The sequence below is a fragment of the Schistosoma haematobium genome, chromosome 6, assembly GCF_000699445.3.
Source record: "Schistosoma haematobium chromosome 6, whole genome shotgun sequence".
Taxonomy (NCBI): Eukaryota; Metazoa; Platyhelminthes; class Trematoda; order Strigeidida; family Schistosomatidae; genus Schistosoma; species Schistosoma haematobium.
This window is the reverse complement of record NC_067201.1, coordinates 6,115,875-6,237,770: the sequence shown is the minus strand read 5'-3', so window position 1 is coordinate 6,237,770 and position 121,896 is coordinate 6,115,875. Positions and strand designations below refer to the sequence as shown.

At 35.0% G+C, this 121,896-nt stretch overlaps 5 protein-coding genes across 10 annotated transcripts; 3 read left to right on the top strand and 2 right to left on the bottom strand.

The window, feature by feature from the left end:
* The first annotated feature begins 2,698 nt into the window (after positions 1-2,698).
* Positions 2,699-33,482, top strand: VPS35_1 (Vacuolar protein sorting-associated protein 35). Of its 3 annotated transcripts, none has more exons than XM_051216747.1 (13): positions 2,699-2,818; positions 2,849-2,945; positions 2,984-3,107; positions 7,516-7,690; positions 9,795-10,157; positions 11,743-11,826; positions 15,932-16,041; positions 17,542-17,893; positions 19,882-20,476; positions 25,430-25,651; positions 27,407-27,745; positions 29,444-29,587; positions 31,665-33,482. In XM_051216747.1, exons 8-13 carry the CDS (start codon positions 17,889-17,891, stop codon positions 31,899-31,901), a joined length of 1,542 nt encoding a protein of 513 aa, XP_051065353.1. In that variant the 5' UTR covers positions 2,699-2,818; positions 2,849-2,945; positions 2,984-3,107; positions 7,516-7,690; positions 9,795-10,157; positions 11,743-11,826; positions 15,932-16,041; positions 17,542-17,888; the 3' UTR covers positions 31,902-33,482. The 3 variants fall into 3 exon arrangements, with proteins under 3 accessions (XP_051065353.1, XP_051065354.1, XP_051065352.1); XM_051216748.1 differs by having other exon boundaries at positions 17,542-18,189; positions 31,665-32,662; XM_051216746.1 differs by having other exon boundaries at positions 2,699-2,945; positions 17,542-18,189.
* A 470-nt stretch (positions 33,483-33,952) lies between these two features.
* TTLL12_1 (Tubulin--tyrosine ligase-like protein 12) lies at positions 33,953-51,596 on the bottom strand. Of its 2 annotated transcripts, none has more exons than XM_051219435.1 (14): positions 51,262-51,596; positions 49,372-49,513; positions 49,167-49,321; positions 48,952-49,116; positions 47,475-47,608; positions 46,363-46,443; positions 45,335-45,471; positions 43,465-43,649; positions 41,971-42,217; positions 41,264-41,413; positions 40,057-40,211; positions 36,901-36,982; positions 35,998-36,066; positions 33,953-34,376 (listed from the first exon to the last, which is right to left on the bottom strand). In XM_051219435.1, exons 2-14 carry the CDS (start codon positions 49,489-49,491, stop codon positions 34,074-34,076), a joined length of 1,983 nt encoding a protein of 660 aa, XP_051065350.1. In that variant the 5' UTR covers positions 49,492-49,513; positions 51,262-51,596; the 3' UTR covers positions 33,953-34,073. The 2 variants fall into 2 exon arrangements, with proteins under 2 accessions (XP_051065350.1, XP_051065351.1); XM_051219436.1 differs by having other exon boundaries at positions 51,429-51,571.
* A 127-nt stretch (positions 51,597-51,723) lies between these two features.
* MS3_00008400 (uncharacterized protein) lies at positions 51,724-66,617 on the top strand (the record flags this gene model as incomplete). Of its 3 annotated transcripts, XM_012944426.3 has the most annotated exons (10): positions 51,724-52,070; positions 52,102-52,145; positions 52,180-52,259; positions 53,712-53,871; positions 59,019-59,134; positions 60,083-60,159; positions 62,329-62,552; positions 63,880-64,009; positions 65,201-65,332; positions 66,260-66,328. In XM_012944426.3, the coding sequence occupies exons 1-10, from the start codon at positions 51,840-51,842 to the stop codon at positions 66,326-66,328; spliced, it is 1,263 nt and encodes a 420-aa protein (XP_012799880.2). In that variant the 5' UTR covers positions 51,724-51,839. The 3 variants fall into 3 exon arrangements, with proteins under 3 accessions (XP_012799880.2, XP_051065348.1, XP_051065349.1); XM_051216744.1 differs by having other exon boundaries at positions 51,724-52,145; positions 66,260-66,617; XM_051216743.1 differs by having other exon boundaries at positions 51,724-52,139; positions 62,329-64,009; positions 66,260-66,602.
* Positions 66,618-78,941: 12,324 nt separating this feature from the next.
* MS3_00000572 (uncharacterized protein) lies at positions 78,942-95,066 on the top strand. Its single transcript, XM_051208287.1, has 3 exons — positions 78,942-79,705; positions 91,400-91,696; positions 94,061-95,066. The coding sequence occupies exon 1, from the start codon at positions 79,228-79,230 to the stop codon at positions 79,543-79,545; it is 318 nt and encodes a 105-aa protein (XP_051065347.1). The 5' UTR covers positions 78,942-79,227; the 3' UTR covers positions 79,546-79,705; positions 91,400-91,696; positions 94,061-95,066.
* On the bottom strand, positions 91,964-120,029 carry MS3_00011026 (uncharacterized protein; the record flags this gene model as incomplete). The annotated part of the gene is made up of 15 exons (XM_051219434.1): positions 91,964-91,981; positions 93,154-93,209; positions 93,911-93,979; positions 96,119-96,178; positions 99,252-99,308; positions 100,570-100,608; positions 101,826-101,882; positions 101,935-101,982; positions 102,780-102,842; positions 104,111-104,137; positions 104,815-104,829; positions 107,239-107,253; positions 111,946-117,982; positions 118,476-118,522; positions 119,975-120,029. The coding sequence occupies 15 exons, from the start codon at positions 120,027-120,029 to the stop codon at positions 91,964-91,966; spliced, it is 6,663 nt and encodes a 2,220-aa protein (XP_051065346.1).
* Between the last annotated feature and the right edge of the window lie 1,867 nt (positions 120,030-121,896).

Here is a 121,896-nt window from a genome sequence, read left to right as displayed (position 1 = left end):
AAGACAAACTTGTTGAAATTCAACCCACAATGACCAAACGTACTGAACAAACCCGAATCTGCAAATGACTTTGGAGTGTGTTGCAAGGATAGTCTCAATTTCTCTGGACATACCACTACAAAACGTACATGAATCATGAAATTGCAACATCCCATTCTCCGTAACACTTGTTTCTTAAGAATTCAGAATCATTCTTTTGGTGATATTTCTATGACTGATCAGTAAACACTGCTCGTCCTTATTTCACAAATTATGCCTATCAGAATTAATGAATGTGCTAAAAATGCAACGAAATTCCACCAGCTAAATGCTTAAAACTGATTCATCAAATGACTGTCCTTCCCAGTGTCATGCACTATAACTTGGACGCCTCTACGAAAGCAGCCTTATGTTCATGAAGATTCTCTAGTCCAAGCTTCTATTAAAACAAGTTAATTCCTCATATACTATAGCCCTCCAGCGGTAATAAAATTCCAGAAATTAAGAGTTTTGCGAATCTTTAGAATTAACGTTTGACTACCCGGAGTACATCTAAGCTAAAGGCGCATAGTCAGGTATCTGCGCCAGCTCAAGTTTGGATACAATGCGCTGCGCATTTCTCTCAACAAACCGTCTTAGATCACACAATTCTCAACATGACTACTATCTTCCGAAATTTCCCTTGACTCCTTCAACCCTGACTTCCGTTTCTACTGTCTTTGGGGTCGTTGATTAAGAATGCGTTTTGAACATCAGCGTTGTCAAAGACCTCTTCAATGATGAGCTTTGACATGCATTAGTACAGCGAACGATGAACTGTGGATCTGTAGCATATTGAAAATATTACATGTACTTTAAATATTGTGATATTACTTTTGTGTTTTCGGACTCTTTTTATCTCATATTAACAAATTTTATTTCTGTTGCATCGAATCATTCCGACGGAAGGGGATTGCAACTCCCATATCACACCGTACAACTATGACAATATGCCCTGATATTGTCAAGGCTTAGTTTCGCCATAAACAGGCGGACTTCCACGAACACAAAGAAATCAACTCACTCGCATGGTGCTTCATAGTGTTGAAGACACTACGTGCGTGTGTTCGACAGGTATATTAGAACTATTGTGTTTGCTCTTGATGTTTTCAAACTCACATCGTTTTTAAGAATATCGTTCTTAAACATGGAAACTTAAGAGATAGACATTAGTTAGACCAATAACTTTGCTATGTCAAACTCATTAACAGTTTGATAACTGGACTATCGCTAGGTATGCCAGATCTTATTGACCGATGAACATTTGATGAAAGCTTTTTCAGACAACACTTTTTATCCTAGTCTTCTCACCTAATAAAAGTGAACCGTATTAAAATTTAAAAGAATCCTGCAGATGAAATAAATGCATCTGTCGACTGGATTCAGAAACCCAAGCATCGTAGTTTGTTTTGTCAAAGAAAACCATGAGTCAACTTTAAACGAAGTGAGGATGAGAGATGCGGAGCAGAAAAAGCTTAGGTGCCATCTCAGTCTCGTCGCAACGTGACTTGACATTTGTAAGCATGATAGACACAAACATGAATGCAGACCTGAATGATAATGTAACTCAAAATAATAGAACATTTCTTTTGTCCAAAAGTGGGGACAGGTCGTGTGGGCTTGTAACGATGCTGGCCGCTAAATGATCTCTGTTTTGCCTTTTTCTCTGAAGAAACTTGGCGCGGGAACTATCCACTCTGACATAGTGGATGTCGGACCTCTGAAGTTCCCCAGACATTTTCTGATGTTTACTCAGCAACTCATCAGAAAACTTCCATCATCCTTTTCGTTTAATGCCGATGAGGAGATAAGTCTCCTAAAATCGGTCCACAGATGAAATGTAAAAACGGAACGTGAAAAAACTCATGCATTGGTAACAATGAGGCTCATTTTCGGCCAGTTCGACGAAAGAGGGTTCCACATAATCTTCAACAGTTCCATCTGTCCCCGTTTACAGTACGGAAACATAGTATTTCCTCCCTCACTCCAAATGGATGAGGACACTGGAGCGTATCCAACGGCGAGCCACGAAATCAGTTCTAGGACTCAAATTCCAGCCCAATGAAGAGATCTAATCACTAAACGTTTATCCATTAGAGTAAAGGCGTCTTAGAGTTGACCTTCTAATGGCTTACAGTATCCTTAACACTTCTGGACATCCCCTTAATCACGTACATAAGTTTAGCTCCAACATAACATCTAGAAAATGGAGACAACATAGCAGAACGGACTGTAGACACATCTAATTTTCTGGAAAAGTCAAGTACTGGAATTCGCCGCCGAGTGAGCTAGTTCAGGCGACTTCCCAGGAGTTTTTTAAGAGAAAACTTACCATATTCTTAAGGACTAAGGATAGTATCTTACTATGATTTACCAATTTCTTTGTTTCTTTCATCGTTAATATAACTAGTTCCTGTCTGGAGGTATTGGCGATTCACTGTTACTAGACACGGAAGCCCGTTAAGCGAAAGCTTTTTCTATTCCGTCCACAACCATTTGGACCTAGTCTGTCTCTCTGAAATCCAGTGAACTATCAATTTGTGAGTTGCAAAAGTTCATGGACAATAATGATTATGATATATATGTCGTCCTTAATAATTTACTTCGTTCTAGTAGCCAAGGTATGAGTGAAGGTATCATTTGACGGTGGAATATGAAATGTATATGCACAAAAATACGCGCCGCCTGTTTCAAGACTTCGCGTTATGTTTCAATGATCTCTAAGGAGGATCAAGAAGGTCTTTTAGAGGAATGTCTATGCACTGTTAGACAGTATGCTTGTCAAATGGAATGCTGTCTGGTTAGGAATGTTTTTTTAACTTCGTTGTAGGAAAAAAGATATTTGGTTGACGCTATACAACATGCTGCTAATATGCTTTTGGAGATGAAAAATTATTCTTTGTCACCAAAAGCGTACTATGAGTTGTGTAAGTAGCCAGAGATTTTTTAAAATTCGGAACCTTAGATATTGTTGTTACAGACAAACTACGCACTCTGGAATCCTACCTTATCGAAGAACACAAAAGTGGACGCAAGGTTTCATATTTATATGAAACTGTTCAATATATTTCAAATATTCTTCCTAGATTGTACGTCAATTAACTTTCGAGCTAATAATGTTATGTTATTTTTCATTTGTGGTAATGAGGTCGTAAGAACATAGTCGTTATATTATCCCCATTCTTATGCGTCATATATTTTATAAAAACTTGTTCCCAGTTTTGTTTCATCTGCAACATTTCCCCTCGGTTGCCACGGAGCAAGCTCCGATTACTTCGGACATGCACCTATTAGTTCACTTGCAGTTGTAGTGTATTATCTTCAAGTCAAATGAATTAACTTCATGCGCACCTGGTTACTAAGCCTGCTTTTTTTCTTTTGAAATAGCTGAAAAATTTCGCGTTGTACTATCATGGTAGAACAGCCTTTTCAGACCTTAACTCTGGCACTATTTGCTATTCATACAGAACCTGACAGTAGTTTAAAATGTTATGGTATTTAGTCTTTAGTACTTCATAAGTATGCGATTAGAACGCAAGTTTCACCAGTGTTATTATGATCTTCTTACTCTCTGGTAAACCTATCCCAAGCTCTAAATTCTAAGTTGCAAACCATCACATCCCTTAAATCCTTTTGTTCAAAGAGGGTTCTCTAGATTAGATCTCCAGAACTGAAATGATTTACTCAGTTTAGTCAGAGACATTTAACTCACACATGACAAACAAATAAATGCAAAACTTTTCAAAGCATTGTCCTATAAGCGGTGATAACATTTTTCTAGCCAAATTGAAACTATTACCCACCTTTTTTGTCACTAAGTTTATATGTTTTTGACTGAATATATGCAAAATCCAGCCTAATTCGTACCTTTTAAAATAGATAGGAATCATATATCGATAACAATTCAAAATAGTGCTTCCAATTTCTGTATTATGTACGGAAGCCTACATAGAAGAGCAATAGTATTCGCTTTATTCAGTGCTGTGTATAATGTGATAAGGAATCACACTCATTGCTTGATATAATGGTGTTAAAAATTCGACTTGTCCATTTCATATTTGCACATGAGCCATATCCTGGGTGTGAAGAGTAGTGGTACTACCCGGTTGCTTAAACCTAAGTAGGTGGAGCGGGGCTCGGATCATAAAGTTAGTGGTTGAACGCTTAAGCCACCGCTCCGCTACATATGTGCTAGTGTGCTATTTTATCATTCCCTTTCACATATTCCTCTTTACTTGTATAGTGCATGGTCTTCCCATGATGTTTCTTTTTCATCGCTAATCACCGTAACCATCTTTGCACATGTAAATAACAGTTTGGTAGATGACTTTACCACAACTCATTCGACTTGATTTATTTATTTTAACACAAATATTAGTACGAAGGGGCATCAAATACATATGCGCCACACAATTACAATGAGAATGTGAAGAGATAGAGAATGTAAGGTGCGTATAAGAAAAAGAGGAACAATAACGAACAGAAACTACCGTATGATAGTAGAATAATAATAATAGGAGAAGCATTTCAGTTAGCAAAGATACAACCGGAAAGAATTTTTCTAGTTAAAGAAGTTACGTCCACTTTTTTAATGAAGAAAGTAAAAAAAGTTACGGCAGGATCGCCACTGGCTTCTATTCTGAGCCATATCTGATAACGCCTCTAGCCACTGTGTCGCACCATCTCTAGGATCTCAGCCAGGGATTCGTGAAGGACCAACAGAAGTCAACCCTTTGCAGCTTTCTATCATACCACGACACCATGTCATACACTGACCACCTCTCCACATTTTCTAACCAGTCTCAGCGTCAGCAAACAATGCACGACGTGGAATTCTCTGAGATGGCGTTCGTAGAACATGTGCAAGCCACCAAAGTCGATGTCTCAAGATAGTGGCACTGACTGAATTATCGTCTCTGTGCCCGAACACACGATGCCGAACCTCTGCATTACTAATATGGTGTTGCCACTGGATGTCAGAAATCCTTCGGAGACAACGCTGATCGAACACAGAGTCGTCTAACATCCTCAACTCGAAAAGGCCAGGTTTCACAAGCATAGAGCAAAACTGCTCTCATCGATGCGCTATAGATCTGACCTTTTACAGCCAGACTAACATCACGAAGGCTCCAAAGATGGCCCAGATTGGCATAAGCCGCTCTGGCTTTCACTACACGTGCATTGATCTCATCACTCACGCCACCACCAACACTTATGCAGCTACCTAGATAGACGAACTTCTCGATTACTTTTATTTGCTCACCACCCAGGGTGATTTCAGGATCAGGGTCCTGTCAGTTTTGTAAAAGTACTTTGCACTTTGAAGGTGTAAAGCACATACCATACTTACGGACAGTAATCGTCAACTGATTAAGTGTGGATTGCATGGCTTGGGCGTCATCTCACAGTAAGACAATATCATCCACATACTCAAGGTCGAGAAGCCTTTCTCCAGGCAACAGATCCACACCACCATTATGTACATCCATCAGAGCTGCTTCAAGAATGTCGTCGATAGCAAAGTTGAGGAGGAATGGTGAGATTGGGCAACCCTACTTAACCACACTGCTTGAATGGGACAACGGAGAGAGGTGGTTGTATGCCCTCACTCTGCCTGAGGTGTTTGTATATAGGGCTTTTAGGATGTTAATAAACTTCTCAGGCATACCCTTCTTCAATAGACAATTTCAAAGAACATTCCTGTTTAACGAATTGAAGGCAGCTCTGATGTCAAGACACATTACTATTGTTGGCCTTTGTTAAGTATGGCGGTGTTCTAACATTTGGCGGAGGGTGAAGATATGGTCAATACGTCCTCGACCAAAACGAAAACCAGCCTGCTCCTCGCGAGTCAATCTTTCTCGGGTTTTGAACAACCTACGAAGTATGATGGAAGCCAATAGCTTGGACGCAATCGGAAGTAGATTTATCCCCCGATAGTTGTTGCAGGAACGACGTGAACCCTTTTTAAAGATAGGGACAACTATTGACTCATTCCATGACTTTGGAACACTCTAGTTTAAAGACCTTTGTAAAGAACGTTGTCAGTTCCTTAACCAGAAAGTCACTACCATCTTTAAAAAAGACCCGGAGGTAAGTCATCTGGGCCCGGTGATTTTGTAGCGCCTTAAGAGTTGCAGTTTCTCGTGGACTTCCGACTCATTTAGTGAACCAGTCGTCACAGGCCGTACAGGGTAGGATAGTCTGGTCGATGTTGTTGGGGTAGCAGATCAGTTGAACTGCCCCTCTAAAAACTCTACCCATCGTTTAAGACGTCCATAGATGTTAGTGACTGACATCTCGTCATCTTCACAGATTGTTCTACTCACACCAGACTTCTTGCTGCCAGTGGCTCGGATGAATTAAAAGAGCTTCCAACAGATTAACGCAAACAAGGACATGATCAGAGTCCAGATAAGTACTCCGAGTCTCCGGCTAGTACTACTCCAGCTACTACTTCCTGCCGAAGAACTGTTAACTAGTGGTGAAAGTCATCCTTGATCGCATCCGGGCTGCAATTTGTCGGAGCATGGGCGGAGATGACAAAAAGACGTCCTTTCTCATAGCGATTATTTCTCACTTTGGTGGAAATTTGTGATTTGACAGCATATAATCGACTGTTAATGGAATCCAATCGATCAGTGCTGCCTCTGCTCTGGCGCTTAGTGCTACACGAATGCCAGCAAAACCAGACGAAGATGCCACAGGGTCCCTGGATAAAGGCACGTAAAACAAACCTTTTGAAGCGACAGATGGTGAGCAAATTTGTAGTAATTCACTAGAGTCTTCAATTCTATTTATTTTATTTGAACGTATAAGTATTAGTACAATGGGGCGCCGAATACATATGCGTCACACAAGTCATTTGACTTGTGTGAGGACTGGGATACTACCTGAGTGTCCAAACCGAAGCAGCTGGTTTTCTTAGAGGGCCACACCCTGAGTCTTTGACCTAAACGCCTGACCCACAAGACAGTGGAGCAACGTCAGGAGATGCAGTCCCATGGTAGCCGGTGAACAACAATTGGTTCATACACCATTTGTTCCTTCAGGATACTGGAGCCCATGTACATCATTGGTTTGGAATGAGGGTTTTCCAACTCCCCTATTTGAACTCTTCGTGTCCACCAACCCTGTTCAAGCGCCGGACATTCGCTTTTCGTCCTCTGAATTTCGTAAACAACAGTAATGCCGCGAGAAGGCAGTGAGTAGGACTTCCCTGTCAGTGGTTGTATGCACATGGCCATGTGAAAGCATTTGGAGGGAGAGCGGACTCTCCCGACATTCGGGGGCTTCATATTTATCATTAGAACTATTAGTAACAATATTTAAAACCTTAATTGTTGTCAGTTTAAGCTTTTTTGTAAACTGGAGTCAATTTTTTTGAATTCGTGGTTCATATTAATAAACTTTGACTTAGGAGGATGTTTACCAATAGTATTTTTATTTCTTGCATCCGTAGAAATATTTACTAGTTCTTGTAAAACACTTCTTCAGGTACTTACTTATTACTGTTGGAGTTTATCATATTAAGTGTTCCGACCTGTCGCGACGTGAAATTCTTCGTGATCTGGTAGAAATGTGTTCTGGTGTACAGCATCCTACAAGAGGTCTTTTTTTGAGAAGTTATCTATTGCAATCACTACGAAGTGATCTTCTCCCAGATATTGAGGTACTGTTTAGTTGTATCTGTATTTTATAACCTCCCAATTTGAATTAGATACTTATAAATACAATTATTATTATGGTCTTTCAGAAATGTATCACCACTCACTTTTCACATTTTTGTTCAAGTGCTTTCTAGAATCTATTCTGTGTTGTGTAGTAAAAAACCCAGATAACAGACGTTGATTCGCTTACAGTTGTAGTGTGTTTATAAATACTTACTTACGCTTGTTACCCCTCGTGGAGGAGCACAGGCCGCCCACCATCGAACTCTGTCCTGGGCAATCTCAGTTGTTCCCTGTTGCTATTCATCCTTTTGGTGTTTGCTTCCAATAATCGGAGCAGTGTGTTACTTGGTCTTCCACTTTTCCACTTCCCTTCAACGTTCCAAGTTAGCGCTTGCTTCGTGATGCACCCTCAAACAATAAATAAATAGATGCTTCATGATTCAGTCTGATGATTTCGGTAATGTATGTCTTATCCACTTCCAACGTCCTTTCCTAATTGCCTCTTGAGCTAGAAGCTGGTTTGATCTCTCCCACAGTAGGCTGATTCTGATGATATCCAGCCAACGGACATTGAGTTTTAGTTTGGTGTGTTATCACCAGTTTGTATCAATTTAATCTGCTATTCAACTTCGCCCAACGGAATGAATTTGTATTCAGACATGAGCTACAACTGAATAAACCTGTTCACTAATAAATGATGTGAAAAACTCATAGTTCGCTTGTGACACAACTTCATTGTTTGGAATCGTCCGAAGGCCCCAGTTATCTGACTGAAGATTGATCAGTTTTTTCTCACTTTTGATTAGATTTTGAATTATGATATCAACTTGTCAGAAGTCAGTCTCCTTGATATATATTTTTGGTATCAGAAAAATTGTAAAGTGATTTTTATTTCTCTGTCATCAATCGTCTATATTCTCTTAAGGTTATATCGTACGTTTAAATTATCTCATCTGTTCATCAGAAAGCTCTGACTTGATATGGTAGGTGACTTCCTGCATGAGTGTTATTCCTGTGATCCGTGTAAAATGTGACTAATTAACGGTTGGAGACAAATCCGGACTTTCAGTGTATAACAGTCACAACATAACTGGTATTTCATAAAACCGTTATTTTTATTCACTGGATTTCAGCTCGTTGCTTTAACTGTTTTTTTCTTATCCCGACAACCAGTCAGATGAACATTGTCTAGAAATCCCATTTTCATTAGCGTTTCAAATGATGTGTTATTTGGCTGTGAAAAGTCTAAATGTTTGATGAATTGTAAACATAAACTTGAACTTTCGAAAATTAAGTTTTTTCGGCAGTTCAAACAGACTGACAATAGAATTAAAAGAATTATTCGATCTCATGTTTAAAGGCATTTATGTCCAACCCAGATTTCTTATGGCTATAGGGAACTTCGCATTGTTCATTAAATTCCAGTTTTTCAGTGTAATATCAAAGCCAACACTTCTACTTTGCCATTAACTTCAATAACCTTTAATGGTTTTTTGTGATTTACGCAAAAGTGGGATTTTCTGTTTTGGTGCAGAAATATGCTGTAGAGCTTCGAAAAAGGAGCAGCAGATATTTTTTGTCAATTTCATATTATCTGAACCTAACTGTGCGTAGTATAGGTATGTCTGTCTCTTATTCACTTGGTATATATCTTAGCCAAGTATACAACAAATCTAAATGTCTTAGGTCTTAGTATACATGTGACTCTTCTGTTGAAAAAATCAATGTGATGAATCTATGGTTTTATGTAAATGCCTCATGTTAAAGCTTCTATTTGATAGGGGGTTGTATTCTGTTAGTATTTTCCGTTGAACTAAAGCTAAATTAAGGGAGACACAATGGAAATTGATTTTAAAGTAATGAATACCTTAATGTAGCAGTTTAGCAATTAAAACTAGATATTGAACTCATGTTTCGCTGGAAACAATAAGCACTGTGATTTCTTTACATCTAATTGACAGCTGCCAAATAAGGCAGTATTTTACTGTTTTTTACTGCTTTATACAGATTACTTTGGTATTTCTAATTTTGCCTGTTATTTATTTATTTATTTATTATTGCTAATATTATTGATATTCCTAACTCCTATTTCACTATATTTAGGACTCACCATCAACACATACAGCTGTAAATGAAACGGAAGATGATAGCAACAAAAGTAGTGGTAAATTATCACCTGATGAGAATAAACTAGACGATAACAATAATAATAATGATGACGGTGAACAAAAGATTAGTCAAAAATCAATTCATGTTTACTCACAAGGGACAATCGCTGATAGTATAAACTTCCTATTATTCAATTTTTCGGAAATGAATAAACTTTGGGTACGAATGCAACATCAAGGACATACCAGAGACCGTGAAAAGCGAGAACAAGAACGTCGAGAATTACGTATACTTGTTGGTGCAAATTTAAATCGATTATCCCAACTAGAATCAATCAATGTTGAGCGATATAAAACAGTGAGACCTTTAGCGTGACGTTTTTTATTCATGTTGATGTTCGCAAACATAGAACAATAACGAAATCGGTCGTTACTCATCTCATCAGCAAAAGTAAAAATATGAAAGTCACCTTATATAAAAAACACCAGCAACATATCACAAGTCTGTTCTTAGGTCTACTGTTGTCATTATTTTATAATCAAAAGGAATTGCTTCAACAATAAACTATACGTAATAAAACTGCTTAAAAATTATCGTATTGTATATATGGGAGTGGTTAATTGAGTCTACGTTTGCATTTCGACTTGTTGACAAAAGAATTCCAATGGTTGAACCAATTTTTGTCTTCGGTGGAAAAAACTAAATTATAAAACTGTTATGTCCCAATCCTTCACTTAAATCTAATTTCATTCATGGAATAATATATACTTCGGTTTGGGCAACCGGATAGTATCATTAGCCCTCACACTCAAAGTGTAGCTCATATTCAAGTATCTAGTGAATAAGTTAATTACGTATTATATTTATGAAATATGACACCATAGATTTGTATTTAGTGTTGCCCATCATTATTACTGTACAGTTGAAGGACACTTTTGAAAATTATAGAAGATATCATCAATAACAAATACATCTAATAGAAAATCCTAAACTCATAGAGTTTACTTGTGTATGCTTACCAATGTACATTGCCATAGATTTCACTTTTAATCGTAACAACTTAACAACTAAATCAATCTTCACTAAACTTCATCGTATCGTTTTTCTGTACATACTTAGTAGGAAGTCTTCTAAACCCACCTCAGGTTCGTTAGTCTTAAGCTAACTGTCGTCTTATGATTATTCTCAGCTCATATACACGTAGCTTAGTGGTAACGTTTTTAATTGAGCTACCGAATGATTCAGGTTTGAATTTCGTCAATTGGATTACTTCCTAATTAATACAGACAAACATGAAACCTTCATATTTAAAGACTAAATTTTAATTCAGTAATAATTTCACCACATTAAACCTTAATTATCAGTATATCAACGATCTTTTGTATGGTCATCTTAATATATGACAATATAATTGAGGTTGGAATTACAGACGGATTTGTACTCACTCTTGAATCTACCTGCTCGCTGAGAGTCCTTGGGTTGTATGTGAACACTACTTTATTTTATTTTATTTTAGCACTTAGATATTGGTACAAGGAAGCACCAAATACATATGCGCCACACATATCTCATTTGATTTGTGTGAGGGCTGTGATACTGTCCTGGCCCCCAAACCGAAGCAGGTGGTTTTCTTAGGGGACCACACCCGGAGCCTTCGACCTGAAGGTCTGATCCACAGGGCAGTGGAGCAACGTCAGGAGATGCAGTCCCATGGTAGCCGGTGACCAACGATTGGCTCATACACCATTTGTTCCTTCAGGATACTGGAGCCCATGTGCACCACTACTAGGGAATCTTGAACAATTAGGTCAAAATAACTGTCTCGTTCTCCTGGGTTTTCATTTATTTTCCAGAGGATGTCAGTCTGTGATGAAAAATACTTGAAAATTGATCTAATATTTGAGACCCACATAACTTAGTGTTTACTTATTTGTTTTTTTAGCAAGTCCTACCACCGATTTTGGAACAGATTATTGAATGCCGTGATGTTATCGCACAAGAATATCTCATGGATGTGGTCATACAGGTAAGTTTGTATTTGCTAGTCAGTAGACTTTATATTGTTTCATTATGTTTACTTGTTGAAATAAACAATTACACTTGGTCTAAATGTTGTTTGAATCTTCCCATTAATGTTCAGGATTGCATATGTGCATCCAGTTCGGAATGCCTCGATATTGCCATTAATCCGCAATCATTTTCAATAGAGATAAATGATGGCTAGCAGTGGGATCCAGGACACTCGTTTCGAACGATCAATACATGTAAATTAATTTTCACCCCATTTCAGAAGCTAGTAGCTATATGAACTCAGTAGCTACGTGGATAACTCAATAGCGTTTGAAGCAGACGGTACTGGATTTGAGTCGCGGAGTGAATATCAACCCTGGAGTGCAGGTACATCCAGCTAGCGAGACTCAGGACGAAACTCGCAACGAGTTTTCCACTGTTAGCCACCATCCATCTATGCTTAAAATGATTCCACTGTTCCTAGAAGATCAGGCGTATGTTGATAAAATAGTTACTTTGTTCAGAATGTATGCCTGAATTTGTCCATTTTGTTGAGTAGGATCACTTGAGGATATAGATTATAAATAACTGGAGCGATTGTTTATATGACTAAAGAAGATAACTTATTAGTGACTTCTTGGTATGTCTAATCGTATTTCTCTTCTAGAACCGGTGGAAATTCGAATTAGTTCCTTCGTGGTATTTCTATTTTTAACCATTTGAAAAATACAATAAGATTTTCTAACATTTCACTTTGGTCATTCAGATATCCTTTTGTAGAAGAAGGGGACTTACTCAAAACACTGACGTAAAATAGAATTTTTTTTAGTAAAAACGTGGTTCTAAACGTACTTTAACACGAATGGTTTTTAATCGTATGTCGATAACTAATTCTGTTAACAGTTTGACAGGCAAACCTATACAGAAATCTAGATAATTTATGAATATGTCTACCTCTGAATTAATAGACTAAGTTCATTTAGGGTTATGTATTACTCTCTCTTAAAGAATACTGAAAAAAACTGAGATCTATAGCTGTCTACTTGTTTGTCCTAACTATTGATCATTATATACTCATTCAATATGACGCCGATTCACTTAACTTTATTAGTCATCATTTAAGCCTAATTCAATCAGCGAACACTGAGTATAAACAAATATCACGTCCGGTACTTTTTACTGATCAATTAATTCATCTCTTTTAGTCGATCCCCGCCTGTAGCACTTCTAGGGCTACTGCCAGTCCCAAGCCCTTGTAAAGGAGTAGGGTTGGGCGTAGAAAACAACCTTGCTGAAAGATGCTAACCAGAATAAACAAGTTTTAGTCGATCTCATCAATTTTTACCAATTATTGGATCTCTATCGGAAAGAAAATACCTTCTAAATTGATAATAAACATTTGCATACTAGTGACTAATTACAAAAAATACCTTTCCGAGTTATAGTGAGAAAGCTATTATTCGTGGAGGTCAACCATTTTCACTGTGAGGCAATTACTCACAAATACTTTTGGGAACTAGTTATGCAAAATCACGAATTAGTTGTGCCTCATGCTAGGACTGTCAAGTGCTTCCTCACTTTCGATTGCTGTTTAACTAGTATTACTCTGTCATGTATACCATACAATACTTTTCATCTGTCATTAAACTTTGAGTCATTGTTTTTCATGTATCGGTGCCGTCCACAAATCAATTCAACAGGAATCTTTATTATTATTATCAATGGCTTTATTTATTTATTTAAACACATAAACATTGGTACAATGAGGCGCCAAATACATATGCGCCACATAAGTCATTTGACTTGTGTGAGGACTGGGATACTACCTGAGTGTCCAAACCGAAGCAGGTGGTTTTCTTAGAGGGCCACACCCTGAGTCTTTGACCTAAACGCCTGACCCACAAGACAGTGGAGCAACGTCAGGAGATGCAGTCCCATGGTAGCCGGTGAACAACAATTGGTTCATACACCATTTGTTCCTTCAGGATACTGGAGCCCATGTACATCATTGGTTTGGAATGAGGGTTTTCCAACTCCCCTATTTGAACTCTTCGTGTCCACCAACCCTGTTCAAGCGCCGGACATTCGCTTTTCGTCCTCTGAATTTCGTAAACAACAGTAATGCCGCGAGAAGGCAGTGAGTAGGACTTCCCTGTCAGTGGTTGTATGCACATGGCCATGTGAAAGCATTTGGAGGGAGAGCGGACTCTCCCGATCCTCGGCCTTACCAGGGCATTTGGGTGCATTTTTTTATAAAAGTTAATGGCTTTATTCACTATTACATTTTTGTTCGAATTTATAGTCAGTCAGTCAGTAACAACGTAGAACTTCGTAACTCTTAACAAAAAGTATTTCAACAAGTTTGTTTTGCTAAACAGAAAAATCCCGGTAACTGCATGTATATATACATAAATTAAGCAAATCAACTACCTGGAATTAAATGAAGTATTTTCAACAGGATTACAGTATGCACAACTTTTAATTTGAAACGTGTCTTACAATACAAGTTATTGACTAGGTCAGCTCTAACAACCTGTTCGTCACATTACTATAATTGCTAGATAATTTATTGTATTTTTTATATATTTACTTGTGTGCATGGATGCTGATGTATAGGCGAGGTTCTGAGGAAACATTGAGTTCAGATGTCTAGTCCTTTGCTTTATCAGACCATTTAGCTTTCAATGGAGTTTTTCTCGTACATTCTTTCTTTTACCCTCTCTGATCGTTTTAATTGTGGAGGTGTAATTCGATCTAAACTTATAGAAATAATCTCAGTGGGACAACAAACATTAAGACAGATTTTAAGAATTCAAGTGACAACATATACGGTGTTTTACAATCAGTCATCTTAAATAATTCCCAGTTTGTCATACGAAACATGTTTTTCAGATTTTGGATATTTTCTGATTAATACCTGTATTTGTCTTTCTTTGTAAGAGTGTACTCTTTCCCAGCTAGCCATTTAATTTAGGTAGAACACGAATAATACAATGATCAGAACTAGACAATGGATCACGTTAACGGGTCGCATATATTGTCGCATCACTATTGATGACTAAGTCTATATGGGCATCCGGACAAGTAGGAAAATCTACTACACTTTGGTAATCCGCTGATCCTGACAATAAATATTGAAACCTTGTAGAGTGATACTAAACAATCGTCTTGTAAATCACTCAACCAGAATTCTTGAATTGTGATACACATTTAGACCTAGTAGTGATCGGCAAGTAATATTTGGCAGTTCAGGAATCGACATCTTATTAATGTTCATCCTTTTCAATGCATATTGCCAGCCACTACTATGATTGTACTTTTTTGTACCTTGTAAAACGATAGTTCGTAAACTTTTCATATACGTGCCTGAATAGATTATGCAATTAATAGACATAATGATGTGTTAAAGCAAACAAAAATTACTTGTTGAAATATCCAGATGGTAGGAACAGGTAGCCCCGATATTCAAGAACGCCTGATGATATCGTAAGAATTTCTCAATCTTCAATTTATTTTAATAGCTGAAATCATGAGTCAATTGAAGCTAGACCAACGTGGAAAACCTGGAAGCACTGGACGGCCGTTTCGTCCTAGTATGGGACTCCATATCTGACCAATATCTTCAGTATTGTACTGCCTAGAAATATTTATTGTAAATTATCATGAAGAAGTGATTTATTCCTCAAGAATGAACTTTTGTAATTCGCCATATCAAAAACTTTAAACTGCAAAAAAATTGACTGTATCTTTCTAAGATCTTATTCTTGGTGGTTAGTCCTCAAGTCGATATCTAATTACTTTTTAAATCTCCACATCTTTCCCATTATATATATAATTCAGTATTCAATTGTCCTCTCCATTGTCTTGAGTTTGTGGCTAAAACGTGATATTATGTGGAATTGTGAAACTGAATTATCGGTCGTTATGTTGATTAAGTCGTTCAGCTAAACTATGTAGTAGTTATGCAATATGTAACAATCATTAACCAAGAATTCAGGGGAACATTTCTAGCTTGCCAGCTATAAATTACTTGTTTATCAATTATATCTTTTTTTATCACTCATTTCTCTACTCACCATGATGGTCATTGTATTTTTCTTAAATTTCAATCCATTCAAAAGGTTTTTCCTGATGAGTTTCATTTGGCCACCTTACCTCTGTTGTTGCGTACTTGTAATCATTTACAAGCTGGTGTGAAACTGAAGCCGATTGTTTGCAGTCTTATCGATCGGTAAGCATTATGCTTTACTAAAATCAAAGTGAAAATCAACTTACTGTCATTTATATTGTCGGTGACCTTGTTATTATCATAAGCTTTGCTTTTAAAACAACAATATTTTCTTTAGATTTCGAGTTCTAGTGGCTTTTTGTGTAATTTCTATGTAAAACATCGTGTTATTTGATTCTGCATATTTTTTTGTCTTATGTCTTATGTTTTCATCCGCATTAATTCGAGTGAAGTACATAAATCAAAGAGTATTAGACAAGAAAAAACATGGTAGGTCGGACGATTCCAGACAGACCACACGCTGTCTCAAGGCCACATGGTAGATGAGAAATACAAGAGTGTATATGGTATTGTAAATTATTTGTCTGAACAATTTTACAGCCTTAAATTTCCTTGGGTCAGTAGAGATGCACACATACACCCGTAAGTTATCTACAATTTGGTTCGATTTCGTTCTTAAAGTTCTCTACCCATTTGTTAGTCATATCCCCTTGCATAGCTGGTTACGTCAAGAATTAAACAGTGCATATTATGTTCATCAAGAAGACATAATATAGCTTCCTGCCAACTCCGTAAAATAATAAATACTTTGAAGTTTAATACATGGTCATATTGCAAAGTTAAATCAGCTGATCTCAATATTGTTATAAAAGTTTTAATGACCATTTAAGCTTGTTAATATGTGACCCAATAATATAGTATCTGAAACCCTGACTACCTAATTTGGCTTCAGCCAGTCAAATGTAATTTAGAACTTGGCAAATATGTAAATGTACTTTCAAGTTACCACACTGTATCACCAAAGAGAAATGGAATTACCAAGGCAAATGTCAAAGTAGCATAAGTAGTGATAGTAACAGTGTCGGTAGAAATGATTTGAAAAGAAAGCGGGAATTCGTGGGATTAAAAAAGATAATTTTAAAACTCATGATTTAAAAGAAAACGAAGATTTAATACTTCTGGGCTGTCGTGACCGATTCTTGTTCCTGTCATCTGAAGTTCCCGATTGGTTACGATAATCGTACAGATCACAACCAGTTAGTCTGAACCTACCGATACCGCTCAACCAAACTATCAATAACTTCATGGATTGATTTCGTGTCTTGATTTGGCTACAGCTAACTTTATTTCAATCCACTCCTACATCAGCAAACATTATGCATCAAGATTAAAAATGGTTGGACGAACTTAACACATGTCCCAACTACCTAATTAACTGATTTATCATCCTTATCTATTACTCTGAGTCTAACTTCAACATTCCGAACTCAATGATCGCAACATATGAAAGTCATGTTTTAAATACATTTTCAATCATATGCTAGTAGCTTAATTTTAGCTTAGACATCGAAATATTATTATTTTTATAAAGTAGATATGACTCAAATCATATAATACATACGATGCTGGGTTACACTAACTTATATTATTCACTTATATTGATTTGTTATACATTTCACTTAATTAGTTTTGTTATTTTGTTTCTTGCTTACTTATTATTAGTTTGTCTAAACATGTAGCTACTGAATTAGAAGCTGGACGTGAATTAAAAATTGAAGTATCATGCAATAATTATTCACCAATTAAAGCAAAAACTTCTTGTAATAATATCAACGGTAATGATAATAATAATAATAATAATAGTAATAATAACGGCAATCATTCTTCTCTACATAATGAAGAAGATATATCTTTATCAACAGTTTATGATGTTCAATTAAAAAACTCTAATCAAAATCAAGAGAACATAATAAAGAATGAAATGAATACTTCTACTAATATTGATCAAACTTCCATGTCAACAAAAACAACCACAACCACAACAACTGATCTTTTCTCATTATTCTTCTATGAAGTAAATCAAATTATTCATGCACGTTTAACATTATGTGAATTAACATTGAATAATTTACAATTATCATCATCGTCATCATCTAATAATAATAATAATAATAATAATAATAATATGAAAACTCGTCCTACAATACAAACTGTAGCAATAATGAATGGTTTACCATTAGAAGATATTCCAGCATTTTATTCAGTTTTAGTTTATTTAGCTATGATAATTCATCCAAATAATTGTTCTTCCTTAATTGATATTTGTTTAAATGCTACAGCGGATGCATTGAATCATGTTGGTCTAGTTCTGTAAGTTGAAGAAAAGAAAGACAGAGAGAAACAGTTGGTTTTTTTAGACTATTTAAGCTATTTGAAAAGATGTAATGATGATCGTGTATAACTACTTATACATAGATCAGATTTGAACTTCTATCAGAATTCTATCAAGAAACTTGTTTTGATTTATGTATGAACTGTTTTCTTTTTAAAAATATATGCTATTCGTAGAATAGATGGATTATAACTAGCAGTAGAATCCAGAGTGCATGTTTAGACGTGATTGGAACTCGACAGCTTGATGTATGTGTATCCAAGTGTTGATGTACACACTGGTACTCAGTACAAATATTGGTACAAAGGGGCACCGAATATATATGCGCCACACAAGTCACTTGATTTGTGTGTGGGCTGTGATACTGCCCGGGTGCCCAGACCGAAGCAGGACTGGTATTCGGACTCTGTATCCTTCGCTTCAAATGCCCAAAAATTTATACACTGATCCAGGTATCCACAAAATGAACATTTATCGACAAACACTGTTCAGAAGTCAGTCAGGAATACGAACAACGGGATATTTCAAACCCTTGATAATAATAATATAAACATCTACTATTAAGTTGATCACTCACTATCATCGCATGATTTTATGTCATTACAATTAATATTAGCTTTGTGAGACAAGATTCATTTTCAGTTGTAATTAGTACTGTGACTAGTGATTTGAAGCTGGGTGTGTCTAGTCCCATTAACAACAATTCACTGCTTGTTATTTCCACGGGGAAGGGGTTTAGTGTTTTGTTTTGTTGTCAATGGAACATCAATGAAATACTACTTACTTTCACCAGTAAAAAAATTATACAAGTGACTGATCAAAAAATTTCATTTTTCATTATTTTTTAGTAAGATGATAATGATTAGTTGGTTCATTTCAAGGACATATCGACAGCTACGCGGAACCATAAATTTTAAAACATACTAAACATGATAAGGTCAAACAGTTAATACTTTATATAGAAGAGGTTTAATTAGAATCGTGCTTATGTGTATACGTAATTACTGAATTTGAATGTTGTTCAGTAATGATTAAGTTTCATGCTATTTATAACAGCTCTGATAAAAATATGATTTTATCGGTCATTCATCAATAGCTTTTATTTTTGTTAAATAGTTGAAGATAATCGATAGCCAATACCGTAGACATAGATTTCGAAATGGTTGGTATTCACCAATAAAATTTGTTCCCAATCTTAAGTGATCTAATGTCCCTCGTAGAATTCAAGTTTGTGTATGTCGATCATGGTTGGAGACGTTACCATCAAACTGTCGAGGCAGAGACTTTCCTCTTGTAGGATTGGAATGTTTACATGTTTGTATTATGAAGACTGCCAAAAAGATATATTCAGTTCGTAGGTCTGATTTAAAATGAAGTATCGTAAACCCTTCTAAACCGCAATTCCATAATTTAACACAGTAGTGTTGATTTACACCCTTTCCTGTTGAATGTCTCTATGAGTTCTGAAATCCAATGTACTAGGATGTATCCAAATGTTTTCCAACCACCATTGTCCTATGTTTTTCTGCTTTTGAAAATTGTATTACTAATCATAATATTAATTCAGAAAACATAATCTAAGTAAATATATATATATATATATATATATATATATATATATATATATATATATATATATATATATATATATATATATATTCTATTTACAGAATACCTTCAGGATCTTCATTATCACGTGATTTACTTCGCCTCCTGTATCTACCATTAGATGGTTCATTTCCCCAATCAATGAATGGTGCTCATCGTATAAGTGCTCCTATATCATCACTTAGCGATTTACGCACAGTGCTAGGAATGTCCGGATTTCGACGTTTAGTTTCATTATTAGATCCAAAAACTACCAAATGTCGATTAGCTTATGATCTATTGAATGCTGCTTTAGAACGTGATCAACGTCAGCGTCAAGTGTTACAATTTACTCAAAATAATTACAAACAAGATATAAGTAAAGATTCATCATCGTCATGTGCTCATTTATCATCACGTTTGACTACTGAAGCAGATCTAGATAATTTATTTGAATTAATTGATGGATTGTTAACAACTGATCCTAATGCATGTGAAGATCCAAATGAATTTATTGATGCACAAAGTTTAATAGCTGGTATGCTACATATTCTAGGACCAAGTCCTAAAAGTCTAGATCCAGATATATGTTTCAAATTGTTTACAAAAGCTCAATTACGTTTAGAACAAGCTGGACATGCTATTGTTCGTTTTAATTTTCCTGCACTTGTTTTTCAAGTAAGATGAGTTCATATTCACGTTTATGGAATTTTTCTTTGAATTATTACTATTATTATCACTTGATGGGTGAAAATTAATTTTTTTTATACGTAAGAAATTGGCAACACTATAAAATCATTAACAGTTTGATTTGTATTAGATGGAAAAATGTCGAATATCCTAGCTGTTAGATATTAGAAAGTGATAATTGATGATGTCCCATGGCATGATTTAATTCCATTCATTATCTTCCAAATCATATTTTAATGTGTATTTTATTCTCTCAATATGTTAATGTTTAAAAGTGAGTTGAATGCAAATATTTCACAATTTGTTTCCATGAAGGTATTGGCTACATTGTACATAGTTTGTATGTTATTTTGATATTTGTTTCAGTTCATTCTTCCTCATAATAAAAAAAATCATTTTATTAGATTCACTAGCATAAAGTGATCGAGGTCGACTATAGTCAGTAGATTATTTTGGCTTTTTCAGAATATTTCTATTAATGATTATGCTCAAATAATAAATGATTTTACACTAGATAATTATTAGCTTAGATTATGGCTTATTCAAAATGAGAAACTCAGTAGTAACAGTCGACTCTCAAAACAGACAAGGATAAAATTTACCCATACTTTATGGCAACTTGAACTGATGTACGTACTTACGAAGTTCTACGTTGTTACTGAATGACTGACCCATACAGTATAATTGAATATTTATAAAGTGTACCAACCAATGATTGAACAGTTAGTTTGCGAATAACTTATAAAATACAAGAAAGGAAATCATAATATATGGCTTGGACACGTGTTACGTATGCCCAACCACCGACTTCCCCGACGTGCTATGTTTTATGGTGTAGGAGTAGGTTGGAAGAAAGCTAGGGGCGGCCAGACCAAGACATGGCACAAATCCATGAAGTCAACGACAAGTGGACTGAGCCATGTTACTAGGTGTAGACTACCTGGTTGGGATCCGCGAGATGATAGCAACCGATGGTTAGAGACCTTGAATGACATGGCTCAAAATCGTTTGCAACGGCGCAGGTGCATCAACTCTTTGTGTTCTCCTAAATTCTAATCTTCTAAATTCTTCATGTCCCTTTTATTTTTCTCTTTCCAAATTTATTTCACTGGATTATGCTCCTTCAATAACATCTTCAAACCCTAATCTTTCCGATTACTGCTTATACTTTTACTACCTCTACGACTATGGGATTTGAATCGATAGTTGTATCTGTGTGCTAATGTGGTATGGCAACTTGAACTGATGTATGTACGTATGAAGTTCTACGTTGTTACTGACTGATAATATATTAACTAATTGCTCATGTATAATAAAATTATAGTAAATGAATCGTTCATTCTCCAGGAATAGTTTCCATTATTAAATTCTTTTTATACTGATTAATTTATTTGAAACTGTAACCCTCAAATGAGCAGAAAAACACCAGCCATATCCAAACTTTAGTGTTCATTTAATCTACCTACCTGCAATATCTAACGGTCGCAAAGCGACTTAGAAATTTTGGGTGATTTCAAAAAAAAACATCAGGCTTCTTTGTGTGACTAGCTATTACGTAAATGGTAATCTTTATTATAGGCAAACACACTGTGTAAATTTCCAGTTTCCCAAGGATGTTTAATGTACTATTGTTTACGGTATCATCCCATCTTTTAGCAAACATTTCAAATAAAACCTCTCTACTTTTTATAAGTTAACAATTGTGTTTTGAATTTGTTTATATTCGAAACAAACGAACTATGCCCCTCTTAATACAAAAGATAGACTCTGTCAATTACTCTAATTTCCATTGTTGAATCAAACTGGAAAATAGTTTGTTTTCTATTAGTATATGTTAAACACCGCGTTGAATATTTTAAAGGTTTCAGTTATAATATTAAAAATACTTGACTATTTCTAAAATCTGAAACGAACAAAATATTTTCGTACTTATCGAAAGTTAATCAGAAGGATTCAGAATAACAAACTAATCGGAACAGAATTGTGGAGTAAACATTCTTGGTGAACATAAGAATATGCTTGCTGGGGATGTTAATATTGGGTTATTAAAGGACATTGATATGCTTATGTATTTATTTAAAAATCTACTGTACAACTAGTTTGACTAGTGAACCATGAGTGTTTGGTGTACTCTAGCAACGAGCCAATCAAAATCAAGTACAAGACTTTTAGGTTTTGCACTTAATTCAAATACTATGTTTGATGAGCAGTAAAAATACTTTTGTGTGCTGCTCAGTAGTTTTAAAATGGTAGAGAAAATTTGTTTTTTGCCATTATGAAGTAGAAATGTTTATGTCAGATGTATCGAATGCCCAATTCTATATCTTTAGATTGGATATAGACAGATGAACCTCATCCTTAGATCTTAACCGTAAACTCTTGATTGAAAAACAAACATATACCCGGTGGTAGTGGCACTACATTTTATGAACTAATTGCCCCCTAAATGCCCTGGTACGGCCGAGAGTGGGGAGAGTCAGCTCTTCCTCTCGAAATGCATACAACCACTGACAAGGAAGTCCTACTCACTGCCTTCCCTCGGCACCAGTGTTTGTTTACGAAATTGAGAGGAAGAAAAGCGAATGTCCGATGCTTTAACTGGGTTGGTGAACATGGAGAGTACAAATAGGGGAGTTGGAAAACCCTCATTCCAAACCAATAGTGTACATGGGCTTCAGTATCCTGACGAAACAAATGGTGTATGAATCAGTTGTTAGTTCCCGGCTACCATGGGACTGCATCTCCTGACGTTGCTCCACTGTCTTGTGGGTCAGGCGTTTAGGTCAAAGGCTCAGGGTGTGGCCCCCTAAGAAAACCAGCTGCTTCAGTTTGGGCACGCGGGCAGTATCCCAGTCCTCACACAAATCAAATGACTTATGTGGCTCATATTTATTTGGTGCCTCCTTGTATCAATGTTTATGTGTTTAAATGAATAAATAAATATGAACTAATTCATCACATAGTACCTGATATATTTTTAAGTGAAATTCATTCATCTATCTTTCAACAGAGTATTGTCACGTTATTGTCTGATGTCATTTCGTGATTAAAACCCCCAACCCCCTAATATTTAACCGTATCTATGTACAATATAAAAACTCTTAAAAATCTGTTTAATTCCTTTTGAAGGGTTTTAGAATATGGACAAAGTGTGTCTATTAAAATAAGTTTATATTTTATTGCTTATTAGATTTACAGTCAGATTAACCTGTAAACAACAACATTAATAAATTTATTAATTGTGTAAAATCTATTTATTGTTTACATTTCCATAAAAGCTGTTTTCTAATTGGCTAAGGACAGGTTGGAAATTTGTTGCGATTATGTTTCTCAGTTCGTCCTCATAAAGTGCTTTCTTGCGTTAAGTACCAAAAAAACCTTTCTATTAATAGTTTATGTATTATGCTATCTATTACTTATTCGATTTTGATAAATCATTTTTGATTAAGATTACTTGTTATATCCGTCAAAGTGGTATGATACAATACTGAAATAATTGAGGTGATTGAATTGGTGTTTTAACTACAGGATATATTTGTAAATCCTAAATAAATAAATTCTGAATGATAGAACCATTAGACCAACTGTCTGAGTATATAAACACAGATTTAAAAGAATTGAGGAGCTTTTATTTACCTGTTCGGGTTATCCATAATATTTTCAACGTTTCATAATTGTATCAGATCCAGCACTTTTGAATATTTTTCCTTTCATTCATGGGTATAAGTACTTTGTATCGATTTATTATTTTCACGAAAGATTCTAATTTAGGAGTCTAGAATTATCTATAACTATCTGGTTATTAGTTTTATTCCTCTCCTATTACCGAATTCTTAAACCACCCTTTCACTCACACATTTCTACTCACTTGATTCTCTTAAATTATGTGAACTCTTCAAATTCTATTCAATGATTACGTAACCCATCTAATCAATTTTTTTTAATTCCATGAATCCTTTATTACCTCTATAATTATCACACAATTTACCTTACCTGTCTCTGAACTCCACTATTACACCACCCATCCGTAATGCTTCCTCGATTCTAACACCTAATAACCTCTGACCTGTTCCTCCATATATATAAATATATATAAATAAATAAATAAATAAATAAATAAATATATATATATATATATATATATATATATATTCGAATCCCGCGAGGCGGGGTCGTGGATGCGCACTGCTGAGGAGTCCCACAACAGGATGAAACGACCGTCCAGTGCTTCCAGGTTTTCCATGGTGGTCTAGCTTCAATTGACTCATGATCTCAACTGTTGAAATGTATAGTTATCATTGATAACATTTGTCATTCCAATCTTCTGCATTCACTTATATCAATTGTTCCATACTATCTCTTATCTCAATGTAAAATTCTAATACATATTTGGTTGTAAACAACTGACGAGAAACCACGAAATATAATGAATTCATATTATTTTGTGTTCTGACCTTATATAACTATCTGGTATATAACACAACATACTTCTTGACTCATTACTCACTTATTGGATAACCTTAACCTAGTTATCTATACAAAACATTTAGTCAAAAGTTGTGTACAACTATAAGTTGTTACTTTTCAGTATCATAAATAACATAAGTAAACTTCACAAGACAACAACCAATGATTATTTATTGGGACTTCATCTCCTTACGATGCTTCACTGCCTTGTGGATCAGACCTTCATATCGAAGGCTCTGGGTGTGGCCCCCTAAGAAAACCACCTGTTTCGGTTTGAGCACCCGGGCAGTATCACAGTCTTCACACATATCAAATGAGATTTGTGTGGAGTATATGTATCTGGTGCCCCCTTGCACCAGTACTTATGTGTTCGAATAAATAAATAAACAAGATTATTCATTATTTCTTCCTTCTGTAACCATAATCAAAATTTTCTATTTTAATAAAATTTTCATTTATGTTCTTGTTTGTTAGAGTCTTCAATTAATACAAACCTATTATGAATTACGTAATCAAAATTCTAATTGGGAAGAAAGTGTTACAAATGTAGTGAGATTTTGTCATCGTTGTTGTACATGTTTAGTAGCAGCTGATGCATCTGAATCAGCCTTACGATTATTTTTATACTCAGCACTGGTGATTGATAAAATACAATTTACCAATCAAGAATCAATGATATATGAGTTTATTTCACAAGTGAGTATTGTTTCTTTTGTATGTGTGTACATTGTTTTTTTCCACTCAGTTTCAGTGTTATATGATTTTAATAAATGAAACTTGTTATGTAGGTAGGTAAAGACAAGAAGCTGTATCTATCGCTCAAAGTCTAATGATGATAATACAATCTAGTTCTTTAACTGTCAATAGACAATATAAGATTCAAATGGGTATGACTTTCAAGCTGTATATATAATTTTTAGTAAGGGTTTGAACAAATTAGTAGATATCTAGACTCAATATATACCGTGTTAACTTTGTAAATAGAGCGTACTGGTTTTGAGCTTCAGCGTGAGTATCAACATTGGGATACAGGTACACCCAACTGACTATCTTCACTAAGGAATCAAATCACTACCAAAATTTCGATTCTATTTAGATTATTACCATCAAGTGGTTCCTATGTAGAGCTAGATCAACTTACTATGTTATTCCTAAGTTTCTGTATGTTTATTATTAATATTTGAAACATGTAGCTACTTAGTTTATGGTTAATTCATCAAAAGATAAAACTAAACAAGTTTGTAAAAATCCTTTCTAGATTATTCGTTTTTTTATTTATATACGGAAGTTAAAGTTTTATAAAATGATACTTGTTGACTAGGCCCCACGTAGAGTTATGTACAGACTACTTGATTTGGTTCTGCATGATTATCATAATCAGTGGTTAGAGATGCTGGGTGACATCTCGGAATCGGTCACAATAGCGCAAATTCATTCCTAAATCATTTTGTATATGCATAGTCTTCCCTACAACTATTGATTCTGTTATTACTTTTACAACTCTCTCATTTAGCTTGATAATTTCATTTCGCTCGGTTGATATAGTGTGGGAATTTAAACACATTTATACTTATGCTAGATGTCCACCTCTGTTATGACTGACAGATTCTGTTGAATACATATTTAATACTTCGGCTAATCATCTTTCAAGGAGTATGTCATGGGTGCAAACTATATATTAATAACTGAAGTTTCAGAAACTGAACGATATCATTAATCTGTAACTATAAGCTTGACGGAATTCAATGTATATCTTATATTAATTACTTTCAAGTTAGTTTACATGATGGACTGGCTTCAGCTAAGAAAATAATTAAGGGATACTGTATATATGTTGCTTCCTATTTTGTGTACACTCACAAATCGGAATCAAAATTTTCCGGCCTTCAAATAGGTATATTTTACTTTTGGACTATTGTACTGACATCTAATGGCAACCATTTCCGACTGCAGTCAATTGGCTATATGACGCCACCGGTAATGACTTGTCTAATGCCCAATATAGTTAAACTGACTATCAATCACATGGTATCTGAATAAGGTATTAGTGATTATCAGAAGGGGTTTTGTGGAGATTTTTAGAAATTTCAATAGTTGAAATCATGAGTCAATTGAAGCTAGACCACCATGGAAAATCTGGTCCTGAGTTCGAACATCACAGGGGGCAGGATCGTGGATGCGGACTGCTGAGGAGTCCCATCTTCGGATGAAATAGTCATCCAATGCTTGACGGTTTAGCTTTGATTGACTCGTGAATTCAACTGTTAACATGTTTTTGTATATAATATCCATAAATGTCATTTAGTTCACTAATAAATAATAAATTTACATACTTTCCATATTTATACAAATGAATCATAATTCTCAAGGAATGCAAATCACTTACTTTTCAATCAAATTCAATTCTTTATCTAATTTGTTTTCTATTGTTTTTCTATATTTAATTTTTAGGCGCTTACACTTTACGAAGAAGCTGTTTCAGATTCTCATGCACAAGTTGAAGCAATTGCATTAATTACTAGTACTTTATATCAAATTAATTGTTTTACTGGTGATAATCAATCTACATTACGTACTCAATGTACACGAGCTGCAGCACGTCTACTACGTAAACATGATCAATGTCGAGCAGTTTGTGCAAGTACACATTTATATTGGCCAACTAAACCATTAGTTAGGAAAGGAATTAAGCCAAGTCTACTTATCCCTGTGACAGATAATAATCCTGAAATTTCAACTTATGCAAAATTATCTGAAACCGAAGGATTATCAGATGAATATTACAATAAAGTAATGGGATAAAATAATTAATTTTTTATTTGTATTTCATGTTTTACATCTTAATAATATTAACACGAACGTTCAATGATTGATTTCAATCTCTAGCGTAGCCATTAGTTTGATATGGTAGTCGACATTGGATATCGTAATGCGTGAATCGAATTACATTGTTTGGAACAGCCGTCAGTAAAGGTCCTACCATGCAATTAGGTTCGTTAGAGAATGGTAAGACCAAAAGGATAAAATCAAGGAGCGGTGGTATATTCTCACTCCTATGTCCTTTAGAAAATATGTATCTACCTTCTCACAGTGGGAAGAGTTCGAAGAAATCTTAACCTCACTGGTTTCCGTAGACGACAGGAAGACTTTTAATGTTCGGAGCTAGTGGGCCAAGAAATATTATCAAAAAGCCTGTTCATAACCAGCATCGAGCAGTTGTCCGTTGGGCTCTGTAGTTACTTTATCAAATTACAATCACAAATAATAACCAAGTTATAGTTTCAGGTATTTCAAGAAGAAGTATCTTTTTATGGTATGGGCGACTAGTAAGTGATGGCCACTCACAAATCCTTTAACAGCACTCGAATAATTCTAATCGCATTTTATTTCTATTCCAATAATTACTATATGCTGTTTAGTTGTGAGGCAACATATATTGTACTGCATCTTCAATTACTTTTGATTTGATTTGAGTACATTGGTACATACGATGCTTGACGATTAGTCTTGTCAGTTCTACAAGTAATATGTATATTTACAGAAATTACGCATGAAATTTCCAAAAAATAACTGGCTAGTTGACTCTAAATGAATATTAACACTTTAATCTTGTATACAAGTTTCATAGATGTATCATACCGCATTATTATACAATTTCAGACCTGTAAAGCTTATTGTTCAATTTAATTTAGTCGTTGTATTTGTTGTTTACAAGAAATTATTTGGGATAATAGATCTCCAGAAATCACCTGGTGAACTTCGCTGTTTTGTAATTTTATTGTAAAAAGTTGAATTTTTCATTTCCGTCTAAATAGCTCCCTTTATTAGCTTCAGTTTGTGTTGCTCACCTGGAAGGACCTTCAACGTCATTGATTCGTTCTCCTGGGCTGGTTATGGAATTATTTATTTTCCTGGTTGAATCTTAACTTCTTGTAGTAAACAGGGCTCGGACGCAGAGTAATAGTTTAGCTTATCTTTTTGTTCAGTTGTTAACTTTTGTTCCGTCTGACAGTCCAAGGTGATATATTAATCCCTCGAATATATCAGAAATGCATGCGAATATACATATAATAACACTATAAAGACAGATTATCCGACAAAGGGAAATGTTGGCGATAAATGAATCTATTTATCAATGAGGCAAATTGCATATATGCTTAGTAATTACATTACTAATAGAAGTTATATCGTTTTTAGTTGATCATTAGTTTGACAATCGACATTATTTGACTTCAATCACCTTGAAAAAATACGCAATTTCATTTATTGGTCAAATGAAAAATCTTTTTCTATTTTTGAAAAAGAAAGCTAGTTGGATAAAAAGTTTTCTACTCTGGACGGTCGTCCAGTGCTTCCAGCTTTCCTATGGTGGTCTAGCTTCAATTGACTCATGATCTCAATTATTGAAATATTCATTTTTATTTAAATTATTATATCATATACGTAGTAACTGTATATTGGTTACTGTTTTTTTTTTTTAATTTTTAGTTACGTGATCCAAAAGGTGTGATTTCATGCTTAGATCGAGCGGCTAGATTTGCCAAAGAATGTATGGATACTGCTGTTCGTGCACAATTATTTATTGATATTCTTAATCTATCTGTTAATCTTCGTTTATCTGGTTGTGAACAAGTAAATATGATTTTATTATTGTTATCTTGTATTTTTATTTCGCGCCCCTTTTTTTTGCTACAGATTAATATTAATGTCATAATATTTTGTTTGCAAACTATTCAGGAGGAGTAAATCACATTGATTTCTTAACCAATACTTGAACATTATCGCTTTAACCATTTTATATATATTTTTGACCAGTGTTTACTTGACCATTACATTTTCAGTCAGCTACAACATAGGACCAGGCACATATATACATCAGTTCAAGTTGCCATACCTCATTAGCACAACATGATGAATACCGGATTCATAAAAGTAGTTAATTCAGTGGTGGTAATATATAAAAGAAAGATTGTGTATAAGGATGTAGTACAGGAAGGAAAGAATTAGTTCGTGGAAAGAAAGATATGAAGTAATTTTAATCTCATAGTTTAAAGGAAGACAAAGAGTGTATACACGATTACTATCCACGAACCAATATAGGAAGTATTATAGCTAGATGTTAAGAAACATAAACATTTTAAGATTTCACTGCGATTATTTTCATTATTTTGGAATTAGTCTATGCTTAGCGAACAAAACTGGTCACCTATCGGTCTATTTTGATAAGTCTTGTCGATCATAGTATTTATTCAACTGGTTTCTTTAAAAATGAAAGTAATTACTCTGGTACTATCGCTCCTGACTATTTCAAATCTCTACGTGAATTTGAAAATGAGTTATCTATCAGAATGTATTCTATGCTACCTTGTATATACCCAACAAATTACTCTCCACAACTAATTATTAAAATATAATGGGTGATGTGTTGGTCAAAGTGTACCGTGATCAACTCAGGAACGAAGACAGACATATCCAGCTTTATTATGCATGTGAAGTTGACTCCACTCTAAATTCACTTACTGACTGACTGCTTGTAGCTTAGTGTTCATAAACTATTATTTGACTTAATTCGATCCTCGACTTGTCGAATGATCGTGTCGATCCGAGTATCACGTAACCCACTATCATAGTCTAGTGATCTATTGAGTTTATTGTTGAAGTATCCAGTATAATATCTAGTGTGTTATCAAGTAACCCACTATCGAATGCAAGGCTAGGATCAACCAAGCTCACTTCCATTATACCAATGGGATCGAGAATATCTTTGATGTTTTCCAATTTTTCATTCTTTGCTTTCAAATTGTCAGGAGTTAATTTCTTGTCAAAATTCATACTCATTTATAGTGGATGATGTTTTGAAGCATATCGTTGTACAGCGTTAAAACTGAAAGTAGTAACTTATGGTAATCCATTTGACTCCAATGAAATATAGGTCACTGGTTCAATCTTATATATTCTTAATCATGTTTTATTGACCAACGGAATAATAAAAATTGGATACGAAATGCCATTGAAACAGTACATTTCCTGATAAACCATGAGGGGGCAAACATGTGTAATATGAATATTGGTCTGGACCAAAGTTGTACACCTGACGCAGCAGTAAGGTGTTTTCCACAGACAACTAGTATACTGCAGCCTTTCTATGACGGGACAAGGCTAAAAAAGACCGAGTGCGGCGCATATATATTTGGTGCCCCCTTGTACCAATATTTATGTGTTCAAATAAAAAATTTTTAAAAAATGACTGACCTTGAAAATAATACCTCATCTTGTTCTAGATTCCCGTCACCGGCAACGAGTCCTTAAAAGGACAGAGCTAACATATCTAGAACCTTCACAAAGCAAACTGTCTGTCAATGGCCTGAAAAATTTGCTCCCAAGTCGTTAGGACCTACTCCCAACACAGAATCATTTTAGGTACTTTGTGTAGTAGTATAGGCAGCTGATAAATGATATCCGCCCTCATACTTCTGACAGAGCTCGAGATCAGCTTATTCATGGTGCTCAAATGCATATTTTGACTGAATAATAAATGCACTGAATCACTTAGTGAAACAACTATCATCATTAAAGATGGTTCCTATTTTCATTTGATTATTACCAGTCAGTCTTGTTTATCTTCCTGTTACAATTGTTTTATATTATTCTATTTATACTTTTCACTTACAAATATATTTTCGCCATGTTGTTTTTTTTTTCTTTACAGATAACTGATGACCGAATAAATGATATCATTAGTGAGATTAGAAATTTACTGAACAGTTTGGAACCATCTCCTGTCACTGATCATATAACAGTACATTTTAAGAATACTTTAAATTATATACGATATGAACAACAACAGACTACTGCTGCTGTCAGTGATTCAGTCAGCATCAGTGTTGATACTGATCCCGATGTTCAGTCATTAAGTAGCAAACTATTTGAATCTGTTCAATTATAATGACAGAATGGTTCTGTTTACTATTATTAACATTCTTATTACATGATGTGTAATAATTTAGTTCAGAAAAATAACTGACATTTCTTTCTCTTGAAAAATACAACTATTGACTACTAGTCTCACAGGATCTTGTGTTTCTATATGTTTTGTGGGTGTATTTTCATTCCGAGTGATTTAACAGAGAGAAAACGATGCCAAACGGTGATCATTCAAATCATTTCGATTCATCTGCTTAATTTATTTGTTTTTATATATATCACATAAATTCGTCTTCCTTTGGGGACCTTCATACGTTGTCTGTTAGATATATACATGGTGTATACAGATACACATAAATAACCTGTCATGTATGATTGGTGATTTATAGTTGTCCAAAACCTGCATTTTGATTTCTCTCAATTTTAATAATTATGTAACTTTCATTTATTGTGACAAAGAAATTGTGTTGCTATGCTAAACTTTCTTGACAAATGTTGTCTTTCGTGTAGACATTTAATATTGTACCACATTAAATGAATATTATTTCTATGCTTCCTTCCTTTCCAAAGAATCATTTATGTGTGTCTGTCTGTTTGTAAAACTAGTTTTATGACCGTCCATTCCTATTAAATATGCTGATCTTTACTTCACTAGTCATATAAAAAGGTGATTTCATTTTTTTCTTAATTTGATTTAACACTACTTACGATTCGAATACATGTTAGTTTCTGAGTAGATTCATTTGATTTTTTCATTAAAAATAACTGATCTTAGTAATGTTATTACATTGGTCATTATTGTGTTACTGAACCGTTTCATATTTTTAAGTAATGTGCCTAGGGGTATGTCTTACCGTGTTCCGATTTCCCCTTTGCAATTAAGCTACAGCGTAAAATAATAGAAACAACGTTATGCTTCTTCAAGACACTGATATGATGTGAATTGATTCGGTTACCTGCTTGATATGAATATGACTAGTCGACTAACTTTTATGGGAGCATTCAACTAACAAATCAATGAAATCGCTTCCAGAAAAAAACTCAAACAGATATTGTAAATCTTGATTCGTTACGTTTAGAGACAAAAAATAAATGCAAAGTTTTCTTCGGTGAGTTATTCGATACTCACGTACTTGTAGGACTGAGCTTTGTCTATGGACACTGAATTTATCTTAGATCTACTATCATCAACATCATGGAATAGTATTATGTTCTGTGGCAAATATTGAGAATTGCGCAACTTTTCTAAGACAATCTCAATTTTGAAGTGCACGCTTGATTAATGCATTAAATGTTATCAAAATTTGTAATCAGTTGAATCATCGGTTAAAAAAATGAACCTGGCGATAATCATTTGTGATATGGCGAATAATAATTTAATCAGTCAGGGTGCAAATGACATATGAAATTGATTTCTTTTCTTCAGTTTTATGTGACATATATTCACAACTTAAGAAGGATTATAGATGCCTAATTATATAATATGCCAAATGTATGTTCACACCCAGCCGTTCTGCTACCTTGAAGTGGTGGTTGTGCTTGCCTATCGTGATGAACCAGTCAGGCTATACTGGCTGTAATAGTTGTTCCTCAAGGTCCTATCATGCCAGGCAGCTCGGTTGAAGACCAGTAAGACTAAAAGCAGCAAACCAAAGGCGAAGTCGTACTGCTGACTGCACAAAAGTGTGACGTCGGTAAGATGTTTTCTTCAGACAACCAACATAACAGCGATGCTGCCTTCCCACAAGGAGGGATGTGGTTAGAAAAGGTCGACCTTAAAAATGCAAATCTCGCCTTATCCCACGGACATCCATCTCCGGCGGTAAGGTCTCAACAAGTACGGAGGTAACACAAAAAGGTCGTGTGTGACCGGCCTCAAGCAGTTGTCTCTTGGGAACTGCGGTCACATTCAGTTCACTAAGACAAACTCTAACCTGATTTCCTCTTCAAGTACCTCTAGAAGAACCCTTTCACGGTGTGGGAGACCGGGAAGTGATAACCGCCCTTATACCTCTAACAGCACTACTCAAGACTGACGTTTTAATTTTATTTAGCGTACACACCAGTAACATTATTATGAAGCATTGTTTATATTAAGAGTAAACAGTTAATAATCTCACATATACAGTATTTACTTCCTATTATGTATAGATAAAACCCGAGGAAATTAATTAATTACAAAATAAAAATAATTTTATGTCAGTTTGTGTATGTTACATAAATCAGATGATTGATCTAGAAATAAGCATGAAAATATATCATTGAAAAAGTTCGAATGATAAAGACATGCTCTTTCACAATCTGGTGAAAAATTCACTTCACATACTACAGGATATATATCTTTTTGATTAGATGAAGCATATCCATTTGAACGCCATTCCAATAGTATATCAACAGCATATAATGCTCGAGATTGGACATTATGACTTAGACCACGTGGTGGTGGATATTTTGTGGCTCCTTGAAAAATTTCAACTAGAAGTCGATGTATTTTTAGCTATGTGGAAATTAATTTAAAAAAAAAGAAAAAAGAAACATTTCATAAATTAGGTTGCTTAAAAATAATAGTCAACATAAGCAAAGATGGATAGTGGCTAGCAGTGGGATCCAGGACGAGCGTTTCGTTTTATTTGAGACTCGTCAGATGGGTGTGCCTGCATCTGTGAGTTGATGTTCACTCTGGGACTCGAAGTCAGTACCGTTCGCTTCAGACGCCATCGCGTTATCCACTTAGCTACTGAGTGCTGATAGCCACTTGCTTTTGCAATGGGATAAAGTTATATTCAGTTAGTGTTGTTTACTTGTATCTTCCCATCGTTATTTAGGACTGCAATTGATCAGTCTCTTGTTGAACATCAACTCTTGGATGCAGGTACATCCAGCTGACGAGTCCCAAATGGGACGAAACGCACGTCCTGTATTCCACTGCTAGCCACCATCCATCTTTGCTTATAAATCTCGTGACTTCAGGCAATATCGAGGCAGTCCGCACAGGATGAACATGCCAACAAGGGGCTGATCAATTGCAGTCCTAAATAACAATTGGAAGATACAAGTAAACAACACCAAGTTAATATTCAACATGTTTGAGATTGTAATATATAATTAAAATATTCATAACAAATAGAATTATCTATTAAGAGTTTTCTTGACTATTAATTAAATATTCAACAACCTCTATAACCCCATACTGATAATTATCATATGCTCACTAGTGGCTAGTTTCGAGAGGGAACTTTCAGAGTTCTAGTGAGATGCTGTAACCAGTAGAGCTAATTCGCATCGAGTGTAAGACATGAATGACATCGTTAACACATAATTAGTATCCCCACAATCAAATTTAGTTAGTGAATATTTGTCAAATTAGAAAAAAAACATTAATGTTGACTTGAACATATAAGTTTAAACCGAAGAGACATTTTCAAAATTACTGTTCAACTAATTGACTTATCATAGTTTATATTGCTGGTAGATCTTAGTCGGACAGCTACTGAAAACTAGAGTGTTGAACGGCTGTTTCATTCGAGTATACTAATGGGTGACAGTTCAATTGTTTAAAGGTTAACGGCATATAGTGAGACCTATAAGTCTTAGGTCACAGATGCGCACTGTTGAGGATTCCCATGCTAAGACGAAGGAGCTATCCGGTGCTTATTAGTTTTCAGTGGTTTTTTAAACGAATATCGGTGAGTGATGTAAACTATGAAGTTCAACGATCTCCACAAGTCTCTTACACTGATAATAATTTCAGAGTAATTGCTATCACTAAGTTACATCAGTTGAAGAATAATTGGAAATGAGAGAATATTAGACAGTTTTGTAGCAATTAAAATACATATAGGGGGATATTGAAAGATTGAATCATAGGTCCCAAATAGTAGTAGTATAACACTTTGGGTTATACGGTGAAAGGTTTACAAAGTTGGTTTCATTTTTTAAATACACTCTAGAATTGTTTATCTTTGTTTATAAAGTTGTTTATTCCATGTGTAGATTAGCTGATAGGTTATAGACAGCAATTAATAATCACAGAATGATAATGGTTCCATTTAATAGAAATACAAGTTACAAAACAGAATTACTAAGATAGACAGTAGTAATAGGAAAGTTTATAATACCTCAATTGTTGACCATTTGTGATCTGGATATTGTTTATCGAACAATTCAACGAATTCATCGCAATGCATCTGAAAAATTCAAGAATAAGATGGTTATTATTATGATGATGACGATGCCAGATGTATTATTACACACATTACTAACAACTGTTTAATGACTGGGTAGTGACAAAGGTTACATCTCTCTGGCAGCTAAAATAAACGTGACATTGGTCACGAAACCTAGGTTAGACAGGGATTCCTGTTGACTATACCTAACCACATAACATTGAGTTGTTTTTTCCAGTTTGAAATTTCGATTCAACAACACATCGCATCTATGCTGAAAACGAAGTACATAGATGTGGTTGGGCTTGAAAGAATGTTTGGTCAAATATATTGTATTGAAGAAGAAATTCAAACACATTTACCTTGTCAGTTTTGTAAAATGTATACGGTTATAACCAATTTGTATATTATTTATAATTTCATGGATAAAATATTTATTTACGAAATTGAACGACACATCCATCATTATCTTCAATGACTTACTAACTCACAAAAGACCTGGTTGACCTCCATCGGTCACTACTTCTCACTGTAACTACAGGTGGGATCGTGGATGCGCCCTGCTGAGGAGTCCCACAATAGGATGAAACGGCCATTCAGTGCTTCCAGGTTTTCCATAGTAGTCTAGCTTCAATTGACTCGTGATCTCAACCATTGAAATTACTATAACATCCACAAAAATCCTTCTGATATAAAAATATTTATTCATAACTATAAATAAGCTGACATATATTTTGATATTGAATATGGAATTTATACTACTGACTAGTGTAAAGTTAAGATGATAATGAACAACATATTTACTACTTAAATAAGAATAATACTTAGTATACATAATATGTTTATAATACTTACTTGTTTCAAATTGTCAGCTGAACGATAATTCATAACTGTGAAATGTCGATCATATGAGTCGAAATCGTCTAAAATAAATGGTCTGTATAAAGGAAAGAGAGCAAAGTATTCCAGAAAAAAATGAAGACAAATATCTTATTTATACTACTAACAACAACATGTCAATATTTATATGAGATATATTAAATTCATATGACAAACTATTTCTAGTCTTAATAAACAAACAATAAATTATACAAAGATAATCATAGAGAGAGGTTTTGTGGAGATTATAGTAATTTAATACTTCAATTCATGAGTCCATTGAAGCTAGACCACCATGGGAAATCTGAAAGCACTAGACAGTTGTTTCATCCTAGTTTGAATCTTGCACGACGAGATTGTGGATGCACACTGCTGAAGAGTCCCATACTAGGATGGTGGTCTAGCTTCAACTGACTCATGAATTCAATTATTAAATTATACAAAGATATCATATTTTTGTTATACGCTTTAATAATGAGACAATCGTTTATGGAGGACTTTTGAGTGACATCGAAGTGATCCTGAGAAAATTCATCTATCTGCTATGGGTTTAAAGAGGATTATAAAGTAGCGTGAGAAATAGAAAATTGGGATTTAGAATTAGGGTTTTCATCACAAAATAACACAAGATATAATGCTATTTAGCATAAATGAATTTTGCGCCAAAATCCAAGACTCGTTAACTTAAATCTGAATAGTTCATCCATAAATAATAGTCTTGCCCTCTTTAATATATTCTAGATGTTATGTTTTCTGTACATGTATCTTTTCATATCATATTCTCAAGTGTTTAGTCATTTTCATTATCATTTCTACCATATCATTTCGAGTTGTTGTGCTAATATGGTATGGTGATATAATGGGCAAGTGCAGATTCGCATCACGTTTGATATTAAAATAAGATATAAAAACACATTTTCAAGTAACTGAGTTTCATCCTATACTGACGCTAAACATATCTGAGTAGATAAATTGAAGTATGAATGGTTACTTATCATGTCACTAACCTAAACATCTCAACTGTTGATCATATTAGAATTGAAAGTCCACTTGTTCAGTCAAATCGCGTAATCTACCTTCTTCTGTAGAATTTTAACAATTGTCTCTGTAAATATCAATCAATGGAAAATAATGGATTTAAAATGTGGATAAAGCTTACTGTTATAACTTGTGACCGCCAATTAGGGAGCAGTGACTTATCGATCAGATCAATGACGCGTAAACCCGTATGAGCAGTCTAGAGACCTGATTGGTCCTGCTTTTCGCCTAGCCCAGCCAGTTAAGTCCAGAACACCAATCCGAGCCTCTGCTATATGAATCATATTTCAAACATACTGAGTTTATATACCAATCAAACAGACTACAACGTACCATAAAATAGAAACACAACATTTGTACAAGATTTGGCCAAATGTGGCTGTGAATGTGGGAGACAATGACTAATAGACAGGGCATAATGGTCAAAATCAAGCTTATAATAAGAGGAATATAAATAGTATAGTTATTTAACAATTATACGATAAAAATATACTTCGTTGGTACTCGTCAGCTGCTTTACAACCTGTGATATTTAAAATCATAATTACATAATGGGTTTTAATTACTTACATGAAAGAGTTTGATTAGAAGTTATATTGAAGACACATTAGTATAGTATATCAAGGGTGTAAATAAATTGAATAGACTGAATGTTGTAAATATACACCTTATGTGATGAAAGAACATTGTGACAACAGTTCAAACGGCTAGAAACAAGTAAACATTGATAGGAATAAAGTGAGTAGAGTTCAGTTGATAAAATAAGATTATTAATTTGGAAGATAGTTGGAATAGAACTCAGTGATGTGGTAAGTGCAAGAAAGAGTTTAAAGAAAAAGAAAAAATATATATTAAGATACAGCGAAGGAATATTAGTCACCAAGGCAAGGAAAGATTAATAACCATCTCCTTTTGAACACATAAATTAGGTTTTTGGCGTCTGATAGCAACTGCTTCAGCAAACTTCAAAAGTCCGGAGTTTGGCTGTTTCCTAATCACCTTGAATGATTGTAGGGTATCGACCTGATGTCCTGTATCAAGATGTTTGGTGATTGCACTATTTAGAGTTTTTCGTTCTCATGTTCTGAGGCTTTCTGGAACATGTTCAAAAAATCTGAGATATGCCCTCCCTTCTGTTCGGTCAATGTAGCTGCTTTGGCAGGTACATGTAAATTTATAAATACAATTGGCGGTAACATGAAAAAATGCTTATCAACTTTTGATTGAGTTATTGAACATGTTGTTTTATACAGAATTAGAAGTTTGGCCGCCCGATAAGTTCTGGCTAGCGCAGTATTCAGTTTCCTGTTGATTGTGTTTGCAACATCATCACCATTGAAGTTAGGATTTATGGTTATTGGTTTTTTATTGACCGTAATTACTTCAGTATTGTTTTCTTTACGCTTTTTATATTTGTTAATAAACCTTTGTGGGTAAAAGTTGTCTCGTAGACATTTTTCCACGTTCATCGATTCTTCTTCCAGTTTTTCAGTGGTACATATCCTTTCTGCCCTATAAAATAGTGTTTTAACTAATGCCTTCTTGTAACTGAGTGGACAAAAACTATTGAAATTCACGTAAAGGCCATTCCAAGTATTTTTCGATAAAGCGAACGTTGGACTGTTCCGTCTCTCCTACATTTTTTAGCGACATCATTATGTAATTATGATTTTAAATATCACAGGTTGTAAGCAGCTGACGAGAACCAACGAAATAAAAATGAATTCATGCTATTCTGCTAGAATCTTTGTTCTTGCTCTTTTCATCAGTCAGCTACAACGTAGGACTAGGCACATTTATGCATCGGTCTAAGTTGCCATACCTCATTAGCACAACATGATGGACACCGGATTCATAAAAGTAGTTAATTCAGAGGTGGTAATATATAAAAGAAAGATTGCAATAAGGATATAGTACAGGAAGAAAGAATTAGTTCGTAGAAAGAAAGATATGAATAGTTTTAAATCTCCTAGTTTAAGGGAAGACAGAAAGTGTATACACCGATGCTCTTTTCATAAAAATATACGTTTAGTATTGGTCCATAATGGATCCCAAAGTTACAATGTATTATGCTTATCGGGACATAACACTTACTTATTTGCAAATCGAAGCCAAAATACTTTATATGTGTACAGAATTAACGGTTTGACAGAACGTAATAATACCACATAGCGTATATCAAATTTCACATTAGCTTGTAAGTCGTTACGATAAAATAAAACAGGATCTGTGATATATCGACTAGCGATCTAATAGAATAATATAAAACAAAACAAAGCAGAATTAAAATGGTAAGTGTCAAATATATAGGTACAGTACCGACCGTGGCTGGTACCTTGATTTAATGATTAGGTTTGAATATCGTAATAATGTGAATAAGTTATGTTAGCTGAGACACATGTTGATTTAAACTTTATTATACCAGTTAGGTCAGTTGGAGAATAGTGAGAATAAAAACAATAACTTAAGGCCCCAGGAAAAAATAGTACTGCTGGATGTACTAAGGTGTAACAGCAGTAAGGTGATTTCCTCAGACAACCAGGTTGAAGAATTATTTCCTCCCACAACGGGAGAAGAGCGTTAGAAAAGGTCAGCCATGACCTTCTTTTATAAGTGAGATTGAAATACAGGGTTTTCTAACGAAAATTCCAAACTATTAACACGAAGAGAGAGTTTGCAATGTAATTTGTCAAAGCTGACCACAAGAAATGTTTCTATTGCATAATAATAAAATAGTAACATATTTTGAATCAATAGTTCTAATGGTATTATGATGAGCGACGTCATAACTGATTGGAAAGTAAATGAACTAAACAAAGCTGATTTCCTCCAATGGCCAATGATATTCTAATCATATTTATTTTTATGTTAATAGTTTCTACATAAAACATCAAAGAACGTATTATTTTGGCTAGTGATCTTGTATTTGATCGCAAATAATTTATAGGGAGATTTGCGAACAGATATCCCCTAACCGTATTGCATTTCATCGATCGATCAGCGTTGAATTCATTCATTTTACTAATTGCCACTACGGTTCGCTTATCAAATACTCTTCCATTAAAGCCATGTAAATTTGCATTAATTTGACTTGGCGATCATTTCATTTTCTGAAGAAGCAGCTTACGATAAGTTGCGAAACGTCAGAAACATAAAAAAAATTAATTTTATACTCAATGGGATGTAACAGATATATTTTTACTATTACTGTTATTATTGCCATAAACTATCCCCTCTAATATTCAATTTATTTGAAGTTATGTTTGTATTATATATTTATAGCGTGAATAAATTCTCTTACCATTGGGTTAACATCACAAGTTTTTATTATTCTATCCAAATTGTCAGTAATCACAATTCCCACACCTCGACCAAGATTCCAAGGCTTCAATATCCATATATTATGTTTATCATTTCTTCCACGTTCATCATTAGTACTAATGATTTTATTCTACAGAAAGATGATTTTGTAAAAGGAATACAATTTATGATACAATAAGGAAAAATAACACTTAACTGTATGAATACAAGTTATGCTGAAATGGCATACTCTGATTTAGATAGTTTGGTCATGAAACTTTAATCCTGATTCTAGACAACCATTATTAGTACAAACTTCAAATAGAAATAAGCTATGAGAATTTCTTGACATATGATTAACAGTTCGTTCTGTAATTTTTGGAACTGACTGATGATTGCTGTTAAAATCCAAGGTCGAAAGAACAAGCTCTTAGTCACCGTGACTAATTTAAAACTAAATTATACGGAATCTTGAAGAGTGGAAGAAAATTTACTCTATGGTAGAAGTGACAATCACGTTTATGAATCTAATATCAATGTCCTAGTGATTAAAACAACTGACTTTCAGTACTGGTAGAATATAGACTCGAATCCCATTCTATCTATTTCAATTTATAGAATCAAATATTATCAGTAACCTTCACTAGAAAAGTGGCTTGATATTAAGCATATTAATGTATTTAATTGAAAAAAAAACAATAAACTTACATAATTCGATTGGAAATAAGCACAAAATTGTGGAAGTTCATACACTAAGTTAAATGTAACTGGATACCAATTGGTTGAAAGTTTTGCATCAGTATTATCATTATCATGCATTAAATCGTTTGATTGTTGTAAATAGGTTTCCTTAGCTATACTAGCAGCTAAACTAGCTAGATAATCCTTAACAGTGATGACGTGCTCACCAGGGAACTGATTAATATACGTATTTGGACTGTCTACAGATAATCGTCTATCCAAAAATAAATAAATAGAAAATGAATAGCAACAATAGAAAAAAGATAATCTGAGTGTAGATAGAGAGTGTTATATCATTGAATAACACTTGAAATTATATGCATAAATGAAAAAAAGAAAGGAATAAAAAATAATACGTAATTTGAGATAGACAGGAGGAAACCTTGAATATGTAATTCGTATTGGCTGGTATTTATCCGCAAAGTGCATCTGTAATCTTAAGGGGACTGACAGTCGATGGGATTCGAATCCGGGTCACTCAGTTTCACATACTGATACCATTCAATTAAGTTAGTAAGACTGTGGCTGACCTCCTGTAGGATTGAGATACTTACACTGACTGATGTTACGCACGTCTAGTCTTTAGTGCTCATGATATTCTATCGACCAAGTTGTAATAATAATAACAATGCAACTCACTCACTTATCAGGTGCTATTTGTATTTGTACTATACGAGTACCAAAAACGAAGTAGATAGAGTAGGAATTTAAACAAGCGGCCTACTGGTTGAAAGTTTAGCACTTTGATCATACTTATCGTAAATATAAAAATAACATCAGTGAAATAGTTACAAAATCACTAGGTCACAGCGTGCTCCCAAATACCCTGATACGGCCGAGAGTGGAGAGTTCGCTCTCCCTCTCCAAATGCTCTCACATAACCACGCGTATATAGCCCCTGTCAGGGAAGTCCTACTCACTGCCTTCTCGTCAAGGGGGTGTTAATTACGGAATTGAGAGGATGAAAAGCAAATATCGGGCGCTTTAACCGAGATGGTGGACACGGAGAGTCCACCTAGGGGAGTTCGAAAACCCTCACTCCAAACCAGTGGTGCACATTGACTCCAGTACCCCAAAGGAACAAATGGCGTATGAACCAATCGTTGGTCACCTGCTACAATGGGACTGAATCTCCTTACAATGCTTCACTACCTTGTGGATCAGACTTTTAGGTCGAGTATGGCCCCCTAAGGAAACCACCTACTTCGGTTTGGGCGCCTAAGCAGTATCATATCCCTCACACAAATCACATGACATTTGTGTGGCGCATATGTATCTGGCGCCCTCTTGTACCAATATTTATGTGTTCAAATAAATAAATAAATAAAAGATCACAGCGAGATTTCAATCCTCAAAAAGAAAAACTCTATCAATTTAAGTCATTTTCATAGAACAAAATGAAATATTAAAAAAAAAGATTTTTCATTGAAAAATAACTAATACTATATGAATAAAACTAACTCAAAATCCTTGAAATGTGTATACATCCAAATAATATCAGCTTTATCTGGTGAATCAACAAAAGTAAATTGTGAATGAGTTAAATATTGTTTAACTTGATTCCAATCCGTATAAACAGTAAAATATTCTCGTTTAATTGGTTCATTCATTTGACATATTGGTAATGTTTCTTGTACTCGATGAGACTGTAAACAAAAAAACAAAAACAAAGTGTTTAAATAATGAGGAAAAAATAGCTACAAGCAAAGTTTATCCGAATTCAGTAACAGTATATAGTAGATTTATTTAAATTACTAGTTAGTGGAGCTGTGATTTATGACGTTTAATCACCAAGTCGTAATTTCTGATGATGACCTACCAAACTTGGTTTGGAAGATTGAGCAACATATCTCGTACACATAAAATGGAGTTCGAAACCAAGTACATGAATATGTAAGTGATAAATGAGTTTACAATAAATGCATATATATATATATATATATATATATATATATATATATATATATATATATATATCTCATATGTCTCAAGCTATGAATTATACCATTACTGATTTGAAATCCACTAGATTACATACCAATTATCATGGAGTTCTTACACGATTTTTTAGACAGTACAATGAATTATAAAGCGACAGTTCACTTCTTAAGATTTAGTGATATTGTATCTCAAAAAAAAATGAAACGGAACTTATAGCTCTGTAACATGTGTCGAAAATTTCATTATACGTGAAATTTCACGTGCAGTGAAAGTCAGAGCGGCTTATGCTAATCTGGACCATCTTTGGCGCATTCGTGATGTTAGTCTGGCGGTAAAAGGTCGGATCTACAACGCGTCAGTGGGAGCAGTTTTGCTCTATGTTTGTGAAACCTGGCCTCTCCAAATTGAGGACGTTAGACGACTCTCTGTGTTCGATCATCGTTGTCTCCGAAGGATTGCTGATATTCAGTGGCAACACCATATTAGTAATGCAGAGGTTCGGCATCGTGTGTTCGGGCACAGCGACGATAATTCAGTTAATGTCACCATCTTGAAACATCGACTTCGGTGGCTTGCACATGTTCTACGAATGTCATATCAGAGAATTCCACGTCGTGCAATGTTTGCTGACGCTGAGACTGGTTAGAAAATGTGGAGAGGTGGTCAGTGTATGAGATGGTGTCGTGGTATGATAGAAAGCTGCAAAGGACTGACTTCTATTGGTCGTTCACGACTCCCTGGCTGGGGTCCTTGAGATAGTGCAACACAGTGGCTAGAGATGTTATCAGATATGGCTCAGGACAGAAGCCAGTGGCGATCCTGCTGTAACTTCCTCTTACTTTTCTCATAGAAAGTGATTGTAACTTCCTTAACTGAAGGAATTCTTTCTGGTTGTACCCTTCCGTTTCCCCCATTATTATTATTATTATTACACTACCATACATTAATTTGTGGTTGTTATTGTTTTCCTCCCTTTTTTTCTTACACGCACCTTAACTTCTTTTTCTCTTCCCATTCTCACTGTTTTGTTTGGCGCATATATATATGGTGCCCGCTTGTACCAATATTTATGTGTTCAAACAAAAAATCGAAAATGTACTGTTAAGGTATCGTAAATTAACTTAGAAACGGTAAATTATTGATATAACTGTTTAAATTAAATTGAATATAAGAGAATTAGTTATTACCCTTACATTGAACAAAATAACCGTTGCTTACGGTTATTGTTTAGGCAGTAAACCTATCATTAAAGTGATATACATTTAAGAAGCTCATGTATTTAAGGATAATTTAACTTGACATTAACAAAATACAAAAATATAATCATGTAACAAAAGAAAACAACTTCAAATTATATTATAAATTAAATGTTTCAACTAGTTTCACTTGCTGTAAAATATTCATCTGTAAAAATGTATGTATGTTCAATAGGTTCATTGGAAAAATCTTCTGATTCCCATGGTAATAAATAATAAGATCGTAACTCAGGATTTTTTACATGTTCTACATAATCAATTGTAATACTATCTAAATAATAGGAAAAAATATAATCATCTTATTATAGTTAGCTAACAGATTGTTTACTTAGGAAAAAAATAAGTAAATATACTAATTAAAAGGTTTTGATTGAGATCATGAATCGATCAATGTTAGACCACAACTGAAAACTTGGGAGCACTGGACAACCGTTTCGTCCTAGTACGGGACTCTCTAGCAGTGTGTAACCATGGTCGCGCACGTGAGACTTGAACTAAAGGTCTTCCATCTTGCGCGCGAACGCCTAACCTCTGCTAGATTGGATAATCGAACGATCCGCTCAACACAGACTAAATCACATCATATCAGATACCTGATTCACGATCAAGAATAATTACAAGCAGTCACTCTCAATGAGTCTATAATAGAAATCAATAAGAGGAAAGGAAATCACATATTTAATAGACTATCTGTTTACATTTAGTGATCAATCAAATTTATGATCTGATTTCCCAAACCGAAGTAGATGTATCGAGTTTAAAACTTCTTAATGAATTTATGAAAGTTGCTTGTCAAAACAACTAAGTCATAACTCTACATAACATTGTTGAATCTTATTTTTCATTTTAAACTGAGAATGTACTGACTATTGTCAATCTCCTTGATCTCCAAAAGATAAATCGTCCTACAATCATACCGAATTACGCGTATCATGTACACCAGAATTCGAACCCAGATCGTTGTAGAAATTTGATAATGATATCAGTGACATTCCTACGGTTACTTCTCAACTATACAAATAGCTTATGCCTTAGATTCGATGAAATTGTACACTAGCACAAATAATAACAATAAAAGTTAATAATTATTATCGTTATCATTATTATTAAGTTTATCATTATTGTTAAGAGTAACAAAATAAATGAAAAGCGGAATGATTACCATTTTTTTGTAAATCTTTAATAGGCCAGAACACAGAGTAACATAAGTTACGTGGTACATAGTAAAATGGTACCATACGAGCTGGAAATATGCAAGTAAAAAAAACAATTGTTTAAGAGAACTCTAGAATATAAAATACTATTCTGATTTCCTTTAGCCAAACAATTAAAACTTATATAATTAAGTATTGAATAGAAGGAAACCATAATTAAATTTTGAAACAAGCTTATTAAGCCTTAATGTCGACTAACTATTATGATTAGTGGTTGAGATTTGTTATTTGTAAAGAGCAGTCTTAGAAGACAGAATATGATCAAAACCAGAGCCCGAAATTAATTAAATAAATATAAATTAATTCCCTTAAATAAGCACGTTTAACCAGTCAATATTAAGATTATACATAGACATTTAGTACTGTCAAGTTGCATGTTACTTTACGCCCACTGATTACTACGTGATGACCATTGCTATATTTATCTAGGCCACTTTTTAGTGTTGATCGAATTCTATTGATCAAGTCGTAATGAGATCATTAGTATAAATGACTTGACATCGCATGTACTGTACGATGTTGGGGGGTAATTAATCAATGTTGATATCTCAGTTACACGTCAGCCACGGTACGAACACCTGAGTGGTAGTATCTAAAACTGTGAGGACGAGAGAAGTGGGCTCAAATTCCACAAAGAGTATCAGTCCCCTGAATATTGCGGCACATGCTTTGTTTATGAGTATCGAACAGTACGAAAACCAAGTCCAGAGTTTCCCAGTGATAACCTCTAAACACCGAATATATACATACACCTGGTATCATTCCTCTTAACCGCTTATACTCTATGCACTTAAGTCAAAATCGGCATGAAAACTTATAGTTCTCATCTTCCGAAAATTTAATAATGACTGATTGAATTTAAAACTTTCATGCATGGTTTGTATTGGCCTTTGTTCTGAAAATATATGGACTTGATAACTAAAGAACCTTAGGTGAAAATTGTTGGGGAAAAATTATTTCCTCAAACAGTTGACTTTGTTTGTTTATTTTATAAATGCCCAGTAAAAATTTACCAATTTAAATTTACATAATAGTAGCCACGCTCATATAGTCTAAATACCTGTAGGCTCATCGGAATGTTGAATACGTGATCCAACTTCATCCAATACATACCACATTATTTGTTGCAACTCAGGTACTTGTGATAACAATGACATATTCTCCTGTGTTGATAATTTGTAATATCGACAATATCTTCCAAGTGAGAATAAACAAAACGTGATTTAGAAAAGTTAAATAGATTCCTAGCAAATATGAAAATTATTATTAACCCATCAACCAGCTACAGACTAGTATACTCAGCATTGCGCCTATTACGATGCCTGAAAATTAAGTCCAACAACTAAATCTTACTTGATTAAAGGATGAATGACCACAAGATAATTTCTTCCAATCGCCTATGGCATTTTATTAATTAGGTATTTAAATTCTGTATATAAGCATGATAGATTATTATGCTAAGGAAGTACTAATCACTGTCTTCTCGCGACGAGGGCATTGTGTACGAAATTGAGGGGACAAAAAAACGAATGTCCGGCGCTTCAACCGGGTCGGTAGACACGAAAAGTTCACCTAGGAGAGTTGAAAAACACTGATTCAAAACCAATAGTGCAAATGGGATACAGGATCCTGTGGAAACAAATGGAGTATGAACCTATCGTTGGTCACCGGTTACAATGGAACTGTATTTCCTGACATTACTCCACTGCTTTGTGGATTAAACCTTCGGGTCGAAGGCTTCGGGTGTGGCCCCCAAAGAAAACAACCTACTTCAGTCTGGGTACCCGTGCAGTATCACAGCTCACACACAAACCAAGTGACTTGTGTGGCGCATATGTATTCGGTGCCCCCTTGTACCAATATTTATATGTTCAAATAATAATAATAATAGTAAATAAATAAATAATCTACTTATCTAGCTAGTGGTCTTCTCTTTGATTGCTAGTCATTAGAGAGCTTATGTTAATAATAGTCTTGCGAATAGCCATTACTCGGTCATTTTACACAATCGCATTTATGTGTCGACCAGCATTGAACTCATAAATTATAAAAGTCGAAAGTTCTCTTACCAGATAATCAAAAACTTCCTCCATAAAAGTGGCGACAACAGTGATATTCGAACCCCTTCAGGGAAACTCCAATGGATTAATAGTGTTATTGAAATTACAGGAGGCGAACATACATCATATCTCAAGGTTTCTTGTTAGTGTACAGAGCTACACTAAACGATGTACTAACGAATTGGCGATCACCAGCGGAAGTCATCATGGGTCGCAGATTGAGAGCAATCAAGCATCCGATGTTACTGAGATGTAACTATGGAAAACGGTACCATTGAAAACCTTAACATTCGCGACTGAAGCTGTTGTGTTCGCTCGAGATTACAGACCGAAGAATGACACATGGACAGAGGGGTGTAACGCTAAGGCTAGGCTAGGTGATGTACATGGGGGTCGGAAAAGACAAACGGACATGAAATCTCAACCAGTTACAGGAACGTATATCATGAGAATGTACGAAAACAACAAGCAACTTACTTCCATACATTTTTACAAATATTTGAAGCGATATCCTCGTTTAGTTGATTTAAAGTATTTATATTCATTAATGAAGCCATTCGTTCTAAGAGACTAGGAAGTTGAAGTAAGCACTCTTTCATAGATTGTACATCAAAAGTCCACGCATGATCAACGAGAAAGATACTAGAATAATTTTGTAAAAATTTATCATATCCTTATTAGATTTTGCATACTTATTACTATCTGATACTAAAAGTTGATCACTACAAACTAAAATATCCCAGTCACGATTAACAGTTAACTCTTCGCTTCCAATTTCATTATCATCACCGTCGTCATTTGTATATTCAATCTGTTGCATCATAACACTTGTGTTAGCATCATATATCTGTAAAAAATATTATTTATGCACAGTAACAAAATCAAATAAAACAACACCTCATGTAAAAGTTTCTCGTGTAGTCTACGCCAAAAGTGACCAGGAATTCCACTTGCTCTTAGTTGATCATCGTGTAATTTGATGAATTCTTTAAAGTCAGGCTGAGTAGTACCGTTCATTTGAATCTATTAATCAATTAGTCTAAAAATATAAAGATAGATGACGATTTTATTCATGAATATACTTGAGACTAACATGTTTCAAGTATTCTCATCAATTTTGAACATACTCGTAACGGTTTACTGAATGTTATTCACTAAACTTAACTAAATGCTCCTTAGTGCGTGCAAGTTTTAGAGTAGTGAAATGTTTGACTGCCCATCGATGGATGCGTATAAAAATCAGTAAGACGTTCAGTTTTGCCTTACAACTATGGCCTATAAAAGCTAGTAGTAAATAGCATAATAGGCCTAAATGTACTTGAATAGAAGACTATCTGAAAAAGGAAAGTGATTTACTAAGCACAACGATAAATAAAAAAGGATGGTAAGTGATACTGTTTGATAACATGAACCTCCCATTACTTTTTCTTGAAGTCAGTGTTTGGTCTGTGACTTAATGGTTAGAGGACTTGAGTTTTAACAAATAAGTAAGAGCTCTGAACTCTATATACTTATATTAAAGCACGTTAGTAGTATTGCTAGCTCTCAAAGTTTGGTTAAAAACCAAGTACAAAAAAGATGTTTATGAGTTCTAAGTAGTTTACTGCATGTTTATGTCGAAACAATTAAATGATGTATGGCCACAGAAACAGCTCCATGTAATTTGCCAACACAAAGAATTCCAAGGAAGCTACGGAAGTGCGAAAGACACAGCGCTTAGTTGATGCGTGAGGAGAAATGAGAAGACTGAATTAACCTGAGACATGTGATGCATTTTCACAATACATTTGAAGTCTGATAACACATATGCCTTGAAACGTACTTCAGTGGAGAAATGTTGAACAAATAAACAGTGATAAATAGGAGCATAAGTAACAATGCAAAATATAACTAGGAAATTGTTATACTATTGCAGGTTTTGAAGTAGATGAAAGATCGTTAGGTCAGATTCACGGTGAACACCAAATCAGTCAGTAACAACGTAGAACTTCGTACGTACGCACATCATTCGGAGTTGCCATACCACATTACCACAGAGGTGCAGTTGTCGATTCGTGAACACAAAGTATTTTGACATGTACACTTGGAAGCTCCTAATAAAACCAACCCTGTAACCTGTCTCAATGCTTTTGCTGTCAAGATCCCTCGTTTTCTGCTCCCTGAGTATATACAGGCATATTCTAATCCATCCTGGAGATTTTTAAGCACATGTATCAATACCGTCGTCCACAAATTCTGTTTGCTTATTACTTATAGTTTCGACATGTATTTGAGTTAATAAATAATTAACAATGCAACTTACAATATTCTGAGGCCTATGTGGATTTACAGTATTTCTGAAAAAATATCAGTTGATAGCATCGGTTCAGAAATTACTCAGTTCAAGTGTCCTATACGTAGTAACTTATTGTAAACCTTTGCCCTTCGATCAAAAACTAAGCTGTTCATATGTCGATAACTTGGCACAAACTAAAAGAAATCTGATGGATATGTGATCAACATTAGTCCTGTTACGCCGAATCCCTCGAAACAAACGTCTTACTTAACCTAAGTTTACACGTAAGAAATCTGTTTTCGTTAATACCAGTACTGCTGAGCAGACTAACACTATATAATACCTGACTCTGATTATGTTTGCTTTGGTTACAACGGAAACCAAGTTATTCATGTTAGACGGTGGCAACACAGGATTTATATCTGTTTCTATCATTCTATTGATTACATTTGATCGCAATGTCAACAATTTATCTTATCATGCTGAGCCTCTCTTTCCCAATTATCACTTACCTATCTCTTGATGAATATTTAAGCCACTAACAGTCAAACGACTATTAGTTTGCCTGTGAAAATTTTTTTAATACCTTTGTTTATTCAACCTTAATGTCACAAAGTCTAACAGAAGTTTTTTATCATTATTATTGTAATTATTATCATCCTGAAAAATGAGTATATACATTTGTGATTGTACGAATATGAAAATCGATTCACCGAAAGGAGAACTTTTCGCTGAGCAAATCTTTCTTATTTGATGTCCTAATGGGTGTATCCGGTTTGCAACACTAGGTGACATACCACAGTGATGCAAAGCAACACTACTATCAAAACACCCGCCTTCTCAATTCACAAACTAAATTCTTTACTTATTACAAAAGATTTCATGGTCTGTATGATTACTAAGAATCTGAAGTTCCGAAGTTATTTTGTAGTCTTGTGACTAATCTACAGAAAAAGCTGTGATTAACCAATAGCAATAATGATCGAGCTACATGCCCAACGGCAGTAGTTACAAATTTTACGGTTCTTAGACGCTGTTGTAAATTTACTCAGCGCTTGCACTCGTGTGGTTTAGTTAAAACACCAATAAAATGTTGGATATTGAAGTTGTCCCCGAGTTAGGGATTCGTCATAAACTTTGGGAGTTCGTTCTTGGGATGCCCATCCAACAAATGATTGACATTCTACGAAAACAAGACCATACGATTAAAAATGTCGATTTTTGGTATAGTGACAAGGATCCTTTCAGCATGAATTTGGTATTGGTGTTACCTGATGATGGTGTCAAGTTTCACTTTGACCCATTTTTACAAAGACTAAGGGTTGGTATCCCTGTTTCCTAATTTTGCATAGATCATCGAAGTTTTTGATTTGTCTTCCATCACATTACGGTATTGGTAATTATGATTGCTTTTCTACTTAACGGTTTAGGTCACAGTATTTTAATAGTCCATCTATCTTGCCAACAATGCAGGAGGTTTTAAGAATATTCGGATCCACAAAACCTCTGGGTATGTAAAAGTGTTTAAGATTCTCTTAAAATAGTTATTCTATTAAATGAGGCCTCATTATTTATGTGTCTTCCAGGCTGTACTTGATTTCTTGACCTAAGTAAATTTCATTACATACAAACGGGACTTGAAAAGAATCATGTGTACGTTTTGCCATAAATTCTTGCACTCATCAATATAGTCTGAAAGAAAAATGTTTGTTAAATGTAAATAATCAGATTTAGATTTTTATTTTGAGGACATAAGGTCGACGGCCTGTGTTAGTCGCATGTGAGTGTCCAGTCTTCTTGAATGAGTCAAATTGCCATGATTATCATTACCGCATATCAGCAACTAGTACTGCTTCCCCTTCTTACACATTACCAACTTAGTAAATTACCTTTTTTCTTCTTGAAACAGTTATATTCTCTTAGCACTCGAGTTATCACATTACAGCTAACCTCCTGCCTGCTAATATGATGGCTGCTGTTATCCGGAAACCCAACTTCACTGAGACAAACGCACTCACTACAAGATAAACAAATCCACAAACAACTACCACACTGACTAGAGTTAGTGCAATCGAGTGGTTAGACCACCGCCTACTGGAAATTACCAAATAACGAATTTCACCGAAACATCAAGAAGTGATCGCAAAGAAATCAGTCGATCTAAGCAAGCACGTGACAAAGTTTTTGAATTGAAAGTTTAGACACCATAAATGACTCGTTTTGAAAACCAATGTTCCACAGTTTTTTATTCATTTTTGGCTTTTTAACTTGCCTGCTAACAGATACCTAGACTCATGGAGGTAATAGGTACTAAATGTGTAATCTCTAAAGTAACATGATTGAAATGCAAAGATTAAAGATGCAACGTAATGCTCAATACATGAAGGAAGTATTCGAAATTAAGTCTGTTTGTAGACGAACGCACATAGTACAAGTTTCTCAAGCCAACTTGTCAGAAAACCATAATATGTGGTTGCTGCTTTTTCGTCATCTAAACGACTTCTATGGTGAAACTGCTACTCAGTTCATCAGTTTGATGGCTGTGAAATTATTTTCTGACGTTGGTTTCAGTCATATTAGTATCGTATATTAATTTATATGTGCTAATTGGGCTGGAAGGTCCGTTGACATATATTTCAGCTAAAATATTTGGGTCCACTACCATAATTAGGAATCAAGGATATAATTAGCTCTTGCTTCATATTTTATGATTAATATTGTCTTATTCCATATCATAATAAATCCAAGCATTTACGTGGCTATTAAGATACTATGCATAGAATTAGCATATTTTTAGATATTTTATAGTGAAGTCCAGTGATCAGCTGATATATAATTAATCATGTACATAGATACCAAGCTTTCAATTTTAAATTGGCGTCACATTATACTTAACTAACACTTCCACGTATTCTCTTTCACTATTCATAGTCATTATATAATTTCTTTGTATTAAAAACAGCTCCAGCGGAATCAGATGGTGACTACCAACTAACTTATCGAGGTATTACCTTCATATTGAGAAGGTTCTCTACTGGAAGTCGTGAATCGATTGATTCCAAGTCTGATCTGCTTGCTACACGACTGCTTATTTATCTGGGTAGTAATTTAGCAGAAGCTAAGTAAGTACTATTGAGTTTAGAAACATATTATTTCTTCATTTTCACAGTTACCATCCACATAATTTTTTTGGCATTTGAAGCAACAAAATTACTAGTACATCACTAGGTTTTCGTTGCGGTACTTTAAAACAAATACAAGAGAAACTAAGAAGTAATAAGTCAGTTGTTATTCAACAACTAGTTGTATAACATAATCTTCAGGATTTAGAATGAGGTAAATAATTAGTGCCTGCTTAATACGATTGAGTAGTCGTACTTGGATTGATGATTTAGGTTATGCAAGTACTGACCGGGTCCAACGTTGGTTAACTGGGGTGATCAGACGAGAACCGATGGTACGGTCACCGGCTACTTGGACCGATGCATGTATGTGCCTGGTCCTACGTTGTAACTGACTGAATTTAGGTTATAAAATCTTAACTTCCTCGCTAGGGTCTGGATAATAATTATAATATGGTTAGAAACCGTAAACAACGTGGCTATAAATCGTTCTTGGTAGAGCATCCGTGTTCATTCTTTACCTTCTAAATATTAAGCTCAACGTGACTCCACACTTTTCATCTCGCTCATCCCTTTTGAATTATTTCTTTTGGAATTCCGATTATAATTAATATTACTATTTTTCCTGCTTATTGTTAATTACCAAGTGGTACGTTACTCAATATATAGTATTTAGTTACCGGGCTTATGTAGAGTTTGCTGTGCTGAGAATTCTATATTGTACCAAAATATAATATTGAATAAAGCCATTAATAGTAATAATAATAATAATAATATGCTCTATCAACCCAAATCGATGCAAATTAATGATTGGCTGAAAACGTAATACATCGATAAGCAGTTTTTCATGTCATGCTGTGCAAGCCTCATTTACAGCTTTACTGGATCATCTAAACACTTTGTTTGTTTATTTATTTATTTGAACACATACATATTGGTACAAGAGTGCGCCAAATACATATGCGCCACACAAAACAATGAGAATTTAAAGAGAAGGAAAAAGAAAAAAAGGGGTAAGGAGGGTTAAAAAACAATGAGGAAGAGATTGGTGTAAGGTAGTGTAATAATAATAGTGGTAATAATGGGGGAACGGAAGGGTACAATCAGAAGAAACACTTCAGTTAAGGAAGATACAACCATTTTTTTATGAAGAAAGTAAAAGGTTACAGCAGGATCGCCACTGGCTCCTATTCTGAACCATATCTGATAACGTCTCTAGCCACTGTGTAGCACCATCTCTCGGACCGCAGCCAGGGAGTCGTGAAGAACCAACACAAGCCAGTCCTTTACAGCTTTCTTTCATACCACGACACCATGTCATATACTGACCACCTCTCCACATTTTCTAACCGGTCTCAGCGTCAGCAAACATTGCACGACGTGGAATTCTCTGGAACGACATTCGTAGAACATGTGCAAGCCACCGAAGTCGATGTTTCAAGGTGGTGACACCAATTGCATTATCGTCGCTGTGCCCGAACACACGATGCCGAACCTCTGCATTACTAATATGGTGTTGCCAGTGGATGTCAGCAATCCTTCGGAGACAACGGTGATCAAACACAAAAAGTCGTCTGACATTAACAACTCAGAGAGACCAGGTTTCACAAACATAGAGCAAAACTGCTCTCACCGACGCATTATAGATCTGACTTTTTTCAGCCAGACTGACATCACGAAGGCGCCAAAGATGGTCCAGATTGGCATAAGTCACTATGGCTTTCACTATACGTGCATTGATCTCATCACTCACACCCCCACCAGCACTTATGCAGCTACCCAGATACACGAACTTTTCGACTACTTCTATCTGCTCACCATCCAGGGTGAGTACAGGATTGGAATCCTGCCAGTCTTGTAGAAGTATTTTGCACTTCGAAGGTGCAAAGCACATGCCATACCTGCGGACACTGATTGCCAACTGATTAAGTGCGGATTGCATGCCTTGGGCATTATCGCACAGTAAGGCAATATCATTCACATATTCAAGGTCGAGAAGTCTTTCTCCAGGCAACAGATCCACACCACCATTACTTACATCCATCAGAGCTGTTTCCAGAATGTTATCGATAGCAAATTTGAAGAGGAATGGTGAGATTGGGCAACCCTGCCTAACCCCACTACTCGAATGGAACAATGGAGAGAGGTGGTTGTATGCCCTCACTCTCCCTGAGGTGTTTGTATATAGGGCTTTTAGGATGTTAATAAACTTCTCAGGCACACCCTTCTTCAATAGACAATTCCAGAGAACAGTTTTGTTTAACGAATTGAAAGTAGTTCTGATGTCAAGAAACATTACTATTGTTGGCCTATGATAAGTATGACAGTGTTCTAACATTTGGCGGAGGGTGAAGATATGGTCAATACATCCTCGACCAGAACGAAAAGCAGACTGCTCCTCACGACTTTATCCTTCCCGGGTCTTGAACAACCCACGAGGTATGACGGAAGCCAATAGCTTGGACGCAATCGGAAGTAGATTTATCCCCCGATAGTTGTTACAGGAAGGACGTGAACCCTTTTTAAAGATAGGGACAACTATTGACTCATTCCATGACTTTGGAACACTCTAGTTTAAAGACCTTTGTAAAGGACGTTGTCAGTTCCTTAACCAGAAAGTCACCACCATCTTTAAAAAGAGCCGGAGGTAAGTCATCTGGGCCCGGTGATTTTGTAGCGCTTCAAGAGTTGGAGTTCCTTGCGGACTTCCGCCTCATTTGGTCGATCAGTCGTCACTGGCCGTGGAGGGCAGGACAGTCTGACCGATGTTGCCGGAGCAGCAGGTCAGTTGATCTGCCCATCGTCCAAGACGTCGATGGATGTTAGTGATTGGCATCCCATCATCCTCGCAGATTGTTTCGCTCACATCAGACTTCTTGCTGCCAGTGCCTCGGATGAGTTGAAAGAGCTTTCGGTAATTACCAGATGCAGCTGCTGCTTCCAACTCATTAGCACGCTTCGACCACCAGGCTTCTCGGTCCTTACGCAAGCTTTGCTCAATTTCCTTAGGTAACATCCTTCGTTTATGGTCAAACTCACGGTCACCCAGAGTAGGCCGACGGGCTCCAATGAGTTGTAAGGAACCAGAAGAAACCTAGCGCTTATAAGCGGGACGTCTCGCGAACTCACAACTGACTGTACCCGCCATTTTCATGGCGTCATGCAATTGCAACCAATGCTCATCCATACTTTTCGGTGGAATGGTAGCTAGCTCGGTTTGATACTTACTTGCAACAGAAGTTGCAACCAGCTTGCTAACATCAATCCATTGGTGGCGGTCACTTCGTTGGCCACTGGAAAGTAAGGTAAGATTGGCGCAGACCAAGGCATGGTCAGAGTCCAGATAGGTATTCCAAAAAAAGAGGCAGTCTTGTACACAACCACGCCAGCGGTAGCTGATCGCGATGTGATCAATCTGAGTCCAGGCTTGAGATGCAGAAGGGGGACGCCAGGTGGCACATCGGCGATGACTGTGCCGAAAGTTAGTGCTGGCCAGAAACAGGTTGTGGTCTGTGCACAGTTGCAGTAGACGGTCCCCGTTATCTGTCCTGCGACCAACAAGTCCCCATTGGCCACCTAAACGACTCTCTTCTGTGCCTAGACGCCCGACCTGAGCATTCAAGTCTCCGGCTAGTACTACAATATCTGTCGAACGCACTTTCTGGAGAAGAACAGATAACTGGTGGTAAAACTCATCCTTGATTGCATCCGGGCTGCAATCTGTCGGGGCATAGGCGGAGATGACGAAAAGACATCGTTTCTCACGCCGATTTCTTCTCACTTTGATGGAACTTTCTAATCTAACAGCACATAATGTTAATGGGGATCCAATTGATTAGTGCTGCCTCAGCTCCAGCGCTTAGTGCGACACCGACGCCAACAAGACCAGACGAAGATGCCACAGGGTCCCCGGATAAGCGCACGTAAAACAAGCTTTTCGAAGCGACAGATGGAGAGCGAATTTGTAGTACTTCACCATAGTCTTGAATACGGGTCTCGGATAGACAGCAAACATCGATATTAAGACTCCAAAGACATAGTCAGCCCTATCTGTTGTCCGACCTGCATAAATGTGCGAACGTTGAAGGCAGCCAGTTTGAATGGTGACTCGAGAACGTTTAGTAACAGTCGAATTTCCACCACAGACGAGCTGCTGTATAAGTCGAAAAAATAAGTATAAACAGAGTGGGAATAAAAGAAGGTGAATAATGACGTAGTAAATAATAATAATAATAATAATAATAATAATAATAATAATAATAATAATAATAATAATAATGCGAGTCACTTGATTGTTATTTGGAGCGAGAATAATATTTTTCATAAGTTGATAGTTTATCATGTTTTTGTGTGCGGGCTGAGATACTGCCCGGGTGCCCAAACCGAAGCAGGTGGTTTTCTTAGGGGGCCACACCCCGAGTCTTTGACCTAACGGTCTAACCCACAAGGCAGTGGAGCATCGTGAGGAGATGCAGTCCCATGGTAGTCGGTGACCAAGGAATTGGTTCATACGTCATTTGTTCCTTCAGGATACTGGAACCCATGTGCACCATTGGTTTGGGATCCGGTTAAAGCGCCGGATATTCGCTTTTCGTCCTCTCATTTTTATAAACAACACCCCCGCCACGAGAAGGCAGTGAGTAGGACTTCCCTGGCAGAGGCTGTATACGCGTGGCCGTGTGGGAGTATTTCGAGAGGTAGGGCGAACCCACCCCGCTCTCGGCCATACCAGGGCATTTGGGGGCTAAATAAACATTATTAACATTCACTTTATGCATACTGTTTTCCTATCGGATTCCGTCACAATGCACAATTTCCTAACCACCTATGAAAATTAAGAATACTGAGTGTATATGAAACTGTAATTGACAAATCTCGAGCGAATACATACGTACGTTTTCCATCTATATGATACTAGTCTGATTCATACAGGGATATATGGATAGTGATCTTAGATAAAACATTTACTCATATAGCACTTCTCACCTACCCTGGATCCTCACGATGGTGAGCATCTGGCATATCAATAACCATGCATTATATGTGGTTGTTTATTTTTTCTTTCAAGGTATTGACCTTTCCTTGTTTCTCGTTTCAATTATTTAAATAACATTGATATTGTTTCCTTATAATTTATTTGTTTCTAGAGTCCCAGTTGAATTACCTAGTGCATGCTATTTACAAAATGTTTTTCTTGAAAGACTCGAAGTCAACAGATCAGTCAATTCTACCACAGACCTAACATTACACCTTGTTGCTCAAGGTATATCGTTGTTTTTTTTTCATGTGACGTTTTGGTGTTTTTATTGGTTATACTTTGATTCTACTGTGAAATACTTATTGATAAGCATTATATTCCTAATTCAAACTTTTGAAATATGTTGGTAAATGAGTGTAACAGGATTTTAATACTTTATTTAACATAAGAGCTTTGATACCAAAATCAATTCAGTGAGTCAGTCATAAGCAGTATAAAACCTGCCGCTTATGTATCAGTTCAAGTTCCCGCTCTCTATCACTACAATGAGATCAAATAATTAAGATAAACAGAGTGGCAAAGTAATAAGAGTAGGAGTGATAGTAGATAAGATCAAGCATAGACAATATGATTCGAGACGAGGAGAGGGATTTACAATGTAAAAGAAAAAATAAAATGATTGCGCTAGCTACTTACAAGATATCTCCATTTTTAATTCAAATGTACTCGAGATAAATAAGAGAGACTGATAAAATTGCTTTCTTAATATAACCTGTTATTTAAAACCATCACAGATTAGACTCTTATTATTTATTACACTTGTTATAATATGTTTCCAGACTAATTTGAATGTAAAGGTGTTCAATGCTGAATAACATTTGGTAAAAGACTATGAATCACACTCAATAATAAATCTAATCTAATGTTACTATTTGATTAGTATTTGATTGAGAATTACTGTACAATCATTTTATTTCTTTATTTTACATTGCAAATCCCTTTCCTCATCTCGGTTTGGGCACTCGGGCAGTATCACAGCCTTCACACATATCAAATGAGATTTCTGTGGCACATATGTATTTGGTGCCTCCTTGTACCAATATCTATGTGTTAAAATAAATAAATAATACAGTAATTCACCTCTTGAGACTAAAATGTTCTCATTTTTTAACTCTAGTTTTACTGAGTAACATTTAGTCTACTCATCCATATTTGTTTTCCTCATTTTTGCAGATTTAAACGTGAATCCAAATCGTGAACCTCAAATCCGTCGGTTTACTCGCTCTTTAACTTTTGGAGATTCTGTTCAGGTTTGTGATTAGGCATTATTCTGTTGTCAAAGCGAATTTTGTTAGAATTATTTTTAAACCTTGTGTTTGGTCGACCCCTTGAGTTTTACTAATCTAATTGACGTGATTATTAAATTACGTGTTCAGGTAGAAGTTATGCGTAAACGTTTTATTGTAAAGAAATCTATGAGGTCTAGTGACACTTTACGGTTACCCAAACTAAAGTAGATGGAGTAGGCTTAAACTTGCGACTTGGAGACTAAAAGTTAAACGTCTGAACCACATGAAATTTCGATGCTGATTGTCACGTTTATAAAAGTGTAGAGACAACTTTATGCCATCATAGTCAATTTTTATCAAAGTTGTATGATCCCTTTAAGATTTATATTCGCTTTCTGAATCTGGTAAGATCATTAACAATAGTCCAGTCTCTCAATTATCGTTTTATCGATAAAATATCTTATCACGATCGGAAAGTGTCGATTTCATAATAGCACTATCAGTTTCCTAAATCTTCAATTCTTCTTACCATTATTTTATTGATTTTTTCTCTCATTCAAACTCAAGAAGTGTTGTCCTTAGTTTCCTGGTAACTAGATTTAAACTATGGCGGGACTTTCACTATTGAAACCCTATGTCAAATGGGAAACCACGTGTCATTAGCAAGAACTCTATAATGAAGTATGATGCGTCTCAGAAGTGTGCATTATGAACTGAAGTGTGATAGTTCGCTTCACCCAAATGGTAGAAGAGCCAACAAGGCTAAACTTTTATTAGACTTGTGACCACTGACTTAAATCACTTGACAAAGCCAACAATCAGAATCCCGACTGAGTATCTCTGAGTTGACCAATTACATGTTCGACTAGCTTTGGTAACCAACCTCAATGTTATATTTTACGCAGACGTAGGCATACCAGACCGAATCACACCATAAAATGACAAAAAACAATTATACATGATCAACCAAAAGTGGCTAAGTGTACGGTAGACTGTGAATAATAAACTGGGAACAGATTAACAATAGTAAATTTTACAACAATAATTAATGGGTTAATCAAAAGCTTATGATAAAAGGAATATACATGTATATATATATATATATATATATATAATCACTAACTAATTATACGATAAGAACACATGTATAATAATAATCTATAAATTGGTCCTAGAACTTATCATTCATTCAGTCTCCGTTCTGGTTTAACAATATCGAACTCTGTAAAGACCTGACAATAATTTCTCATTGTTTTGCATGTATATTATTAAGTTCAAGAATATAACAAACTCTTCTACCCTGTTTTCTCGGTAACTAATCTCTGCATTATCATAAAGAATTAATTTGTAAGAACTTGATAAAATTACAGTACAATCCATCACCTTAGAGATTTGTAGAGATTATTGAATGTTGTCATTATTACGAAACAACCTAAATTAAACGTCCATCGAAAACCAAGTCGGCACCAAATACAAAATGCCCGTAATTCAAGGTTTGTCAAAACTTGTTGGTAGAATACCATCAGAATAGATAAGGCCTGATCATCAGGCATAATTTTCATTCATGAATGGATTACTTTTTGAAAATTACTTACTCTCTGAAGAGAGCTGTATTCTGATACTGTTAATATAAGTAAGGACGGCAGCACAATGTGTTATATCTGAACGAAAACTAAAGGAATGGTAAGTTCAGGACCAATCTATAGATAAATTGACCCGTTAATCGGTGTTAGATAATTCACTATTCTCAATTTATTTTCAACCTATTATTCACAAAATACCCTGCTCTCAGACACTTTATGGCTTGATCATGTATAATGCTATTCTTTATTTTGTGGTTTAATGAGGTCTGGTCTACTTGTATATGAACTATGTCTGGAATATAAGTACGATCTTGGACTGGTGGTCATTGGTCCTATTTTTTTTCCTCTTCGTTCGGGGCCAGTTACGATTGGGTAAACCTTTAGTCATAGAGTATCAGTCTTCCCCGTCCTTGTTGAGTATTCGTTTCTTTAGGTTGTCTATGAGTATTGGTCGTTCTTAACACATAACACGATGCTTCTTGAATCCTTGTCAATTTTTAAATATTTCTCTTAAAAATTTTATAGTATAGTTTTTAGTCAAACAATGTATGCTACTTAAATCGCACTAATAGTATATCTTTATTTTTCAATATTTTCTACCAATCAGGATGTACTTTCAGCTTTAGGTTCTCCAAGTCGTGTATTCTATAAAACGGAAGATAAAATGAAAATTCATCTTCCTCAATCTCATCGACTTGTGCAACCTAGAAAATCGGATTATTTTTTCAATTATTTTCCACTTGGCTTAGATATATTATTTGATGCCCAAACACATGAAGTAATGAAATTTGTTTTGCATACAAATCAACCAGGAGAGTATACATTTAACACGTACGTGTTTCTATTGCCTTTTCTCAGAAAAAAAGAGAAAAACAATTACTGGGCATTGTGCAAATAATTTCCTGAGGGTAGTGTGTAATTTTGGTATTTAGTTAAGTTTAATTAAATCAATGTCTTCGAATAATGTCGCAAACATTTATTTATTTGAACACATAAATATTGGTACAAAGGGGCACAGAATACATATGCGCCACGGAAGTCACTTGATTTGTGTGCGGGCTGTGATACTGCACGGGTGCCCAGACTGAAGTAGGTGGTTTTCTTAGGGGGCCACACCCGGAGCCTTCAACCCGAAGGTTTAATCCACAAAGCAGTGTAGCAATGTCAGGAAATACAGTTCCATTGTAACCGGTGACCAACGATAGGTTCATACTCCATCTGTTTCCTCAGGATCCTGTATCCGATTTGCACTATTAGTTTTGAATCAGTGTTTTTCGACTCCCCTAAGTGGACACGAAGGGCCTACCAATCTAGTTTAAGCGCTGTCCTCTCGAGTTCGTAAACATTACCTCCGCCGCGAGAAGGCAGTGTATAGGACTTCCGTGGTAGTCGCTGTATACGCGTTGTCATGTAAGAGCATTTCGAGAGGTAGAGCTGACTCTCTCAACTCTCGGCCGTACCTGGTTCTTTGGGGGCTGTCGCATACAATTACTATTCAACTGTACGCTACTTTTAGTCCTCATTTACCTATTTTCTTTCATTTATAGAACAACGGTACAAGTATTTAACATTTCTAACATCGTCAACTATATCAAGATATTCTTGTTAAGGTAATAAATGATAAAATGATATATTTGGGCAAGCCTGATAGTTAGGCAATAATTTCCATTGGCGAATGAATCGCTTTTAATTACTAAATCATCCAATCGTTTATTTGTTAAATGAATTCTAATTCTAATTGTTTTTGTGTAGAATACTTCGTACATAAGCGTGTTATTTTATTAGATGAAAAACCTATCGTACTAGGCAGCTGTTTTCTAATGTCAATTCGATTTGAGACTTACATGTATAATCCAGTCTCGTGAGCAGTTATCATTTCGCACATTATGTCGTTGCTCATTATCATTTAATCAAAACCTTTTTTTTCTTTAATCGTTAAGAATCATAAAAGGTCTAATTTATAACATATATGTTATTTTGTCCTTTTAGGGCTTAAACTGACGCAAATCTAGAACCTTTTATCTTAGCTACTAAAGTATTCATGTCTTTATTTAACTTTGATTCTTCATATATAGTTACTCTTTTTTTTACTGTAAATCTCTACCTTATTTTAGAGGTACAATGTAATTTTTACACAGCTATCTCTTTACTCTCATAGATATTATCGATGTCTTTTTGAAATACCAATTCCTATTGTAAAATCATCTAAAGAGAATACAAATACTGAAACTGATGAAACATATAATGTATTAAATGAAACAAAATATTTAGTAACACCATTCTCAAAGGTAAGCAAATTCATTAAGTTTGGTATATATCATCAATCTATTTACAAATCTTATTTGGAAATATTGTAATTTAGCTAACACATATTCTGTAATGAATTCTTTAGCTTTAAATTAGCTAAAAGAATAGCTACCATGTTTTATTTTAGTGTAACTCATTGCGGTCATATCAAAGTCGACTCAATCTATTAACCAGTAAGGAAAACGATAAACAACCTCGAGGTTAGACATTAGGTCAGAGGTGAAATAATTAAAACAAATAACAGACACTTAATAATGACCTACAATTAACCGAATTTGTGGTCAGCAAAACAAGTTATTAACAGTTGTAGGAAAATTCTAATAACATACTTCTTATTGATGTTATCGAGAGAAACAATAAAAGCTTCGTAATTTAACCATGCAGCTAGCAAAACAAAACATTTTAAGAATCCTCATCCTAAAGTACAAATATTCACTGCCATTTCATTGGGATATGTTGATTAAACCACTTCTCCAAACTTCATGATCTGTAGGTTCATAATGGAAAATCTGAAGTGATCAGTGTATTGACATGAATAATCTAGTTAAATTAAGTTATAGAATATGTATTTTTGTTGTTTAAACTACAACAACTATTGAAATTACTATAATATCCACAAAACCCCCTTCTGATAATAATCAACATATGCTCACTAGTGACTGAATCCAAGAGATATTTCCTGGAGTTCTAGTGAGAAGCAGTGACCAGTGGAGTTCAGTTGGGTATGTTGTAAAATAGTAACTCACTGATTACAATGGTGGATGTGTCGCTCAATTTCATGGATTGATTGAAGTTAGACATTAACACCGTTGGATTCCGGCCGGCTCAGTGGTCTAATGTTTAAGTGCTTGCGCGCGGAACCAGTAGGTTCTGGGTTCGAATCACGCAGGGGCGAGGTCGTGGATGCGCACTACTGAGGAGTCCCACAATAGGACGAAATGGCCGCCTAGTGCCTCCAGGTTTTCCATGGTTGTCTAGCTTCAATTGACTCATGATTTCAACTATTGAAGTTACTATAATATTCACGAAAACCCCTTCTGATACTAAACTACAAACTTTTAAAAATAAATGTGTATAGAATTGTATAATTAGCTGAAAATTAATTGCAAACTTTCATTGTTATTATTACTTTTTTCAAACTTTTACTCAATAATATCAAAATAATACAAAAGTGGTCTGATGTTCGACAACATTTAATTTCATCAATGGATACTGAACCAGTGGTTATTTATAGAGAATCGAAACCACAACAGAATCCTTTTGGTCCAACACATGCGTATGGTTATCAGGATATTATATTTGAGGTAAGTTTAGTGTGATCGAACTTTCATTTTCAAATTTGATATTGTTTATGTCTTGTATTGAACTTCATCGGTCGTAAATGATATATATTTCAAATCATTTGACTATGTAAATTTATGCTTGCGCTAAATCGACTTTTTTTCTAGGACAGCAGAAAGATCATTAATCTTACTTGACTCTATAAACTTATATAGGTAATGTACAGTTAAGGGTTGAATAAATATAGCACTCAAATGTCAACCATAGACTTATAGTTTCGCAATGGAGGATAATGTCTGTCTATCCTGTGATCTTATTTGACCATTGGAATTCATTTGCTTCTGCAGTCATTTTTCATATAAAAATGTCTTAACAAGTACCTTATGTGTAATCAGATTGTTCGAAATGTATTGCTCAAATATATCGCATAATTCTCATAAACTTCGTCTTCTCATTACATCGAAATTTATCAAAGAGACTAATTATAAGCAAAGACGGATAGTGGCTAGCAATGGAATCCAGGACGCGCGTTTCGTCCTATTTGGGACTCGTCATCTGGGTGTACCTGCATCTCAGAGTTGATGTTCACTCCGGGACTCGAACCCAGTACCGTCTGCTTCAAACGCTATCGCGTTATCCACTTAGCTTATAATACTTGTAAATTAAGGCAATATCGAGGCAATACGCACAGTATGCACATATGCAGTCCTAAACATCAATCGAAAGATTCAAGTAAAAAACAATACCAAGTGAATTAAAGAGACTAATTGTTTTGAATTTCTAAAAAAAGACTCCCTATACACTGTCTAGTTTGAGACCGACTACATAGATCTGTACTTGAGAATGTTTGTGTTTCATCATCATGACTTCAGGTATTATCTATTTTCCTTGATACTTATTAAATAATTATCATCTTATGAATATTTCTTTTCCTATATATATATACATAGATTATTCCAACCAGTGAATGTATAGCATCAGTAACATTATATACTCCAATTCATCTATCTAAAACCTAGTTATCAAGTATCCAATTAACAACAACAACAAACAATATGCTAAACATTAGCCAACAGAAAAAAACCCATTTCAAATTATAATTATTTTCTCTTTAAATAACTGCTAATTAATTTGTTGTTCTAGTTTATGTATTATTTTCCCTTTTCTTCAAAAGAGAATCTATAATATCTACAGAATTCTTATCCCAATATTCTTCCATAACTTGTAATTAATCAAAACCATTATTTCATAATAAAACATCCACTTTGTAACTGTTCATTACATATAATAATGATTTGTTTAACTATAGATTATATTTTTGATTGAGATCATGAACCGATTAATATTAGACCACCGTTGGAAACCTGGAAGCACTGGACGGCCGTTTCGTCCTATTGTGGGGCTCCTCTCTGGCAGTGCGCATCCACGATCCCGCTCACGGGATTCGAACCCAGCGCCTTTAGTCTCATGTGCGAACGCTTAGTTACTTGATCACTGGGCCAGATTATGTAATGTGTTGTGCAATAAGTCAACTAATCAATTGGTAACAACGATCAAAAAACTTATCTAACTAACACATTATTTTCTCATATCAAAAGGGTTTTTTGTGGATATTATAGTAATTTTAATAGTTGAGATCATGAGTCAATTGAAGCTAGACCATCATGGAAAACCTGGAAGCTACAATTAACTCATAGTCTAAACTATTAAGATTACAATATTTTCACATAAACTATAAGCCTTTTAACAGAACTGAAGGATCCGAGACTTATCCTGTAACAAAGTGAATGTGAGGTCTCATAAAAAGCATCAAACTAAAATAAAAACATCAATGTATCACTTTTATTCTCATTAGTTCTGCAAATAACCTTTCTATGATACAACTTATCTTTAAAAAAAGTTAAATGATTCAATATGAAAATGTGTGTAACTAATTAAGCAAATGAGAATCCCAATCAATATATTGCTTTTCTTTCTTGCTGAAACTTTGTTATAACTTGTGACCTGTGTACCCTGTTAATGTGTAACGTAATAATACATCCAATTAGAGAGCAGTGAATTATCGACCGGACCAATGACGCACAAAACAAGTAGGAGCAGTCTAGAGTACTTATCAGCCTAGCCCAGCCTGTTAAGTCCAAAACACTAATCTCAGCCTCTGCGATATGAATCTTTATATTTCAAACATACTGAGTTTATATACCAACCAAACAGACCACAAGGTATAAAACAATATTTGTACAAGATTGAGCCAAACGTGGCTGTGGGTGTGGAAGATAGTGATTGATAGACGGTATAATTCAAGAATGGTAAATCGTATAATAATGCCCGACCGAAGCTGCTACCTTGACGCGGTGGACGGGCTTGCCTATCGTCATGACCCATTCGAGCTATATTGGCTGGAACATATGTTCCTGTAGGTTCTACCATGCCAGGCAGGTCGATTGGAGAACGGTAAGACTAAAAGCAGCAACTCAAGGTCTGAGGGCGAAGTCGTACTGCTGACTGTAGAGGGGTGTGACAGCAGTAAGGTGTTTCCCTCGGACAACCAGCATCTGCAGCGATGCTGCCTTCCCACAAGGAGGGGTGGGGTTAGAAAAGGTCGACCATAAAAATGTCACACCTCACCTTACCTCACGGATTTTCGTCTCCGGCGGTAGGGCCCTTTGAAGAACGGAGCTAACACATTAAAAACCTTCCACGAAAAGGCCGTGCGCGACCGGCCTCAAGCAGTTGTTCCTTGGGCTCTGCGGTCACGCTCCCAGGTCGTTAAGACCAACATTAATCCAATTTCCTTTTCAAATTCCTCAAGAAATACCCTTCCACGGTGTGGGCAGCCGGGAAGTGATATCAGCCCTCATACCCGTAACAGCACACTGACGTATAATAATGGTTCATAGATCAAAATAAAGCTCATAATAAGAGGAACACGAATATGAATAGTTTAGTCATTTAACAATTATGCGATAAAAATATACGTATAGTATTAGATCAGAAATAGATTCCAACAGTTGCCACTCACTATTCTCGTCGGGATATAACAAACTTCAGTTGAACACTGAAACAAAATGAAAGTTCTTCATGGACATAAAATTTTTCTACATATGGTCCCTAAACAACTTGATGACGTCGAGGAAGGAAAAATTTGGTTTTCCTTCTTGAGACAATCTCACATAATTATTTCAATTGTCTACATTTTATTTATAAACTTACCATAATGTTTTACAGGAAAAGATATTTACACTAGTTTACATAGGTTTTGTACATTGTTGTTCAATCTTTGTTCAGTGAATGTAGACACTTTCCAAATTCTGAAGCAGATATAACGTATACAAAGGATAATACTATAATCCGAGATCTTCTAGAAACTCCTGTATTCCTCAGTTATCATGAGGGTCATTTAAACTGAATGTAAAAACTTCTTCATAAAAAACATATAAAAAAGTACTTCAAATACATTGTTGCGTTGGATGTAATGTGCATAATGTGAAGTATCATACTGTTATAGAGTATAATACAAAAATAAAGTACAAATTCACAACTAAACATGACTCAAAATACAACTGCTCACACAAAAAATTGTTTATAACTATATGTTAACTTTTAAATATGTAGATAACGATAAGTAAGTTAACAGAAATAGTAGGTCGGTAAACACTTGGAATGTATATTGTTCATACATGAATTTCACTTATAATGCAGGCACAATAAGTTAGCATCAAGTTCCTACCCTTTTCAGAACTTCATCTTGTAGGAATCCTATTTCACTTAGTAATAACTACACCATTTCTATGGTTATTTTCATTGACAACAAGATTACCGCTACTATCAGCTTTATCAGAATTTCATTCATTTACAAATGTAAGTTATAAACGGTATATTTGTTACCAATTATTTATTAATAGTTGTCTACCCAAGGTACTCAACATCCATTGGCCGGATACCATCAGTAATAGCCTTCTGAAGGAGAGAACAAACCAGCTGAAGAGGAAATTAGGAAAAGACGATGGAAATGGATAGGAATCCTGAAGGCAAGCGGAAAAGAGGAAGGCCAAAGAATACAATACGTCGGGAAATAGAAATGATTAGGATGAATAACAACTGGAAAGGATTGCTTGGGACAGGGTTGGACAGAGAGAGTTGGTGAGCTTAACACATCACCCGCATTTTGACAGTCGAATTGTTGTCACCTAAAAAACTTATCTTAATGCCCCTTAAACAAATTCCCACCAAAACAATTTGTAATCAAGTATTGTAGCGGTAAATAAATCCCCAAAATAAATAGCTCTGTAAGTTTTCGACATTGGATGCTGACCAGATTAGTTTTAGTGGACTCACCTAGCTGAAGGCGCTCGGTCATGCATCCGCACCAGATCACATTTGGGAACGCCGTGCTCAACATCTACTGCAATCGCTAGCCAGACTAGATCAGACAATTCCGATATATTGGCAATCGTCGAACACAACTTCTGATCTCCTCGATTCTGTCTTTTGATTTCTCTTGGTGGGTACGAGTTATATTAGGTGTTACTGGTAAAAGCGTTGTCAAACACTGAATACCTGTGCCATATTCAGTATCAAGATATACTTCGTGTTAAGTGCACTTAACCTGGTTCAAGCAAAATAGAAACCAGTAAATGTTATGGTGTGAAGAAATAGTAGAACATTGGTGCACAAAGTCCCGAGGAAACGTCTACTTCTAACTCGGGCATACTTTGGAACAATGTGACTTGTAACCATCAGGGGACTGTATCTTAATTCTTCACATTCTGTTATACTGTATTATCCTACCGATGTCGACAGATATAAGTAGTATGTATTATCAATCGAAAGTGAAATGACTGGAGGCAGAAGATGGAAGAAAATAGAACAAGAACAGAGAATGATTCCCATGGAAATGAAGAACAGTGAAGTTTTAGACGAATGATTGACATTTCGCAAATGAATTATTTATTGTATGATTCTCAAATTTTAGTAAGATGTTCTGTAATTTTGTATTCAGATACATTCGATTGTCTCCACTTGTGTTCTCGTTCACTACAATACGAGATGTTTCAGTAATATTTGCGTCGTACATTCTTGATTTGTTTGAAATCCTTAAACCCATAAACGATGATCCCTAAGTCATTGTATGTCTGGACAACTGGCAGCTCAATGTTATTCATTATGTATGTATCCGTACCTTGATGACTAATATGCATCACTAGGAGACATATCCAAGGCATTCGATGATGTCCCACAATATATATGATAAACTGTATTTTGTTGGAATTCGCAATCCCTTACTCAACGGGCTAAAATTATTCTGGATGATAGGTATCAATTTACCAAAGTTAACTCAAAAACATCAACACCTAGGAGGGTGACTGGTAAGAATATGGAATGGGTGAACTAGGGCCTCTTTTATTTGTAATGCACGTCGACAGCATTTGTAGTTGCTTTAACTTAGGGAAAAGCGTCCTGGACGCTGATGACCTAAAGGTAGTCTCCTTATGCCACAGAGACAAAATACATGACACTGCTAATTTTATACAACAGGAATTAAACAATATGACAGTATGGTGTAGAAAATTCCAACTACAGTTTAATGTTAACAAGTGCAGTGGGATTAATATCAGATTCGACTCTCCCGATTTGGGGGGATTTGAGGGAATTTTTCTGTCGCATCTCCCCAAAACTGATAGAACTTTCTTTATAATCAGGAGATTGGGGTGCATCAACCTGGGCCTAAACTTTGAAGTGGATGGTGTGCCTATATCCGAATTCAATACTATCTTAGACCTAAGTTTGAGATACTCGAATGACCTAAATTTTTCTGAAGAAATGATATCAATCAGCTCGTGGGAATGCAAACCTATGGGTTGTATAATTTGTAATTTCCGCAAGCATGAGTCAAAACTAACACTTTATAAAGTTTGTGCATGAATATTGTTTGCTTATGCTCAGTAGCCTTCGTATAGGCGACAAGTTAAAAATAAAAGGTATACGGTTATTCGTCACGAAAAAGACTTTAGGAATGGATTATGATCAGAGCCACTTTGCACGATGTGACATATAAGGGCTGGAACCCCTTTATAAAAGGAGGGTTCGGCCTGATCTTTGATTTTACCTTGAGCTCATACAGCAGTGCTTCAAAAATAGCCAGTTAAATTTTTTAGAAAATTTACGCACACTGCTGGTAAATCTTTCATGTTTCGGAGATGCAACAGAAGTTGGTAAATTCATTTCTCATCTGCAGACTGAGCTGGAAAACAACTGCAGAACATATGAAGCTGTTTATAAAAGCCTCTGTGAATCCCGGACGACCAGTGGTGTAAACGAGACAGTTATTCATGGTCCGCCCAGTTGTCCAGAAATGTCAAATTCCGAAACGTTCCCTGTCGTGGGTTCAAATCCCACTGTTCCTGAAACGTGTACAGACAGTGATGTACCCAGCTCACAGTAAGAAGATCTCTTATTAAATGCTCATAAAATAATTACAGTACCCTCTCACAAGGAAACAGGAAACAAATCGTGCAGTATACTGAGTCTAGCTGCTCCAAACGGTCCTCATCAGTCAACAACAGGAGATTCTGATGAATCTTGTTATCTAGATCCTCTTGTACTAGAAAATGAGTTAGATGCATCAAATGATGATCAGAAATCTAATACAATTTTGATAGATATTGACTATCGCAGTGATCAACTGTTTACAAATGAGATTTTCAACAAATCCCGTGACAATGTTCCAGAAGAATCAAACGTTGATGACCTCATATCAAGCGACGTTGATCCCCACTATTTAATCACTTTCAGTGACTTCTCTGTTCAATGTGACAATAATGTTTTAAATAAAGTCAAATTAATTTTAACTTGGGGATATGAGGACCCAACATTATTTCGTGGGGGAGGATGAACCCAGAAAATTTCAAAATCCGGATATCAACTCCGGATCTTCAAAAAAGGGGAGGTGTTGTGGATACAGAATAATATGCCAATCATTGTCATGTTAAGTCTATGGTGGCCTTGGACTTTAAATGTACATTCCCTATTGGCTATTATTTAATTCATTCGTTACATATTGTGTAAATGTTGTTTACTATTTTTATGGTACGATGTGGTTTGCTTGTTTGGTATATAAATAGATCATGTCTGAAATACAATGATTCATATCTCCGAGGCTGTGACTTGTGTTCTGGACTCAACTGACTGGGCTAGACAGGGAAGTGAGACCAATCGAGACTCTAGGCCGTCCGTACGTGTTTACGTGTCATTGAATCGATCGATAAGTACGCTGCTCTCTAATTTTCCAGTCAAGGACACAACAATTAGCACAGGGTAAAAGTCGACCACAACTTAAAGTCTTAACACAAACACAATAGGAAACTTTTATTCATGAGTTAAATAGACTTCTAGACGATCCTAAGACACTAGATAAGCTAGCAGTGTATTAGAATTCCAGCGCTTCCGATAAAAAATCTTTCTACCATAAAGGTTGTCATAGCAATTACCTGGAGACCAATAACGAGAAACATCAGAATGTATGCCGATCATATATTCGTCACCATATGTGAATGTTCAAAGCGGTTGTTCATCGATCAAAGAATACACAATGAAGAATCATTAAATTATATTCACAAATTAATCATGATCATCGTCTTTCTTGATCACTGAACACTGATCAATATCATATTTTTCAGGTCCTGATCGAATTCTATCGACTAATTTCTAATGGTTGAAGCTAGACATTAACGCCGTTGGATGCCGGCTGGCTCAGTGGTCTAGTTGGTTAGGCGCCTGGTGCGAGACTGATAGGTCCTGGATTCGAGTCTCACGGAGAGCGGGATCGTGGATGCGCACTGCCAGGGAGGAGTCCCATACTAGGACGAAACGGCCGTCCAGGTTTTCCATGGTTATCTAGCTTCAAATGACTCATGATTTCAACCAGTAAAATTTCGAATGTTACCACAAGTATATGTGACTTGTATCACATGCACTATGTTGAGATTTTAGGTGGTGATTGGAGGTAATCAGTAAGAAACGATTATTTATCTACGTTTCTAAATGATTAATTATTATTCTAAATATTCACTTTATATTTACTCATAGAAACTTAACATTATTTACCAAGTTTATTTACCATATCATCATAGACATGTTGATTTGTTGTTGTGAGTAAACAGAATTATTATATTAAATAAACGAATAATAGTCTGCAAATATGTTTGTAAATATATTAAAGATGAATGTCCTTTAGAATCGTAGTATGTGTTAACAACAACAACAATACAAAACCTTATTGTAGGTAATATGAACGTTCATTTTGTCAAGAATGGTGTTATAGTTTCATTCCCTGAACAGGATGGTTTAATTGTGAAACTTCCATTATTCTACTGAATAACATCATCAGTATAAACGTAATATAAGTGAAGTATAAGAGTTTTTCTACGTTTTACTAACAACTTGTCTTATTGACTTTGATCTTGATCAGTATTTATGAACCTTCAACCTTTCATTTTCTGCACTTATATTTTGATAGTCTATTCCTTTGTCTTTTAATCAGAAAACTCATGGAGAATTATAAGAGCAAGTATCAGACCAAAGAGGGAGAGAGAGAATAAAAGTATAGATAGACACAGTAACAGACTGGAGATCTACAATGACTAATCAAGATCAAGGTTTTCAACACAAGTTATTAATAAAATGTCGAAAAATACGAATACTTCACTTCTACATGACGTTTATACCGATGATGTTATTCAGTAGAACGATGATAGCTTCATGATCAAACAATACGGTTTAGAGGATAAAATTTCACCGAAATCACTTGCCTGAGCTACAAATCTTCTTTAAGATCTCAATAATAATACTTATAATTGTCTGCACACTCACTAAATTTATAAATGGAATTTCTCGAATAAGGCGAACATATGGCTTATTCACGGTAAATATTGACTGTTGGGAAGTACTACGAATTATAGATATATGTATGATGACCCAAGTCTGTGAAAACCTTAGTCACCTCATATATCTATAATTCGTTAATGTAAATATTCAATAAAATATATTGTAATTTAAATCAACTCAGCTTCACAGGGTCTATTCACAGACATTTCATACAATTTTCTAACGTTCAGTTATCATTTTTATTAAGATAGGATCAAGCTTCTAATGAAATAAGATCACATTTATTATCTATTCTTCATCAAAGTAGGTACTACCACTGCTAAGATAGTGTAATATAAATGATAAGCTGACGAACAGTTTGTTGAGGAATCCTACAATAAGACAAAACTCTCATCTAGTGCTTCCAGGTTTTCCATGGTGGTCTAGCTTCAATTGACTCATGATTTCAATCAGTGAAAATTTCTAAAATCTCCACAAAAAACCCCTCTTGATTAAATATTAGTTGAAATCCAAGTGGTTTCAAAAAGAGTTAGAAAACACAGTAATCAATTTATATTAAAATTCGAGTAATGTAGAATTGTGCAAGAAAATTACAGAAAGTCCATTGCAAAATACAATAGAACGTTACAAACATAATTTATCTAAAAAATTTTGTCTATTCTTATATGTTTGTCCACCTGTTTTAAACATATCAGTGATTCATATCAGAAAGTTTTTTGTGGATATTGTAGTAATTTCAATAGCTGCGATCATAATTCAATTGAAGCTGGACAACAATGGAAAACCTGGAAGCACTAGACGGCCGTTTTGTCCTAGTATGGGACTCCTCAGCAATGCTTATCCACGATCCCGCCCCCCATGGGGTTCGAACCCAGAACCTATCAGCGTCGCGCGCGAGCACTTAACAACTAGACCATTAAGCTGGTCCGCATCCAACAGTGTTAATGTCCAACTCCAATTAGTCCATGAAATTGAGCGACACATCCACCATTGTCATCAGTGAGTTACTATTTCACAACAGACCTGGTTGAACTCCACTGGTCATGGCTTCTTACTAGAACTCCAGGAAATATATCTTGAATTCAGTCATTAGTGAGCATATGTTGATTATTATCAGTTCACTTTTCTCAAACATTCTGCTAATTATCTGGGTAACAACTTAACAGGGTTCGTAAGAAAAGGTTATGGTAATTAGTGTTGCTACATACCTACCTACGTGGTTCATTCTATACAGATAATTTGTTCTAGCATTTTCATTTATTCTACCACTCAAATATTTACCCTTGTCAACTAGTCACCTGTAACCTTGATAATGTTTTATTTATTTGTTTATGACAATATGTATGTGTTTATCTACTTCCTATATTTCTTACACAACCTTTGAAAATTAAATCACCCTCTTTGAGTTAGTTTATTAACAATTACTGAATCTTTCGTCACTTGTCTGCGGATCACGATCAACATGTCTGCACTATATTGATCTTGAATACAATTGGTATTTGACCTTTAATATACTACTATTTTAAATGTGTTAAATCTACAGAACATATACAAAGTTATAATGATCCATACTTGATTGATATCATTGTTATTCAGTCCCAATAGAGTCAGTCAGAGAACAAATTCACAGATTATCTAAGATATAATAATTTCTTCTCTCTATAAACAAAATGTGTAATGCAAATAATACAATCTACGGTCAGATGTAAAATGTAGTGTAAATTCTTAACAAAGAATAAAACATGAACATAGATTACTTTTATAAATTACAGCTTCTATTGTTGTTTAACTTCAGTACATATTAGTAAGTGTATGGTATCTAATATGTCAGTGAGTTTATCAATCATTTGACTATTTCACTATTATCGACATGATGTATTTTTACCACCAAACTCTGTAGGCATAGCATCCAAAAAACACTTCATCGTTCCACCTACACCTTTGCAGAGATCTTTCCTGTAAATTGATTGTGAAAAAAACAAAAAACAAACTATCATTAATACCAAATAGCAATGTAATCATAACCATCTTACCTCTTCAACTGATACACATGGATTGGTGGAAGGTTCTTTTTTTTGAAAATGATGATTCAATGAATCTGAATCGAGTTATTTAACGAAACTGTATTTTGCGTACAAAGTAATTGATTCTTGAACATTGGAAAATCGACAAACATTTGTCAAAGAAACGCTCAAAAAATAACAAGATCTTGTTGTTGAAAGAGATGAAGGTCAATCAGTAGTGCTCAGTATACTTTCGTGGCGCCAACTTAAATTAAAAGCTAAGAAATACACTGGGATTTTTTTCAAATGTATTCATAAGCATAATATGAAAAGCTGTGTAATGTGGTCTTTTTTCATAATATCCGTATAATTAGATGTTTGTACTTGGATGGGCCAATATACAAACTTTCTTAGTTTTCGATTGAGATCATGAACCGATTGATGTTAGACCACCTTTGGAAACCTGAAAGCACTGGATGGTCGTTTCGTCATATTGTGGGACTTCTCTCTGACAGTGCACATCCACGATCCCGCTCACGAGATTCGAACCCAGAGTCTTCAGTCTCGCGCGCGAATGCTTAACCTACTGGACCACTGAGCTAGCATGATGACTTGTTTCTGTCTACTACATGACCGCTGTCGAACAAGTGTGATAGAACCGAGCTGCATATTGTCTTGACAATACCTTTTCCTGACCACGAAGGTAGGTGTTCATTAACTTTTTGGTTCAGCTATCTGGTAGTGCGTCTAATATAGCTTTCTCCACAAGAGCAGCTGAATTCGTAGATACACATAGATGCGACATAACCAGGTAACTTATACTTTAGTTGAGGAATCACTACAGATGAAGTTAAATAAGATAGACGATAATCTTTCTGTGAATGTTATTGTAGTGTTTATCAAACTACTAGTGTTAAAATTCTGAGCATATCTGGAAATCTACGATGATAATTCGGAAATGAAAATAAAACTACACAAAATAACCTATTCATAAAATGATTCTACACATATCATATACCAATAATATCCAAAAATCGACCCAAGTTAAACATGCATTGCAAACAATGATGTATTGTATTTAAGTAAACATCAGTTAGTGATATCAACAACATCCGATAGTTTTCATAAATCTCTAGACTAAGAAGACCCAAACAGTCGCATGAATTGCAAAATTTGACCATAGATCTTCTATGAAGTGAATAAATATAATTTCGACTATAAATAAAGATGAACAATGGCTCGCAATGAGATCCAGGACACACGTTTCGTCCTATACAAGACTCGTCAGCTGGATATACCTCCATCTCAGAGTTCATGTCCACTCTGGAATTCAAATCCAGTACCGTCCGCTTCAAACGCCACCGCGTTATCCACTTAGCTACTGAGTCTTGACAACCACTTGCTTGTGCAATGGAGTGAATTTAAATTCACTTGATGTTGTTTACTTGAATCTTCCCATTGATATTTAGGACTGCAGTATATTAGTCCAGTTGACGAGTCCCGAATACGACGAAACGCGCATCCTGGATTCCACTGCAACCCATCATCCAACTTTGCTTAAAAAGCCTGTGTCTTAAAGTTATATCGAGGCAATACGCACAGTATGTACATATTGCCAACAAGAGACTGATCTACTGCAGTCTTACATAACAATGTGAAGATACAAGTAAACAAAATCAAGTGAATTTATAATTTCGACTAATGGTTCATATAATATCTAACATTAGAAAAGTTTTGTGGAGATTTTAGCAACTTCAATAGTTAAAATCATGAGTCGATTGAAGCTAGATAACCATAGAAAACCTGGAAGCACTGGATGACCGTTTCGTCCTAGTATGGGACTCCTACCTAGCACTGCGCATCCACGATCCCGCTCCCCGCGAGATTCCAACACAGGACCTGTCAGTCTCGCGCCCGAGCGCTTAACCATCAGACCACTGAGTCGGCATCCACAAAACCCCTTCTAATAGTAATCGTCTGCTTACTAGTGACTGACTTCAAGAGACACTCTTGGAGTTCTAGTGAGAAGCTGTGGCCAGTGGAGTTCAACCAGGTCTGTTGTGAGATATCAGCTCACTGAAGATAATGGTGTACCGTGGCTCAATCTCTAATAGTTGGATAATAATTTTTTTAAACTATAAATCTTCTCCATGAATATTATGAATACTATTTTTTAAACTCACCAAAATTGCACAATAAATGTCCTGTAAGATGAATGAGTTAGAAGTATCAACTATTTGAAAAGTTTTCAGAATGAAATTATCTGATGTGAAAATATGAAGGCGAGATTATAATTTATGGATGGACCAATCACGTTTAAGATAACAGGTGTCGGATTTTGGCGGAAAATTTATTCATCCATTTGGTTAAATGGAGTCCTGGTATTATAGCTGATGTCAGTTCGTGATGAAAACCTTAAATGTAATTTCTAGCTCTAACCATCAACTTTAAATCATAATTCTAATTCCTCACACTGGTTTATAACCCTCATTTGTCCTGGTTATTAAGTGGACACTCTCAAGGTCAGTCTAGAGTCGCTCAAAGGTCGTCCATAAATTATAGTCTGATAAATTTAAAACTTAAATTCGGCGCATACGTAGTAAGCACAAACCAAAAAGCTAAATCATTTCAGATGTTTCATATTAATTATCAATGTTATTAATTGTGGCTTTTTGACTTATGGAAGGCCCAGAACAGAGTGGGTTGGAGAATGCTGGTCAGCGGCCTATGGTCCATTAGGAGTAACGGGTGTAAGTAAGTAAGTAAGTAAGTAAGTAAGTAAGTAAGTAAGTAAGTAAGTAAGTAAGTAAGTAAGTAAGTAAGTAAGTAAGTAAGTTTTGACTTGTGGATTCATTTTTGTCTTGATGATGATGTTAAGGGTTGCTCAGACAACAAATTCTACTTCAAATGTTACACTGTTGATGACTTAAAACCAGATTAGTATTTAGAAGGTTAAATATATTAAAGTTTATTTAAACTTGGAATACAGTTTTTCAGCAATGTAAAATTCATCACATCGTTACTAACCGATGAAATATCTATTATTTGTTTGTATAATCAAACCTGATTATGTAATGATTGTTATTATAGATGAGATCAATGATGGTATAGTGAAAGCCAGAGAGGCTTATGCCGATATGAGCCATCTTTGGCGCATTCGTGACGTTAGTATGACTGTGAAAGGTCGGATCTACAACGCGTCGGTGAGAGCAGTTTTGCTCTATGCTAGTGAAACCTGGTCTCTCCGAGTTGAGGATGTTAGACGACTCTCTGTGTTTGATCACCGTTGTCTCCGAAGGATTGCTGACACCCAGTGGCAACACAACATTAGTAATGCAGAGGTTTAGCATCGTATGTTCGGGCACATAGACGATAATTCAATTGGTGTCACTATCTCGAAACATCGACTTCGGTGGCTTGAACATATTCTATGAATGTCATCCCAGAGAATTCCACGTCGTGCATTATTTGCCGACTCTGGAACTGGTTGGAAAATGCGGAGAGGTGGTAAGTGTATGACATGGTGTTTTATTGAAGTAAATTAGTGAAAATAAACGTATCTTATCAAATTGTTATGTCATATTAGTAATTAATCAGTTTTGTAAACATTGTGTTAGGCAAACGAAAATATTAATGAACTTCAATAAACATTATTTGTATTGTGATAGGTTTTAACTATGTCACCGGTTTCCTAGAGAAAAGATCAATTGAATAAAATAGAAGTTAAATCAGGTTTTGTAGTAAACATGTACTTACACAAGATCGAAGATTGCTGAGTAATCGAATAAACATATTTATTTTTACATGTGATAGTTTAAATGTTATTTACAATGGATTGATCACTGTGTGACGATTAATGTCATGTATGTCAGGTACTTCTTAGTGCAGATCGAATCCTATCGACCAAGTTGCAATGTTTAGCCACTAGTCTAGGTGACTTGACATTGCGTGCACTATGTTAAGATAAGACGATGGTTGGAGGTAGTCAACAGGAAACTCTAGACCTAGGTTTCGTGCTACTTGGTACTTGTCAGCAAGATGTACCTGTAATCTTGAGGGAATTAATGTTCCCTGACGGATACGATCACGTGTCACCTAGTTCCGCAGTTAGAGACGTTACCACTGAGTTATCAAGGCAGAGACTGACCTCCTGTGTGATTGAGATGTATTTACAATTGATTGATCACTGGGTGGTGATCAATGTCATATAAGTCAAGTCCTTCTTAGTGCATATCGAATCCTATCGACCAAGTTTAAATGTTAAGATCATAAATGACCAGCTCCGATAAGCGGTGCAGTATTTTTAAGAAATATGATTTTGGCGAACGTGGGAAAGTATCTTGCATTCAATTGTTTTTTTTTGTGAAAAATATAAACTAACCGATTGAAACCGAAAGAATCAACTGGTATTTCAGTTTCATTAAGATTAGGAATAAAAAAGAATATAACGGCTTACAAAGAGACCACTGTTATTATACATTTTTGACCCAGCAATCAAATATAAACAGTGAATGGTTATTTTAATAGTTGTATTTATGAATCGATCTAAACTAGACTATCATTGAAAACCTGGAAGCACTGAATGATCGTTTCGTCCTAGTATGGAACTCCTCAACAGTGCTCATCCATGTTCCATGTTCAAAATTGCTTCGACTTATAAGCACGATTAATATCACACTATACCGATTTCCCTTATTTGACTTTTGTTTACTTTTACAAATTTATGAATATCTTCATTTGATATTGTTTGGCTTATATCTTCCTATTGCGATTTAAGACTGAGATTGATCAATCTGTTATTGGCATATGTGCATACTGTGCGTATGCCTCGATATTGCCTTAATTTACAAGCTTTTTGTAAGCCATGATGGATAGTGGCTAGCAGTGAGATCCGGGACACACGTTTCATCCTATACAAGACTCGTCAGCTGGATGTACCGGCATCTCAGAGTTGATTTTCACTTTGGGACTCGAGCCCAGTACCATTCGCTTCAAACGTCATCTCATTATCCACTTAGCTACTGAGTCCTGATAGCCACTTCTTCTTATTTTTCTTGTTTCATCAATTTCTTCGAAATTTCTACTTTATCTTCAGTAATCTATGATATAAATTCTTATCTCGAATGAAATATAATTTGAGATAGTGAAAAAGATTTGTAGCTCCGGTGGATAATTTGGATGAAATGTTATTCTCTGAGCTGAATGGTTTGATCATGGAGCTTTCATCGTGAAATTTTGATTATCATACATCATGTTATTTCCGTATTTTGTTTACAAAAGTAGCAACATTTCTCTATGCAATATTATCTTCTGATATTTAAGTATACTTGCCACTATTTATTTCTAAGCACCTTGACAAATTAACTCTTCCATACTGTGTTTATGTTAAACACAAATCAATGAATTCAGTAGATTTATGCAGTATTCTTTTTCTCTTAAATACATGAATTATCACCATAGCAACTGTGCTGAATGCGAGTCATTATGGTTTATGCGAGCAACAGTGAATTTTAAAAGATTCCATGTAAACTTACTACCTGTAGCTTTAATTCACATCGACAAAATCAATAATAATAACATATGATTAGTATTGTTCAGATAAGAAAAAAGGAAAGTGACATATTGAACGGTAAAAAAAACACCTATGGAAATATAAGGAATAAGTTAAGTTTGTGTCATTTAGTAAGTGTATAACAAGTACTTTAGATTATATCACACACAAAATAGTATTGATTGTAAGTTAAACATTAGAAATGATTGACATTGATCGAAAATCAATATCTCACGAAATAATTGTGTCGGGGAGACTATAATTTATGAATGAATCAATCAGATTTAAGATGATAGATTTCAGATTTTGGCAAGAAATTCATTTATCCAATTGTGTAAATAGCGTCCTGGCATTTTAGCTAATGTTAATTCATGATGAAAATCATAAATATAATTCCTAACTCTAACCATCAACTGTGAATTATAATTCCTACTACTCTTTATACTGCTTTATAACTATCATTTAGCTCTAGTAAGTAGATGGACATTGCTAAGGTCACTTTAGCGTCACTCAAACGTTGTTCATAAATTATAGTTTCACCAAGAAAATTTATAAAAATGTTTAAGAAGAATGGTGATATAATTTTAAGCGTCAGTAGCAGTGCAACCTAAGCTCTGTGTTTTTAATCTTATTCAAAACTATTTATTTGGATGTACTTGTATCTCAAGCGTTTCCGATTGAAGCGTTTAACTATTTCACTGGAGTTATTAATGTGTTACACATTCTGGTAACTCACTGCTCTATGTTTAGTTGCTTGTCCCAGAATCTAAAGTCTTTGCCTCTGTTCTTAACAGATTCATGTGTTTGTACTAATGAGGAATTGTATATCATGAATTCACAACTGTTCAGTGTATATTTAATATCGAAATTTGTTTCACTAGATTTAGTCAGTATTTTAAATGAATTTTGAATTGAAAAATACCTGTGAATCTTATTTGTTAACAGTCATATGAGAATCAAAATACGACAATATTTATCGGTAATGCTCTGGTACGGCCGAGAGTGGGGAGAATCAGCTCTCCCTATCGAAATGCACTCATATGGCCACGCGTATATAACCTCTACCAGGGAAGTCCTACTCAGTACCTTCTCGCAGCATTACTGTTGTTTACGAAATTCAAAGGACGAAAAGCGAATGTCGGGCACTTTAACCGGGTCGGTGGACATGGAGAGTTCAAATAGGGGAGTTGGAAAACCCTTATTCAAAACCAATCGAGAAAATGGGCTCCAGTATCCTGGTGGAACAAATGATGTAGGGACCAATTATTGGTCACCAGCTACCATGGTACTGAATCTCCTGACATTGCTTCACTGTCTTATGGATTAGACCTTTAGGTCGAAAGCTCTGGGTGTGGCCCACTAAGAAAACCACTTGCTTCGGTTTGAGTGTTCGGACAGTATCCATGCCAACACACAAACCAAGTGACTTGTTTGCACTTATGTATTCGGTGCCCCCTTGTACCAATAGTTATGTGTTCAAATAAATAAATAAATAAAATGGGGTTTTAGAATATTGATGATGTAGCTAGATCAATAATGTAAAGGCTCAACGAAATAGATTTTTTTATTATTCCCATAACCGTTACAAATGATGTTAATGAATTATTCTACAAACAATTTACAGTCTTATAGTGTACATAATCAAAGACTTACCATCTACATATTGGAATAGAAAAACAGAACATAGCAACAGAAAACGAAATAACATATCAATGAAATTCTATGTTTAAATGAAGTCCAACATTATTATTATTACTATAAACATACATACATACATTCAGTGACATAATATCATATTTGGTTACTCGGCCAATTGACCAATCATGAGGAATACTTTGAGTAAATAATGGAATTAATTTGCTTTTATTTACTATGTACTATTAGCTCATATATATATATATATATATATATATATATATATATATATATATATATATATTGACAATAAACAAGTACTAAGTCGCTAAAGACATTTCCACACATGTAATGTTTAAAAATACTATCTTAGTAAAATCTGAGAACCATACAGTAAGTCATTTGCAAAATGTCAATCATTCGTCTCAAACTTCACTGTTCCTTCATTTCCATGAGAATCATTCTCTGTTCTTGTTCTATTTTCTTCGATTTTCTTAATCTTCTACCATCAAACATTTCACTTTCGATTGATAATACATACTACTTATATCTGTCGACATCAGTAGCATACACACACATATATACACCACACAGTATAAATTTAATGAGACAATTATTTGACAGAAACATTTCCTACAAAGGAAGACTTATGAAATTTTTTGAATTACAAGAATGAATTCTATTTCTCAACACATTCATTGAAAATGGAGTAAACTTATTAAGGTAGAATCATATACTCTTCAGTATATTACTCCGTATTACTTCAGGCTGATTCCAGCGTATGACAATCCATGAAATACATGGGATACATTACATTTTACAAATTGTATTTTGTAAAATGTTGTCTTCTGTCATACTGTTTCAGTGGTATTTCTTGTTACTCTCTGTTGACAATGACAATCGAATTGAAAAGTTACAGAAAGAAATTTTGTTATTCTTTATGGAATTTCAATAATCAAGAATAAGAAATATCAGAATGGGTTTTGTGGATATTATAGTAATTTTAATAGTTGAGATCATGAGTCAATTGAAGTTAGATCACCATGAAAAACCTAGAAACAATGGACGGCCGTTTAATCCTACTGTGGGACTCCTCTTTGGCAGTGCGATCCACGATCCCGCCCCCCCCGCGAAATTCCAACTCAGGACCTATCAGTCTCGCGCGCGAGCACTTAACCACTGGATCACTGAGCCGGCCGGAATCCAATGGTGTTAATGTCTAACTCTAATTAATCCACGAAATTGAGCGACACATCCACCATTGTCATCAGTGAGTTACTGTCTCACAGCTGACCCGGTTGAACTCCACTAGAGTTGGATGCCGGCCCAATGGTCTAATGGTTAAACGCTCACGCACGAGACTGATAGGTCCTGAGTTAGGATCAAAAGAGATGGGGTTGTGGATGTGCATCTTTTGAGGAGTCCCACAATAGGACGAAACGGCCGTCGAATACTTCCAGGTTTTCAATGATAGTCTAACTTCAATTAACTTATGATCACAACTATTAAAATAAGAAATATAACTTATGCTAATTGTCTGATTCTTTAGTAAATCAAAAGTTTTAGTAGGGTTGCATTAAAGGTTTCCTTCAAACATTTAGAGAAAAGATATACATAGTAAAGAAATGATTTATTTTAATTGATTTTTCATGTGTATTAGTTTAGAGCCATGATGAGAAACATTGTAGACTGTAACTAACTAAATAAATAAAAGTTATGTAATCTTCATGTGATTAATGTAGATTGAAATTCAATTCCATACTTAAATCTGATGTAATAGAAATTTAATATAATTTTCAGCATTTTATGTTCCGAATGAGTAAGTGAAATAATAATTCAAGTCATCAAATTATAAACCACATACTACTGATAATAAGTGAGCATCCATATTTACTTACATTAGTAATCTTTCATTTCAAGTAAGTAAACTGATACTAATCAACATATGCTCACTAGTGACTGACTTCAAGAGGTATATCCTGGAGTTCTAGTGAGAAGCCATGACCAGTGAAGTTCAACCGGATCTGTTGCGAGATATCAACTCACTGATGACAATGGTGTACGGTGGCGCAATTTCGTGAATTAGTTGAAGTTAGACATTAACACCGTTGGATGCCGGCCGGCTCAGTGATCTAGCGGTTAAGTGCTCCCATGGGAGACTGATAGGTCCTGATTTGGAATCTCGTGGGGGGCGGGATCTTGAATGCGCACTGCCAGGGAGGAGTGCCACAATAGGACGAGACGGCCATCCAGTGCCTCCAGGTTTTCCATGGTTGTCTAGCTTCAATTGACTCATGATCTCAACTATTGAAAGTAAACTGATGATTTTTTTTCATTTTTTTTCACTACTTAAATGAATTTCATATTCTTTCTACTAATTTGATTATTTCTATTGGATCTGTAACGTATTTATAGTTTTCCATAGGACGTATAATGTTGATAGAATCTCTTCTATATATGTCGTTGTGAACAATACATAATTCACCACACAGTGTTTTGTTTCAGTTTAATACAATCCATTTATTAATCATTTATCACAGTTCATCACTATAAAAGTAGCTATTATAGATTGATGCTTTATGATAGAAATGAAAAACCTACAATGAATTAGTGATTAATGAATTTATGTTTTATATCGATTACATTGGGAGAATTGATTATTTTGTCAATAAAACAACAAATATTGAGATACAGAGAAAATTCCCATTTTGGCGCTTGGTATATAAGGAACTAATCGATCGAAGAAATTTCTTTTCAAGTAGTTTTTCATCAATTGTGTACATTAATATTTATATGATTCACAACAATATAATAATACTCATCGAATAGTTGCATTACGTAATAATCATGTAGGGAAATGTTAGTGAATGAAGATGATATATGTAATTCACTTGGTATTGTTTGTTTGATACTTCCCATTTATGTTTAGAACATCAACTCTGAGATGCAGGTACATCCAGCTGACGAGTTCCAAATAGGACGAAGCGCGCGTCCTGGATTTCACTGATAACCACTACCCATCTTTGGATATAATGATATTGTTATAACTTGTGGCCTGTGTGCCCTGTTAATGTATAACGTAATGATACATCCAATTAGAGAACAGTGAGTTATCGACCGGACCAATCACACATAAAACACATACGAGCAGTCTAGAGTACTTGTCGGTTTTGCTTACTGCCTAGCCCAGCCTGTTAAGTCCAAAACACCAATCTCAGCCTCTGCGATATGAATCATTTATTCCAAACACACTAGGTTTATATATCAACCAGACAGACCATATTGTATCAATGAAATAGGAAACAACATTTGTACAAGATTTAGACAAATGTGGCTGTGAATGTGAGAGATAGTAATTGATAGACTAGGTATAATTCAAGAATGGTAAATCATATAATAATAGTTCATAGATCAAATTAAAGCTCATAATAAGAGGAACACGAATACGAATAGTTTAGTTACTTAACAATTATAGGATAAAAATATATGTATAGTATTGGTCCATGTATGGGTCCCATAAGTTATCATTCATTATTCTTATCGGCATATAACGGATATAACTAATGATATCATGAAATTATTTTTCACCGACATATCCTTGTATTATGAACAAGTTCAAACGAATCTCTGACACTGTGCTTTACAACTTTTTTGTGAATTGGTTTGAGAATTTGCGATAACCATTTTGCTATATGAGAGACTGAATTATTTCTCTCTAAAACGGGACGAAGGGATAAGCCACCTCGATATGTTGTAGCTTTTTAGATGTTTGAAAAATATAAATCCAGTGGTTGTCAGTTTTAAGTACTAGTTACAACTACCTTTTATTATTTAAGTAACCTAATGATGAATCCCTTATTTAGACAGTTGCTTGCATACCCGAACGCTTAAAACTGGTTCTGGGTAGCGTTTTTTTAGCGAGTTAGTTTTCTACGGGATGGAGACGCTAACCCCATGCCCAACCCTCCTCCTTTATCCGGGCTTGGGACCGGCAGTAGCCTTCGGAGGGACTTCAGGCGGAGTTACGCTTAAAACTGAGTTTGTTGAAATAATTAAAGTCGAATATTAGATGGGTTTTGTGTATATTGTAGTAATTTTATTAATTATGATCATGAGCCAATTGAAGCTAGATCACCATGGAAAACCTGGAAGCACTGGAAGGCCGTTTCGTCCTAGTATGGGACTCCTCCTTAGCAGTGCTCATTCAAGACCTCGTCCCCTGAGAAATTCGAACCCAGGACCTACTGGTTTCGCGCGCGAGCACTTAACCACTAGATCACTGAGCCGGTCGGCATTCAACGGTGTTAATGTGTAACTTCAACTAATCCACAAAATTGAGCAACACACCCACCATTGTAATCAGTGAGTTACTATTTCACAACGGACCTGGTTGAACTCCACTGGTCATGGCTTCTCACTAGAACTCCAGGATATACCTCTTGAAGACAGTCACTAGTGAGCATATGTTGAATAATATCAGAAGGGGGTTTTGTGGATATTATAGTCCCACAATAGAACGAAACGGCCGTCCAGTGCTTCAAGGTTTTCCATGATGGTCTAGCTTCAACGGACTCATGATTTTAACCATTAGAAAGTCGAATACCTTATTCTTACTTATAATATGCAAGGATCAATTGATTTTATACGCTTATTTTTTCATATATGGAATATGATATGTTATTACTTCTTCAGGATTAACGTACTGACAATATAAATACATTTTATCAATCAACATAGAACAATACTTCGGTTTGAAGACTGCTTGCTGGCTTAAAGTTGGTTATACTTATAACATTAATTGTCCATAATAGCATTATAATTATTGACAGTTATCAATTATAGTGAACATTCTCATTTTGACATTTTTTAAAAGAAGAACGAATCGAGAGAGGAAACTTCTCTTCGATTAGTTTTTCATCATGGATCTACATTGATATATGTATGTATGATTTACAGCAATGAAACAATACTCATCGAGTAGTTGCGTTACATACTAATCATATAATAACACATTGATTATAAAACTGTTTAAATAGTTTTGGACGAAAATAACAATCTTGTTAGAACTGTGGTGTGTGCACTACTTATATTGACATAAGTAATATGTGATGTTAGTTGTGAATAGAAGGTCTGGCAGCAGAGAGACAAGAGGATCGAACAGTAAAGAATGGAAACAGAATGCAATTTGTATGAAAATGCAAGAACAATGAAGTCTGAGTCATTTTGAGACAATTGATGGACATTTTGCAAATTACGTATTTACTATTTGATTGTTAGATTTTATTAACAAGTCCTGTTTTGTGTGTTAAATACATTCGATTGTCTCTATTGGTGTTTTGTTCACTACGAACAATACTTAATCATCAATGAAGAATAACCATACCAATTCGATCACTATTGAGTAAAACATGACTTGGTGTTTGTAATATGAAGTAATCTGTTGCTGAGTGTAGGTGGTTCTAACGTTAAGTAAATTTCAAGTTGTAAACTGTACTTGATTAAACTGACAGACTTAAATGATAAACATCAGCAACAAGAAAGAAACCATTTAAAACGGATATGAATTGTTATTTGCCTGATACTAGTGAGAAGTAGTGACCAGTGGAGTTCAACCGGGTCTGTTGTGAGATAGTAACTCACTGAAGACAATGGTGAATGTGTCGCTCAATTTCGTGGATTAGTTGGAGTTAGACATTAACACCGTTGGATGCCGGCTCAGTGGTCTAGTCGTTAAGTGCTCGGGCGCGAAACCAGTAGGTCCTGGGTTCGAATCTCGCGGGGGGCGAGGTCGTGGATGCGCACTGCTGAGGAGTCCCACAATAGGACGAAACGGCCGTCCAGTGTTTCCAGGTTTTCCATGGTTGTCTAGCTTCAACTGACTCATGATTTTAACCATTGAAATTACTACAATCTCCACAAAAAACCCATCTGATACTATTATGCCGGTGATTGAAATTCACAACCTATTTCTAAGGAATTTTAGGGTACAATAATAAATATTCAAGAATAAGTTATTATGGCTCATTCACTGTTATTTCACATAAGATCGAATGAATGGAATACAAATTATTTTGCCAGTTCAATACACAGTTTGCATAATGTAGGAATATGTTATTTAAAAGAGGGAAATCTTAGTGTTCGTTAGTTGTATGTCAACGATTTCGAAAATATTTATCTTCAAAACTTACGTCAATATATATATATTGACTGGTCTAAACCTTAGTCGAATATTTTGGATTCTACTTCAATCGATAATTAGTGAGTTTCTGAATATGTATATGTTGTAAAGTGTTATCACTATAAGTGTTCAGTAACCAAGTATTTAGGATGCATAATTTACTCATTAACCTTGACGACTATATAAATACGATGAATTTCAATGTAATTCACCATATTTCATTTTCAATCGATCATTCGCTGAAATATCTTCGATAGTATTGTAGTGTCGATTATTGTGTTAAGCCCATGTACCTTATTCTAGCTTTCGGACAGCCCATTCTATTCATTCTACTTGAGTCACATTCTGACCTTGTTATTTATTCGCTTATAAATCTTGACTGTTTTTATAGGAGCGCATATGTAGTTTTACATTTCTTATCCCATTCATCACATGTCTGTAACTTACTTTTGTGTAACTATAATTATTGAATAACATTTGGTTAAATGGAGTTGGCTTACCAGCCATCCCCATTCTGCGTCGTTTCTCTTCTCTCTATTCCATTCGCTTTATATACAAAATTATATATATTCAAAAGTCTATTCTCGTTATTTGACTTATTTAATTTCGTTATTGACTAACGTGATTTAAGACGATGGTTATGTACGAGAATAAGCGATATATATATTTCAATGACAATCATTCATACGATCGAATTAAAGAAATAGATCCCGGGCCATTAAAGTGGAGAGCCCTTTCAACAACATCGTCCGATCTAAACGACGACAAAATAACGGGCCCCACTAAAGTATATACAGTCATGTCAAAGTATTTCGATTTAAATTCTATGGTTGATTATATTTCCTTTATTCTTTAGTCGGCTACCACCAATCGATTTATGTATAGTATGATGCCGAAGAAATATTTAAACAGAAAGTTTCTATATAAATATCACAGTCAAATCTACAGTGGAGTTGTAATAAACTGTGAGAGGATTCTGTAAATTAAAGCACCCTTTAATGTTATTACAATGGGTAAACATCTGAAACAGTTTGAATATGCTTAATCATAAACAAACGTTTCGAAAATATTGATTAATGGGTATTACAGTATAATAATGTTTTATAAAGAGGTCAGTTGTCCAAATATGTGAAATATTGCTTCGGAACTACTTTCTGTCATAGCCTAAGCTGATTGGGGTAAGTTATGTAGTTAAGTGTGCTTACCAGTTCACCCTACTTGTCAGTCCCATCAACTCTGATGAACAGGTGTCTGACAAAATCTCTACACCGATTCAGAAAGCCATGTTGGTTTATACCGAATCCTGTCCATTTTTGCCTTAGAAAGGTGTCCGTTTACTAACAAAGGATTCACATGACATTAAGTAATCCAATATCTATTACTATGAAATGTGTAACACATTGGTTATGAGGTTGAAATATATATTCGTAGACTGCTGTTTCGTGAGCATTTCTGACTCATCGTGGAACCACTGAGTAAACAATATTGAGTTCATTTATCTGTCTTTTTAAAAATATAGTAATTTGGTTTATGAGACTGGATCTTCACGAATAAGATGTTTCGGACTTGTGTCACTTTAGTGTAATCACCATCCAATCCGATGAGTGATATTGACTGATATAGAAGTACCCTATAGTTAAACTGACAGTGACTAAGCTTGAATATAGTGGTCACTTATGTAGACACTAAATAACATAGTTCAGAATCGGTCACAGTTAAACAGACACACTCAAATTTTATTGTTCTCTAGATCTTGTGATCCCAGAGACTTGTTTATGTACCTTTAGACTCCACATTTCTCATTATCGTTCCTTATTGTCGTGCTTATATGGTATAGCTTAGGAACAACCTACTGTGGAAGAGAACAAACCATATCCCAGTGGAGGAAGAAATCAGAAAGAAGCGATGGTATTGGATAGGACACACATTAAGGAAAGCACCCAACTGCGTCACAAGACAAGCCTTCATGTAGAATCCTCAAGCCCAAAGGAAACCATTACGCCGGGAAATGGAGATAGGCATGAGAAGAATGAACAAGAATTGGATGGAACTAGAAAGGAAGGCCCAGGACAGAGTGAGATGGATAATGTTGGTCGGTGACCTATGCTCCATTAGGAGTAACAGGCGTAAGTAAGTAAGTAATATGGTATAGCAGCTTGTTTTAATGTTGGTTTTATCCAAGATTCCAGTATGAGTTTGTGCTATGAATCTTCGATGATTATTTGAAAAATACTTTTTTTCAGAACAGAACGAATTTTCCAAATAAAATCGATTTTTATTTAAACTTGATTAATAAAGCAAATTAATTAAATGTCAATACAGGATCTTCAACAAGATCCTCGAATAAATTCAACTGAACTAGTGTGATTAATATTTGTGATGAACATTTTCAAGCAGAATTTCACCAGTTTTCATATAACTGAAAGTGAAATAGAAATTTCTTATTATTTAATTGATTTTATTATTATTATTATTATTATTATTATTATTATTATTATTATTATTGGCTTTATTCAATATTATAGTCTTGGTATAATATAGGATTCTCCGCATAATGTATTTCAACAAGTTTCCTTTCCTTATTTCTTGATCAATCCTGATGATCAATATTGAGTGGTCGTTAGTTAGATGTTAGCAGTTCATCAATCGACATCTGAATAATGTACATTATTTTCGATGGATATTGTCAACAACCATGATGTCTCTGATTGGGATCTTTTGTAAATTATACAGTGAAATGTTGTAAACATTTCACAAATGCATCTGAATAGGTTATGCGATTAATAGGTATAATGATGTGTTAAAACAAACAACGAAAAACATGTGCTCACTAGTGAACAGGTTCGTGAGGGAATTCTCGGAGTTCTGGTGAGAAGTTGTGACCAGTGGAGCTAATCCATGTCGGGTAGAGACAGGTATCTACCTCAGTACAATGGAAGATGGTCGCGAAATTTCGTGGATTGGTTGATGTTAGACACTAATACCATTGGATGCCAGCTCAATGGTCCAGTAAGTTAAACATTCGCGCGCGAGACTGAAGACTCTGGGTTCGAATCTCGTGAGCGGGATCGTGGATGCGCACTGTCAGAGAGGAGTCCCACAATATGACGAAACGACCATCCAGTGCTGCCAGGTTTCCAATGGTGGTTTAACATCATTCGGTTCATGATTTCAATCAAAAACAGATAATTCGTTGAAATATCCAGATTGCATAAATAGGTAGCGCAGGTATTCAAATAGGTCACCTTGATTACAATACATACCTATTGTTGTTGAATAGAATGTTATTCTATCCATTTCAAGAGTTTACATCAACTGAAAGATTTAATGTCCTTTAACCTTATCCATCAACCGATTTGAAATATATTCATCGACAAAAGTTATCAATCTGATGGTGACTTTAATTAAGTCGAAATGATCAATTGTTTTAACAACCATTGTATATGTTTCATATAATGTATTCACATAACAAGTCTTAATGGAACAAGTTGTCTCGAATGACATTATATTACAATGACCAACATAAGATGAACACATAAATGGCCAAATTTCTGCTAGTTTCTAAACAAAAAGGATATAAATTTGAATTACCTTTTTTAAGAAATCAACTGTTTGCTCAATATTTCTCGAAGCGAAGTCGTAGTTAACTGAAATAGCAAAGAAAGCACAAATCATTATTTTGTATAATAAAATACATATTAATGGTTGATCTATCGTTCTGTAAACAATGAGATTAACTCCAAGCAATTGACTGTGTACTTATTCCTAATAAGTCACAGAAATAGTTCATTGACTTTCTTCACAATTATTGAGGACGTTAGGTCCCTCGAACTCACTTGAATAGGGTCCTAATTTTTGTCATTTTATTCTGAAAATTCGGATTTCATATTTTCGCACCAGGAGACGCTTAGTTGACATACAGCTTACATTTCCCACCCCGAAATCATTCACTGTCATTGATTGACGGTTTTCTTTCCTACGCTATTTTGTGGCTCTCCTAAGGTTGTTTCTATCATTCTATAAATAAGCTTGATTTGTGTGCTTAATGACCTCGTATTTTCTGAGTGTTTGTAGAATACATTCTCTACACCTGATCAAGACTTCTTGATCTAGTTAGCAGGGCTGGGAACAACGGATTAGAATAGCCTATTGTGTCACTGTATCTTTGACCTTCGTTCCATTTATCGAGTAAGCTGAACTCGTAATAACATTCAAGCATATTAACAATAATATGAATATTTGACGAACTGTTTGTATGTTTGTGAATCTAAGCATTCGGAACATTTCAAGTAGTCTTCTCAATAGTTTCTTCATAGAAGATAAGTAATATTGTGTGACTTGTACTTACATAATACTCTGTTCCATCTCCATAAAATATCGTATTTCTTAGAAATTAAACGATTCAGAACTTGAATATCTAGAAAGAGAAGAAGAAAGGTTTTCCATTAATTTTAAAAGTATACTGACACATTCATTTTAACTTTTCACACCTTTTCAGTTATGGTATGAAATGAAGTAACCAAATGAATAATTGGTAAGAATCTAATTTATGGACGAGCCAATCATAAGCGTTTGAGGTCACGGCGCCAATTTCAATACCTGATGCTCAGGTACGATCGCTTACAGCGGATTTTAGAGAAGAGGTGATTATTGAGCGGTTACAAGAGATGGGATTACTAAAACGTTCCTTTACCTGTGACTGCGGTGATCAAATGACTGCATTACCGTGTGTAGACTATCGTGATGACATTGTGTTTCGATGTTCTTTATGTTGGAGAAAGAAGTCTGCTCGAACGGGGACTTTGTTTGCTCTATCGCGACTGAGACTGAGGCAAACCATGATAATAGTTGCAAATTGGATTATAAAAGCACCAGTAACACCGGCTGCAACATTTGCAGATATTACTAAGACGTCAGCCGTTATGATTATTGTCGTGATATATGTGCAGTCAAAATGACACGTCTACACGAGTCATTCGGAAGAGTCGGGGGTATTGTGAAAATAGATGAAACGGTAGTGTGAAAGCGGAAATACAATAGGGGACGTAGTATCAAGGAAGATTGGGTAAGTAGCACTTCCGTAAATATACTTGAAATGTACCTGGAATTTATCATCGGTCAACGCAAAAGGGGCATTTTCAGATGGTCAGAAACCGGAAAGCAAGCACAATTATACCAATTATACAGGAATACGTGCAGCCTGGCACTACGATATATACAGATGATTGGAAAGCGTATAGATGCCTTCATAGACTTGGGTATGTCCATCATGTCCTAGTGCATAAACGCCATTTTGTCGACCCTACTACCGAGGTTCATACTAATAACATTGGAGCCATGTATTCAAGACTGAAGAAGCTTTTAAGACCGTATCGCGGCTCCAGAGGACGACTATTATGGAGCCATATGGACGAGTTCCTATATCGTATGCATTATGATTTCAGAACATCTGAACCTTCATCAAACCTCAACAAGTTTTTAAATCATGTAAAAGAAGAATATCCACTATAATTCATTAGTTTCTTATAATATATTTTTACTTTATACTAACTGTCTTCTGATTGACTGATAATTGTCAAGGTCACTTACGATTCTTGCAAAAGTCGTCCATAAATTAGAGTCTCACCGGCATTTGTAAAGAATTACATAAACTGGGAACAAGATTTGCAGAATAACATGGATCTATGGTATTTCAAGACTTCCGTTAAATGTAAATGGTTAGATGTTACATCAGTGAAATTTTTATATACACTACTTGATGAAATATAGTTGTTTTATCATTTCAAACTTTGTATAGTGTAATATTACTAACGTCACTTTGGACCAATTACAATGAATGAGAAGCCTTGAAATACTGTGAATTTATTTCATTCTGTAAATCCTATTCTTCTTGACTTATTGAAATTGATCTAGTACTCAGAATGTATGAAACATTTAGAAAGTATGGCGTTTTCATCTGAGCAATTCAATGAATATATTATTGTTACTCTTTTGTTACTAGAATCATTTAATAAATTTGTTCCTAAACAAAGGTAGTACACAGATAATCATTTCTCTAAGATCACGAAAGACTAAAGTTAGACAATTAATGAAAACCTGAAAACACTGGATGACCATTTCGTCTAAACTGAGCGCATCCACGACTTAACTGGACCTACAGTCTCTCACACAAATGTTTAATCTATAAACGATAAAGCTCCAATCCAACAGCAAATATGTCCAACTTTAATCAATCCACAAAGGTCTTGCATTCGATTCCTGCTCTTGTGGATGTTGACTTGAATTGTTGAAGTCTCACACTAGGACGAAACAGGTGTTTGGTGCTTCGAGTTTGAAATAGTCATCTAACTTTGATTGTTTCTTCATTTTAATGAAGTTCAACAATTTCCAGAACTCTATACTGATGGATAAACACTTAATGAATGCATGTTCTTTAAAACTCCGAGAAAGTACCTGTGAATTTTTGACGACATAAGACACATATAAGTAGTTTTAATTTGTGTGAATATATCGTTGTTTAAATGCATCATAATGAAGATCACTTAGTTCAATTTACCTTTTTCAGTGAATGTTCCAAGTATTTTGCAAACTTTATTTTTGTTATTAAACTTCTGTTCTGGAAATAACATTTAAACGAATAATTTCACATTGGTTTTGTTAGGTCCCGATAAACATAATGAATGATAACTTTGGGATCCATTTATGGACCAATTTTTTCTTATTTCAACACAGATATTGGTACAAAGAGGCACCAAATACATAGGCGCCACACAAATCTCATTCGATATGTGTGAGGGCTGTGATACTGCCCGGGTACCCAAACCGAAGCAGGTGGTGTTCTTAGGGGCCACTCCCCGAGCCTTCGACCTGAAGGTCTGATCCACAAGGCAGTGGAGCATCATAAGGAGATGCAGTCCCATGGAAGCCGGTGACCAACAATTGGTTCATACGCCATTTGTTCCCGCAGAATACTGGAGCCCATGTACACCATTGGTTTGGAATCCGGTTAAAGCGCCGGACATTCGCTTTCCGCCCTCTCATTTTTGTAAACAACACCCCCGCCACGAGAAGGCAGTGAGTAGGACTTCCTTAGCAGAGGTTATATACGCGTGGCCATGTGAGAGCATTTCGAGAGGGAGAGCGGACTCTCCCCACTCTCGGCCGTACCAGGGCATTTGGGGACCAATACTATACGTATATTTTTATTGTATAATTATTAAGTAGCTAAACTATGCTTATTCATATTCCTCTTATTATAAGCTTTATTTTGATCCATAAACTATTATTATACGTTTTTTACCATTCTTGAGTTATACCAAGTATATTAATTACTACTTCCCTCATTCACAGCTACATCTGGCTAATTCTTGTACAAATGTTGTTTCATATTTTATTGGTACGTTGTGGTCTGCTTAATTGGTATATAAACAGATTATGTTTGACATATAATGATTCATATCGCAGAGGCTGAGATTGATGTTCTGGACTAAACTGGCTGGGCTAGGCGAAAAGCAGGACCAATCAGGACTCTAGGCTGCTTGATAGTCACTGCTCTATAATTGGCGGTCACAAGTTATAACAGTTTTATTACTGAAATTGATCAATATTTGAAGTAGATAAAAGCTTTGAAAATTCTTTAAAGAACCAGTAGTCTGATTAAACATACACATCTATTTCTCTAAGAATCCCTAACGTGATCAGTTAGCATTATTTTGACTGTAAATTACTTTATCAAATAAATTATGAAAGTCATTTGTTTAGAAAATCATGAATCTTTCATAATTTGACAATCTGGATAACAGCAAACAGAAGAATCCGGGATGGAGAAGTGTATATGTTCTAATCTTTTTATAACAAGTCAATCTCAATTGATTGATCACTGAGTGATGATCAATGTCATATATGTCAGGTCCTTCTTAGTGCAGATCGAATGCTATCGACCAAGTTCCAATATGGCCACTAGTCTAGGTGACGACTTTGCGTGCACTATGTTGAGATTAAATGGTGGTTGGAGGTAGTCAACAGGAAACTCGGGTCCAGGGTTTCCTGTTGACTATCTCCTACCACCATCTAATAACAAGTCAATATTCTCGATTAGTGTCACCAAGTTCAGGCTATATCGGTGATCAAAATAAAGCGGTGAATTTTTTTATCATGTATTGGTTTACTATAAGAACAGTTGAAGGTTCGGTTCGTACAGCTTTTCTCAAATCTATTTACTTTGCCTATCCTACCAAATGGGTATGACATGACAGGCATTCGAATAATAATTATAATGTGAACTGTACAAATGCCGTGTTTTATCATACAAACTCAAAACATCTTTTAGTAGTGTAATGATGTAAAATGTTATATTTGTTCTTAGTTGTTGTCGTTGTATTGGGGAAACTCGCAACAATAATACGATTCGAAGTAAAATAATCACAAATTCTGCTGACATCTTTTTGATGGAGTTTTGTTCTCTGAGCTGAATGGTTTGGTCGTGGAGCTTTCATTGTTCTTCTGAACGACATCATCAGCACAAGCTTCAAATATATAAAAACCGAGTAACTACTTGGGGATAAGAGCACATACAAACTGTTGGACATAAATCCAGTCAAAAAGTTAGTCAACCAAATCTCAAAGACTTTAAACAAGCTCGTCAAAGAAGGAAAAATAACAACTCAAGACCAATGGAGAATGAAATCCAATGGATCAGTACTCCCTCGATTCTACGGCAGACCGAAAATACACAAACGAAACATCCCACTACGTCCAGTTTTAGCACTCCCCGGAATGCCAACATACAATTTGTCAAAAGAAATTTCACGAATATTGAACCATTTAGTCGATTCATCCAACCAATCCATCAAATCCCTCACACAATTCCTGGATCAAATTAAGAACATTCAAATGAACAACGACGAGCTGGTGATATACTCCGATGTAACAGCGTTATTCACCTCAATTGAACCAAGGTTAGTAAAGGAAACTATATCCATGCTTCTCACCAATGACACAAATCTCACAAAGTACACGAAGCTTCAAATTCATTGTCTACTAGAAAAGACTTCTATCTGAAGTTTTTGCTGATGATGTCGTTCAGAAAAACGATGAAAGCTTCACGACCAAATCATCCAGCTCAGAGAACAAAACTCCATCAAAATCATCCACCTGAGCTACAAATCTTTTTCGCCCTCTCTGCTGACATCATATAATTAATCTGAATGATCAGGTTAGTGGTCTTTCAGACAATTGTATCGCTTATAAGTGGGTTTTTTTTTGTTGTTGAAAATATTCAAAATCCAATGCCATCTGAAATAAATCGACTGTACATTGGTTGTTTTGTGAATGTTTGTGTTTTCATCTGTTGAATAGTGCAAGTATTATTCACTATGAAGTTGTGTTGAAAAGAACGATTCTAAACAAACAGGAAACAGTGAACACTAATTGGGTATAGATATGGATGTGCTTATGTACAATTCATTTATTATTAATATGTTTACAGTGAAACCTCGTCATTTATATTTGATTCAATTCACGAATGAATAATGAACATTTGTAAGCCTTATAGACTATTCCAGTTTTAAATTAAGTGAAAAGTTGCCTATGTGTAATGCAGGAGAACCAATTTCTTTGTAATGTAGTAACTGAATGATAACTGTATATATTATTTATATAACTAAACATTTAAGAATATTTTCACTGACTTTCTGAAATAGGTTTTTGTCTCATGAAACAATCCTTCAAGGTTGAATAGTGCGGAACTGTAGTATTGATGAAACACAAGAAAAATAGACGAAATTCACTTCAAAATAGCATAGGAAATAGATGGTGTTTATTATTATTATTATTATTATTATTATTATCATTATTATTATTATTATAACAACCAAATGCCAAATCTACTACTTCAATTCAAATAATTCACTGTATCGAAAACGAGTGATGTTTTTTTGTTCTCAAAAGTTATATATATCTTGTATTTATGAAAACATTCTCATAGAACACTACACGAAAGCAAATGTTGTAAATAGAAAATTTCCAATTTTACAATTGATTGACCACTGGGTTGTGACCAATGTCAAGTCCTTCTTCGTGCAGATTAAATCCTATCGACCAAGTTGCAATATTTGGTCACTAGTCTAGAAGACTTGATATTGAGTGCACTATGTTAAGATAAGATGATGGTTGGAGGTAGTCAACAGGAAACCCTAAACCTAGGTTTCGTGCCACTTGGTACTCATTAGCAAAATGTACCTATAATCTTGAAAGAACTGATGCTCCCTGACGGATACGATCCCGTGTCACCCAGTGCTAGGTCTGAAACTATCACGAGTTCACTTAATCCGCGAACGAGAACAAAGACCCAGTGACCGAAGACCAGTAAGTTAGCTTTTTGATGCGTCCCAGCCCCGCTAACTAGAGGGAGAAGTCCAAGATTGGAATGGGAAGTATATTCTGCAAAACAGCCAGGAACGAGCGATAACAACAAACACAATTCAAAACGTATATATACAGTGCGAAACCGTCCTTGGGGAGAGTTACCAACCAGCATACTAAAAGACGCAACGGACCAATAGCATTTAAGATATTTCCCAGTGGGAAATACGACATGAAGGTGATAAGAGCGCCTTTGGCGCGAAAGCAAAGAAATTCAAATTTTATAAATAAAATTACAAAATTAGGTCCTTTCCAAAGTGAGTTCTGGGGATCTAACGTCTCCAATACTCATTTCCGCATTCAGAGACGTTACCGCTAAGTTATCAAGGCAGCGACTAACCTCCTGTATGATTGAGATGTATTTACAATTGATTGATCAGCGGGTAATGATCAATGTCATGTATGTCGAGTCCTTCTTAATGCAGATCGAATCCTATCAACCAAGTTGCAATGTGGCCACAAGTCTAGGTGACTCATTATTCATAAGCATCATAAAAGTCATTGATACTAAATCTAATTTCAATATTATAAGGACAACTATTTGAGGAAGAAGAAGAAGAAAATAGAATATAGAAGAGATCGTACATGACATTAGATCTTTATTTTCAAACTGTTCACTCATTTCTAAAAGATTTCAAATGAAGATAAACAAAGTTAAATCACATCTACCAGCAGGAAGTTTATACAATAAAGTCTGTTTTTGTTTACAACAATCATGGAACTCTTATTATAGATAGTTGAATTTGACTATTGGCGAACTCTTCTTTTTTTAAAAATTAACTACATACATAGATTGTTTATTCGTAATAGACTGATGAATAGAAAGATTAAATAATTTGTAAATCTTAAGAAAAGTTTGAATCAACTATTCAACGAATCACTCGATTCCTTCGACTAGAATCAATCTTAAACAATCACGTCATTGAATTCATACAAATAATGATGTAAAGAAAACGATCTTGTTATTTAAGTCTATTACTTTATTCACTTTAAATTATATGGTTACATCATGGTAGTGATAATATAAGAGAGAATATTTGCTGAATTCCCGCGCGAGACCGAAGCCCTGGGTTTGGATCAGGGATACGCACTGCCAGAGAGGGGTCCAACAATAGGACGAAACGGCCGTCCAGTGCTTCCAGGTTTCCATAGGTAATCTAACATTAATCGGTTCGTGATCTCAATCAAAAACTTAATAATCTCCACAACCCCTATACTAGTGAATTTGAATAGTTTGAAACATGGTTTACATGTTTTATTAACTATTCTCATTCATTTGAACACGTTTTATTTAAGTGATCTGAAATGTTCGTGGGTTTTTTTTAATACAGATCAGGAATGATATCACGCTAACTATCATTTCGTTATTTTGTGTAACTTTTGAAGAGTAAATGTAATAAAGAAGTAGAATGACTTATGATTCCATTGATTTGTGAAAAGAAAAAGTCAAAATAACTGAAACAAACTTTTTTAAGCAATGATGGATAGTGGCTAGCAGTGGAATCCAGGACGCGCGTCTCGTCCTATTTGGGACTTGTCAGCTGGATGTACCTGCATCTCAGAGTTGATGTACACTCTGGGACTCGAACACAGTACCATTCGCTTTGAACGCCATCACGTCATTCACTCAACTACTGAGTCCTGATAGCCACTTGCTTGTGCAATAGGGTGAATTGAAATTCACTTGGTATTGCTTTGGCTTGTATCTTCCCATTGACATTTAAGACTGCAAGTGATCAGTCTGTTATTGGGATATATACATACTGAAACAAATCAGTGTAATAATGCATCAATGTGAATGATAAGTTGATAAGAAGTACATTTGTAATATCTGTTCAAACCTTTGGTAAATGAATGATAGGATTCTGCTTGATGTTGTTTACTTATACACTTCACGTCTAAAATCAACCATTAGATTTGTGTAAACAATTATCTTTATTTTAAACATACACTTATTGATCGCTTCACTTTCTGCAAACAGATTCTGAGCCATTTTATCTGAAAGAAACAGATATACATATTTTTTGAAATTCTTCAAACAACTAATTATTCAAGGATGAGAGATTAGTACAGTTCGTTGTTTATATCATTGTAAGCTGGGAAACACTTAGTATGAGACTTCTGAGCAAAGCGTATTCAAATCCTGTTTTGATCCTCTGAATGGTGATGTTTGCACATCGATGGGGAATTCCATGCTAGAACGAAACAGTTATTTAGTACACGTAGTTTTTCACTGACTGTCTCACTACGATTAGTCTGTGATGTAAACTATAAAACGCGACATTTATCGGTTGCCTTACCAAATTATTATTCGTTACTTAGAAAAAATTAGTTGACATAAGGATTAAGTTTGTGTGATGTATACCATTAAATAGCAGCACAAATAGCAGCGCAACTCTATGAATCACGTGTATACAACTGATTGAATCACTTGATCGCACTAACTATTATTATTCATGTAATTACATGGTTTGAATCTTGATGAGGACATATTTCAAAGGATTCAACTCCTCAGTTTACCGTTGCAACTACTGTAAGGTAAATAAGGAACTCTGTTAGAAGTTTCTTGGATTAGTTGTTGGAAAACGAATTTCAGTTGGACATCATTAAAAACGACTTAGTAGATAAAATGTACTGAATAATTCATTACTATAGATAGTTGCTTTTACTTTTAACTTCTTTTCTACATGTTACTATGTTGTGTTATACATGAAAGTGTATTTAAGACATGTAGGCTTTCTAAAATATGTATTTACGTACATTGAAAATTGGAAATCAGTTCTTATTTCACTTACCCATTTGAGTTTTTATTAACTTTTCATTTTCTCTGAACATAACTATCCCTCGCTCTGCATCATCTATAAATTGGACAAAGAACATTCTATTGAAAATGTTAATTTCTTTTATCTCAAATTAAAATTTAACAATTTCAATAACTTAATAGTTGAAATCATGAGTGAATTGAAGCTACATCACCATGGAAAACCTGGAAGCAATGGAAGGCCGTTTCGTCCTAGTATGGGACTCCTCCTTGGCAGTGCGTATCCACGATCCCGCCTCGCAACATTCGAACCTAGAACATATCAGTCTTGCGCGGGAGCGCTTAACCTATAGACCACTGAACAGGCCGGCATCCAACGGTGTTAATGTATAACTTCAACTAATCCATGAAGTTGCGCCACCGTCCACCATTGTCACCAGTGAGTTACTATCTCACATCAGACTCGGTTGAACTCTATTGGTCTCGACTTCTCACTAAAAGTTCAGGAAATACTTCTTGTGGACCGTCATTACTGAGGGTATGACGATTATAATCAGAGAAAAGATTTTGTGGATATTATAGTGACATAATAGTTGAATTCATGAGGAGTCTCATACTAAGACGAAACGGACGTCCAGTACTTCCAGGTATTCCACGGTCGACTCATGAATTCAACTACTAAATTATTATAATATCCACAAAAACCATTCTTTGATTATAATTTTAAACATAACTATTGATATCATCTTGCTGAACATCAAAATTGTTTGTAGAACACAATGATACTACTATTCATTATTTATATGTTAAATATACACACTCATAGACTTATATCATAAATCATAGAAATGAGTAGAATAATCACAGTCTGTAAAATATTATTGTTTAATAACTAATATATCAATATTTTTTATAAGCAATGATGGATAGTGGCTAGCAGTGGAATCCAGGACACATGTTTCGTCCTATTTGGGACTCGTCAACTGGATGTACCTGCATCTCAAAGTTGATGTTCACTCTGGGATTCCACTGCTAGCCACTATCCATCACTGCTTACAAAAAGCTTGTGAATTAAGGCAATATCGAGGCATACGACAATAACAGACTGATCAATTGCAGTCTTAAAAAAACTCAATGGGAAGCTACAAGCCAAACAATACAAAGTGAATTAATATATCAATAGCTGTCGATGTCTCACTTATATCCAGTGGTAAATCAACTAGGATGGTTTTGAGGTAAACACTATTGGATGAATTTTAAACGATGTGTACAGAGTTATAAATGAATTTTATTCATATAGACACGTATTTCACAAGACAATCTATGTAAACTTTACATTCTCAAGTGTTACAAATTAAAACATACTTAGTTCTTCAACATCTCTCCAAGTAACTAAGTTTAATGGAAAGAAATAGAATTATACATGCTCTTGATGAAGTATTAGGGCATCAATGTCTTATTCATTATTTACTTTCAAAATAGTTATCATAGAAAAGTTATAAATTGCAGTTCGAATTGTTTAGTTGGATCTTTGTAACAATTGATCTGCTTTAATATTGTTGATCGTTCACTTAGAATTGGACAATGGTTAGTCACTTTAATTCAGTGGATTGTTGATGCTAACATGAGAAATACTAACTAATCAATTAAATATCGGTAAGCAAGTATCTAAAATGGTTGAAATTTCAAAATATCAATCTAGAAAGATTGAGTTTGACATAATTGATGCGTCGTTCCCATAGATGAACTTGAAGCTTTATTAATAAGTAGCATAGTATTTTGTAAAAAAAAACAATCTTTCCACAAAGATCTTGGCATATTTATTAATATACATTAACTAGCAATATTTGATATAACTCCACCTGGAGCCCCGTTGAGGCTACCGCCGATCCCAAGCCCGGAAAAAGGGAGAGGATTGAGCATGGAGTTAGCTACCCCATCCCGTAGAAAACTAACTGGCTAAAAGAACTCCAACCATCAATGTTTGATATAGCTGTTCAAACTATACATAAATCACGAGTTAAGTGGTATATATATGTATATTATCGAGATATGATTTGATGACTTACAAGATTGAGGTATGGCTTGAAAAATATTCAAAATATCAATCGGTACAAAACTAAGTGAAGTGAAGTAACAATTTAATGAGATAACATTATCTTAAATCATCTAATAATGTCTATTCTTGTGTTAACCGTGATTCCCATTGGATAAACAAACCGTAGAATATATCAGAAGAGATTTTGTAGATATTATAGTCATTTTAACACTTGAGATCATGATTCAATTGAAGCTAGACAACCATGGAAAACCTGGAAGCACTGGAAGGCCATTTTATCCTACTGTGGGACTCCTCAGCAACGCGCATCCACGATCCTGCCTTGTAAGATTCGAACTCAGGACCTATCAGACTTGAGTGAGAGCGCTTAACCATTAAACCATTGAGCCAGCCGACATCCAACGGTGTTAGTGTCTAACTTGAACTAATCCACACGAAATTGAGCGATACATTCATAGTGAAGCTGTTGGCTAAATGATGATAGGTGATAGATTTGGTTTAAAAAAGTATTTTCATCATATATCGGAATATTATATTTACTTCTCATTTAAACACGTATCACTATATAAATTGTTTTCATGATTAAATATTAAGTTTTTCGCTTAAGGAGTCAATGGGGATGTATTATATACAATACAAGATAGTTCCATGAAAAGATTTGTAATGTATTCTATTGATTTCTTTTGGGAAATAAAAATTGATTTTGCCTAATTTATTATAACATTGTTGTGTGGTTCTATTTTTCTCATGAATGATTAGATTACCATTTTTCTTTAGAAGGCAGCATTTGCTAGTAATTTTAATGCAATGAATTGCTGTCATTGATGTTAAATGTTGTAACTAATTAACTAATAACTAGTGATAGATACTCTTAAGTAATTTTAATTGTAAATCAGTTATGCAGATGTGAAGGCGCGGATCGTCAAAGCAAGAGCAGAATATTTACAACTGAAGAATATCTGGAACTCGAAACAACTGTCTGTCAACCAACAACAAAGTTAGAATTCTCAATACAAATGTCAACACAGTTCTACTGTATGGGGTGGAAACCTGGAGAACTACGAAAGCCATCATCTAGAACATACAAGTGTTTATTAACAGCTGTCTATGCAAAATATTTCGGATCTGTTGACCAGACACTATCAGCAATAACCTAGTGTAGGAGAGAACAAACCAGATCCCAGTGGAGGAAGAAATCAGGAAGAAACGGTCGCAGTGGATAGGATACACATTGAGGAAAGCACCCAACTGCGTCACAAAACAAGCCCTCATATGGAACCTGAAGGCCAAAGGAAAGGTGGAAGACCGAAGAAAACATTACGCCGGGAAATGGAGACAGGCATGAAAAGAATGAACAAGAATTGGATGGAACTAGGAAAAAAGCCCAGGACAGAGTGGGTTGGAGAATGCTGGTCGATGGCCTATGCTCCGTTGGGAGTAACGGGCGTAAGTAAGTAAGTGATTTGGGTCGAATGATGTATGATTTTGTCTAAGTTACTTTTTTTTAATACAGAAACGAAATGTGTACAGAAGCCGAAATGCCTTATTGCTAAGAAAAATTGAATTATCACGAATTTAATTTCTGTTATTTATTTGCTCCGAAGGAGTGGCTTAAACTAAGTCACGAAACGCCAGGAAATCTAATTTCTCTATTCCTTGGGATATCTACAAATATGTTATTTATTCTTAACTTTCTACCCAAAGGTCAATGTATAAGCAAAGATGGAGAGTGGCCAGAAGTGGAATCCAGGACGCACGTTTCATCCTATCTGGGACTTGTCAGCTGGGTGTACCTCCATCTCAGAGTTCATGTTCACCCTGGGATCCGAACCCACTACCGTCCGCTTCAAACGCCATCGAGTTATTCACTTAGCTACTGAGTCATGATGGCCACTTGGTCGTGAAATGGGGTGAATTTGTAATTCAATTGGTGTTGTTTACTTGAATCTTCCCATTGATATTTAGGACTGCAATTGATTCGTCCAACTGACGAGTCCCAAATAGGACAAAATGTGCGTCCTGGATTCCACTGCTATCCACTATCCATCTTTGCTTATAAATTGAGGCAATACGCACAGTATGCACATATTGCCAATAAGAAACTGATCAATTGCAATCTTCAACATCAATCAGAAGATTTTAGTAAACAATACCAATATTCAATTTATTTGAAACTATCAAGTTCAACCTTAGTACTGATACCTCTAAACTGTTCACTATAAAAATTTATACATTTCATCTAACTAAATGTTCGTATCAATTATTCATTTATTGAAACTTTACAATCGTATTTGAAACAATTTAAGTAAATATACCACCTCATTTCGTTGAACACATAACTTTCATAAGAATATATGAAATACAGTGATGATTCTGACAGTTCAAATACTATTATGAATACGAACTAATCCATGAACATTGTTTGATAACTTACGATCATCTCCCAATGCTATGAAAAAATATAACATGTAAGTATAGTTATAATCGAAAGTATAAAACAGTGTATCTAGGAGTATGTTTCACTTTGAAACTAGTTTAAACAATCATGGTTGATTGATATTGGAGACCATAAGTTATATTTTTTTTTAGTATAAATCTTCCTAATTGATACTTTCATCGATTATTCAATTTGTACCCTTAATAGGTAACGGTTAGTTACTAACTTTTATAACTATACTGTTGCCTACAATCATTAATTCATTGTAAAAGATCATTTACATCATAACTTTAAATGTTATCATCACTGATAAGTAACAATTGTGCTTAATGGATATTTATTTCATCAGGAACTTGAGAAATCTTCAATTCTCATTGTATTCTCAATAATAATAGTTATTAGTAAGCTTAGCGGATACCCACAAAGAAACTGAAAGATTGTTGAATATCTTTATTATTTTCTGATGATAATAATAACAGGTTTGAAACGATTGTACAAGTTGATGTTGATTGAATACATTATCATTTTGATACTACTCATAAGGTGCTGATCATGTTTGTTCACCTATTCTGTCTATCTTCCATTTTTAAACGTTCATCCTTTCGATATCAATCATTAAAGAATGGTTTTTATCTCATAGTCATGATATGCTTGACGCTATTACGAGTTCAGCTTACTCGATAAATGGAACGAAGGTCAAAGATACAGTAACACAATAGGCTATTCTAATCCGTTGTTCCCAGCCCTGCTAACTAGATCAAGAAGTCTTGATCAGGTGTAGAGAACGTATTCTACAAACACTCAGAAAATACGAGGTCACTAAGCACACAAATTAAGCTTATTTATAGAATGATAGAAACAACCTTAGGAGAGCCACAAAATAGCGTAGGAAAGAAAATCGTCAATCAATGACAGTGAATGATTTCGGGGTGGGAAATGTAAGCTGTGTGTCAACTAAGCGTCTCCTGGTGCGAAAATATGAAATCCGAATTTTCAGAATAAAATGACAAAAATTAGGACCCTATTCAAGTGAGTTCGAGGGATCTAACGTCCTCAACAAGTCAGAAATATGTTATTTGAAAATAACAATGACAGAGTGACTACATTGAAATACGTCTACAATATAATACTGATTTATATCAAATGTGTTGTCTTTATTCTGAAGTACATCTTAATCATCATCACTGAAGCATAGGGTCATTTATGGATCGTTTTCTGCTGCCTACTGACACACAATTTTGATTGATTTATGTCAATCTTTGAAACCGAAATAGGAGTGTCAACTTGTTTAGTAGCTTCTGTATTCACTAGTTTGCGTTATTGTTTTGGAGTTAACACTCTGAATGAAATCTATCTTGTATGGATTTCTTGTCAGCATTTCATCCAACAATCTATTGAAACTAAATAATATTCAACTGGTTCATCAATCGAAAAGATATTCGTTAATTAATAAATTATCACACAGTTGATATTCCACTACTGACTACAATCCAGAATTATATCAAAAAAACCTATTCAACAATTATTAACTGTTGGTTTTACTGGCTAGCAGTGAACACCATGATTCTCTTAGTCTGATTAGCTGACTGTACTTGCAGCCGTGTTGATATTTACATCTAGACTTCAACCTGTTAACGTTCTCTTGAAACACTGAACGTTATATCTATTCAGCTTCCTATTACAAATAGTCATTGACTTGTGTAACGAAGATGAAATCTTATCAGTTTGTATCAGTCAGTCAGTCAGATACAACGTAGGACCAGGCACATATATGCATCGGTCCAAGTTGCCATACCGCATTAGCACAACAAGATAAACACCGGATTCATAGTAGTTAAGTCAATGGTGGCAATATATAAAAGAAAGATTACATATAACGACATAGTACAGGAAGAAAGATTTAGTTCGTAGAAAGAAAAATATGAAGTGATTTTAATCTCTTAGTTTAAGGGAAGACAGAGAGTGTAAACACCTATGCCATTGTGATCGATTCTGAGCCATGTCACCAAGAGTCTCCAACCATTGGTTACGATAGTCACGTGGACCCCAACCAAGTAGTCTGCATCTAACAACGTGGATCAGACTAGAAGTTAGTGAATTTGTGGACTGATGCCACGTTTTGGTTTGGCCGACCTTAACTTTCTTCCTACCATCCCCCACACCGGTTAGCATTGCACGTCGTGTTAATCGGTGTTCAGCCACACGTGTCCCAGCCATCTCAGTCGATGAAGATTAACAAACTCATCAACTGATTTGCCCTCATTCCCTAATACCCTGCGTCGAACCTCACTATTACTTACCTGGTGATCCCAGCAGACGCCAGCAATATTTCTAAGGCATCTGTGGTCAAATACCAGTAGCTTACGAGTATCTTCTACTCTCAATGGCCATGTTGCGCTGCCGTAAATTAAAACAGAACGGACTGCCGTGCAGTATACTCGTCCTTTTACTGATAGACGGATATCTCGCCCTCGCCGTAGTTAACGTAAGTTGGCAAAAGCCAAACGAGATTTTCGAATCCGTACTGAGATTTCGTCAGACACCAACCCGTTAGGGCTGATGAGACTTCCAAGATAAGTGAGGTTGTCAACACGTTCGACTACTTCACTCCCTATCCTTAGTTCAGGTGTTGATGCAAACCAGTCCTGAAGCAACAACTTGCATTTCGAAGGAGAGAAGCGCATTTCAAACATTCTAGCATTGTTGCTTAGTGCTATCAGAAGACTCTGCATTTTACCAGCGTCTTCACCAAACAGGACTATGTCATCTGCGCATTCTAATTCAATAAGTGGACCACTTGGAAGGAGATCAGTTCCATCAGTAGGTCTATGATAAAGTTAAACAAAAATGGAGAAAGTGGACAGCTTTGATGGACATCACTTTAGGTTGCAAAAGCAGATAACAGTTCGCCATAAGCTCTGCCTCAACTAGTAGTGTTCGAGTAAAGAGCCTTCACGAGGTTTATGTACTTCTGAGGTACGTCTTTCAATGACAGACACTTCCACAGAATCTCACGGTCTACAGAGTCAAATGATGCTTTTAAGCCAAGAAAGACCACCATTGTCGGACGCCGATAAGTATGCCTGTGTTCTAGAACCTGACGAATTATTTGTATGCTAGGGACCTTTAGAATACTGATCAAAATGCTCTTGAATCAATGTCAATACCAAGCCTATAGTTTTTGGGATGCATGTATTTAAATGGAAACTGATCAACTGCAGTCATTCAACTTAACAATGGGAAGACACAAACCCTCACGAATGAATGAGAAATTCTAAAATGATAAAATTGACAAGACTATTTGATAGGATGAAACAGAAGAAAAATCATTAGTTGAAGAATGACTTTCACTTCAATATAAGTATAGAATGTAAATTTTCTATTTAAAAATGAGAACCAGTTTATCATTTTGATGTAAAATGTACCAGTTAAATAACTGACAATGATTTGACTTCTAAGTCAGTGACTGGATTCTCTAGTGTATTTCTTCATCCAAACACAAGTAAGCTATATACAAACACATAACCGTTTCAACAACATCAATCATCATAGAATTAATGTAAAAAAAACGATACTCTCATCGGTTATTCAATTTTAGAGCTGTACTCCTGGATTCATAATTCATCAGTTTATTTCATTGTGTTTTTTTGTTGAAAAATGAATCAAATAGAAATTGCTCTTCGTTTAATCAATTAAACATTTCAATAGTTGAGATCATGATTCAATTGAAGCTAGACTAGATGGCCATTTTATCCTATCGTGGGACTCCTCCTTGAAAGTGCGCATACACGAACCTAGAACCTATCGGTCTCGCACTCGAACGTTTAACCTCTAGACTACATTATTAAAAAACAAGATCAACGTAGTGTATTTTATAAAGACAATATTCCATCACTTACCCCTATCGAATAGCACTTGTAAAATATTGTAAAAAACAGTATATATGTTTATGCAAAACAATAAAGGCATGAAATATGTATCCATTCTTTTTTCTATACAAATTGTTAGTTCATACTGATTCGCTACTTTCTGTCATACTGTGCGGTGTGCTACTGATGTCGACGGATATAAGTAGTATATATCGGTGAACCAATCAGGTATACGATAACACGCCTTGAAGTTTGGCGCAAAATTCACTCATCCATTTGGCTAAATTGAGTTTTGACATTATAGCTGATGTCAGTTGGTGATGAAAACCCTATTATCTAATTCTTAACCCTTACTATCAAATGTAAATATTAATTCTAATTCCTCATATTGGTTTATAACCCTCATTTAGCCGTGGTATGTAGGAGGACATTCTCAAGGTCACTTTAACTTCAATCAAAGGTCATCCATAAATTATAATGTTACCTATATATCATCCATTACAATATATGTTTAAACTGTATCATTCACAACTAATTATAATAATGTAATGTGTATCCCTTGTCAATGTTGAGATGGTGATCAATGTTCCAACGATTGTTGTATTGATACATATAGGTATGCATTTTATCGATCAAATAAGTTTTTTTTTGATAAAATCATTTCCATGTACATGCAACATATTACCATCAGAAACTTCATGCTTCCAACATCGTTTTTTTTCGGACAAGACAATCAGTAAAACAAATAGTTAAAATTGTATTCAATGACTTACCATATATAGCATCTTATAGGGAAAAGTATCAATAGAAAAGGGAAAATCAAATGAATATAAACGCAGATTTTTAGTTAATTCCTGATCAGTTTTATTATCATTCCTCTTAGTAAACGATTGATGATGATGATGATGATGATGATGATGATGATGATGATGATGATGATGATGATGATGATGATGATGATGATGATGATGATGATGATGATGATGATGATGATGATGATGATGATGATGATGATGATGATGATGATGATGATGATGATGATGATGATGATGATGATGATGATGATGATGATGATGATGATGATGATGATGATGATGATGATGATGATGATGATGATGATGATGATGATGATGATGATGATGATGATGATGATGATGATGATGATGATGATGATGATGATGATGATGATGATGATGATGATGATGATGATGATGATGATGATGATGATGATGATGATGATGATGATGATGATGATGATGATGATGATGATGATGATGATGATGATGATGATGATGATGATGATGATGATGATGATGATGATGATGATGATGATGATGATGATGATGATGATGATGATGATGATGATGATGATGATGATGATGATGATGATGATGATGATGATGATGATGATGATGATGATGATGATGATGATGATGATGATGATGATGATGATGATGATGATGATGATGATGATGATGATGATGATGATGATGATGATGATGATGATGATGATGATGATGATGATGATGATGATGATGATGATGATGATGATGATGATGATGATGATGATGATGATGATGATGATGATGATGATGATGATGATGATGATGATGATGATGATGATGATGATGATGATGATGATGATGATGATGATGATGATGATGATGATGATGATGATGATGATGATGATGATGATGATGATGATGATGATGATGATGATGATGATGATGATGATGATGATGATGATGATGATGATGATGATGATGATGATGATGATGATGATGATGATGATGATGATGATGATGATGATGATGATGATGATGATGATGATGATGATGATGATGATGATGATGATGATGATGATGATGATGATGATGATGATGATGATGATGATGATGATGATGATGATGATGATGATGATGATGATGATGATGATGATGATGATGATGATGATGATGATGATGATGATGATGATGATGATGATGATGATGATGATGATGATGATGATGATGATGATGATGATGATGATGATGATGATGATGATGATGATGATGATGATGATGATGATGATGATGATGATGATGATGATGATGATGATGATGATGATGATGATGATGATGATGATGATGATGATGATGATGATGATGATGATGATGATGATGATGATGATGATGATGATGATGATGATGATGATGATGATGATGATGATGATGATGATGATGATGATGATGATGATGATGATGATGATGATGATGATGATGATGATGATGATGATGATGATGATGATGATGATGATGATGATGATGATGATGATGATGATGATGATGATGATGATGATGATGATGATGATGATGATGATGATGATGATGATGATGATGATGATGATGATGATGATGATGATGATGATGATGATGATGATGATGATGATGATGATGATGATGATGATGATGATGATGATGATGATGATGATGATGATGATGATGATGATGATGATGATGATGATGATGATGATGATGATGATGATGATGATGATGATGATGATGATGATGATGATGATGATGATGATGATGATGATGATGATGATGATGATGATGATGATGATGATGATGATGATGATGATGATGATGATGATGATGATGATGATGATGATGATGATGATGATGATGATGATGATGATGATGATGATGATGATGATGATGATGATGATGATGATGATGATGATGATGATGATGATGATGATGATGATGATGATGATGATGATGATGATGATGATGATGATGATGATGATGATGATGATGATGATGATGATGATGATGATGATGATGATGATGATGATGATGATGATGATGATGATGATGATGATGATGATGATGATGATGATGATGATGATGATGATGATGATGATGATGATGATGATGATGATGATGATGATGATGATGATGATGATGATGATGATGATGATGATGATGATGATGATGATGATGATGATGATGATGATGATGATGATGATGATGATGATGATGATGATGATGATGATGATGATGATGATGATGATGATGATGATGATGATGATGATGATGATGATGATGATGATGATGATGATGATGATGATGATGATGATGATGATGATGATGATGATGATGATGATGATGATGATGATGATGATGATGATGATGATGATGATGATGATGATGATGATGATGATGATGATGATGATGATGATGATGATGATGATGATGATGATGATGATGATGATGATGATGATGATGATGATGATGATGATGATGATGATGATGATGATGATGATGATGATGATGATGATGATGATGATGATGATGATGATGATGATGATGATGATGATGATGATGATGATGATGATGATGATGATGATGATGATGATGATGATGATGATGATGATGATGATGATGATGATGATGATGATGATGATGATGATGATGATGATGATGATGATGATGATGATGATGATGATGATGATGATGATGATGATGATGATGATGATGATGATGATGATGATGATGATGATGATGATGATGATGATGATGATGATGATGATGATGATGATGATGATGATGATGATGATGATGATGATGATGATGATGATGATGATGATGATGATGATGATGATGATGATGATGATGATGATGATGATGATGATGATGATGATGATGATGATGATGATGATGATGATGATGATGATGATGATGATGATGATGATGATGATGATGATGATGATGATGATGATGATGATGATGATGATGATGATGATGATGATGATGATGATGATGATGATGATGATGATGATGATGATGATGATGATGATGATGATGATGATGATGATGATGATGATGATGATGATGATGATGATGATGATGATGATGATGATGATGATGATGATGATGATGATGATGATGATGATGATGATGATGATGATGATGATGATGATGATGATGATGATGATGATGATGATGATGATGATGATGATGATGATGATGATGATGATGATGATGATGATGATGATGATGATGATGATGATGATGATGATGATGATGATGATGATGATGATGATGATGATGATGATGATGATGATGATGATGATGATGATGATGATGATGATGATGATGATGATGATGATGATGATGATGATGATGATGATGATGATGATGATGATGATGATGATGATGATGATGATGATGATGATGATGATGATGATGATGATGATGATGATGATGATGATGATGATGATGATGATGATGATGATGATGATGATGATGATGATGATGATGATGATGATGATGATGATGATGATGATGATGATGATGATGATGATGATGATGATGATGATGATGATGATGATGATGATGATGATGATGATGATGATGATGATGATGATGATGATGATGATGATGATGATGATGATGATGATGATGATGATGATGATGATGATGATGATGATGATGATGATGATGATGATGATGATGATGATGATGATGATGATGATGATGATGATGATGATGATGATGATGATGATGATGATGATGATGATGATGATGATGATGATGATGATGATGATGATGATGATGATGATGATGATGATGATGATGATGATGATGATGATGATGATGATGATGATGATGATGATGATGATGATGATGATGATGATGATGATGATGATGATGATGATGATGATGATGATGATGATGATGATGATGATGATGATGATGATGATGATGATGATGATGATGATGATGATGATGATGATGATGATGATGATGATGATGATGATGATGATGATGATGATGATGATGATGATGATGATGATGATGATGATGATGATGATGATGATGATGATGATGATGATGATGATGATGATGATGATGATGATGATGATGATGATGATGATGATGATGATGATGATGATGATGATGATGATGATGATGATGATGATGATGATGATGATGATGATGATGATGATGATGATGATGATGATGATGATGATGATGATGATGATGATGATGATGATGATGATGATGATGATGATGATGATGATGATGATGATGATGATGATGATGATGATGATGATGATGATGATGATGATGATGATGATGATGATGATGATGATGATGATGATGATGATGATGATGATGATGATGATGATGATGATGATGATGATGATGATGATGATGATGATGATGATGATGATGATGATGATGATGATGATGATGATGATGATGATGATGATGATGATGATGATGATGATGATGATGATGATGATGATGATGATGATGATGATGATGATGATGATGATGATGATGATGATGATGATGATGATGATGATGATGATGATGATGATGATGATGATGATGATGATGATGATGATGATGATGATGATGATGATGATGATGATGATGATGATGATGATGATGATGATGATGATGATGATGATGATGATGATGATGATGATGATGATGATGATGATGATGATGATGATGATGATGATGATGATGATGATGATGATGATGATGATGATGATGATGATGATGATGATGATGATGATGATGATGATGATGATGATGATGATGATGATGATGATGATGATGATGATGATGATGATGATGATGATGATGATGATGATGATGATGATGATGATGATGATGATGATGATGATGATGATGATGATGATGATGATGATGATGATGATGATGATGATGATGATGATGATGATGATGATGATGATGATGATGATGATGATGATGATGATGATGATGATGATGATGATGATGATGATGATGATGATGATGATGATGATGATGATGATGATGATGATGATGATGATGATGATGATGATGATGATGATGATGATGATGATGATGATGATGATGATGATGATGATGATGATGATGATGATGATGATGATGATGATGATGATGATGATGATGATGATGATGATGATGATGATGATGATGATGATGATGATGATGATGATGATGATGATGATGATGATGATGATGATGATGATGATGATGATGATGATGATGATGATGATGATGATGATGATGATGATGATGATGATGATGATGATGATGATGATGATGATGATGATGATGATGATGATGATGATGATGATGATGATGATGATGATGATGATGATGATGATGATGATGATGATGATGATGATGATGATGATGATGATGATGATGATGATGATGATGATGATGATGATGATGATGATGATGATGATGATGATGATGATGATGATGATGATGATGATGATGATGATGATGATGATGATGATGATGATGATGATGATGATGATGATGATGATGATGATGATGATGATGATGATGATGATGATGATGATGATGATGATGATGATGATGATGATGATGATGATGATGATGATGATGATGATGATGATGATGATGATGATGATGATGATGATGATGATGATGATGATGATGATGATGATGATGATGATGATGATGATGATGATGATGATGATGATGATGATGATGATGATGATGATGATGATGATGATGATGATGATGATGATGATGATGATGATGATGATGATGATGATGATGATGATGATGATGATGATGATGATGATGATGATGATGATGATGATGATGATGATGATGATGATGATGATGATGATGATGATGATGATGATGATGATGATGATGATGATGATGATGATGATGATGATGATGATGATGATGATGATGATGATGATGATGATGATGATGATGATGATGATGATGATGATGATGATGATGATGATGATGATGATGATGATGATGATGATGATGATGATGATGATGATGATGATTATGATGATGATTCGTTAACGACTAAGTTTATATTAGTTGACAGTTATAATTTTAGTTCATTGAGATACTTTTGGTGACTTTGAAACTGACGAAACAAATTTAAAGTGGCCAAAATTCTACTTCAGTTCAAATCGTACACGGTATTAAATGATACAATTATAAAGGTGACGGAATTTTAGATCTTTGAATTTATACGATCTAACTCTTCCAACCACCTATGTTTAGAGAACAAACCAGATCCCAGTGGAGGAAGAAATCAGGAAGAAACTCTGGTAGTGGATAGGACACACATTGAGGAAAGCGTCCAACTGCGTCACAACGCAAGCCCTCATATGGAATCCTCAACGCCAAAGGAAAAGTGGAAAACCGAAGAAAACATTACGCTGAAGGAAGGTCGAGGACAGAGTGGGTTGGAGAATACTGGTCGGTGGCCGATTCTCCATTGGGAGTAACAGGCGTAATTAAATATGTAGGTAAGTAAATAACTCTATCAACCAAGACAAAACATCGTTACTTCAATATTTTGACCCTTAAATGAAAATTTAGGTTGTGTAAAAAACCCTAACGTATTACAAAAAGAGACAAAATGCAAGTCATACAGCGTTTTAACATGATTTTTCTCTTAGAGTGCCATGTCTAATAAATGTCTTCATCCAAAATATAATACTATGTAAAATGATCTTATGTCTGGTGTCATGAGATTCTTCATGTGTTATATGCTGCCTTTATCTACAGAGAATGTTACGTACTTGTGAAATTTTTGAGTTCTCGAATTATCTTTGTGGTAATGGTAATGGTAGTATTAGTGATAATATTAGTATTATTAGTACTGGTAGTGTTGTTAGATGGTGTTTCAGTTATAAAAATAGAACGAACGTCAAGACAGTTCTATTGTACGGAGCTGAGATTTCGGGAACTACTACAACCATCATGAAGAATGTACAAGTATTTATAAACAATTTTCAACGTAAGATACTCAGTTTCCGTTGATCGAATACCATCACCAACAGATTACTGTGCGAGAGAACAAACCAGCTTCCATTTGAAGAGGATATTAAGAAAAGAGGTGAATAGGACATGTATTACGGTAATCATTAAACTGCATCGTGAAGCAAGAGCTAACTTGAAATGCTGAAGAGAAACGGTAAAGATGAAGACCAAAGAACACATTGTATAGGGAATCGGAGGCAGACATGAAAAGGATGAATAACAACTAGAAATGATTTCCCATAACACAGTTGGATGAAGAATTCTGGTGAGTGGCTTATGCTTCTCTACAAGGGGTAACAGGCATATACAAGTAATGAAAATATCTATATGTATCATATTCAGAGATAAATTACTTTCATTTGAAGATTTTGTCAATTTTTGTATGACAATAACTACTCCAAATACACATTCTCACTTGATATGATGGAAAGAAAAGTCAATTTTCCATTGATTTACTCATTATGAGTTTTGTTCAAGACTACCTTCCGTTTTTTATTCAATGCAATGATTACTCAATGTAGTATTTGTTTGCTTTCCTCTTATGATATTTTATTCTGTATAATATACAATATTCTTGTATTCAATGGACATGAACTATGCTCACTATGTGATTTCATCTTAATTATTCATCAAAATGGGTGGACAATCAGTATATAAATGAGTGTATTTTCTACTAGAGCTGTCATCTTCGTCGTCGTGTTTTGGGGTTAATAAATCATTACTTATACCAGTCTTTGTGTTCTTACTTTCGCGTCGTGGGAATTGCAGAGGTCCTTCGTTTCGAGTATAAGTGATAAGTGTTTCCGACATAACAATCACCGACGTCCAGATACAAAAAGTAGCATTAAAAGAGTCAAGACAATAAGCAATCAAACGACAAGTTATAACATCAGTATGATAGTGAAAACGTTCTTATTAGAATACATTGAATATCATTACTTAACTTGATTTCTCAAACACTATTTTAAACATCAGTTAAAGAGTACACATTTTGAAAAGAATGAATTTTTTTGTCAAACTTACAGTTTCCCATAGCAACTTGAAAATGTACCAAAATCAAGATGAAATAAAATAACATTGTACAGTACATCCTTCTTTTTTTCTTTTAAGAATATTCAATATTTCTATTCACTTTTATACTATTATGATGTGATAGTGATTCATTAGTTTTAATCTCTACCCTTCAGTCTGTTTATTATTGGTTTATGTTAAAGAATTGTTTTAACATTTTAAATTGTACACCCACTGATCAGCACCATATTTAATGAACGGATAACTGACTCATGATCTTAACCATTGAAATTACTATAATATTTACAAAACCCCCCTTCTGATATTAATCAGCATATGCTCACTAGTGACTGAATTCAAAAGGTATTTCCTGGAGTTCTAGTAAGAAGCAGTGAAGTTCAACCTGGTCTGTTGTGATATAGTAACTCACTGAAGAAAATGGTGGATGTGTGATTCAATTTCGTGCATTAGTTGAAGTTAGACATTAAGACCGTTGGATGCCGTCCGACCCAGTGGACTAGTGGTTAAGTGCTCGCACGCCAGACTGATAGGTCCTCAGCGGGAATCTTGAGAGGTGTGATCGTGGATAAGCATTCCTGAGGAGTCCCACAATAGGACGAAATGGCCATCCAGTGCCTCTAGATTTTTCATGGTGATCAAGCTTCAACTAACTCATGATCTTAACCATTGAAAATATGTCTAGGAAGTTTGAAACAAGTTCTGATGTTTGCAGTGTAGTAGTAGTAGTAGTGCGGTGTGAGCTACTTATATTGATATAAGTAGTATATAACGTGCGTTAAAAGAACGTAATGTCCGGCAGCAGAAGATGGCGAAGATCAAGAAAGGAAGAGCGAGAGCACAATGGAATTTGTAAGAAAACGCATGTGCAATGGAATGGGAGACAATGGATTAGTGTTTGCAACGGGAACAGTACAGTTTGATATGATGGATTGATATTTTGCAAATTGACGATTGACTTTATGATATTCATATTTTATTGAGATAGTCTGTAAGGTTTGTGCTAAATGCGATATCATTGTCCCGACCCGTGTTCTCGCTCACTACAGTAGTAGTAGTGGTCAAGCAATTGTCTCAATCTTCACTGTCCTTTCATTTCCACAGCAACCATCCTCTGTCCTTGTTTGCTTCTCTTCCATCTTCTTGAGCTTCTGCTGCCAGGTATTTCACTTTGGATTGATGATACGTCAGTAGAAAATGCCACAGTAGTAATAGTATTAGTAGTATCAAAAGTATTGTGAGTAGTTGTAGTAACTTGATTGACATTAATAGTAGTATTAGAAATTGTAGAATATTGAAATTATTGATAACATTGATGGATATTAACCAAAAGAATAAAAATATATCAAAATTATTATTGACTGATAATATTTCGTCACACCATATATGCTTATTCTTATTGGTAACACCAGACCTAAGGTCCTTGGTTCGAGTCTGGCGTGAGGTATCGTGGATATGCATTGCTGGGGAGTCCCATACTTCCAGGTTTTTCTTGGTGATTTGACATTGATAAGTTCAATTTTTAAAAAATCAACGATCTCAGTTAGTTGTAACGAAATTTAAGTTTACAGTGAAAGATGATGTGATGATGTTTACTTTTCTTGAAAATCACCTCTATATATTTGAATATATTTCTATATTTCTCAAATATCTGTGTACTTATTATTCTATATCCACTTATAGATATGTCTAAAATGGTGTTACGTTCTCGTAAATTTTTAAAAAAAACTAAAACTTGTTTGAATGGATCTTACTGTTTCTTTGTTCACGTTTTTATATTGCCGATTTTATCCATTTAACATATAAATAACATAAGTACCATTGTAAATACAGATCTTAATAGTATAAAAGAGTCAAAAATGAATAGTAAATTATAAAAACTCAGTTTGTGATCTTAAAAATTGAAGCTGCTCTAG

What these genes read in the sequence shown, in the direction of transcription:
- VPS35_1 (XM_051216748.1), top strand. An exon ending in AAAAGCGTACTATGAGTTGT is followed by an intron (nt 2,946 to 2,983) that starts GTAAGTAGCCAG and finishes TCGGAACCTTAG; the next exon opens with ATATTGTTGTTACAGACAAA. An exon ending in TTCCTGCACTTGTTTTTCAA is followed by an intron (nt 20,477 to 25,429) that starts GTAAGATGAGTT and finishes CTTGTTTGTTAG; the next exon opens with AGTCTTCAATTAATACAAAC.
- TTLL12_1 (XM_051219435.1), bottom strand. Translation starts at nt 49,491, where the DNA reads ATGAACGGTACTACTCAGCCTGACTTTAAAGAATTCATCAAATTACAC. An exon ending in ACGAGAAACTTTTACATGAG is followed by an intron (nt 49,322 to 49,371) that starts GTGTTGTTTTAT and finishes TATTTTTTACAG; the next exon opens with ATATATGATGCTAACACAAG. An exon ending in TAAAGATTTACAAAAAAATG is followed by an intron (nt 45,472 to 46,362) that starts GTAATCATTCCG and finishes CCTATTATTTAG; the next exon opens with ATAGTATTACAATTGATTAT.
- MS3_00000572 (XM_051208287.1), top strand. Translation starts at nt 79,228, where the DNA reads ATGAAATATCTATTATTTGTTTGTATAATCAAACCTGATTATGTAATG.